This window comes from Pecten maximus, chromosome 4 (assembly GCF_902652985.1).
Source record: "Pecten maximus chromosome 4, xPecMax1.1, whole genome shotgun sequence".
NCBI lineage: Eukaryota > Metazoa > Mollusca > Bivalvia > Pectinida > Pectinidae > Pecten > Pecten maximus.
Window position 1 is genome coordinate 42,072,869 of NC_047018.1, and position 144,179 is coordinate 42,217,047.

Sequence of the window (144,179 nt, forward strand, 5' to 3'; positions counted from 1 at the left end):
TTTTAGAAATGTCGCTTTTATCCTGATATGAAAAAAATAGCGGTAGTAAGGGCATGGTCCCTTTGATTAACACTACTTCTCCTGAACCCTGACCTTACAGACGGTGTAAATTCTGAAGAAATGATATAATCCCTCCAGATGTCGTTAAAGATAGGTTTTGGTGTAACAAGTCACCATATCCATACTAGATATGCTGCACCGATATGGTTATGTATTCTGTTAAAAGGGAAATCAATAACTTCAGTTAGCAGAATTAATAACTTCAATTAGAGCAATTAATAACTTCAATTAGCATAATTAATAACATCAATTAGCATAATTGATAACTTCAGTTAACAGAATTAATAACTTCAATTAGCACAATTAATAACATCAATTAGCATAATTGATAACTTCATTTAGCGCAATTAATAACTTCAGTTAGCAGAATTAATAACTTCAATTAGCACAATTGATAACTTCAATTAGCATAATAAATAACATCAATTAGCATAATTGATAACTTCAGTTAGCATAATTGATAACTTCAATCGGCGCAATTAATAACTTCAATCAGCGCAGTAACATGGTAAGAAAGTTGCATACAGATTCAAAGATGGATTGGTACGCAAACAGTTTATAAAGACGTCATCTCTTTCTGAATCCTGATTGGCTAATATTTGAATGTTGATATATATGTACAACGTTTGGCTAATATTTGAATGTGGATATATATGTACAACGGCAGAACATTTGACAATGTTTGTGGTAAGTAAATATATATAACTAATATAGTTAAGCCATTGTTTGTCATGTACAAAAATTATATGTTTTTATACACGAACTCTTTCATGTCAATTTCAACGACATACAGGGATAAATATGTGTCATAAAACGGCTCTCATTGGCTCTAGAAATAAGTACCTATTGTATACTTACACCCCCATTGTTTGTTCATATCTCTGCTTTTCATGTTTATCAGCCTTAAATAACTTTATGGTATCACATCCGTGTAAAGTATATAACTAAAACAAACAAAACTTTTACCAGTTTATGTACACTGTCGTTAGGGAATAGGATGATCTCATATTGATTTTCGGAGTTCAATAAGGACATACATCATGGCGAGGGAGATTAATATTATACTTTTTAACTAATTAGATTTATTTAAACCCAAATCAATATTCATGTGATTAATCATCTTGATTTAAAATCATTACTGTCATTGATATTCTGCTAAAAGGTAAAATACTAGGAGTTATTTGTGTATTAATATCTATTATTTATATCATGTTAATGAGATAACTGAATATGGCGACCGGGGTTCGATTCCCCGACCGGACGTGAACAGGTATGGGGTCACCTGCCCGACCACGTGTGTTTTCCCCGGGTACTCCGGTTTTCTCCCACAGTAAGACCCCTCGCTCTTCTTCCTAAACATCCCCCCTCCCCTTGACAAAGTTTCACCTTTGGCCCTTGATTGAGCGTGCGCCATTCTGACGAAGACTTTGAGATACATTTGTATGTACCCTGGACGAGGCATATTGGAGTATTGTACATATGGTTACTACTCCTGCATTTTAGAAGTTACGTAGGACGAAAGGTTAATACATTGTCAGTATGATATGACCGGTTAGGGTCCTCTGCTGTTGTCTTGGACAGTACGCTTCAGTGAGATAGCACTATAAAGTCGACATCAGTTCCGCAACATACCGCAGCCTCCCAAAATACACACTTTCACTACAAACATGCATCTCACACACAGGAAAGACCATAAAAGACCATTGTTGTTGATAAAAGGTTAAAACACACAAAACCAAATTAAAAATTCTTTATTTGATTACATACTCTAAAATATGTTTATTTATATATATGTCCATCAGTAACACCAGTGTTGTAATATTTTAATATTAGAAAAAAAATATATATTTATTTGACCACACAGTTTAAAGAGTCGCCCAAAGTAGAATGTGATTCTAGTGATAGACGGTTCCGTCGATCCTTCTGGGACTCAGCAATGGTGATAGGGCTAAAACCGTGGGGAAATCTGGAGGGAAAATCAAAATTGACTTAAACAGCTGAAAATATAGCAGATGTGTATCAGAAACGTTAGAGAGCTATTCACTGAGGCGATTGATGCCAGAATGCATAGATAATAACATTTATATTAAAATTTTGTTTGTTGAAAATGATGAATAATCAGTGTTTAAAAAGGATAGAAAAATAAATTACAAAGCTCCCAACAAAGATAATGAATAACAAAAGAATGCACATCAAATATTTAATATTTACAGCCAGGTGAGTAATATTGGTAGTACAGATATTTAGGCGATATTTTATATACGGGTATAATTTACAGCAGTCGAGATAAAGATCAGCTTATGACACACTTTAAAGTATGTAATTATTGAAATGATAGATAGATATCGTATTGATTATCATATTTTATAAAAATAATATCCTTATGAAAAGAAGAGATGACTTAGAGAGGAATGATGTAGAGTCGCTATGGACAGAAGTACAAGTTAATAATCACAAATTTCTTCTTGGTTGTATATATAGAGGTTACACAACGAGTGGTTGTTGGATATGGAATTTATTTCACACGAGTAAGTTATTTTTTAAAAGTTACAAAAGACACGAGCTTTAGCGAGTGAAATAAATTCCATATCCAACAATTTCGAGTCGTGTGACCTGTTTCTACCACAATAATATCGGCTTGAATCAAAGGGAAACGTGGCCAAGTATAATTTCGCGTATGTAAATAAAGTGTACCGGTGACGTCCGGGACCCGGTGATGTGACGTCATTAGATTATTGATGACGTCAATAACAATTGCAGCTTGGGTCAAAGTTCACCGTGTTAGCCAATCGAAATGCGTACAGAGTTTATACCACGTGTGGTATAAACAGATTGTTAATCAACAGCTGTGATGATTAACTGATGGTCTGAGAGTTGAATAACACGGCGTATTGTGGTAGAAATATATATAGACCACCAGATAGCAATGTTAACTATTGGAGCAAACTAGATGAAACACTTTAAGAGCTACTGATACATCATTGGATGTTGTACTTACAGGCGACATTAATACAGACATGATAAATAGACCTCTAAATGAGCACTTATCAAGAATTCTTATTAAGCATAATTTATCAAGTCTTATCAATGAGCCTACACGGATAACACCCAATAGCGGAACTTCAATTGATTTTATGTTTACAAATAACACAACCATTGTTAAGAATACCTTTGTATCACCACCATTTTGTAGTGACCACTCGTCAGTTCATGCCAACATATCTTTCAATATATTCAAACAAGTAAGCTATAAAAAAAAACATGTTGAAATATGATGAAGCTGATTTTGAAAGTATGAATAACGCTATTTTAAATGTTGACTGGTTAAACTTATCACAACATCAGGACGCTGAATTATATAATACTTCTATAATTAACTGTTTATCGGAACAAATAAACAACTTTATTCCCAAAAATGTCATAACCATTAGGCCAAATGATAAACCATGGACGAACAACAATATTAGATTAAAGGTGAGACAGCGTAACAGAATTCATAAAAAAGCGAAGATAAATAATACACCTCATTACTGGCACAGATTCCGCATTCTCAGAAATGAAACTATTGACCTGATTCGTGAAGCAAAATCAAATTATATAAAAAAAAAACTAGAAAACTCTCTTAATGGTAATAATATCCCACCAGATATATGGTGGAAGATAGCTAAATCCATCACTAACTTTACAAACAAATCCTCTTCCATTCCCCCTCTTGAATCTAATAATCAGATATTCCACCATCCAATTGAAAAAGCTGAAATTTTAAATAGTCATTTCACTAGAATATCTACATCATCCCCTGACCTAGAATTACCTCAAACAGCACAACCCTTCACATCATTTTCACTAACAAATATCCATATCACCGAACAGGATGTATCTGACCAACTAAACATTCTTAACACTAACAAACCACCAGGTCCTGATGGTGTTATTCCCAAAGTTGTTAGCAAACTTAGTTCCTCTCTAAAAATTCCCCTAACATTACTATTTAACAAATCTCTGGAATCAGGCACAGTACCAAACAGCTGGAAACAAGCAAACATTAATGCTATATACAAAGGAAATGGATCAACTAATGATGTCTTAAATTATAGAAACATCTCAATTACATCTTGCTTCAGCAAAATAATGGGAAAAAAATGTTTTCAAGTACCTTTATAACTACCTTGTTGAGAATTCCATTTTAACAGAACATCAGTCTGGTTTTATACCTGGTGATTCTACAGTAAATCAATTATTATTTATTTATAATGAAATTGTTAGTAACATGGATCAGGGTAAGGAGTTAAGATTTGTATTTTGTGATGTTAGTAAGGCCTTTGATCGTGTATGACATCAAGGCCTACTCTATAAACTTAACAAATATGGTATCAAAGATAATCTACTTAATTGGTTTCAAAATTATCTAACCGATAGGTTTCAAAGAGTAAATACTGAGGGTTACTTTTCACAATTCAAGGTTGTTAATGCAGGTGTACCCCAGGGATCTGTTCTTGGGCCTCTTCTTTTTCTTCTTTACATTAATGACATAACTGAAAATATTTCTACTAATATCAAGCTGTTTGCAGATGACACCTCACTTCATGTAATCATAGATGAAGACCAAGCACTAGCAGCACAAGCACTAACAACTGATCTTACCAACATGAGTGAATGGGAAAACACTTGGTATATTAAATTCAACCCAAATAAAACTAAATCAGTTATATTCTCAAGGAAACAAAACACAAACCACCATACTATAACATTTGAAAACAGCCAAATGACTGACACTACATCACACACACATTTAGGACTTACCCTAACAGAAGATGCATCATGGAAACAACATATTCAAAATATTTACAAAAAGGCCTACAATAGACTCAACATCCTTCGCTACATTAAAACCAAAGTCAATCGCAAAGCACTAATATCAATCTATACTGCATTTATCAGACCTATACTAGAATATGCTGACATTGTTTGGACAACTGCACACAACAATCCAAAGATCTATTAGAATCTGTCCAACTTGAAGCAGCAAGAATCATTACAGGGCTTCGTTCAGGAACTACACACAAAGACTTTACATCGAACTTGGTTGGGAAACTCTGGCTTCCAGACGAGAAAAGCACAAATATATAATGTTGTACAAATGACACATGAGCTAGCACCGCAATACTTACAAGACATATTACCTCCCCTTATTAACAATCCTGATGACAACCCTTATCCTCTTCGACAAACTAGACTTTTTAATTCACCTATATGCAGAACAAATAACTACTTCGATAGCTTCATCCCATCTATGTGCCGCACTGCTAATACTAATGATAAAACTCTCTAAGAATCGAATACGCTTCAAAATTTCATGCTACAGTTAGACAAAAACAAAATCCATGAAATGGAATCGGTTAAATTTTTTAAAAATGAAGGCGATAGACGAGCAAATATAGTTCTAACACAATTAAGAAATATATGTAGCGACCTAAATTTTGATTTGCATAATGACCACCTAAAAGACAGCCCAGAAAATACATGTACAAACCATTTAGAAACAGTATCCCATTTTTTTTCAAGAATGCCCACTATACAATGACCTGCGTAATAATCTGTTTAACTTTCTTGATAACTGTGCTGCTAACCATAATCATACTTATATGGAAACCCTAGTAAATGGATGCTCGAACTGTGATGGAAATACAAATAAACTGATGCTATACCAGATTCATTATTATATAGGTAAATCAAATCGTTTCAACTTATACAAAATATAAATTACATGATGTCATTATATCAAATATATTAAGAAATTGATTATGTTATACATATTAAATGGACAGTCTAGTAATTAAACTATTATAACCCCTGTTAGAGTCTGAATTCAGTTGAACACTGCCGTGAATGTACATGTATTTTCACTTGAATAAAATTTAACTTGCCATCACTTCATATTATTTTAATTTTCCTCTATGTACATTTCAATGTATCATTCATGCAGTATTTCCCTATTTCTTTTATGATAACAGGTACATGTATGATGTAGTGAAATTTTTACTCTAAAAAAACACAGCTTGGTAGATATGACTTATGCAAAATTTTGCATACGGACATTTGGTCTATCTGCCAAACTGTTTACTGGATAACTGTGCTACTATTACATACATATAATTATGTTGATATGTGCTAATTTAATTTGTCATACCTTATAAATACAAATGCATGTTTTGTTTGTATGTGTGTCTGTATGTATGTATATTTGTATGTGTATGTCCAAAATTAATTAGACATATGTAGAAGAGTTATCTCCCTCTCAATATGTGTAAATTTACTGTTTGTTAATTGTAAGTATATATAATTCCATTTCAATTATCCGAATTAGATTTTCCACTTTTTCACTATTTGTCCACCTATAATATGGAGAGAATTTATTTAGGCCCTGCCTGTTATTCAATCCAATTGACCTTGTAAATAACACCTGTACATATATCCTATTGATTATAGTATTAATGAGTGATTTAATGACCATATATGTGCCACATTTAGTCAGTGTTATGGTGTAACCATAGCAACAGAAGTAAACATGATTTACTTATCTTAACATCAAAATTCATTATACGTCAAACTGAGCGACCATTGCACAGTGATTATTCATTATCTTATTTCGGAGATAATATTCCTATTTCAGGCAGGATGGGACAAGTTTGTGACGTAACTTGCATTCATTTAACGTCATAAACTGTATTTTAACACAACCTGTAGAGTCTACAACCTTCAATGTGTTAACATAAAGCATTTATTTAGTTTCAAGTTTTTTTAACATATGCAGATAAAATGGAAATCATTTAAATGGCTCGTTTAGGAAATAGCTTAAATCGTGGGTTACTTAACATAAACACACAAAAACAATATATTGTTGCCTTAATCAATATTAGCATACATGTATTTATATTTTTGAGGAAAAGGATGTCGGTCAGGAGTCAATCGTAACATTTCGCCAAATGAAGCCTTGACGGAATTCACCGAAATATTACGACTGGTTCAGAACCATAAAAACGGAGTTTCCCGAACTATGAAACTATTGCAGTTTGGAGCCCATTCTCGCCTAGAATACAATACCATAGACTAGTATTACTGCATATCTGTTCGGAACCCTATCCAGTTTACATTATATTGGTGTATAATAACCGATGAGTCCCGATAATAAGTTTTAATCGTTTAATTAAAGTGTAATCTACATCCTTTATAGCATGACAATGGACGCTTACGACATCATTATTTCATGCACGTGAAATGATTGTAAATGGAGACAAGAACTCGCTCGACATGGGTAGGATGACATCACACAATAGAGACATACAGTATTTATCACTACACCAGTTTATGGTATAGTACTGAGTGGCGTTAGAGCAATGTTTACTAGATCGATACCTGATGTCACCAGGGACAATATAATCTGGAGACTTCCCGTCGCTACCGATATCTTCATCAAAACAAACACAACATTTGACTTCTTGTATTTCTATAAATATTTATAACTATTTATTATAACAATTCATTCTAAGGAGGTAATTATGAGTTTTTTTCTCTTCTGCTTTAACCCCTGACATATTTTTACAACAACAGAAAAATGTGTATTTTTTTCCGTCCTTGGTTGACGCCACTGTTAAAGACAAATCGATTCAATTCGATATCAACCTTGACGATTTCAGTTATAACATACCCGATCCTTTGTCTTCATGTTTCTCAGACAGGTCGGGGTTCAGACCAATCTAATAAAAATTAGACTTGCAATTTCCACTCCTCTACGATATTCTACGATACTCTACGATACTCTACGATGCACTTCAATACATTGTATTGAAGTGTATCGTAGAGTATTGCAGAGGAGCGGAATTGCAAGTCTAATTTTAATTAGATTGGGGTTCAGACCAGATTCTGCATGTAATGTTGAACGAGGCGCCTAACGTGGGAAAGTAATGCATAATTATTAACTATGAATAATCATGTTCCTTTCCTAGTGACACGAAAATGACCATATCTGGCATATTCGTTACAGTATCGAAATATTTCTGTTTTGTTTAGCACTAGCTAAATTTTCTGATAGTATCCATGGTATTATATCTTTGACTGTATTTTTGAGTGTTCTTAATAAGCCTCCGGGTAATGGCATTTCAGTGAGACAGCACTATAATGTACATTTGAGTCCCCTCCCTCACCTAGTATTACAAGGATGTTAAAACCCTACTATCACAGTTATTTGCTTTCCCAACTATTGAAGTTTTGCCATGTATGATATGTTTGTCATATTAAAGCACCATATAGCAATTTGTCAAATGCTTGGCTATGTTAACACACAAAAAATATGTAAAAAAAAAAAAAAAAAAAAACAACTAAATTTCAGTCAATTTTCAAAGCATACAGAAATTCTGAATTAGTATAAATGAATAATTATTCCACATGACTATATTTACATAGTAAAAGTTTTGTTTAAAAAAAGGGGGAATGAAAATGTTACTCATTGACAAGAGGTTGTCGCAATATATTCAATGAGCTTGGCCATTTTTCTCACAGGTTGAACGTAGCAAAATTGTGTTAATATAGCACTCTATTGTACTATACTGTTTATGAGAATAAACAATTGTCATTGTCATTGTCATTCAACAGTCAACACTCTTTTTCCTGATTCACAAGTCCCTGTGTTTCCAGACCCGTCCATTGTTGTCCATGCCTTGTACACCTTTCATCAATCACGTGCTTTGTGTTCAGTATAAGAACCGTACAAAAGCCACATCAAAATGGGCAATTACGTGGTATTGAGTAAGTGATTAGCATAATACAGATCGATATTAGATTAATGATCGATATTTCTGTTATTTCGGGAACAGACGTACAGTACAACGACAATGTCGGAAATACATTGATGACTGGATTTGTTTCCTTGTCGCTATCGGTCAAGATACAGAACATTCTTTATCTGTTGGTTTTGGGATTTACATTTTCTCAACGTAGTCGAGAAGGACAAGAGGTTATACTCGGCAAATGCATTTCGATCATAAGATAACGTTTATACTTCAGCTGCCGCTTATAAAAGAAGCAAGTTTAAAAAAAAACAAAAAAAAAACAACAACAACAATCAACAAACAACAAACAAACAAAAACCAAGATAATGATTTGTGTTTTGAAACAAAGCTGTAGAAATCCTTCAGAGATAAAATCTATGTGTCATTTAGGGAGTACAGTATATGTGTAGCTGTAACGGCATGCGTATCATTCTTATAAGTAACAATTGTATTGTACTATTTAGTATTTGTGTGTAAAACCCTTGTACCGTATATAAAGCTTCCTTCTCGTGGCTGCTTTTTTTTTTTTTTTTCTCTTTTTTTTTTGTTGTTGTTGTATTACTATCTGGTATTATCTGGAAAGATCCCTTCCTGGTATAACCGACGAAAATTCTGCCTTTGTCTGGTGTGTATTGTTTGTTTGTTTACTGTTTGTTTTAGTTTCAAAACAAGGAGTGATGATGCAATATAACTTAGGTCATAGTGTATTATACTAAACTCTGACGGAAGACTTAAAAATCAAAACAAATGAAACACCTAATTTGATAGTAAATTTAAGATGTCACTGGCACATATTTTTTATTAAGTTCTCTTAAATTACACTCATGATGTCACACACTGTAATTGACGTCATAGTTTACAATTGATATAATGTTGAAATGATCCCAGGTGATATCGGTCTGTACCGTGCTCTGCATATCATTGCAGTGTTTCCCCATTTAATCGGGATAGCTCCGTGTCTAGTCTCTGCATCAATATACCGAACCGTAAAATAATTATAGTTGTGCATAAACAATTGATTCTCTCGTGATCACTACGCGTGGGGTATAGCCTTGATTTCACAGATAAATCACAGTGGCGTGTATGAATCATTTACAATGCATATGTTATGCTTACCACAGGGACATGAGAATGTGTCTCTATTCTGACGTGTAAGGAATAATCTATAAGTCGGGGGGGGGGGGGGGGGGGGGGGGGGGGGGTATTGACTCTGTGAGATACATGGTTAAATGGCTCATTAAACAAATACATGTAGATCGGTTTGGTTCCAAACAAGCTTGCAGAACACGCATCGTGTAGCTTATTCTCAGTCCCCTGTGATTCGTTATACTGACAGGTCAAAATATGCCCCCTGTAATAGATTCTCGAGTCCCTGTGATCCTTACAGGTCCAAATATATATCCTGTAATTAATTGGCGGGCCCCTGTGAGACTAACAGGTCCGAATATATATCCTTTGCTATATTTTCGGGTTCTTGTGGTCGTGATAGGTTCAAATATACATTTCGTAACTGATTCTCAGGTCCCTATGATCCTGACAGGTCCAAATATATCCCTTATAATTGCTTATCATGTCCCTGTGATCATGACGGGTACAAATTTGCATCCTGTAACTGATTCTCATGACCCTGTGGTTGTGATAAATACATTCCATAATTGATTCTCGGGCCCCTGTGTTACAAATCGGATATTCCGCCAGGGCAGGCTAAGTGGAGAACTTTACGACTTGGAAATGGAGGTTTTTTGCTCGATACCAATATTTCTTTGGTTTGACATTGATGGGGCTTAGCCAGACCGGTTGGATACTGTGGGTCTTTATAATTAACCACATTCCTAGCTCAGCTCTCGTATCTAGGTAAACCTCACTGTTGTATTCACGATCAATTGTGTTGCCATATCTGCATTGTGATAAACCCGAAAACGTCTTATTATTAATTCATCCATTTCATTATCAACGTGACTGGGGGAGGGAGTTTTAAGTATTCAAGCAAAACTCACACACGACAAATAATTCATCAAGGCAAAGCCACACGGTGACTGTTTGTATTATTTTTAAAGAATGGACGAATGTCATTGTTCAGATAGATACTCGTCTCATCAAAACGTGTTTCATAAATCCAGGTAAACACACGTTCTATTATTTGAATAACACATGGATATACACGTAAGCTGTGTATTGTTCCTATCCCGCGAGACAATCTCCGCCTGGATTTTCATAAAGTAACCTGGCGGATAGGTAAATGTATAGAACTTGATTAGAGCCATCGATGGGTCGACCTAGGTATGGAGCGCTTTAAACGATCGAACAGGCACGTACATATGTCTTAGCCGTGGACAGAATATAGCGAGAATGTCACAGTTTTTCAGCGATACAATTTAATTTAGCTGTATTATAAAATGCCTGGATGCAAATACATTGTTCATAGCCCGAAGTGGCGATAGCCCAATTGAAAGGCAGAAACTAGGGTCGCCATAACGACGCGAAAACAATGAGAAACAAACATCTATGTTTATCTAGAAGCAGCTCTCATGCCGTGAGCCATGCACATATATATTAGCAGTACACGCGACAGTAACAAGTCGTTTAAGTTGTAGGGAATATCACATACCATCTTAACAATTGTGAATCGTGAAATTGTATATATATATAGGTGTATAGCTACAATTGTAGGTCTTATAGGTTACTGAAGTGTGGATCTGGTTTCTTATTTTTGAGAAACCACTTGAAGAATTTGAAGAGATTCTGTGAAAAAAATTCAGAAGGATTTTGTCACAAACTTCTTTTGAACATTATGGGGTGTAGCAACAGTACCGCGGGAGGTGATCCGAACAGCGCACCCTCATCAAGTGAACAAGGACAGGCTCGTGAAAACGGTGTGAACAAATCCGAGGAACCCCAAAAACCACAGGCTCCGCAACAAGAAGAAAGTGCGGGAAAACCAGCAGACGACACCCAGCAACAGGCGACAGAAACTGGACAAGCCAAAGGTAACGTGTTTGATGGTACTTGTTTATACCGTGAAAAATGAATAATAATGAAAATTGAAATTTGGCCCAATGAAGCAGCTTCGATTTGAAGCTCAAAGTGAAATGTAAAATTAGTGGTACATTATATGTATTTTTGTTCCAATATGGTAGTGGTGCAAAGTTGAAATGAAAAAACATTGCAACAAGATTGGCCAAATATTGATACTAAGATTTTTTTTTTAATTTTTTTTTTTTTTTTTTTCAATTTTTCCAATAGTGAAATAGTATTGTATATTTTTAATGTTTCTATATATATTAAGAACATTCATGGTAAAGTTCATGTAATGATAAAACTTTGCTATATATAACACGTGTCCGAGTATACCTTGATACTAAATTTAGAAACAATATTACCACACGGAGCTGTTACACAAATGAGTGAATACATATGTATTTTAACTTAAACAGATTTGGCCAGCTAGTCTATTGAAGATCTCAGATTTAAAGCTAATAAATACTGAGATATCACAGACATTCTTGATCGCGATTAATGATAATAGGTAGTTGTGTGGTTGTCGTTCATGGTCGAGTACGTTTGCCTTTTAATCAATTGTCTATGGATCCTGTATATAGACTGACTGGCCTTTAACCCGTGTGGTTTTTGAAAAAGCAGAATGAAACATGTTAGTATTTTTTTAACACACAATTAGCTTATTGAAATAAGACATTTACATATGATCTATACAACCTATATACACTTGTGTTACATATGTATACACTATCCTTGTAAGTTCCGAATGTTCATTCGACCGCATCAATCGATACCCATGAATGACCCCGGTACATCACCTTATAAACCAATTTACAGACTGAGTAGCCCGAATAGTATATATCGAATCTATTGAACAAATGCAATCAGCTTCAAGCAAATGTCATGTATACCGAATTATTGGACGAATTTGATATTCTATTTATCACCAAAGTCAAATCTGTAAGGAAATAAGCGAAACGCCACAAATTAATTCTCATAAATACAGATTCTTTTTTTTTCTTTCATGAAAACCGAGACAATTGTCTGACGGCATATACTTATGACGTCACAATAGTGCTACTACACGTGTATCATGGGATATATACTGCAACATGTGCGTGCTACATATATGACAGAAGATGAATAGTCACGTGATACGTAAATGCCCAAAAATAAGGGAAACTGACAGGAGAGGGCATTTTACATGTTTAAGGAACCGCGATAACTCAGTCGGTTAGAGCGCTGGCGATGAAACCTCAGATAAATGTCTGAGGTGCGTGGTTCGACTCTCCATACCTGTGGCGGTTTGCGTTTCTTGTGAACCTGAGAAAAGGACCGGTCTGTTCTTTAGTGGTTGTATCCTAGGACAAAACACTATACTCGTAATTGCTCTGCATGGTATGCGACTTGCCTCCTGAATTGTGTTCAGTGAGGTAGTCACCAACTACTACAAGAAAAAAAATACACGTTTTAGGGTATATTTAAACTTTTGGCAAAATTATTTTCATATAAAAAGTCTCAAAAGTCATGAACATGTTTTAATGGTTCGAAATACTCATTGACTAATACAAATCCTAAGGCACCTCTGGTAAATAAAATATTTCATTGATTCCCATGTCATATTGAATAAATTAGCATATTTAATTAATCTGAAATTACACTCGTATGATAAGGGAATTCATATCAGAAGTTTGAAATCGTAAAATTAGTTTTGCTGTTGTTATGCTCAAAGTCTTTTTTTTTTTTTCGTTTATCAATTTTTTTTCCGTTTATCATTTTCTGATGAAGAAATGGGATCAAAAGATCAAAAAGTATCCATTTTTCTAGTCTCTGTGTTTAGCAATTATACCAATCATTAAAGACGAGTAAGCGGGCTCTGCCCTTAACAAACGTATCAAAAGTACTCAAAGGGGCTAGACACATTCCTATGTTCGAGAATGAAATTTTAAACTCTAAGGTTCGGCCCCAGATCACGTGGTCACGGACAACTGGATACTGTATAACGAGTAGATCACGTTTGTTTGCCCGGACCACAAAGTGACATTGTTCGCCAGTTATGGCACTTGACAGTTTTCCATGTATATTTAATCGCCTGACCTTAGAAACAATGTAAACATAATTAAAAGTATATTACCTGCTAAGGTCACAAATAAAAAGCACAGTTAGCTTATATTTGAGTCTATCAGGCACAGGGAGTTGGCAAAAATAACTAACCAACGGTCAATATATATATGATACGTATACCGTATATGGACATTCGGTTGGGAATGTAATTGATGTGTATCGAATACAAGTTTGTTATTTTGTATTATTACTGCAAGACTGATGCAAACCTCAAACACTAGAGAAAAAATCTAAATTCTTAAATTTAACGAAAATTATGCACAATTCTTCATGAATAAACAAGAAAAACTCATTAGGTAATTAAATATTAATGATTAGACAACAAAACTAAATTAAGTATTTGGTCTCTGAATGAAGTTTGACCCGTAATGGCACGTATGACAGGCATCACTCACTGACCAAACTGACCATGCCAAGCATGTACTGACCACACCTGGACGTCAACGGTTTGTCATCTCGACTCGACACAATACTATACATTTAGTTCTAGATTGTTATCAACAGTGTTTCCCCGACGGACGTGAGAAAAATAAACTCCTGTTAAATTTGTGACAAAGTGATTACTAACTGGATATGACAAAGTTATTACGAACTGGATATGACAAAGTAATTACTGACGGGATGATTTCACGTTCATTTCATTGTAATCAATCTCGAATTTCTACAAGTTGTATTTTTTCGTACACAGTAAACACACAGGTACCTGTGGACATGTTTATGATGTTTTTAATTAAAATGTTACATTATAGAGGAGTAAATTAATGTATTACAATCGCATGCTTAATTTGTAAAAAATATATCGTACTTTGGCCTTATAAATTTAGTATTTATATAAGGCTAAGGTACGATATATTTTTTACAAATTAGTATTTATAAGGCCAAGGTACGATATAGTTTTTACAAATTAGTATTTATAAGGCCAAGGTACGATATAGTTTTTACAAATTAGTATTTATAAGGCCAAGGTACGATATATTTTTTTACAAATTAGTATTTATAAGGCTAAGGTACGATATAGTTTTTACAAATTAAGCATGCGATTGTAATACAATAATTTACTCGTCCAAAATGTAACACTTTAAATAAAACCATCATAATCATGTCCACAAGTACCTGTGAAGAAGCACACCGAAAAATAACGTATTGAATAATATTCTTCTTAATGAAAATAATAAAAGCACAGAGCTTAATAGCCTATCCCTCTTAGCATGTATTTTATAGGTGTTGATATATTTGATTATTGAACAAACCTTTAAAATCAAATTAAAATATTCTCGAGAACGACCACGTGACTTGTAAACTATGTTTACGATCTACATATTTACATAATAGACATAAAATTGAGACATAAACAGCCACATTTAATTGTTTTATTAGGTGTAGTTAAGGTAACCCTTGGCTAACAATCATTATTTATCCATTGTTTATAAGTACAATGCATGTACGTACCTGAAGGGAGGCAGCTCCCGACATCAAACAAAATTGCGGGTCATTACTAGGAAGGCAGAATGTTTAGAGCACGCATGTCAGAATGCCCTAACTGTACCTTGGTGCCATAGCTACTAATTTAACATACCAAACATATAGTACTAGCATACTGAAATGTACACGGAAACCTCAAACTCGCCCAATGATATGTCTGCGAATTCATGGATGTAGTGAACGCTTGCTTGTTTGGGAGGCTGTGGTAACGCGGAACTGATGTCGATTTTAAGGTGCTATCTCACTGAATTGTATAGAACGAATATTCATACCCTGCCTACACTGCTCTCCGACAGGGTATGAAGTCCCTTCCATTGCCGCTACTGTAGCAAGCCCCGATGTGATTCACATCGGGCAGTATATTAGATGATTATCATTCTCTCGGATAAAAAAACACACATGTAAATTGATGATTCTGGTATCTATTATCAATATTCAATCCACAAACCTGCACATTACGTCATTTCTTTCGCCTAAATGTTAAAATCAAAAACGAACAAGACACACGGAATATCAGTTCAAACATACCGCCATCTTTGATACAAGTGTAAAGGTCAATTTCCTTATAAGGAAATCAAAATAAATCTATATACCTCGGTGAACAAGGTCAAACATTCTGAATTTGAATAATTACACCGAGTAAGATGCACTTTCTTCTCAACCCTTACAAAAAACTGGTTAAATATCTCTGATAATGTTTTTTTTAATCGTAGTAGCTTCATCCATATATGGTCACGAATACCATATTCGGATTAGCATCCTCGCGAGAGTTCTCCGAGAAGTATCAAGGCGGATTACGGAGACAACTCCGACTAGTATAATATTGGAATGTGCAAATTAAAGATTTCCAGATATGACGGTAGGCTAATACATTGCTAAAATTGCATTAGAAATGTTTAATTATACTAAATATAACTCCAAAGCTACACGACATCCGCTATTTGTAGCATTTTCGAGGTTCATTGTTTTGCAACACTATACGGTCAATGGAAGGGGATTGTAGCTCTGACGACGACCATCTGTCAGAAATTGTCCGTCCGTCGTCCAGAGCTACGTTATCGCAGCTATTAATTCATCTTCGCTAGCCCAGGCTTCTGACTACGTTTCACTCCACGAACGTCGTGGAGTGAAACGTAATCAGAAGCCTTGGCTAGCGAAGATGCTATAAATTGTACTGAAGACAGCTAGCAGGAAACCACACTCGGTTACATTATACTGGCAATGGGCGAACCGAACCTGTTGTCCCCCAACTCCAAGAACTACCAATTTTATGAACAGTTTTTATGGTTACCCTTTCCTGTTTTTTCTATATATTTAAAAATGAAATAGAATACGCTTTACAAAAAAAAACCCACGCATTTTATATAGGTCCACTAGAATAGGATGAATTCATAACAATCTTAACGGAGAAAAACGATGTTTACCGAAATATGACGATATTTACCGAAAACTGACGATATTTAACGACTACCACACTGTCAATAATTTTTCCACAACATAATTAAATTATCTATTTATAAATTATAATATCAATAGCTTACATGACGACGATAAATATCATTGTGAATGGATACATTGTTTACAAAGTCATTACCTTTTAGGTATAAACACGACACATCCTTCGTCCAAATCGATGATATTCTGCACGATATTGTAATGTTAACAATTTACATTAATTATTTTGCGTGTGGAGAAGTTTTATTATTTTGCTATAGATTTCTCTTCTTTAAAAAAATATATTCATCAGAAGACCACAGTTTACCTAATCAATATGCAGTTCGCCTGTTTCATTTTGCGGAATCGTAATACAGCGGACTAAATGGAAATCAATGAGTTTATGGAGCCGTATCTGCCTAGAATAGAACAATCGGTTATTATCTCTTTTTTTTTTTTTTTCTTTTTTTTTTTTCTTCTTTTTCCCGCTTCAAATAAGCTCGATTGGACAGTGTGTTGAGATAGCGTTCATCCGGTACCATTGTTTGCCTCTTTGTAAAAGATCATTTGTCTATGGAGCTATTTGAATGTGTCACCGATCTAGGACATCTAGATATACGTCATGTATATATGTACTTCAACTTCCATTAGATTCAGCCTCATCGATACATAGAGAAACTTAAGGCTGTATGCTACATCTCTGTGACGGAAGAGTTTCAAAGCAATTAAAAAGTTTCAAGTTTAAATGCGTTTTATGGAATAGATTATTGAATTTTCAAATATAGTAAGGATTTTCATATAATTCATTTTTGTAGTGAAAAAATATACAAAAAAACGTATCTATTATGAAGATAAAGTAATATTAATGAATACATTCGATATGTTGTTTGATTGTTATGTCGGTTTTTCACATGTACTGTAATACGAGGAACCTTTTCCAATTATAAATTGATCATTGTGTGATGTCACGAAGCTAACAAGTATATTGGCCGGTTAGAAATATCGTGCAACCTCGCAATCATGTCTTGGCGACTTAAGGTCGAAATCTCGAAAACGCGATGGCGGAAACGGAATTTCTTTAGTGCTTTTGCCGCCGCGTTCGACAGAGCAAGATTTCGAGATTAAAAAATGGCCATAACCGACCATCATACTTTAGAGAAAAAAATTCTTAGTAAAGAACACACAAGGCACTTTTCTTTCTTTTTGACTAACCAAATAATATTATCACCAAAAATATCTTTTTCTTTCTTTTTGACTAACCAAATGATATTATCACCAAAAATATCTTTTTTCTTTCTTTTTGACTAACCAAATAATATTATCACCAAAAATATATCATGTACAATAACTAAAAGATTTGTATACGTACTGGTGCACTTTAACGACAAAGACTTGTTCTTTTCATTTTCATCGTAATATCAATATATTATTTTTTAAATCATGTTACAGTAACTTTTTAGTACATGTTAATTACCATAGGTGTCAAATAGCTGTCGCGATTGTTGTTTTCCAACAAGGCTCCAAAATGGCCGCAAGGTTTCGACTAATTTGAACTCTCGCGGTAAGAACAGGTGAAATAGCTGTTCTGACGGACAGCTCGTCAATTTCAACACCAAATCCTGCGTAATCCAGAATAGTTAATCATATCATGGACATCATGTTAGGACTGCATAATTATACGTGACTCATTTCTAGGGGAATATTTAAATTATTGATTCGAAACTAATACAGACGAAGTGCTACACGACCCTTTACCGACAAAATCTGCATCAAAACTCATTTGAGTGGTCATAGACTCCAGATTGAATTCGCATTACCCCGGAAACGTGATGCTAGTGTTTGTTAATACCAATGTCCGCCATTAATTCAACACCACATCAGAAAGAGCATAATCATTAACAAGTTTTTATTCCGGATTATTTGAAACCCGAGATGTTCTGAAGCAATATGCAAATAGTGGTTTATCAAATTAACTTATTGTTTTCCAACTAAATAAATACCAAAGTTTAGTTTAGCAGCGCTATTAAATACTGAGTCAGCATTTATGTGCATCAAAGTACACCGTGCTAAATAGCCATACGTTATATACACATATACATGTAAATGCAAATCAAAACACAATTATAGAATATTAAAAAAAAAAAAACGCTTCCAAATTGATGATGAAACCTTGAGAGAAAAAAAACCATTGATGTCACTCATCACGTAAACCTATGTCAAACCCAAGCATGTTCTCAAAATGAGAACAGAGGCATTGGCATCGTATCCAGCAGACTTATTAAAGAAATTTGAAAACGTGAATCTACATATCATATAAGGAAATAGAAAGACCATGTCGAAATCGAGACAGGCTGTAAGTTTATATAATCATTGATGCTGAAAACGGTACTTATCCAGGTTTCTCGGATTGAAAATTGTGGAAATGATTGGCATCTGAGCATTTGAATGGCTTCATTAATGTAAGACGGGGTTTCCGGATAAATGAGTATTATCTGTCTAATATGAAACACGTCATCAATACCGGTCATACTATGGGACAAAATCCGGATTTAGAGTCGACAAAAAAGTAAAGCAGGGATGCAACCATGGCCTTATGGTTATAGAGCTATTTGAAAACAAATTATCTATACGTACGTGTTATGTGTATAACTCAATCCTCAGAAATGGACAGTTGGGATGAGTTTAAAATCAGTGATTGAATTAAAACTATTACTGATGGAACATGAATATTTATATTTAATCTATTGCAAATGAATGAGGTTTAGAAACCAGGGCTCGATATACGGTCAATATATTTGATCAGATGGCGGTGAGCGTGTCTGTAACGTACGAGATCTGGACACGTATGGTGTGAATGGCCATGTCTCGTCCTAGATCTGACAGCATTCCAGTCAAATGATTGAGCCTTCCTTCCTATTCAGATCTAGTTCAGCATATTCACATGCGTTTGCAAACATTATTCAGGTCAGAAGTTTAAGCTGCCATTTAAATACCTCATTAACATACATCTAATTGTTATTCCAGTCAAAGTCGGTGATGTTTCCGAGAAATTCATTTATCTAATCCTTCTGGACTAGTTCCTCCACAATAACAACCAATCTTTGTCGCAGTGTAGTATTTCTATGCGAAGCAGTCTGCCCTGGTTTAGGCCTACAATCACGTGACGTCTCTGGTTCGGGACAGGTTCCCTGCAAGATCCAATATGAATAATTTGATCTCTACCCGGAAGATTTATCTTTCTCACAAAGCTGATATCATCATTCGCCCTGTCACACCGTGCCCTTCGACAAGACACCTTTCCCCATAACGCTATGTTGTTCATTGATGTAGCCACCAGCTACTACTGTGTCTATAAATGACCGCGACTAATGTAAAATTTGTTGTTTATTTATTGAACTCTTAGGTATTGAAAACTCATTTATCTATATCTATATATGACTAGATCTGTTTCAAAATATGATATCGCACCCAAGTGTCATTTAAAACAATTCTACCATTCGCCTAAATTCACACTCAGCTAGGCAAAGGAAGCAAAGCTTCGCTAACACGTAAGGTTGGTTTTACCGTCTCGGTGTTACTATGTAGAAATTGTTACAAAGTAGTCATCAACATGTTCACGTTGATGGCATCGGTATGGAAGTAGGTCACCCGTAACGAAGTGTCTTTGTACTGCTTTGACCTTCATTGAGAGTTTTAATGTGTCCCATATATAACCGTAGTGATATTTAATGCATTGAAAAACATACATAACCATAGTTATCTATAACAATTATGAAAACAACTGATATCTACATTTTATTTTCTGTCAATATATAACATTACAGCTTATACACTGTTCTTGTGTATTCATGAACTAGCCGTTAGGGCTAGGGAGACGTGTTGTGGTTCTGTGTTAAATTTGTGTATTGATTCGTCATCTCTTAATGTTCAATTTGATTTTGACTTTCAAGTTACTCGTAAAAAACTACAAATCAGCAATTAGTATGGAGTAGAATTAAATTAGATAGATGTATAACATTTCTTGTAAACATGGTATCATGATAGCTTACCAAAGGTATTTCGTCATCTCAATTAGCATAGTTAGGTTATTTAAGCAATGAACAGTGGTTTTAATGTTGTTATAGTCGACATGGCAGCAAGATGTATGAATGGACAAATGGCATGGGAACCCGTTAGGGTTTTCATGCTACATTTGCCCAACATACATCTTGCTGCCATATCGACTATAGCAACATTAAAACCACTGTTCAATACTTATATTTACATTGTCTTACCATTTTCGTCAACTTTGAAAAACTTAACCAACACAAAAATCCCGCCTCTTTAATGTCACATGACCCTGTGTTGTAGCCTGAGGCACTGGGTGTTATTGGCGTATGGTGGTAACTGCCTCTTAGCATTGTGTCAATGGGGAAATGCGGAGCAAATGTAAATATAGATGTGTAATCAACTAAATGATGAGTTATGGCTACGTTTCTATATTATCAAAAGTAGGCACAATTTTGATTCTCCCTTCTGGTTTACACTTTTTTTATTTATTCATTCATTCATCTATTTATTTGTCTATTTATTTAATTTTTGCCCGAAGTACCACTGAGACCTAGAAGGTCGAAACAGCTGTATGACGAGTTTTATCTTCGTCATATCTAAATATGCTAAAATTTGTGTCATTTGTACAGTTCTTTGTCATATACAGAGTATAATATGACAACAGTGGTCACTCCTCATTATCAAAGTCTGAGATAGACCTAACTTAATCGATTGACAATAATCCTTTCCTCAGTCGCAACATATCAGTCACTTCTGCTTATTACATTTGCATATTACAGTAGGTTTCAGTATTCACAGTTCGTTAACTCTTTTAAACATCAACACTTATTTTAAGTTATATGTGGGTTGATATCATATGTCAGACAATAGAAATATTATATTGCTGTTTTATATCTTGATTTAATTCAATTTTATTGCAAACAATACACAAAAGGATTGGACGTAAGTCATCACAACTTATCAATGTCCTCTCCGTAATACAATTATATATATGCGAAACTTGGCAATTGCCTAATTATAATCCGCATATAATAATTCTATTATAGTATCTTAAATTGAGCTAGCAAAGGAAAGGGAAAGGAAAGGATAGGGGAAGAGAGAGAGAGAGACAGAGAGAGAGAGACAGAGAGAGAGAGACAGAGAGAGAGAGAGACAGAGAGAGAGAGATACGTGTAGGTTAAATAAGAATACATTGTAAAATATAACGGGCAGGCAGATGATATTATGAATATCAAATATGTATATTGAATTGTACACGTACTTATATATAAATCTTTCGTTATCAACAATAAAGTTTTGAACATGTTTACAAATAGCTCGTTTGATTTTATATCTAAGAAATTATCATCATACACAAGGTTTTCGTAGAAAGGAAAAATCAAACATTAAGAACTTGGCTATTTAAGAACTGAAGAATAAGGTAAAAACCTTACCAAGTCTTACAAAGCCTTTGCGAGTATCAACACGATTGTTGTTGTTTTTTTTATATGTTCAGCTCCACGTGTGTGTGGCCGTTCCATTAACCCCCCCGAAACAAAGCAGTAAATTATTAATAAACTATTGATTAGCATTGTAATTGCCGAACCCATGTCAATGAATCCGTGTGAATCTATAGATATGCACGTCACGTTTTCGTTTAGGGAATGTAATCGATAGCTATTGCTTCATGGGGAAATATACAACACCTGAAATGTATTCCCCGAGATACAAAGGATATTAACACTTTTCAATAGCAATTAAAAAAATAGATACAGTAGAGCGAACAAAGAAATTAAACTGCATCGAAAAACTGTTTCGTCCTTCTAGGACTCGTCAGTGATGCTAAGGACCTAATGTTTTGATAAAACTGAGATAGGTCGAAAGAAATGTGAAAATTTTAATTGGGGGTGGGGCGGGGTTTTATACTCCCATAATTAAGAAACAATAGTATTGTTCTGGTTGGACATAAACAGTATGTATGCTCAGACGCTATTCTAGTGTCCATGAACATGTTGACAGTATTTACTACAAGTCAGTACGCCAAAAAAACTCTTTGACTGGTTCACCCGTTGTCAGTATAATGTGACCGGGTGTGGTGTCCGGCTTGACATCTTGGGCAGTATGCTTCAGTGAGCTAGCTTTATAAACCCGGCTTCAGTTCCATGCTACCACAAGGAGATATAATGCCTTCCTCTCAGCAACGAACGTCCAATTCAAAGGCCAGAACTGAGGCAGTGCCAAGAGAGACATCAGGTACTTCAGTCCGCGACGTCGTGGTCAATAGTAGTTGTTTCGGGAGATTTAAATACACATATTATGTGTGCGATCGACTACAGACATCCAATAGATTTTTTAATTAGACTATACCAATTGTTGTCTGGAAAACAATAAACGGAGTCACATTTGATGGAGTATTCATAAAATCGTCTCTCCAGAATGGCTGGCTTGTACCGCAATACACATTATTAGCTTTAACCAATACACTACCATCCTACAAATAGTGCTGAACATAGATACTAGAATATACACTTATATTCTAAATGATTACCCTACGATGATTGACATTGTTATTTCATAGTTGTGTTATATTAAGAAGAAAAATCTACATTTGAAGCTTACAATACTCTGTGCCTTAGGATCATTATAGCTCTGCCAGTTGTCATTACTTCGAGATAATCATCGATTTTTTTAAGGTGAATAGTTCACATTCGATGTTTTCAATATACATAGATACTTATATGCAATGTGTATATTTGTACTTACCACAATATTTTAGCAATCATATTTTATAAAATATTAAAATTCATCTTTCAAAAAATGTCTCGTTCAGCGTTTCTGGAAGAGAGCAATCGGAACACCTCGATCGCCTACGTCTTCCAGTGTAGACTTGGAAGTAAGCTATGCAAATGATGGTCCTGGGTGATTCCTGAACGATGATCGAATTGCCGCGAACTATATAGCTGTCGATAGGGTAAACAACATGGCCGCGCCCAGTCTATTCCACGTGGATTTGGAGTATTGCACTGTTCATAATTTTAGTTTTGTTTATTACCGAACTGCAAACTATTTTACTATGTTACCATCCACTGTTGATGTATACATTGGAAGAAGGCGTTTTTAAGTTGTGATAATTTGTGTAATATTCCTGTTGTTATATTTTACAATAGAAATATGTTTAAATCAAAATGTTGATGTAATGAATCATGTTGACGGAGTAAATGGGGAGGTCCTGTTGTCCTTGTCATCTTCTCATCGGTAAAACACATATTTCCTTGTGTAGTTCAATGATGTTATTGATATAACTGATTATTTCTTTGTTGCTACCCAGCTTCACATTTTGGGAACATGACATTAGTACAACATCTGCATTGCGGATATAATTACTGCAGCAGATACATTTTATCTTACCGGAATCTTATCTTATTATCCTCATACTTTTATAAGAATGTTAATCTTTTATAATTATTTCCTTTCTTTATTTACATTTTTTTTATTTTGTCAACTTAATTGATTTTGAGTTAAAATAACATACTCTAAGTGATGAAACTAGGGCAGATATGAATAAATGAAGGATTTACACTTCAAAACTAACAAAAAGACTATATAGGAATATGGATTTTACTTTCAAACGGAAGAACTCACCAAATGAGTATTTTAGTAGAGGAATGCTGTTGAAGAAATAAAGCAACTTTGATATTTTGATATTTCAGAGGAACAAAAAGCCGATGAAGTGACTGAACAAACACAGAATACTGCCCCCGAGACTCAGACAGACGAAACAGCTGGACAGACACAAGAGACGACCCAGAATGAACAGAGCCAACAGGAGCAAGCATAGAGTCCGAGGGAGTCCGAGAGTCTGTAGCGCAGAGTGAAAGGTATGGGATAGTAAAATAAAGACTTATAAAATCATCAAATTTGTTTGATAAATTCAATATCACGCTGACACGAGATGAACAATTTGCGAAGGATTTTTTCAAACATATATCATATTCGTAAGAAAACAAGTGAAAACCCTCCGATCATTTTTCCCATACTACAACAGTTTCAGGTCAGTTGGTACGTTTTTCCTCAAAGAAATATTGATGTGACGTCATTTTTCATGACGTCAACAAAATAACGTCAGAATATCTTAATTTATAGATATGTAATTTTCGAGCAGCTGGCGATGTGAAATAGAGAACTCTAAACAAAAACATGTTGATTATCAAATAATGAAGAATTAATACAAATGTCCGCACAAACATAATTCTTATGCTGATATGATTCTGTTTCCCCCACACCGCGTTGTATCCTGAAGTCATGAAGTCTTTGTTACGGAATCTGCTACTATCGGGCTATGTATGTTTTCTGTATTAGGGGTTTTAACGTATCAAGGATAATGTACAGGAAAAAATGCGAAATAGTGGAACAACATCAGGATGTCAAGCAATAACATATGCATTTTACAATGGAAACACACATGCATGCAATATTAACATTTGTGAAGTTTGGCAGCAAGCGGGTACTTTTTCGTTAACAGACCTGGTGCTCAGAGGTTTTATCTTCCTGGACGATACTTAATTGTCACACGAAACGCATTAAAACAATGACTAACAAGTAATGTATGACTTAAAACATAAAGATCCCCTAACACACATACAATTATACCTCTACACCCGTGTTTAATCCCAAGTAGTTAGCCCTTTTTCATGGCTTGAGGGAGTTAGAAAACGCACATATATATAACGTTTTTATTTAATACTTTGTTGTATCTACGACCACAATACAACTAAAGCACTCTTGCTATTTTCGGACTGTTATTAAAAGAACATCATTGTATCTAAATCGCAAAATTTTAAATCGCAAAACATAATGGTTTATTATCTAGTTATTCTGCATGTGGGCGAATATCCTACGTGATTATAACCCATAAAGCGAGATTGACCGAATAATAATAGGTGTTATGGCCGGCAAGACAAATCTCCTACTGATTAAAGGTCACTATATTTCAGGTAAATGCTAAAAGTTAAAAACATCATCAAATAAGTAGTTCGTCTGTTCTATATATGTTACATTCATGCGGACATTGACATATGACATTGCTCTAAGGAAGATAGAAAAGGTTTGCCTTAGAAAAGCTGATGATTAATCCCAGAGGTGGGTAATAAGCAGCTTCTGTGCGTCTAACTGGTTAGATTACATTGAACCAATCGGGATGGAGATGGTATATTTAATTATATCGGTCAATATGGTGCTCGCTAAATTAGTTTCATCAGATGGATTTGTTGTCTTAATTAAATCCACGATTACTGACTGTATGACGTAAAACTTTGCTATTCCTTGTTGTTATGATTCGCTAAACTGTGTCAGATTAGTTTTCAGCTTAAGTTCTTATGTAACCCAGCATGCAATTAACGTTTCATAGAGACCCGTATAAATTCAAATAGTTATTTTTTTAGTAATGACAGAAATAGAATATATTGTTTAATTTGTAACTTAAAGCTATCATTTCATGGCTTGACGTTAACAAACGGATATAGTCTTTGTTTTTGGATAATGTGTTTCAGTAAGGTAGATATGATTTGAGAAATATTTATGAATGAATGTGTCTATTTTGATAATCCATCCTTTCAATGAATTCTGTTTTAACAAGGTCAACAATGTCAATGACCCTTCTCCATAGCATTGTAAAACACATCAGAATACCAACGTGTGTGAACGAAATCATTATTCTAACGCAAAATAAAAACTCGAGGAAAATATCAAAAAATATATACATTGTATCTACATAGAGATTCTTAAAAATCACAAGGAAAATAAAATCATGTGTTCCAGGAGAGAAAACGTCTTCTGTTTCATCAACGACACCCTCAATACAGATTTAGGCAATAATTTTTTAGGTTATATAACCAGATCAAAATGGCAACAAGTCTTTAACAGATCGTTATACATAACATTATACATCCAAGTTAAGAAGATATCACATGTAGGCATTACTTCATCTTTGAACAGATAATGATACTGTTAATGAATACAAGAAAATCATATCTATCAAAATATCGATCTTTATTTGTGCATTATGCTATTTAACTGGCTCTGTCGATTTACAGAAAAGGTATAGATGTATATTTGAAAATTATTAAGAGGTGAATATATTTAAACTATATCTTTAGATGTATCTATTGAATTATATATAAGGGGCCGCGGTGGCCGGGTGGTTAAGGTGTCCCGACACTTTAACACTAGCCCTCCACCTCTGGGTTGCGAGTTCGAAACCTACGTGGGGCAGTTGCCAGGTACTGACTGTAGGCCGGTGGTTTTTCTCCGGGTACTCCGGCTTTCCTCCACCTTTAAAACCTGGCACGTCCTTAAATGACACTGGCTGTTAATAGGACGTTAAACAAAAACAAACCAAAAATGAATTATATATAGATTAAGGGTACAAATGTGTACTCTACTACACAGTGTAGGAACTCCGTAAACTACATAAAGTAAACATGTCACTGAGAGCATAATTAGGACAATTTGAAAGGTGATTTTTCGATGTGAATCAAATCCTTCAAAACGTACGTCACCATACCATAAGTTTCATGCATATAAGAAGTGTGCGTCATAGATATCTAAATATAACACGTACACGAAAGTTCAGTACTGATTTGAAATCATCTATCAAATATGTTAAGGCAATGAACTTTGATGGCTTGAAATTTTTTTGGATTACGTATGTTGTAATTGCAAGTTATTTTAATTTAATATAACTTCATAAAAAAAATATATGCATATGATGTTGTATTTAAATAAAATGATATAAATGGTAGCATGCCCTTAAACTGTCTATCTTACATTGTTTTTACAGATGTCACAATTGTCACATTTATTAGAGGAAAATGTGATGAGAAGGAGGAGGAGGAGGAGAGGAGGAGGATAGAGAATTACATGATCAGTTCCGTCCAGTTACTACGCAAAATGGATCATTGATATATACATGCATTATTTATTTTTATAAAAATCCTACTTATTTATGCTCGCGCTCGTAATGGTTATGGAATGATAACAGTGTTACGTTGCATTTGCCCAAGTTCACATTCCCGAAAAAAAAAACGCTCTTTCTAGCAAAGGCAAACTCCTCATTATACGTTCATGTTGAATATCTTAAGATAAGGACTAAAATCATTCAAGAACATTTGTGAAACTGGGCCAGGTCGTTATGGGAAAGGAATTGTTAGTAAAAGTGAGAATATGTTTATCACCACTTCTGACTGGATGGTTTAAAAACAAATTTATATTTGAAAAAAAATCTCTACATACTGTGTGTACTATATTGTTAAAATTATAGTGACTATAAAAAAATCATGAAACTTTTTTCTTTAATTTGTGATAGTCATCATTTGTTCTATCAAAATTCAATAATGGATTTGCGAAATTAAAAACTGTTATATCCAGGTAGCCATGAAATTGCATGCATGTTGAAATTGCCTGTAATATAGTGTTAGCCATACTGAGTTTTGGGAATATGAAAATATCCTTTACCTTCGATAAAAGCAACTGACGTAAAATTCATTTCATGAAACACATAGGTTCCACCTTGTATACATGTCCATCAAAGTTATCTCCCTTGTGCAAGACTTTAAACCGTCTCATCAAGAACACATGGCTTATTTGAATATTTTCGATTGATTTTTATGAAAAATAACACTCAACTAAAAAGCAAGACATTTCAGCATTTAGATTATTTATCTCTCTTTTTTGTGATAGACAATAACAAAAATCTGCATCGACAAGCAGTAGTTGCTTTCGTGCCTATCTATTTGCTCAGGATTTGTTTACATAAACTGCGTATCATAATTGTACTAATATAAAAAAAAAACTTATATTGAATGCGACAGATCCAAGTCCTTTATGTAATTATCTGTAATTCATTAAGACATAAAAGAATCAAGGGCCATATCCTAACGTTAAAAGGTTTATTTTTATTAAGATAATGAGCATTTTTCTTAATTTGTAGGTAATGCTCCGTGATTTGTATCTTTCTTGATATGTATGTATGTTAAGCAATGCTTTAAATCATGAATATGATAATAACATCTATATAAAATGCCTTTTTGTTACTTTAATTTGTTCCTTCTTAAGTCAATTAGTTTAGATCACAGAAAATGTTATTGGATTTATAATTATCGTACATATTTATAATTAGTTACTTTAAAACATTAGTTGGGGACGGGGGAAATGTTGTTAATTGTTAATTAGATAAGGATTTACTGTATCCCTAGATGTTATGTTTTACACATGTAGCTGTGATATGACTAATATGAACCAGCAGTATTTGGAATGAAAATTATTTGTAAAGCGATATAAATAAATTATTGACTCTAAAATTTAGCTTTTGTTCTTTTTCAAATGAAGTTGTATATGGTATACCGTACACATGTAGTATGATGTCATGACTCATACATAGTATATTTGTGCTAGATAATGACACTTATATCAATATACATGTACATATAATTTATCTATAGACATATACTATATTTCTGAAACATGAAATAACAATATCATTAAAATTTGCTTATATGTACACGTACATCACGATCAACACCCAGAAATATTATTGGAACATCAATATCAGGTTTGGAGATATAAACAAATCGACGACACCCAATTACACAATCAAAACAAAACGGCGGAACAATAGGTAGACGGAGCATTGAGGAAAGAAAGGAATGCTTTAATATCCTAAATGTTGCAATGGGGACGTAAGATCTATTTTGGTCTCGTTTATGTTCCCTTAACAGAAGACAAAAGAAAATCCCCGATTCTTCAGAGGGGCCACTTTTATCACCCTCTACGATCAATAGGTAGTGGAATACAGTGGGCCTTATTCTAGGGCTAGCCAATGTCCCCTTAAATAGAAGACATATGAGAAAACAGCCCCGACCCAACAGGGTGCCGCACAATTAGTCGTCTATTACGACATGCGGTAAGATATACAACAGTCATTCTATAGGATTATAGACTATTAAGGCTTACGAAGTCTCATATTCATACTTACTAACCTTCACAACATGTTTTATAAAAAGACATGCATAGTTTAACTAGTATAAATAGTGATGTTATGTCCTTGAACACTTGCAATATTCCTGGGTAGTTATAGAAAAGGGAAATACTGATACTTGCTGGAAATCAAGATGCGCAAATGGAATGTGTTTTCTTTCTTGCTCCATTGTCGTCCCCATTATAACCAAAGACATTTTCTTCTTTATTCTACTCTTTGCGCTGAGTGATAGTATTAAATTATGAAATCAAATTCGAAACTCCGAAAAAGTATGTGTGCATCAAGTATGTGGTATGCGCCTTCAAATTTATCCATTATATAAATTTAGATAGATTCATTACCAATACTAAACGTTATCACAACACAATACCAATGTCTTGGTCTGTTTGCCGACTGTCCGCTATGGATCAACATATGATAAAGTAGGACTGTGATTACCTCAGGTTAAAGGATGGATGACGACCCTTGACAATTATTACTATAGTAATCTATTAATCCCATATGTACAACACAACAATTATTGAATAAGACCATCTTAAGATGAAATTTTATCGCAATCTTAAAATAAAATTTTGATACAAATTTTTTTTTTAAATCATGAGAAGACCAGCATAAGATGAATGTTTTAAGAACACCATGAAAAACAACCATCTATAATCTACTATAAACCGCACCGTGAAAAACAATCCATCAAGAGTATGTTTAGTAAATAAGATATGCGAGTAAATATTATTCCTCGCTGTGTGGTGTAATTCTGTAGGACATATGCATAAATATGACGTTTGTCCTTATGAAGGGAAGAACAAAACAAAATCCTAGACTCATCCGCAATGCCGTTCTGTCACCATAGGCTTATTCAAGCGTTATAAAAAAATATTTGATTAACACAGCCAGTTTCGAAAGAATTTTTTTTCTTTACGGTATAAAAATCATTTCAAAAATATTTACACGCCTGCTTGCTTGTAAATAACAAACAAAAAAAAAGCAATTTAGGATTCATTTAACATATATACCGTATTTGTCCGCCTAGAAATCATTGAAGGCAGAAAGGCCGTGCAGAAAAACTTTAAAATTTTGTTGCCTTTAATATCTTTCTTTGCAAGGAATTAATTATTTTATATTTTAATATACCATGCTTTATACATTCCGTCAAAGAAGGCCATATATTAATAGAAACACAATGACAATGATCATAGGGAGATAATTCGTGTCAGCTTAGATAAAAAAATATTGAAGCACGCAAATATTTAAGATGTCATTAAATAATCACAAATGAATACATATTTAGCTATGATATGTCAACTGTAGGGATATGCTTACCTAAAACATCCTTCGGTTAAGATCCTAAGGAGAATAAAGCACACTGTGTTTCACCATGTTTGCTTAATGTTTTCTAGTAAATGTAAAATTCAAAATCAAGTAATACGAGGGGAGACAACCACCAATGACACAGTGCTGTTATTGAGGACCTGTGTCCAACCACCATCAAACACTCCGAAATCTATTTTCTGACAATTTAAATTATTACATCTTTATCAGAACTAAAGGGTGATAGGAAGCGGACTTCGAAAGACATATTTGGGTTTTTTTTTCTTTACGGTATGAAAATCTTTTCAATAATACTTTTACCCGCCTGCTTGCTTGTAAATAACAAACAAAAGATATTTAGGATTCATTTAATATATACAGCTGTATACCATATTTGTCCGCCTAGAAACCATTGAAGACAGAAAAAAAATCTTGAAGTTTTGTTGCCTTTTAAATCTTCCTTTGCAAGGAATTCATATTTTTACATTATACATGTACAAATACACCATGCTTTATATATTTTGTCAAAGGAGAAGGCAATGTATTAATACAAACACAATGGCAATGATCGAAGGGAGATAATCCGTGTCAGCTTAGATAAAAACATGTTGAAGCACACAAATAGTTAAGATGTCATTAAATAATCACAAATGAATACATATTTAGCTATGATATGTCAACTGTAGGGATATGCTTACCTAAAAAATCGTTCTGTTAAGATCCTAAGGAGAATAACGCACAGTGTGGTTCACCATGTTTGTTTAATGTTTTAGAGTAAATGTAAAATTCAAAATCAAGTAATACGAGGGGAGACAACCACCAATGACACAGTGCTGTTATTGAGGACCTGTGTCCAGCTACCATCAAACATTCCGAAATCTATTTTCTGACATTTTAAATCATTACATCTTTATCTGAACTAAAAAGTGATAGGAAGCAGTTACGTCTTTGTACATCTCACCTGATGCTACCTCGTTTTTTTGTTTTTTTGTTTTTTTTTACTCCATTTATCTACCACGCAAAAACTTAAACAGTTTCAAAATCAATTAAAGTATTCAATAAATAACAGGTAATACACTTTGTTTGGATTAAATGTCACAACCTGAAATATACAGACAAAACAAAAAAGACAAAACCTTAAAACAAAAACAAACAGAACAAAAAGCACTCAAAGAGCGACATCATCAAAATCAGTTCTGCTATGCATTTTAAATAATGTTTACATGTATTGAATAATGATTGAAAGACAAATAACACAGATGCTTAATAATTGTATCGCTATCAATGATAAAAAATGGTCAGTAAAATAAGGAAATCAATCAGTTCTTTCCTACTTTTAATGGATTAAAACTGTTATGATTTTTTTACATATGTAATGCTGTAGAAAAAATAGAAATATATATCATTACCAGTAGCGTCACGATAATCTCTCTTCTTTTTATTGGTAAAATATATATTAGCATGCCATAAGTATACATAGCTATTTATTATAATGAATGGAGAAGCAACACCAAAACATACCCACAAACCATCTTCTTCGTTAGAGGTACAACAGGGACATTGTGTAACAAATGGTACTTTGGTTTGGTTGATTTTGTTTAACATCTTGTTAACAGCCAGGGTCATTTAAGGACGTGCCTTGTTTTGGAAGTGGAGGAAAGTCGGAGCACCCGGAGAAAACCCACTGACCTTCAGTCAGTACTAGGCAACTACCCCACGTGGATTTCGAACTCGCGACCCAGAGATGGAGGGCAAGTGTCCCACGTGGGTTTCGAACTAGCGACCCAGAGATGGAGGACAAGTGATAAAGTGTCGGGACACCTTATCCATTCAGCCACCGCGGCCCCACCAATGATACCAGTGTTAACTATTACAAGTGTTAGTTATAAAATATGCTTTATAAGGAAATGAAACAACATGAAAGTCAGACGTATACAAGGAAATTACCGGTACTCCAACCAGACAGGGAAACATATCAGAAACATGCGGTTTCCCATTATATACATATGTACAGTCTCGCGTCTTTACCTCGAAGACAGTGTGGTAACGAAAAAACTATGTTTAAAGTCACTATAAACATAGAGTTTCGAAGACAACTCGTAGACATGTTCCACCAGTGTGTACACATGGTGCCCTGGTCATTTGTGTGATGAAGGTGACAGCGTACACACCGTACTAGTCATCGAAACGTCACGTATAAACAGTCATTGGTTGTGTTACGAAAATTCTTACATACAATATTTCACAATGTCTACAGATGCCGAACTCATGTGCTCTTTGATGAAACCATAAGCTGAGTGCTGTTTCAATTCACTGTAAGTGAATTATGTCACAGTAGAATGAATGAGAGTACGTTTTATTGGACACGTTGTACTTTTAATATTAGAAGGGAGTCAGGTGGTCAAAGTGTTTAGATAAAGCACGCACGTCTTGAGTTTGAACAATGTTAACAGTGGTTTGGAATGAGTTTATCACATGGTGGTTTTATAATAAATAAACTTATTGGAACTTTATGAAGATAAGCTCAACAAAACACAAAAAGTCAGCTATGTTGAGAATATGCAATTATAACTGACAATAAACGTATCAGTCATCAAATGTCTATATAGACGGAAAATGTTAATCTGATAATTTATAAACCTTTAACAGCGTTAACAAATATCAATTAACACATATCAATTAACAAATATCAATTAACAAATATCAATTAATTCCATTTAAGATGCTATGTTTTCGCGGTGCACAAAATGACAGTCTCGGTATAGAAATAACAACAAAAACAAACACAATCATACTCCAAAAGATATTTTTCTTGTGTTTTCCCTTTTTTTAAACATTTTTGTAATAACCAACAAGTATGTCTGTCTGCTCGATAACGGGAACATGATTTGGAATTCATGTCACAATCCCAGCGTAACGATAGCAGTAAATATAAACTAAACGCCTCGAGAGACCTTTAGAACCATGCAGATTATTCTGTTTAAACTTGTGCAATACATATATGTTTCTAAATTGCATTTCTGTAGTGTAAATTTACATAAGAGATTCAATTTTCTAATTAAATAACATAAGAAATGATTATATACTCAGCCAACATTTATGGCTCCAAGTCTGTATACTGTTTATAGCTATTAAATTGTCATTCAAAAACTTGTTTAAAAGGCTTAGCTCAGACACCTGGTCTTATTAAGTATCCTATAATTATTCCCGCCCTCACGTCTAAAGGCAGAAGGGGTTACCAATATAAATATTAACCTGATATCGTCCAGGAATGATTTAAACATTTAACTCTATTTTCGTTTGGAATTAGGGCCATGATATGTTGAGAAGATTACCAGATATACATTCGGTGATGTCAGGTTCGACATTTAAATCAATGTGGCACTGTACCTTGATGGTAGCCGCTCAGTCAATGAAGTTTAAAGGTTTTATATACAACGATTAACATTTTGATTTTGAGCAAATACCGCTAATGGTTAATGCATTCAATATATGAGGGGGGCTTTTTAATGTTGTCATCGGGATCTCTAAACATCGCCATCAGGAGCTCTTGATATCAGCATTAGCATCTCTTAATATCAGCATCAGCATCTCTAAATATCGTCATCAGCATCTCTAAAATCGCCATCAGGATCTCTAAATATTCTCATCTTGATCTCTAAATATCTTCATCGGGATCTGTATATATCGTCATCGGGATCTCTAAATAGCGTCATCCCAATCTCAAAATATTGTCATCATGATATCTAAATACGTCTTGCTCTCCAAATGATATTACAGTATATGTCGATGGGGTGCGCGGAATGGAAGCATACATACACATTACACATACATGTACTTTTCCCTTTTTAAAAAAAAAAAGATATCTATGACCATGGTATTTTACAGCCTGGTGGTGTTTGCATTGTCAATCTTGATTATTTTAATAAATCTTCAAAATACAAAAAACGGTCTCCATTTTGAGAGGATCATTAGCGTAATGACGCTTATTTTTACAGATCTTCAAACATCACGTATATGTAATGTTTAAAGTAGCACACAAACTCGATATTTGCTTTAGAATTTACGCATAATTTATATAGGTATCTAGATATACAAATGAACCGTTCGGGTTCAATAGGGTCTAGATGGACTGTTTTGATGACTTTCATGCTTCAACTTCTGCATATCATTACATGAAATAAATATTGCAAACCAAGAAATATTCGCGAGCTTTTTGTTTTCTCGATGTCAGAACAATTGCATTTTTTTTTCGTCGCGAACATATGTCGTTTGCAGTTTGCATCATTCAACTAAAATCTGAGAACACTCCTTTATTTCGCGAACACATGTCGCCGCGAAATGATCTCTGAGAGTAAAATCACAGAATTATATTCCAGTGATAATAAACCGGTTTGTTGTACAAAGGTAAATTAAAAAACATTACAAAAAGCTTTACAGAATATGCAGATGAAACAGGAAAACGCAAATTAATCGTTTTCCGTTGAATATATAATTTGCCTTCAACTCTAAATAATCAAAATTGTCAGTTGACAGCATTCTGGCTGTCTTCTACAAATGAAATGTGTTATTACAGACGTCCGTACATTATAACTAGAATAAACTATTCTTTTATTTCAGAGTAACATTTTTTATTATTATTATATTTTTTTTTTTGGCAATATATCAAATTGATAAGTCTGTTCGGAGGTTAACTGCTGGGTCTCCATACCATTGATATCAAGTATGGTGACAAACTCCAGTTTCGTTCATTATTCAGTATGTATATATTAATGTATTTATATTTAAATGCCCGTTTCACACGTGCCTATTGCACAATACTAATCAAATATATTTAAATAACGTGGTCGCTTATATGTAAACTCCATTTAACTTTCCTTTATTTTTTTAGTCGATGTAATTTATTTTATTCTGCCAATTCTCTTTATTACGATAGATGAAGGCTCTCTCCTAGACGCAGGATTCTACATGTCAAGCTTAACTATTGTATTGAAAAGTAGCACAGGAGCATGTGGACGAGTTGTTCTCAGGTAATATAAATTGAGTTGTGCGTTTTTTTCTGAGTATTTATAAGAAATGACTTGGGTATTTCGGTATTGGAACTTCGGGTACGACGGGAAAATATAATATTAAAAAAAACTTGATGTACAGGTAGGTCTGGTTTTAACAGAGTTTAATGTTTCAGAGATGACTCTCGTTAAGATTGAACATCTTAGTTAGGGATGGCTAATCTGGAGTACAGAAATATATATATGGGCAGCAGTATATTCAGGAACAGCAATTAATACTTACATGTAAGAAACGAGATATTACATATGGTAGGCGTCATATACAGGAATACGTCGGGAATATGTGAAAGAAACGTCTGATATATGGTGGCTGTTAAATGCCATTATATCAATTAATATTTCAGCTTTTAATTCTCGTTGTGATGTCTTTAGATACAAACAACATTGGTACAAATCGTTCTCTGTGTACAGGTACATCGTACATAGGCCACAGTCAAAAGAGAGTATCGCAACATCTCGACTATTGTCGTCGTTTTGAATTCGATTCCGAGTCCCGACGGAATCGACCGAGATATTGCGTCTGCCTTTGTTGTTTGTCACATCATTTTCTACATACTCCATACATAAGTATTTCAACTAAAGACCACTTACCCTGATATTTCGATTAAAACCCTACACGTATTAGCTGTGTATCAAAGTCGTTACATCACTTTACAACTGTTTATTACACACGTTCCTCTCCTTAATATGCTTTACTGGTAAACAATGTCAACAACTTGTGCATTACGGGTCATGTACGATTAAAATACACGGTGAAGTGGGATGGTCACAGACGTATAGAACGAATGATTTTGCATAAGACTTTAAGCCACGGGAAGTTAGTGTAGAGTAAATATCATTGTTTATAAGGTATTTATTCTTCAGAGTGGCCGACAACTGCATACATCTACTCGTTCATTATGCACGGATTATTCAAGTATTGATATTTATGTCACCTCAAAGAACGTGAATTCTTAACGGAAATCTTAAATCAATGACATTGCAGGCCTATGAGGTAAGAATTTTATTTTTCCCTTGAGTCTGAGACAAGTTCATATCGCAAATATTAGTCTTTAGTTTAAGCAAATGAAAAGTTAATTTATTATGTTGTAGTTGATAACAGGATTACATAAGATATAGCTTGAATGGATTTAGGATACGACTTGTAGTGATCAGGTATAAATCACATCTGACTACCTTGTAGGTTTTGTTGTTCAGTGAGGTAGTCACCAACTACTACAAAGCTATCCCGCCTCAAAATGACCCTAGCTGTTCACTAGATGATAAACCAACCAAACAAACAAACAAATCCATTTAAATAATATTTTATTCATATCCCCTCTCGTTTTATCGATTTCGAGTAAGAACTACGATTCGTTCACATGTCGATATTGTTTTGTTTTCCTGTGTTTGTTTGTTTATCAAATTTCGGAAGAAGATAACATATTTGTTTTTGACCTAAGTTAGGACATAAAGTCAATGGCATAAATACATTAAGCAAATTTAATCTACTATATATAAATGCCCCATAAACGATTGATTACAAATCAAACTCATCCCACTTTGCCTAAATGTCTCATAAAATGTGGATTGTACACATACCATCTCAGTCGCTGTCATTTAAATGACTAATGTTGAGTACCTGTCGGAGTTTATTAGGTTTACTTTGACCGTTAATGGAAGGTGTCGACACTGGAATATATAAATGCATTTGGACACCAGGTCTACATACTGTATATAAAGTCCATACCTTAATTTTAGTGTTGATATATTTTTTACTTTATCAATGAGAAGGGAGTATTTTTCCTTAGACAGATGTGTTTATAGTTTAAATCACACAGGTAAAATTTGATAAATGATTTCAAAATATTAATTTTCTTAGATATGATCTTAGAATAATTGAACTCTACAACATGAAATAATGTCCGTTTCTTTCACTAGTTAATATAGAAATACATATATAGAATAAATGGATAACTGTAAATATCTAGTAAAAAAACATAGTTAAATATCTTAACTAAGTGTGTTAAAAGTATTTTTATCTCGCGTGTTTTCAACTCTACTCCTTTAAAAAGGCTTTTCGGTAATTTTTTTTATAATGCAGATGAACTTACATAAAGTACAAATGTCACAGCTAAACACCTATTGAGTATCGTAATTCAATATCTAACATAAACATGTTATGGGGATAATAAGCATAAAAAACAACAGGATTCCGGTGGATCAGCCTAATACACTGTTCTATACTGTGCATTGGTTGATCGTGTAGTTGAGGGTGGAATTTCAATCAATGTTTCACTCTGGCGTAAAAGCCAGTATTGACAGAAATTTAATGGCAGACGATAGCGATAAGCCGCCTTCGGTTTTACATATGTTACTTATAGACGTGTCAATTTCGTGGTTCACCGATCACTGATATTGGATTCAACAAGGTCACTATTGAAATCAAATTTCACTGTCAATCAATTTCCAACAAGCTCGATATGGTTATAACATAGTGTTATAAACGTTATATGTAAACCGGGACAGACACAACAGTTAGGCATTCTGATGTGGCAGATACGTGGGACTGAATGTATGGCCTATATTGTGTATTGAATATGGGATTCTTCTGAAAGTTATCGGATTAATTACGATACAAGGCTCCGTGGTAGGACATTAGAACTAGACAGTAGTTGTGTACTGTATGTCTCGGTGGGGTAAAAGTCCCTATCTGTCAATGCACGCGACCTACCATATCTCATCAGGATAGATTTGCTTAAAACGACAGTTTTATTAAAAATTCATTGTGTAGCAACACCTGACAACTATCTACACCGGTAGATATAGTAGTGTCGACAAAGCGGTGTGTATCCGATGGTATTGTGACAGCTATCCACAGTTTGTTAGTGATAACAGGAGCTATTCTACTACTCTCATATTGGTAAGTATCGTTACAAAAAGTGTCGGTTAGAAATAGCAACGGATAAGAATCTTGTTTTCTCTTAGTTGTGTTCAAGGTTAGGTGTTACGTTTGCGCTCTAACATTGCAGGTATAGAACAGATATATCAAAAAATACTTTATGTTTGGCTAAATGTTTTTGCTTCAGGGATTATATTTGTCATGACGATATGAACGGAAAATGAGGTTAAATACTCTTCATTAAGTATTTATGTTTTAAGATGAATTGTGTTGCTGTTTCTTTTTTGTTTGTTTGTTTGTGTCTTCTTCTTCTTCTTCTTCTTCTTCTTCTTCTTCTTCTTCTTCTTCTTCTTCTTCTTCTGGGGTTTTGTTTTTTCGTTGTTTTCTTTTTTTTTTGCTTTAAATAACCATTGACATGCGTACGGTATTGTATCTATGTAAAATAAGAGCACAGCAACATTGGCGTGTTTTTGGCCTAAAAGCAATTCAGTAGTGCAGCTCTGAACAGCTTACTTCCGCTTATCTTTAGTACAAAGATCAATGAGCAGTTTATCGTAAAGTGTACGCTATTTAGATATAATTACGGTAAGTTTAGGATGACATTAGAGACTGTTATAAGTTAGAGGAGTAGAGACCTATTATATTTCCTCGATTCGTGTCTGAAAGTACAATAATGCGGAAAATATTAACCAACATCAAAATATCGAAAAGAAAAGAATTCTCGTGAAAATATTGAAGAAACAAGACTTGTAATAGGGTTAGAAAAGAATTCCCTACACATTTGTTGTTACTTATTTTGATTTCTGTTTTTATCATATTTGATATTCGACATGGTATCTCCCATCATCAGATATGTTACAGCAGTTGGCTGGTGATTAATGGAAGATATCATTACATATCATAGGATTCATCTTTGTAAATACAAAATACAAATATGTATGTGTATAAAAATGTAGTCATGGTTAGGAAATAGGTTACAATATCGACCGTGGAGTATTTCATACCTAGTGAAGTGCTTGCTTTATGTATCCACAAACAATGACATCCTTAAGTGGTTATGGAGAAGAGAATCCGATTGTCATGTTAATAGCATAGAGATTAAGCAGGGCAGGGTGGTTTGTGATAACTTAGGGAAATAATGGATTATGAATATGTTTTCCAGTCTTTGGTTTGGACATGGGGTGGTTCATTAGTTTCTCAATTGTTATGTTATATGTTGATATAAATATTTGCAGCCAACAAATATATGAAATCCTTGTATATCTGCTAATTGGACTGAGGGAGAAAATCATTATTACATTGTATACCTTAATATGTAATTAATGTAGCTAATGACTTCAGCACGCCCGTAATAATCCGTATATAGATTCAACTTCAATACAGAAAACAAAATATTGATTGCTCAAACAAGTTTCACAGCTAGCTAATATTGGAATACCCTTAATCTCCAAGAAAGTTATTCAGCAAACAAATTATCATCCACTGAACAATGGGTCATGCTGACAATATCATATCATTCCCTGTTAGCAGTTTGACGATATCTGTGATTGTCCGTCTTAGTCCGTGGTGCACTTAACATTTGAAAATTGCTCAAGGTAAAGCAAGCAATATGTAAAATGTGTTCAAGTGATGTGAAATTATTCAATGTTGTATATTTGATATTCTTAGGAAACCATTATTTAGTACATGTATATAGTGTTTGTCTGGATTTGTTCAGTTGAAGATATTGTTAAACAAGCCTAATGTCTTCGTTCACTTCCTAAAGGTGACGTCATTGGATGTTGATATCACAATAGGCCGAACAAATACACTGTAAAGTTGGAATATCCGATGGTGTCTCTGTAGAAACCATTAGATATCTACCATGTTCGAATTATATATATTCTCTCTTTTTTACGACCATTACAAAAAAATCCAAAACTGTCCTTGGTCACCTTTGGCAGCTAGCTTGCAGACTTCATAAAAGTATTGACGGTATAGCACAAATTAGACTTATGAGCTTGTCCAAACGAATGGCCACAAAGCTCAGTCGCCTTGGTGCTACATGAAAGTCCAATTTATCAACAGTTGAATGAATGTCAGTAATATCCTGCACCAATTATGATAAAACTCTTTGATAGTTGAACTTGTATGACCTACCAACATCTCCTGTCGTATGTTCCATTTCTATTGCTGTATACAGACCTGATGGACACGTAGTATCTGGCAATTCGTTCATTGGCCAAATGTTAATCTACTTCAGCTTTTCGAGAAGGATTACATGTATCTACAAAGTTTCCTTCAATTAAGTGTAATATACATTTCAACATATATAGAGATTCTGCGTGAGACTTTCTCAGACAAAATCAGAAAATGTATTTGCCTTCAGAGAGGACTAGATCCATTAAATAGTTACTTTTGAAAATTAAAACAAAACATTAGTCTGTATTTTATCATCTCGATGTCAAGACTACATTTGATGATATTCAGGAAATGTACGACGTTTGCCTAGAGATGCGGCGTTTATCAACTTTATCTTTGTATGCAAACATTATTATGTTTTCTAAACAGCAATGTTTGATTAATAACTAGTGAAACTTTTAGTGTACATTAGTTATGTTCCAAATACATATCAGTTTATCATGTTTCAGTTTTTTATCATGAACATCACTGATGTCGAGAAAAAGCGTTTCTTCTGTGAGAACATTTAATTACTCCAACGTGTAGCTACATGTACCAAACCCAATTCTAAACCTTGTTTTGTTATGAGAACAGAACTTACTTTATCCACATGACGATAAATAGCGTTGACAATGCATGCATGTGAACCATTTGCATGATCGTTATCATCATCCCAGTGGGGATGTTGTGTACACTTCTGCAATATTAGCTTAGCACTGTTATGTGCTTGTTTACACTTGATAGTTCCGTTATTACTTCCCCGGTTGTCATTTTGAGAACGTTACATTACCTTCATTTGAACTACGTTAACATGAAATACATCGTCTCTTCGATAAAGTAGAATTGATTTTATTCCGGAACACATTGTCTTCTAAGCCTTTTGAAAAAAATATGTGTAAATCTTTCTATATAAATATTTAGTTTTAGTTTTAACGATTTCAAGTTAGAAATACGGCCTTGCTTGCATTTCAATATTCTCTTTACGTACACTGCATATTCAATATGCTATCACACATTATTTGCGTTTTATTGATGGATAGTTGCTTAGAAACAAATTGATAGTTAAATACCATTAACTTACTGAATTAGAACAAATTTTCCCTGATAAATATATAATTATCCTCGTATTGTTCAGGATGTTTTCAACGATGAATATAAAAGTGGCATAATGTGTTTCTGATAATTGTTTCAAATGTTATTGTGTCCTAACAAACGTAACATTCGTTGTTGAATTTTATGTAGGCAGCCCAAATCGATAAATCTATAACCGAATGCCGATCTAGCTGTCGTCTAACAGTAGCTAGTAAGCCAGTAAAACCTGGCATGACAATCCTTAGGGACACGTTGTCGGCACCTGACTGATTACAACATCAATCAAACCGAGGCGTATGGCAGAAACAGCAGTGTGCTATAACATTTGGTAGTGGGTATCAGTGTTCATAGTATATATTACATGTAATAAATAATAAACTATAATGTCCGAAGTTATTACTTTATATCAATATGTGGAAATGCCCGGATGTCGCAGACGCTGACGATTTTTTTTTTTAAGATTTGAAAAACAAAATATTTCATAAATTATTTCCATCAATTCATTTGTTTCTTTCCGTTCTTTCACTCTTTCAATCCTATGAGTGATTTCTGAACATAAGTATATAAACATGTACGCCATATAAGCAACATATGGGAAAATAAACCACTTTAGTTCCTGATACACTCCGCCTGCCTAAGTCGATAATGGCTCTTCGTCAGTCACATCTCATTGATTATCACTGTAGGGTTTTAACTTGGTAATTTCCGGTGTCTGCTTCATCTCTGTAGTATCTGTAAATGTATCATCATTTAACTATATCTCAATTATAATGATCCCAGGGGGCTTAGAGTGTTAACAGCTTCGAGGTATTACACATATCCGGTTCTGAATCCCAGAGAGGGCATATATACCGTATGTGTTATAGATATCAAAATTAACATAAAGATCATGAGCACGTGCAGTCAATAAATACATTGTCATGGCAATGGATTCCATACTTGATAAAACTAAAAATATATATTTTTTATTTTTACATTTATTTATTCATTATTTATCTTATTAGTTAATCATTTATTTTTTTTATTCACTTCATTGATTATTCACATAAGTGATCACTGGTTTGAACTAACCATAGGTATCGTTCAAGCGAATCAATCGCACTGTGACTTGCAATACATGTACACATTGACTGTGGACTTTGGATTCCTGGAGTTAATTATGAGTTATTTGTCAACCATGCTGCCCGACCCAAATTTAACACCATGAATACGTGGGCGTTTCCCTAGCAACGGCCTGTCAATATTGTCTATCCAAACATGTTTAAAATATAATGTGCACATAGATTGTCTTTCCCTTCATGTTTGTTGATAAGAGACATCAATACAATGCTATTCTTTTCATCTATATTTTATCACATATTGAAGCTCACTAGAACATGAAAGCAATGATTGACATAACCGTAACCTTAATTTAGTAACGATTTAGTGATGTAGTAGTAAAAGTGTGAGCAGCCACTCTTTGATGGAAACATTTGACCAATTCTTGTAAATTGAAAACAATTTACTTAATTCCAAAGATTATATTCTCTCATTAAGAGAATTATATATCATATTCTAAAACTACTTCTAGTTAACTTCTAATGAAATGAAGTCACTTGCCATTCAAACAAAGACTGAAGGTTTAATGACAACCTCAAAAGCAAACATCTGTTCCTTTATGAAATTTTTTGTCAATAAATCAAGAAAGTTTTTCTCAACTGGAACTGAATTATAACAAAAAAAAGATAATAAAAAGAGACAAAGTAAAACAACAAAAACAAAACAACAACAACATCAAAAGAAACAACAAAAACACCGATCGTCTCAATCAAGTACCGGAAATTTGTATCCGAAACGATAACTAGTCAGTGCAATATGGGTTCATTAGGTATAATAAATATATATTGCGTTTAAGTATTATACAATATGCGTCCCTTGTCACAGTAGAGAGTCTGTCCTCCCGATCCGCCCTGGTTTAATATGCTATTGTCCGTCTACCCGGATAATCGCCGTACAATTTCACTCTCTGTCACATTTCCCTTGTCTGCACTACAAACACTTTGACAGCTTTACAATTCACACAGTAATTGAACGCATATAGCCAGTGTTTACTTAAACGATTATTCGGTTAACTTTATTTACACAAAATGAAATAATGGATTCAGCTAGCTATGCCTCTCTGATCAACTCGATGAAATAAAATTGGAGAAATTCAAACCCATGTCAGGAAAGACAAAGAATTGACGTAAGTAATTTAAGAATACGCGAGGTTAAACAGGTTGTGTCAAGTATTTACATTACATTAATTTCGAATCGTTTGTTTCGTATCTTTTGTATAAAAAAATATAACCTAGATAAAGGACACAATCTAAATAAAGTTTCATAATAAAGGGAAATCCAGGGGTTTGTATGGATGAGAAAGATTTGATCCATACATAATGTCAGCTACTTGACGCACGCCTCTCTCAGCGAGACTTTCGACCTTGGATATTTATATAACGATTAGACTTGAACGTCACAAACTTGTGTCACAGTTGTCATTTGAAGGAAAAATATATATGACAGCTCGATCCAATTTAAATAGCTTATATCTTTACAGCAGTTGCGTCATTCCCGGTAACACAGCAATGTGAAGCATTTAGGTAATCGATTTTACGGTGGCCAAGCCCAAAGTCAAATTAATCAAATGTATTGAATGACTTTATATGATAAAGCTAATAAGAGTTTATAGTATGTGTCCAGGTGTATGATACACGCAAAATTGAAGTATGTCAATGTGTATATTCAGTCCAATTTGAATACATGAACTGGTCTACGGTACAGGTTTAAAAATTCTGATAAAGTTCAATGAATTGAGAAAGAAACAACATGGCAATGCCAAAATAAGTATGTATATGTCCTAATTCCTCTAACATGATTTTATCGAATTATTAATGTTACAAAACCGACTACAGAATATACAATTCAATATTTAACCTTGTTTCTCTTTATTTACAGAACAAACTCGCTGTTGGTGACCCCATGCAACATTGACGTAAGACCTAGCATTAAATCTGGATTGTATTGTCATTAGGAATCAAAACACCACTTGTAAACACTGTAACAACTGATCGTGTTCTACCCACATGGACAACTGGTATATTCAGGAAGGTGTCTCAACCGGAAGTTTAGGACATTAGCGAAAATTATGAAGAGCAAGCTTGAGTGTATCAATTAACGTCATATAAACGTAAATATTGTGCTATATATAGCCGCTGGCTATCTGCACTTTATACCAATATCAAAGTCGAAACGTCCTATTCGAAGGCATCGAATACACTCTTGTCTTATGAAATGTGACCTGAAGTCTTACCACAGAGTCGTTTCGTTCTCTTTGTGTTTAGGTGTCTGGCCCGAAGCATTTTCCTTTAAACGTAAGCCTTTTACAAGGCCATTGTTTATATAAACTGACGGTCCACATATCTCGTGTGCTCAAAACATGGCGCACATCTACACACCGCGATCACTCTCTGATATAAGGGAACTACGCATGCGCATAGAAACAGAAGATCCGTTGTTTCATGGCTTAAAAAAGTTGAAGATGAGAGGACGAGATTTATCAAACATTCCTCCAGCATTGTTCCATCTCAACGAGTTGGAAGTTCTTGATCTCAGCCCAGACAGGCAGTCTTGTCTCACATTCAGACTCATGTTCGTTCCACGTGCAATCTGCAAACTCACCAATTTGAAAGTATTAGTGCTGGACACCAATGAATTAGATGAAATACCAATTGAAATTACGAAACTAGTCCACATAGAGAGGCTAGCTCTAAGCAATAATCAATTGAGTTGGTTACCAGAGGGTTTCAACAAACTCACCAACTTAAGGAGCTTACATCTAGCAAACAACGAATTTGAGGATTTTCCAATGCAACTTTGTGAAATAGACGGACTCGAGTTCCTTGACCTTTGTGATAATAAACTACACGTGCTTCCTGTAGAAATAAGTCGTCTGACTGAGCTGCACACCTTGCTGCTCTTCTTCAACCGATTAGAGGCACTACCAGACACAATTTGTGATATGACTTATCTCCATTGTCTTTGGATTGGTAACAACCTCATCAAACAGCTTCCACGAGCCTTCGGAAACCTTAAGTATTTAGACTGGGGCATTACGTACACTTCCTCTACCCTAGACGGTAACCCGCTGGTCAGTCCCCCAATCGAAATATGTCGTATGGGACCAGCCGCTATAGAAAAGTATCTAAACAGCTCTAGGGGAGATCTCTCCAGTCAGAACAGTCGTAAGGGTATTTCTAATGGTGGAAAAAATCGAATTGATGAGGAAAGCGATAGAGGTCAAAGTCGCAACAGTAGATCTAAAAGTGAAAATAGTGTCGATGGGAGGAATAAGAAGACGACCAATGGACGGGATACAAGGAAGAATACGAGGGCACGGCGGGAAAGGAACATGCAGCTTCATGAATATTCAGATGATGATAACTAGTATTTTAGACTACTTGGATTGTGAAGTACGTTATGCGTAGATATCATTGATATACAAGTTAATATATTAATAGCCAGTTGTATGTTTGGCTATTGTACACAAAGCCCGGTTTCTTTAGCGTTCCTTGACTTCAGGAAATTCCTTAACTTAGAATTTTCTATAGGAAAACATTATTTATTGGATTGAGCTTTCCTTTAATTCTGTAATGCCCGTTTCCTATGGACAAATTTAAGATAGGAGTTTTCGTAAGTAAAGGTATGTTGATGAAACTAGGACCATGGGGCTCTACAGGATATGGTGCCGAACATAACTGTGATGTCACGTTGATGTCCATCACATAATGAAAGAGACATAATGAGGAAGTGGCCGCGGTTGTCGAGTGGGTAAGGTGTACCGACATTTTGTCACTAGCCGTACACCTCTCGGTGGACAACATGGTAAGTCGCTCTCCTCGTACCAAATAAATGCGTCGTTGCATTGCAACGTAAGTTGTGTGGATGACAGCAAGGTCTAAGGTCACACGGTTCAACAGGAAAAGTGAATGATCATAACAACGACGACAATGGTGTGAAACCGAGGGAAATTGTTAATTTAACTAGTTTTATTGATACATTTTATATTTATTTATATTTGTAATACATATTGCACTGCTTACGTAGAGCGATAATCACCTTTCCTAGCTTGTTACACATTTTTCTTGTCCAAGGTACCTCCCAAATATGCAACACAGCGTCATTCAAAAAATCATTATACGATAAAAGTACCTGCAAAGTAAACAATATGTTGTTGTTGTTTTGTTGTTGTTTTTATTGGGGGAGGGGGGGGGGGGGGGGGGGGGGGAAGAGAGAGAGAAGGGAATGAAATTGAATATGTAAATATGATTGCACATACGTTCATGTGTACAAAAGTTTATTTTCATCAAGAGTCAAAAATCAATACTGTCAGTTTAAATCACATATACCATCAGTATGAATGTTTGATGTGCCATTAATTGATATGAGATTTTATTTAATAAAAGATATTATACTGATCTGTACAATGATATAAATTACTACATATACCTCATTCCTCTTTAAAAAGTGTACATTTACTTACTAATTATTTTTTTTCTTAAAAAAATGAATTTAATGTTTGGTTAAGTTCCCCGATTCTGTCCGGGCTATAATTTATAATTATATTCAGCTTATTTATTTGAAATTAACAAAGAAAAACATTATACCAAATATCAGACCTTTATGGCGGCAAACATTAAAAGTTCAATTGATGTTGTAACCCAGTAACAGTCAGTTTAGTACAGAAGGAAATGCGATATACTTACAGCAGCTTCATCTTATAGGATGATATTTTCTTATAGGGACTTTGGTGTACATGTATTAAATATAGATTTCGAATTTGGCTATGTTTAGCTAAATAGACTAATAGATGGCACTGACGACAATAATTCGGAAGCAGATAGAATTGTCTTTTATAGACAGATGGTCTTTATGAAGAGGTTACATTAGAATGAATTACGTTACATTCGGAGCAAAAAAAGTGACCTTTCTACAAAAGTTATATTACATATGCATGTCATCTATATGCAGTTTACGTTTAGGAGAAGTTTTTATTGTATACTATATAACATGAAACGTTATTTTCGTGGTTGCAATTGAACCACGATTATAAATTCCACGAATATTGTTGCATGCATTATTGTTATATTACTGTTGCATTGGATAAGCACGATAGTTTATACCCAGCAAACTAAACAACAAATAGTACAAATGAATATCTCACGTGATACTGTTTGTTACAGCGGGAACAAAAAAGCCGGTCTTTTTTTACAGGTTATATATTACATTTATTTTCAACTGACTTTTATGACAAGTTTCGGTTGTATAATCTGTATTAATGAATTTATTTATGAATATTTCGTACTAGCTGACCTATAGCTAGCTACGTATATATTAGTATAATTTTCTGCTTTCAGATCTAATGCTTTAATATATACGGCTTGTCACCCGTTACAAAATTGCACTTAATGTAATTTATATTCCTACATAAATAACGAGATGTACAATATTGCAACGTTTAACAAGCCATAAATCTTGTTGTTGAACTGATGTATTTATTAAATGTCAATTATAGGCAGATAACTATTTACATAGGGTGAGCCATAAACAACATGTTCTTAAACGAATTTAGGATATCATACTTATGTCAGAGGTCTGTTGGCAAGTTATGTGTAGTAAGTTCAGGAAACATCCGTCCATTTCGAACATTTATTGTTTATAAATTACTTTTTACAATAGCTAAGCTGTTTACAACTGTTTGCGAAGAAAGATTTAAATAAAAATCAGTTTATCCTCATACAAAAGAGTTATGCTTTCTTTATTTACGTGCTTAATACATTATTTAATTACCTCTTCAGTAAAGAAGATTTATTATTTTACAAAATAACTATGCTTTCTTTAGTCACGTGCTTAATAACATATTGTATTACCTTTTCAGTAATGAAATATATATACATTTAATTGAAAACAACTGAATCACTAGCGAAAATAACAATTTCGCAAACAATCATAAAAAATCGGAACACATATCAATGGAGAATGCGAGAATGGAGAGAAATTTAATATAGGCTTAGCCTGATGTTCAATCCATTTGATTTCCAATAAAATATGTCGAAATGAAATAAAAATGCCCATTCAAAAATGTTAATTTAAATCAGTTCAGTATCGGTAGTTTTTTTCTGAACGAATTGAATATTTCAATGAATTAGTTTCCAAACCAATCAGATGCCAAACGGACTTTTTAACAGCAAACAATGGAACAATTGTATAACGTCATTTCCGAGGCGATGATTGTTCCTTTGTTCATATAAATTGAATGTCCTGATGCAATTGGATTATTATATCAAATTTTGGGTTACAATGTCATAGTGCGTAATTAATTTGAAAACTGTACTTTAATGGAATAATGTAACTTCCCGGCTATTAAAGAAGTAAGGTAAGTTATTCAACCTTGAGAAGGGTTGGGTCTTTTGGAATTGGTAGGATCGATAGGAAAATTGACAACAAACATTTAATGCAATAACTATTTGATAAGAAGAATCACATGCACAGACACGATTGTGACACATACAATATGCAACGGAGATGGGAGAAGCTGCATGTGCCACTGACAGGGAAACGTCCGGGTGCATAATTTGGTTTCAGGTAGATTAACGTCCTATCAACAGCTATTGTCATTTCAGGGCGGCCTCCCCTACATTCGAGATGAGTACATGTGTTGAGAGTGTGTATTTGCTGACTGCGGTAATGTTGGTGTTTGTGTCCTTGTGGTAGTGATGTCGACTTATAGTGTTACGTCACAAGTATACTAAAGCCATCAGCAGCACACCACACCGGTCGCAGTATACTGACAACGGGCGAACCAGTCAACACTTTGGTTTGGTTTGGTTTATTTTGTTTAACGTCCTATTAACAGCCAATGTCATTCAAGGACGGCCTCCCGTGCGGGCGACATGCATGCGTGTGGCGAGTGCGTATGTGGGTTTTGGAAGGCTGTGGTATGTTCGTGTTAGTCTCCTTGTGATAGGCCGGAACTTTTGCCGATTTATAGTGCTACCTCACTGAAGCATATTGCAGAAGACACCCAGTAGCACACCCCACCCGGTCACATTATACTGACAACGGGCGAACCAGTCGTCAACACGCTCCCAAATTTCCGAGCGTTACGCTTAAGGTGTTCACATATTCCTATGATTCTGATTGAAAATTAACCTCAGAGTTCGACACGTTCCTATGACCCAAAATGAAATATCTAACCCTAAGGTCTAACCCCCATATCACTTATAATTTTTTTTCCCGTAGCAATGTGGCAATAAAGCAGGAGTAGATTAGGCACTTTTATAGGCTCTGCCTGGTATGTAACGGCCGGGGACAGAACCTAAAGCCTTCCATCACAGAAACGAACGCTCCCCTTAAGCCAGTGCCAAGGAAGACATTAGGAAGAAGAAAGTTGTTTAGAAAGAGGAGAAAATATAAGATCCCAAATTTAGTCGCCTCTTACGATCATGCAATGGGTGCAGCAGGTACAATTCTTACGCCCTACCTGCAGGGCTGAAACTGGCATACGGACTTCTTTTTGCGTAGTTCTTGTTGCAGATAATCTGGTTTCGATTTTGAATTACAGTTTTAGACAAGTTTTTAAAACGGTTCTTAAAACAAAACTATAGCTTCCTCTTGAGAAACACGTGGAGTTCTTCCAGTTTGTAGGAAAGAAGATTATCGGAAAAGATTCCGGATGAATAAGAGCACGTTTGCTTCTCTGACTAGCATAGTATTACAACAAACAGGGGATAAAAAGTTATAACAAATAGATAAATAAATATAAACATACAGTGTGCTTTATATTATAGCATCATTAGTGACAGTGTCCAGAGATCCAAATACGCATTACGCAGTCGTGTTTAATGAGAACATCCTTGAAAAACAAATTCGCCCTTAGTTTGTGGTCATAATTAGTCTGAATACTGTCTTAGAAAGAGGTCGGTGGTCATGGTACATCGGCGGGCGTTGTAACTCATTATTTCTTCAACACATCTTCGATGGAAAGATTCGTCATTTATAACTCGGGTAAAAACTACGATGCAACACACCTTTAATTAGATTGTGACAAGAAGAAAGAAACTTTCAGTATCACCAATTTTAATGGCATTTCCAGTCCCTAACACCTGCACTCGTTCGGTGGAAATAAAGCTTTACATTGTTCTGGAAAATGTCTAGATTAGCGGTTTCCTGAAATAATTTCTTTGACGTTTACATGTTTGAATACGGGTCGTTTTTTGACATCGCATTGTACCAAGAACGGCAGCGAGGCTAGAGAAGGAGCGGCAATCCCGAAACAAATCTATATCAATAATTGAAATCAGCATTGCCTTGTTACATGCATCATAGGTTTGGAGTTTCAATCAATTATTACCAATAACAATGTCCTACAGAGAGGATATGGAATGGCTTTTTAGAACTCGTCAGTGATGTCAGACGCCAAACGTGTTGAAATCAAGAAGGGAGCCTGTATAGTAGTTTCAAAATGGACCTTACAAATGTTAAAATTTGTTCACTAACACCCGACTTAAATTCACTCGGTTTATTAGATAATTTTCATAGAACATTGATACGCGTGTACAGAACCTATGTTACTATACTCGTAAGATGTGGAATACAAGGTAACGTCTAACCCAGAGGTCAGATTTCTCCCAGAAGGTACGGATAAAACGGTGATGTAAGGAATAGCGAGGTATAAATCTACATATCCGCATGAAGTTGAACATGCACTTGACCTACTGAATAAGTTGAGCAGGATGTGAGCTGTTCAGTGAGTCTTATATGAAGACAAGTTACACGTTCACAGAGGCACAAGACAAAGATGATGTCATGAATATGCAACTGGAAGATCCTGGTCTGAAAGGGGTCTGCTACAATTTGATAACCCGTGGCAAAGATGCATTTCTCGTCTCGGAACGGCATTTTCAGATGCGCAGATTTAAACTAAAGATCAACTGTGTTTGATGAAAGGAGATATGCGTTTTGGACATTGTTTCAACCTCTCAAGGAATTATTTAAGTATAATTCAACGTTTTCAATCAAATCACAAAAAGGATTGAATGTAACCATATGCCTTACAAGAATGCTGAATGTATTTTTTATATACATGTACATGGTAAAAAGGTTTTTAGTTGTCTACTATAAATTGAGAATGTTTTGACTAATCTAATGTACATCAAGCCGTCCGGCTCCAAGCTGAGAAGCTGAAAGGCATAACTGTACATGACGGTTACCGCCGCTGGCATAGAAAACAAGAGCATTTAAGAAGCTTTTGAGCAAAGTGTCACATCTCATTTTCGTATCTTTTTTTTATTATTATTTTCATCATATCAACAGCCATAGTCACATAAGGATTGCCTCCCCTGTATGTGAGATGCATGCGTGTGGTGAGTGTGTGCGTTTTGGGAGGCTGTGGTATGTTCGTGATTGTCTCCTTGTGATAACGCGTAACTGATACCGGCTTTATAGTGCTATCTCACTGAAGCTTACTTTAGAATATACCCAGCAACACATCCCAACCGGTTACAATATTCAGACAACAGGCGAACCAGTCGTCCTATTCCTAGTTACTGGGCGTTAAGCAGGTGTAGAAACAGAAACCATGTAAAGTCTTCCTCACAGAGGCGAACGCGCAACAAAAGGGCAAAAGGAAGGCAGTGTCAAGGGAGAAATTAGGAAGGAGAGCGAGTTATGATTACATGTATGTGTTGGGGCAGCCTACCTTCAGGCCAGTTTCAGGAGTCAAAATTTGAAAATAGCTTATAGTTCAAGTTGTAAGTCTCGCGATCTACTTCTTTATTTATAGCGCAATTGAATCATCTTGTTCTCTTTGCTGCTAATGAATCCAGTTTCCATAGAGAACATTGAAGCACACCTCTAAGACCAAGAACTATTCGGACTTCGAAATGTTGTTTTTATCGTCACAATATATGTATGTTATAATCAGAATGAAACTAAGAGCAGAACCGGATTAAATATATTACATCGAGTAAATAAAGGAATTGATTGCTTAAGGTTCATTGAATATAATTATTCAAGTAGCTATCAGGATTCTTTATGTATAGACAGTTGTTCTGAATATATGAAGACACATGGAGCCATATACAAGTGTACCTCACTCGAACATGAACTTGGATACCACAGCAAATGGCACAGATTTATTTATTTATTCAACGAGCATTACGTCCGCTATTATGGCCTTGTGGTCTTTCAGCTGACGACAGCACGGATCTCATTACTTTTCTCTTATTTGCGTCACGGGTAAGCAACTGTTACTCCGGGGAGGTAACTCTTGGTTCTATATCTTTAAATACATGTACATGTATATAATTCTTTTCTCCCTTGCATCATAACGCCATAATGCTTCAAAATCAAAGTAATAAAACAAAAATATTCATTTCTTTGTCTCATATCTATTGAAATATAAAAATACTGCATTGGAGATTGCAATGTAAATAAATAAAATACAAAAATTACAAATGAAAACAAATTGAATGGACTCAAAATACACTAATTAATGAATGTTTGCTGTTAGTGCATTTAAAACAATCACAATAATTTACAAACAGTGGGAGCACTACTTTTACAAGTGGTGAATAAGCTGTCATAGGGCAAATATATACCCTTAAATATCATATGAACATTTAACAACACTTTTGACAATGTGAAATAGTGAAGGAAATATACACAATTTGTAAATCTATACATATTAATTTTTTACCGGTATCCGTTAATTATTGCCTCAGAAATTTACATTACTATCTTTTTTTATAAAATATAACTTCTATGAAATAATCAAATATTCCTTTGTAATTGATTCCAATTAATATTCAAAGCCTAATATATGTTTCAAAACCTTCAAAATTTTAGAGTATGTCATGTATTTTCAATAAAACTAAATCTAAGAGTTTGTATACAAATTCAAAATGACTGTGAAGACAAACCAATTTAAAGGGTCAAGTTTTTAAAAAAAACTTATCTGTCCATCAAGACTGTAAAATGTAGTATTTCACACATCTTCATCTCTCATCATCCAACTTTTACTTACGTTTTTGAAAGAGCTGGCTTTTTGTTTAAAACACACTCTGACAAAGTTTAATTAATATTTATGCCAAAAATGTTTTGTATTCACAGTAAGCTCTTTAGTTATTACATATTGTTTCTTGTAGCATTATATTATATATATCAAATATTAGTAATATGATTTTTCAATAAGTTTCAAGGCATTCTGAGTATAAGGTAAAATTTTATAAAGGAAAAAGATTGCCAGCACTTCCAATCTTAGTAGGAGTAATGGAAATTAAACATACACTGGTCCCCGTGTGCCATTGTCATAAAGAGGAAATAAAACCTGAGGTTTACAAAGAGTTTTTAAAGTTACACATACCAGTAATCTAGGTAAAGTGGGACAAACACAAACTTATACAAAACGATATCTTCATTTACCAATCACAAATATTCTACCTTATAATACATTAAGCTGTGTGTGTAAAGCAACTTCTGCAGTCTTGGCTGTGTAAAATGGCCTGAATGACAGAGATTTTATAGCTGAATACAATGTATTGTGAATTCATCCAATTCTACCAGGTCTGTGCATGTAATACAAGGACATTTTCCTTCTCTTAAATATTTAACAAATATTCTTTGAAAATTAATCTGTATCTGATCGTGAAAATTTATTGAGTACCTGGTAATTACATGTTCAAGGCAAATTGGAAACAGTCAAATTTTAATACTGTGTCTTATTTTAGGTCATATTATAACATCAAGCATTTAGTATCAGAATTTTTTGTTTATTTTTTTTTTTTTTTCATTTAACCTGGTAGAATTAATCATAGGGACTTGGAACAAATTACCAAACATTAAGTCTATCTATATGATACATATACATGTATAGATGCCAAGTGGATTGGAAATTTTACCAAGTCCCTGTGGGATGGAATAAAATATATATTTGCCAACACAAATTGTGCAGTACCTCAGTATGATAGATAGCATGTGTATTATGAACAAATACAAACAAGGAGTGAATTTTTCTACACTAAAATTATATAAATATTTTAAAGGACTAAATTTTTTTACACTGTAATCCGGCTCAATAACGTATATATATCTTACAATTTAAAATATATACGGGACTAGGAATCATAATTAACTGTAAGAAACATGTATACTATTACCAACAGCCAATATAAAACATATTGCACATTCATGACAAATTATCTTACTAACAAAAAGGTGTCGCAAAAGTTGACACATGGCTATGACCAATCTGACAGTCTTGCCTGCTGAAAAATTATTTACATTATATCCCATATATGTAAATGTTCCTGGAGAATACTTAATGTTTAATAATAAACTTGCCTGATGATTTAAAGCCATTTTTTCCTAACATTTACCACATTTTCTGTACATTGAACATACAGTTTTTTTCAAGTGAAGATACATCCCCTTTTCTTTTCTGGTAAAATGTCTATTATAATTTATAGAAGAAATATGCTGTTTAAGTTAAACATTAAATCAAAGCAATATATATGAACTTTTCTTGCACATTTTAAGTCGTTGCTGATATTAAAATTCACAAAACTTGAAAAAGTATGGCAACTTGAATAAAATTTACAATCAATTATTTGAACGAAAAAATTAAGGACATATAAAAAACATTATATTATTTTTATAATATTTTTATGCAATAGAAAAAATGTGAACTAATTGTTCAACTGCCAAAAACAATTAATATTTAAAGTTATATATTTGACACATTTATTCATAAACGGAAAATTTAATTAAGAAAGGCCTACATTATCAAAGTAAATATCTACAAAATAATATTTTTGTCCTCAACCAAATATGCCTGGGTTTCAATGTTCCGACTCAATAATAATTGTCAACCATAAAACGATATTTACTCGACAGTTTCCACTTGTTTACTTGTTCAAATATATATAAATACCAATCAGCCTCTTTATCAGGTAATTGACCTCCCTATGGCCTTGAAGCATGCTGTGTATATATATGTACCTATAAAAAGAATTTCCTCAGGTAATTCACAACAGGACATTGACATCATTTGGTCAAAACACAAACACCTTTTCTTTCAATACACAACAAGCTCACAAGCTGTTTTTCTCTCTTACACTCTGTAAATTTTACATTTTAGATCTAAAAATATCTGCCCTTGCTCAAAACATAAAGCACTCACAGCAGACTTTTGATATCCATCACCTTTCTTTCATGTACAAAACCTTCTTTCTTGCTTCATCTCTGAAAATATCTACATGCTCTCTCTTGCACTCTCTATCTTGGCCATTTATGTAAACACAACTTGTATCTGTCAACAACCTTTCGAACTTCCAATAGGTATACAAGGGGAACCAGCTAAGGATTGGTATCCATGAGCTGAGGGGAGCCACAGCCTTGTTGGTTTGAATCCTCAGAGTCCATCGAATGGTGACTGTCTTGGGACTCCTCGGAACTCTGTGAAATGTCTGATGAAAAATTTGGAGATTTGCACTTTTTGCCGGACAGATGACGACGAGCGTGTTTCCGCAGATGATCACTTCGCATAAAGCGTCTGTTACAGATTTCGCATGTAAAGTTCTTTTCGCCAGTGTGTGTTCGAATGTGTCTGGAACGTTCATCAGATCTCGCAAACTTTCGACCACACTCTTCCCATTCACAGACGAACGGCTTCTCACCTGCAAAAATAATTAAAATCATTTGTTATGAAAAATTATCATTTAAATTGATTCAGTGCAATTGATTAAATATGTACTTTTTAAGGAGGATATTCTTTTTATATAGAAGATAATGATAATCAATGATAATATGGCAAATGTGCATGAAATTTCGTACCTGTATGAGTGCGGAGGTGGGCCTTGAGGTGAGAGTTTTTGAAGTAAGTTTTGTTACAGCTAGCGAAGGTACATGCATGAGTCCTACGGCGACTCCGATCCAACTGGTCTTGCTCAATGTGGTTCCCGTTACGGTCACTAGGTGGCGGTGCTGGGGCAATGGGACAAAGTCTATCAACCCATGCCCGGTAGGCAGGCGGTGCTGCCATCTGCTGGGAGTTGTTCACAACTATCACCTGAATGATGGGCTGTTGTGAGCCAAGTCCGTTTAAATTGACAGGAATCTGCTGCGATTGGTTGAGATTGAAGGGAGCTACAAGTCGAGATAAACCATTGTTGGATGTACCATCCAAAGGCTTTAGGCCAATCACATCAGATTGAGACATACTGTTCACAATTATATTTTTCTCGAGTGAATTACAAACATCATTAGGTCTAGAGACAATCTGTTCTGGTTGAGTGAAGGTGTGACTGTTGGTCAACCGAGCGTGACTCATGTGGTTAGGTACGATGACCGAGACAGGACGACCTTTCGTAACAACAGTGTCTTCAACAGGCTTTGGTTCCCGTAATAACTGTAAATTAATAAATATGAAGCATAATCAGGAAAAGAAATCAAGACCAAATCTGAGCAAGGAGCACGAAAAGTAAAGTTATATTTACAAGATAACATATGAGTATACTGTCAGTAAATTCTGTAAAACCATGCATGGTGATGCTATGTAAATCAAAATGATTCGAAATTATGATGCCATTTATTTACATTCAGAGAGATTTCTTGTAGGTAACATTGGGTTTGACAAGTGCTTCTGACCAAGAATATTATAACTGATCTAGGGGGTTAAACACTGGGGTTACATATTTCATTCTGGGAACGTGACAAGCCCCTGTGGCTGTGGTAAGTCAAGAAGAGCTTACCTGTGCCAACTTGGAATCCCGACGCATGTCATGGTAGATGTAGCTACTGTTGCTGTCTTCCCCTGAGAAGGATCCAATGCTGAAGGGAGAAGGGGGTGGCGAGGAGCACACAGATCCCTCGGGACTGGAGGAGGGGGTGTAGGCAGGGCTGCAAGAAACACTGTCAGTCTTTCCTTCCTGGACCATCTGTATACTGCCCATGGATAAGAGCGTTTCCACAGCATCACGCTCAACTGGATCACTGCAACTTGTGATGTGATCCTGTCCTTTTTTTATCACCATATTTGCCTGGAAATTTCAATGAAGATACAATGAATTATTTCATCATGTTTATTTGTTTAATTATCCGATAAACAAAAAATATGTTTGAGCCTCAAAAGCAATTCAGTTGAATTTGAAAATTAAAAAAAAAAGTCAAACATTTCACTGATTTCACAACAATTATCTGATATTAAAAACCTATTTCCATTTTGAAAAAAAAAAAAGAAACCCAAGAAACAAAACATGTTGTAGCAACTACACACAGCCTATATAATTTAATTATTTACTTACAATTTATAATTACTAGCTAGGAAAAGTTGCAATATGCAGGCCAAATGTCACAATAAGCCAAATTAGTCTTCATAAACAAAGTAATGTCATAATTAGCCAAAAAAAAATATCTGAATTAATAGTCACTTATTTTCATTTAAATATAAGTACCGATACAATGCAAGCACATTCATGATGATCTTGCCAGTAATTAGTCAAACGGACATTTGCACAATGTTTAGTTAATAAATAATAAAAGAAATATTGCTGAACACTTGGTTACGAAACTAGCATCCATGTGCTGTATTCTAAAAATAGACGTAGGGCCTATATATTTATAAACACTCCGAGGTCATTTCCTGTTCACGTGTTCAGCAAGTGTTGTTAGATTTTTTTCATTGTGGCTTTGTCTTTCTCGCAACAATAATTAAATAGCATATCATTAATAGCTCTACAAATGACGTCATGTATATATGCACTAACCCCATATGTGGTTATAAGCACACGCTAAATGCAGACACGCAGCGGCGGTGTGAACTGCAACACGGTCGCGACCTAGGACTTTGAACACTCGGCGATGAATCTCATTAGTGGAGAGTATCTCGGTCAACGACACACCCCTCTCATGTAACATAAGTCAAGCCGGTGCGTATGTAGATATGCATTTCGTGCAATTCATAATCCAAAAACAAAATAAAAACTATATTACATTGATCACGGGAGTATTGCACTTGTAATTAGTGAAATAAAGCTTGAAATTTGGACTGTAACCTCATTTAGCCTATTTATATCACTACATCAGCGCGTGCTACTATTCCAAGGGGGAGACAATCAGTCTTTGTTTACATCATATGGTTTCGTGAAAAACAAGTTTCTCTGTATTTAAAGGCATTTTCTGGGGAATATATTTATCCTGTTTATTAATTACTGTAAATTAAGATTATTTATCATCAGAAAACAATGGAAACCAATGCGAATAAGCCATATAACGGATGAGAGTGTGTACGGATCTGTCAAATATTCGAGATGCAAATTATTGAATATGGGGGAATTCTATCGGCTAACGGCAATGTTAATTATCAAAGACCTTATACTTACTTTTGTGAATTTCCTCAAATATTCCTGGATAAATTCTACAAACAGTTCCTTTGAAATCTCTCACAAACCATCATCGAACTGGGTGCGTAACAAATAATCATCACAACACACCGATCAGTGCTTAACTCATCCATACGAGGGCGGGGATGTCTCGACCAATGAAAAATGGGGGCACGGTAAAAATCGACCAATCAGATTGGAGTTATCATGTGATCAGTGGCTGATACACAAACCATGTCCACGTGCTTTCGATGTGTACTAGGCCTATGAGTTAGATAATTCATTGGTAGTGCTCACTGTTCAACCTGATGCAATATTAAAAGGAATTTTATGTAACCGGCTAAAGGTCATATCTATATATTGTAGACTTGATTTAGAAGTATTTCAAAATATCAATTTTAAAACTTGCAGATATCTAAAGGAAATGAAAAATCAGAGTTGTTTATTTCTGTTATCATATTGTATATATGTAGATTCTAGCTTTAGCGTCTAAAACGTAACCCAAGACTAGCAATTTATTTATATGTATATACGTCATCTTCCAGTCGAATTAATCCCTTCATTTTGAACCTTGTGAAATTTAATGCATATGTATTTATATCGTTATATCTAGCCAGAGACTTAAATTCTATGATCTAGCTATTCAAAATTCCTTTTTCAGCTGTTATCTTGGGTTAAATGACCTAGCTACATATACTGTGGCCCCAAAAGAAATCCGTCGGTATAACTTATACTATCTGAATTCAAGTCTAAATACTATATATATATATACCTGAATACACACAAAATAATAATGGATTAAATTTCATCCTCCTATATAATTTCACTTACCATACTATATTTAAAATCTCAATGTCCACATCTATATAGATTGCAAACTGATCTAACTGCTTCTTCTGCACATTGCCATACAGTTATGCCCAGAGAAGCACAAGATCGCAAAGTGTGTGACCCCAAGATGTTCGTAACATGTAAGGAGCATGTGTGGATCATGATCAGAGCTCGCCTTAGGCAGCATGATCGGCAGGTGAAACTCCTAGCATCGCAAACCAAGGTGTATGATGTTATAAAATGTGAGCGACTGGCACATACACCGTTCAATTTCTTAAATGTCGTTGATAAATTTGGATATTTATTAATTAAACACCGACACTCTCTCTAGACAACTGAGATATGTACACACAGCTATCGATGTTTGGATTCTAGATAATAAAAGTGCGTGAATCATACATGTATATTTTATCTATCTATACATCCAGGGACATATATATTATACGTCCCTGATATATCATAGGCTGTCTGATAAAATCAGTTTCTGTATATAAATATATATATATGAGGTCTAGTAAGTAATATAATGACGGTATGGTCCAATATAGGTACTGCATGGATCATAACAAACAGATGTTCGCTGGATGCGTATTAATTTTAAAAATAGAAATAGATATTTTTGTCACGTAGTAATAACGACAGTACAGACAACTACATTGTGGGATTTTCGAGGCAATCTGTCATATTATCAAGACACAACTAAATTACAAACGATCACATATAGACATAGAACATGCATGGAATAGTTCCACAAATACAATGTATAGTAGATAAACAACGACAAAATATCGTTATGTTTATTCGCCGAGTCACTGTTGTAATTAATTAGAAATCATCTTTGGCGGTGTACAGATGGTGAAAGTAAATAAATAAATAAATAAATAAATACTGCCCCTTTGATTGTTAAGTTTAGTGAGCACTAACTATATTTTTGAAAATTTCAAAATCCGTGACATCCAAAACATGTACAATTCGACCTTTCCATGCAAACACAAGCTTACACAACGGGCATGTATCTGTAACATTCCATGACTTTAGTCCCCGAAGGATATATAGTCCTAAAGGGCTATATATGTTGTGGACTGATGGGAAAACATTTTAACATAGGATGTGTGTATATAAACTATATATAAGAAGTCCGCCTGGAGGGAATTCCTCAATAAGAGTATATCATTGTTTTACACGGATTGTCAGATGGTTGGTATGTACATGTTTAATCAATGAAGTGATTGATCTTCATAAAATGACAGGATACAATGTTAAGTTAAATTTTCACCTTCAAATGATATCGTCATAATACCACGGTATCATCGTCATCATACCACGGTATCATCGCCTCATACCACAGTATCATCGTCATCATACCACGGTATCATCGCCATCATACCACAGTATCATCGCCATCATACCACAGTATCATCGCCAACATACCACAGTATCATCATCATCATACCACAGTATTATCGTCATCATACCACAGTATCATCGTCATCATACTACAGTATCATCGCCATCATACCACGATATCATCGTCATCATACCACAGTATCATCACCATCATACCACAGTAGCATCGTCATCATACTACAGTATCATCGTCATCATACTACAGTATCATCGTCATCATACCACGGTATTATCGTCATGATACCTTTGCATCATCGTCACAATACTACGATATCATCGTCATCATACCACGTATCATCGCCATCATACCACGTTATCATCGTCATCATACAACCATATCATTGCCATCATACCACGGTATCATCGTCATCATACCACAGTATCATCGTTATCATACAACAGTATCATCGTCATCATACCACAGTATCATCGTCATCATACCACATTATCATTGTCATCTTACCACAGTATCATCGCCATCATACTACAGTATCATCGCCATAATACCACGATATCATCGTCTTCATACCACGGTATCATCGCCATCATACCAAGATATCATCGTCATCATACCACAGTATCATCCTCATCATACCACGATATCATCGTCATCATACCACAGTATCATCGCCATCATACTACAGTATCATCGCCATAATACCACGATATCATCGTCTTCATACCACGGTATCATCGCCATCATACCACGATATCATCGTCATCATATCACAGTATCATCGTCATCATACCACAGTATCATCGCCATCATACCACGCTATCATCATCATACCACGATATCATCGTCATCATACCACGTTATCATCGTCTTCATACCACGGTATCATCGTCATACAACAGTATCATCGTCATCATACAACAGTATCATCGTCATCATACCACAGTATCATCGTCATCATACCACAGTATCATCGCCATAATACCACGATATCATCGTCTTCATACCACGGTATCATCGCCATCATACCAAGATATCATCGTCATCATACCACAGTATCATCGTCATCATACAACGATATCATCGTCATCATACCACAGTATCATCGCCATCATACTACAGTATCATCGCCATAATACCACGATACCATCGTCTTCATACCACGGTATCATCGCCATCATACCACGATATCATCGTCATCATAGCACAGTATCATCGTCATCATACCACGGTATCATCGTCATCATATCACAGTATCATCGTCATCATACCACAGTATCATCGTCATCATACCACGGTATCATCGTCATCATACCACGGTATCATCGTCATCATACCACGGAATCATCACCATCATACCACAGTATCATCGCCATCATACCACGCTATCATCATCATACTACGATATCATCGTCATCATACCACGTTATCATCGTCTTCATACCACGGTATCATCGTCATACAACAGTATCATCGTCATCATACAACATTATCATCGTCATCATACCACAGTATCATCGTCATCATACCACGATATCATCGTCATCATACCACGTATCATCGTCATTATACCACGGTATCATCATCATCATATTACAGTATCATCGCCATCATACCACAGTATCATCGTCATCATACCACGTATCATCGCCATTATATCACAGTATCATCGCCATAACACCACGATATCATCGTCTTCATACCACGGTTTCATCGTCTTCAAACCACAACATCCTCGACATATATAACATAATTACCATATCCATAACTGAAGTATGACGAATCTGAGAAGCTGTCTGAGGTTAATACATCAAGTGTTTTTGACGACAGCCATGCTAACTGAAGAGGTATACGCGACCATTATCACGTACGATTGACGAGTCGGTAACACACGCGGAAATATAAAGCCTTGAGTTCTATCTCTGTATACCCTATTTTTATTTTAAAGGCGCAAAATCCTCGCGCGGGTTTTAGCCTCTCTATCCTATTTATTGTCGCCTTTTTGCATTTTTTTCACTAAACATACATTAAAATAATACTTTTTAAAACATGAAAGATGGGGTAAAGAGAGTGTAAACCCAAAGAATGTCTGATAAAAATAGTCAACCGCCATATACGTGTAATTATACATACCAGATATTACCGTAATTATATCAATATCGGACATTAACCTTGCGATTGATCATATATCTCCGTCATTGTATCACCACCAGATATCAACATCATCATATATATACAACAGATATCACCATCATTATATATATACACCAGATATCACCATAATTATATATACACCAGATATCACCATCATTATATATACACCAGATATCACTATCATTATATATACACAAGATATCATCATTATATATACACCAGATATCACCATCATTATATATACACCAGATATCACCATCATTATATATACACCAGATATCACCATCATTATATATACACCAGATTTCATCATTATATATATACACCAGATATCATCGTCATCATACCACGATACCATCGTCACCATACCACAGTATCATCCTCATCATACCACGTTATCATCGTCATCATACCACGATATCATCGTCATCATACCGCAGTATCATCGTCATCATACCACAGTATCATCGTCATCATACCACGATATCATCGTCATCATACCACAGTATCATCGCCATTATACCACGGTATCATCGTCATCATACCACAGTATCATCGTCATCATACCACGATATCATCGCCATCATACCACAGTATCATCGTCATTATACCACGATATCATCGTCATCATACCACAGTATCATCGTCATCATACCACGATATCATCGTCATCATACCACAGTATCATCATCATCATCATCATATCACAGTATCATCGTCACATACCAGCGTATCATCGTCATCATACCACGTATCATCGTCATAATATCACAGTATCATCGCCATCATACCAAAGTATCATCGTCATCATACCACGATATCATCGTCATCATACCACAGTATCATCGTCATCATACCACAGTATCATCGTCATCATACCACGGTTTCATCGCCATCATACCACGCTATCATCATCATCATACCACGATATCATCGTCATCATACCACAGTATCATCGTCATCATACCACAGTATCATCGTCATCATACCACGGTATCATCGCCATCATACCACGATATCATCGTCATCATACCACAGTATCATCGTCATCATACAACAGTATCATCGCCATCATACCACGATATCATCGTCATCATACCACAGTATCATCGTAATCATACCACAGTATCATCGTCATCATACCACGATATCATCGCCATCATACCACAGTATCATCGTCATCATACCACAGTATCATCGTCATCATACCACTGCATCATCGTCATCATACCACAGTATCATCGCCATCATACCAAGATATCATCGCCATCATACCACAGTATCAACGTCATCATACCACAATATCATCGTCATCATACAACAGTATCATCGTCATCATACCACGGTATCATCGTCATCATACCACGATATCATCGTAATCATACCACAGTATTATCGTCATCTTACCACGGTATCATCGCCATCATACCACGCTATCATCATCATCACACCACGCTATCATCATCATCATACCACAGTATCATCGTTATCATACCACGATATCATCGTCATCATACCACAGTATCATCGTCATCATACAACAGTATCATCGCCATCATACCACGCTATCATCATCATCATACCACGCTATCATCATCATCATACCACGCTATCATCATCATCATACCACAGTATCATCGTCATCATACCACGATATCATCGTCATCATACCACAGTATCATTCCATCATACCACAGTATTATCGTCATCATACTACATTATCATCGTCATCATACCACGATATCATCGTCATCATACCACAGTATCATCGTCATCATACAACAGTATCATCGTCATCATACCATGGTATTATCGTCATCATACCACGATATCATCGTCATCATACCACAGTGTCATCGTCACCATACAACAGTATCATCGTTATCATACCTCGATATATCATCGTCATCATACCACTGCATCATCGTCACATACCACAGTATCATCGCCATCATATCACAATATCATCATCATCATACCACGGTATCATCGTTATCATACCACGATATCATCGCCATCATACCACAGTATCATCGCCATTATACCACGGTATCATCGTCATCATACCACAGTATCATCGTCATCATACCACGATATCATCGCCATCATACCACAGTATCATCGTCATTATACCACGATATCATCGTCATCATACCACAGTATCATCGTCATCATACCACGATATCATCGTCATCATACCACAGTATCATCATCATCATCATCATATCACAGTATCATCGTCACATACCAGCGTATCATCGTCATCATACCACGTATCATCGTCATAATATCACAGTATCATCGCCATCATACCAAAGTATCATCGTCATCATACCACGATATCATCGTCATCATACCACAGTATCATCGTCATCATACCACAGTATCATCGTCATCATACCACGGTTTCATCGCCATCATACCACGCTATCATCATCATCATACCACGATATCATCGTCATCATACCACAGTATCATCGTCATCATACCACAGTATCATCGTCATCATACCACGGTATCATCGCCATCATACCACGATATCATCGTCATCATACCACAGTATCATCGTCATCATACAACAGTATCATCGCCATCATACCACGATATCATCGTCATCATACCACAGTATCATCGTAATCATACCACAGTATCATCGTCATCATACCACGATATCATCGCCATCATACCACAGTATCATCGTCATCATACCACAGTATCATCGTCATCATACCACTGCATCATCGTCATCATACCACAGTATCATCGCCATCATACCAAGATATCATCGCCATCATACCACAGTATCAACGTCATCATACCACAATATCATCGTCATCATACAACAGTATCATCGTCATCATACCACGGTATCATCGTCATCATACCACGATATCATCGTAATCATACCACAGTATTATCGTCATCTTACCACGGTATCATCGCCATCATACCACGCTATCATCATCATCACACCACGCTATCATCATCATCATACCACAGTATCATCGTTATCATACCACGATATCATCGTCATCATACCACAGTATCATCGTCATCATACAACAGTATCATCGCCATCATACCACGCTATCATCATCATCATACCACGCTATCATCATCATCATACCACGCTATCATCATCATCATACCACAGTATCATCGTCATCATACCACGATATCATCGTCATCATACCACAGTATCATTCCATCATACCACAGTATTATCGTCATCATACTACATTATCATCGTCATCATACCACGATATCATCGTCATCATACCACAGTATCATCGTCATCATACAACAGTATCATCGTCATCATACCATGGTATTATCGTCATCATACCACGATATCATCGTCATCATACCACAGTGTCATCGTCACCATACAACAGTATCATCGTTATCATACCTCGATATATCATCGTCATCATACCACTGCATCATCGTCACATACCACAGTATCATCGCCATCATATCACAATATCATCATCATCATACCACGGTATCATCGTTATCATACCACGATATCATCGCCATCATACCACGTTATCATCGTCTTCATACCACGGTATCATCGTCATCATACCACAGTATCATCGTCATCATACCACGTATCATCGTCATTATACCACGGTATTATCGTCATCATACCACAGTATCATCGTCATCATACCACGATATCATCGTCATCATACCACGTATAATCGTCATTATACCACGGTATCATCATCATACCACAGTATCATCGCCATTATATCACAGTATCATCGCCATAATACCACGATATCATCGTCTTCATACCACGGTATCATCGCCATCATACCACGGTTTCATCGTCTTCAAACCACAACATCCTCGACATATATAACATAATTACCATATCCATAACTGAAATATGACGAATCTGAGAAGCTGTCTGAGGTTAATACATCAAGTGTTTTTGACGACAGCCATGCTAACTGAAGAGGTATACGCGACCATTATCACGTACGATTGACGAGCCGTAACACACGCGGAAATATAAAGCCTTGAGTTCTATCTCTGTATACCCTATTTTTATTTTAAAGGCGCAAAATCCTCGCGCGGGTTTTAGCCTCTCTGTCCTATTTATTGTCGCCTTTTTGCATTTTTTTCACTAAACATACATTAAAATAATACTTTTTAAAACATGAAAGATGGGGTAAAGAGAGTGTAAACCCAAAGAATGTCTGATAAAAATAGTCAACCGCCATATACGTGTAATTATACATACCAGATATTACCGTAATTATATCAATATCGGACATTAACCTTGCAATTTATCATATATCTCCGTTATTGTATCACCACCAGATATCACCATCATTATATATACACCAGATATCACCATCATTATATATATACACCAGATATCACCATCATTATATATACACCAGATATCACCATCATTATATATACACCAGATATCACCATCATTATATATACACCAGATATTACCATCATTATATATATACACCAGATATCACCATCATTATATATACACCAGATATCATCATTATATATACACCAGATATCATCATTATATATATACACCAGATATCACCATCATTATATATACACCAGATATCATCATAATATATACACCAGATATCACCATCATTATATATACACCAGATATCATCATTATATATACACCAGATATCATCATTATATATACACCAGATATCATCATTATATATATACACCAGATATCACCATCATTATATATACACCAGATATCATCATAATATATACACCAGATATCACCATCATTATATATACACCAGATATCATCATTATATATACACCAGATATCATCATTATATATACACCAGATATCATCGTCATTAGATATACACCAGATATCATCATTATATATACACCAGATATCATCATTATATATACACCAGATATCATCGTCATTAGATATACACCAGATATCAACATCATTATATATACACCAGATATCATCATCATCATTATATATATACACCAGATATCACCATCATTATATATACACCAGATATCATCATCATTATATATACACCAGATATCACCATCATTATATATACACCATATATCACCATCATTATATATACACCATATATTACATCATTATATATACACCAGATATCACCATCATTATATATACACCATATATTACATCATTATATACAGACCAGCTATCACCATCATCATTACATATATACACCAGATATCACCATTATTATGTACACCAGATATCACCATCATTATATATACACCAGATATCACCATCATTATATATACACCAGATATTACCATCAGTATATATACACCAGATATCACCATCATTATATATACACCAGATATCACCATCATTATATACACCAGATATCATCATCATTATATATACACCAGATATCACCATCATTATATATACACCAAATATTACCATCATTATATATACACCAGATATCACCATCATTATATATACACCAGATATCATCATCATTATATATACACCAGATATCATCATCATTATATATATACACCAGATATCATCATCATTATATATACACCAGCTATCACCATCATTATATATACACCAGATATCATCATCATTATATATACACCAGATATCATCATCATTATATATACACCAGCTATCATCATTATATATACACCAGATATCATCATCATTATATATATACACCAGATATCACCATCATTATATATACACCAGATATCACCATCATTATATATATACACCAGATATCACCATCATTATATATACACCAGATATCACCATCATTATATATACACCAGATATCACCATCATTATATATACACCAGATATCACCATCATTATATATACACCAGATATCACCATCATTATATATACACCAGATATCACCATCATTATATATATACACCAGATATAACCATCATTATATATACACAAGATATCATCATTATATACACCAGATATCACCATCATTATATATACACCAGATATCACCATCATTATATATATACACCAGATATCACCAACATTATATATACACAAGATATCATCATTATATACAGATATAACCATCATTATATATACACAAGATATCATCATTATATACACCAGATATCACCATCATTATATATACACCAGATATCACCATCATTATATATACACCAGATATCACCATCATTATATATACACCAGATATCACCATCATTATATATACACCAGATATCACCATCATTATATATACACCAGATATCACCATCATTATATATATACACCAGATATAACCATCATTATATATACACAAGATATCATCATTATATACACCAGATATCACCATCATTATATATACACCAGATATCACCATCATTATATATATACACCAGATATCACCAACATTATATATACACAAGATATCATCATTATATACAGATATAACCATCATTATATATACACAAGATATCATCATTATATACACAAGATATCACCATCATTATATATACACCAGATATCACCATCATAATATATATACACCAGATATCACCAACATTATATATACACAAGATATCATCATTATATACACCAGATATCACCATCATTATATATACACCAGATATCACCATCATCATATACATAGTATACTGATATACATCAGGTATCACCATATCATCATTTATATATAATGTACGAATCAGAGATCTTCCCAAACTTAATTTGACTTTACATTAGATTGATATCGGACAGATTATTTTAAAGATTATTTCCCTGTCAACATCTATTTTTTTCTTTAAGAGTTATCTCCCTTGCACTGTAATTTGAGGATAAGCAACCGTTCGAAGAAATATTTCGTTCTCCAAATATGTTCTACGAAATCACACAAAAGTAAAACCTTTTGAAATGGCAGAATCAACAAAAAGATTTCACAAAGAAAAAAAACACACTTTTATTTGATTTTCAAATAAAAATATTTACTTCCGATATTGGTCTTGTAGAGTGGGGGTACGTAATTTCGCACACTTTCGGTATGTATTTAAATACATTTCCATCAAATCAATTTCAAATCAAGAAAGAATACCTCACATTGTTAGATGTACAAATGCTTCGTAACATACAAGTGTGCAACCTGATATGCGCACACGTATCACTGCGCAAGGGAGCTGTTGTTAACTTGTGTTTATTGCTGGGTTTGAAGACGATCGGGAACGTAATTTCGCACACCCATCTAACTTCTTTAATTTTGTTGGTAAAAATAGTTTTCAGCCATTTTGTAGACAAACAACATCCTAAACTAAGATTAAGCCCAATGCCATGATTAAAAATATCTTTAAAAACAAAATAATGTAAAATTGGAAAGTGTCAATTTACCGCCATTTTTGCTTTAAATAATGACCGCTCCCTACGGAGGTAATGTAAACAAGGCGGTGAAAATGACGGGGTGTCTGCAGGTCAGCGCTGTTATTAGTTATACTTGGTGGATTTGTAATAAGTTTTGTTTATAATCTGATCAAATGATATTTTCCTTAAATATTTGCAAATTCACATGCCAATCAACAATTGGGATTATTTTAAATAAAATATTTAATCATCCGGTATCCATTTTATCGGACGAGAGTCGTATCAGTTAAAATTTGTTTTCAAAACGAACTAAATCTGAAAATATGTACTTAAAACGGCAAATGTTCCACTAAAGGTTGGCATTAGTCAACATGTAAACAAAAAAACACAGTCCTCGACCACTTGGAGGAAAAACGCAAAAAAAATGTCAGGTGTGCGAATTTACGTACTGTGCGAAATTACGTACCCTTGCTCTACAAAGACAAAATTAATAGACCATCTTTTTTTTTAAAGCGAATCTTGATTTATTCAAACACTTTAGCGTTCCTTTACACATACATTGGATTATATCTAGTACGGAGTGTGCGTCGGTTTTGGCTCGATGTATCTTATATTATATGTAACAAAATATTGATGTTTAGTATTCGACCTACGTACATTGTATCTAGAGCGGATCCACGGCAACTGGGTTTTCTCCAAGAGATATTTAAGACCCCTCGTGCACTCAAATCCCAGATAAAATTTATTTTGCGATTGTTGTACAGCTTTAAAGCGTCTGATTATAATACTCTATACACATCAGGATAGGCTAAATATACACCTAGTCAGGACCTTTGTGCCACAAATTAGATCATTATATTTTGACAATGTGTAGAATTTTGCTATGTATGACGTCATCAAATTTGTGGTACAACATTTAATAGCATCATAACAGCATACAATGATGACGCCCGGTGGAAAGTATTTTATTTATTTACCTGATCTTCGGTCTGTATAAGCTATGAGCTTCTAGACCACCTTTATTCTTCTATACATACTCGAAGATGTTGTGGGTTGCGCATGTATATCCACAATATTCATAGTTCATTTGGGTTACTCTTTTTAAATACTTCCATGGTTAAAACACAACATTGACGTCGGTAAATATATACATTAATCTAACTCGCGAACACTTCCACTCTATATCTGCTTAACCTTGCAATGTTGATTCGTGCTCTCAATTGTAACAATCAGGGTTGAATTTGATTTCAAGTCTTTTCCGAAAAGTATTCAACCTGTATTTAAAAGTGTTTATGGTTGGTGCCTCGACTATCATATTTGGTAGGCTATTCCAGTCCCTAACCACTCTTAATCCAAATGAGTATCTCCTACAACCCAGCCTTGAGTGTTGTTGTCGTATTTTGAACTTATTCCCTTTTGTTCTGTTATCGTCAATAACTTCAAACATTCCTTTTCCTCATTCAACTATTTCGTTGAGGATTCTAAACACTTTGATGACATCATATCGTATTCTTCTGTACTATAAAGATGGTATTCCAAGTTCTATGAATCTTTCCGGATATGATAAGTCCTTAATTGATATAACGAGTTTGGTGGCCATTTGTTTAGGACTTCAGCCTTTTCTTTGTCATCAGACACTTTTGTTCCGTCTTCTGTCTCGATTGGTGAGGTACCTGTTTTTGTTTTTGTCTTGGTTTTGAACGTTTTCCAAAAGCTCTTTAATTGGGTCCGTTTTGAATTCCATCGCAAGTTTTTTCTCATACTCATACAGCCTGTCTTTGCACACTTGTCGCTTGGTTTCTAGCTCTTTTATGACTTGATATATTTGTCTGGTTACTATTGCCTCTGTATTTGTACCATTCTGTTCTCTTGTTCTTTAGTGCCTTGATTGTAGCTTCGGTCATCCATGGTTTCCTTGGCCTCATAGGACTACCTTTGTTTACTGGTACATATTTATCCATACACTTCATAATTTTGTCAACAAAGTAGGCCTATGATTCCTCTAGGTCCATCTCATTCATCTCTTCACAATTTTGTCCGTCTAGATCTTGGCACATCATTTCATAGTTGCCTCTATAGAAACAATATCTCTTTTGTGATGGTGTGTTTGAATCAGGCTGTTTTACATTCATTATTAAGTTGAATTTTAGGATGATATGGTCACTTCTTCCACCATTCCTTCCTCATTAGTGAATACCAGGTCTAAAATTGATGGTGTGTCGCCATGTCTAAATCTTGTGCTTTCGTATATGTGCCGATGGAGGTAACGATCTTGGATACATTCTAAAAACTTTATAAAATATTTATTGCTATGGTATGGAAATCACGTTAGGCTTTTGAGTATATGTATACTAAGAATCTTCAGATACAGCAGCCGAGTACAAGCTATTATGGCGTGTCAAACGTTGCAATATTCATTAATTTTAAATATATGTGCAATAATATATATATATGCAAAAAATATATATTTATATTTGTATTAAATAATTACAAATATATATGCAATAAAAAAAAATATATGCAATAAAAATATATATATGTTCGAAAAAAATATATATTTGTACAATAAAATTTATGTATATATGTGCGATAATTTGCATTGTGGGATAGCATCTGTGACCTCATCTGAGGTTGATGTATTTTTTCGAACAATATATATTTTATTGCACATAAATACTTTTCATTAAATATATTTTTTGTATTGCATATATATTTGTAATTATTTAACACAAATATAATTATTGCACATAAATATATTTTATTGCATATAAATATTTTTATTGCATATTTATATATATATATTATTGTATATATTTACAGTTATTTAATATTGCAACGTTTGATACGCCATAAGCTATCATCTATTCGAGTAAGGCACAAACTAAGGCAAATGTTTAACTAAAGTAAAACCTGTAGAATTTCCCAACTGTTGTCTTTGAATGAGTCACCTTACAACGACTTACCAACTTCAGGTAACACGTAAGTCGACCGATTTTAATTAATCTACAAACTCAAAGTAATCAATTAGATGAAAAAAATGCCTCCTGTAAAAAATAGGTATGCCAACGCTACCAAGAATTTTAGATGATTTAGTGTTGTGTTGTCTCCCTTGAATCGATTTTTGGAATAATTATCCAAATACAAAATAATTGTTGATGAACGAATTTATGATGTTTGGAAGTCTTTAGAAAAGGAGGTAATCTTAAAATAGGACAGTGGTATTACAGTAAAACCTCATTATCTCGAACTTTGATATCTCGCAGACCTTGCTTAACTCGACTTAAAAATTCAATCCCGACAATGAAAATATATTTCATAAAATAAACTCGATTATCTCGAATACTTTAGAAATGTCCATTTTTTTTTATCATAAACACAGTTTCTCTGAAAGAAAATTTGAATTCGCGTAAATATGTAACATTATCCCTATCTTATATTATTATAGATATTTTATGGGTACCTCTCGCGCTGCATTTTGCATGTATAATGCGTGAATCACACACGTTTCATCGGCAATGACTCAAGTCAAAACTTAGTCTTCTCCGTCAATCCGCGAAAGTATTAATCTATGAGAGTAAAATTTTAAAAAAAATATCGCGAAAATTAGTTCATTTATAGTGTTCTAACAGACTAGACTCTATATAAACTACATGTTATTTACGAAAATCGTTTTATGATAAATAAAACGTGTAACTTTATATGGAATTTTTTGACATGTGTGTTTTACATAACAAAATAAATGATTCACAATCCGGATTGTAATTAGTAATGTGTGTTTGTATCATATCCTTTCTGTAAACAAACCAAGCGCCAGATGGTTCCGGCAAGCTTCGGAAACCACGGGAAAACGCCTGTGACCCGAGTCGACCTCAGGATGTCACCCGTATGGAGAATCACCACTAATCTGTGCGGTGTACATTCAAGGTTTATGGAATTTTCCCCGTAAAATAGAGAAGATTTTGGACTGTTTTCTAAATGACTATACACTCCCATAAATAAACTATTTCGGTATACGTGTTTTAATATTAATGGAAAATTTAAGGAAGTCATCATTGATAACACATTTTAAAATTTAGCCCTCGAAATCTTACAATAGCCCGAGTATTATAATGTTGATAAAACTTACCAGTTTCCTTATGGAAATTTTGAAACGCGACAGAAATCCTCATACATCACGGAGGCGTTCAAATATCCAAGTTTTAGTCTTATAACATTGATATCCCAGTTTTAGTGATGCCAGACGCTTAATTTGAACTGAACTAAATATGTTATAATAATTAAACTGAAATTCTTGTTAGTGTTGAAATATGGTAATTTGATGTTCAGTGATAAATGGGGATATGACACGGTCGGTAAATAATGACCCGATTGTCATGAAAATCGACATGTGATCTTTGAGCCGCCATTTGCTACGTTGGAAAAAAATACACGATGTACTTTTTCATTTCCATGCTAAATTTTCTGAAAATCTAGACTTTCTGGAGAGATTATTTCAAAATAAAGATGAAAAAATGCCACAATTCTACTACATGTAATTCTCTGTAAAAGATCCTATTTCAGTTGAGAAAGTTTACTTACAATTAAGCCAAAACATTTAAATTTGAACATATTATTTTCGCCTAAATAAAGATATCATGCAGTGATGATATATCACATAAAGAGGAACTATCTCTCCCTGGGACATTAAAATATTTTAATGAGAATTGATTAAAAAGATTTAATGACTGATCATAAAACTTCTGAGATGATGGAGGAGGAGGAGGAGGAGAGGAGGAGGAGGAGGAGGAGGAGGATCGTGTTCAATGTATAAGACCATCTTCTGTCAAAATCCGGTATATCGTATATAGATATAAGTGTTTGTTACAGGGGAATCCCCGACAGGTAAAAGAAGTGCTTACTCAGCTTTTAAAACTGAAGCTCCGTTTAAAGCTCTGACGAAACAGCGGATTTCCATCAGTAGGAAGATAGGTGGGTGACGGAACAGACGTATGAGGATTAACCTATCACGGGTAAGTCCCTCTCTCGATTTATCCTTCAATAATATTTGTGTAAATACAATAGTATATGTAGTCGAAATTGTATGTCACAGGCCTGTATGTTAGGTTTTAACTGCATGTATACTTAAAGGGGCATATTCCGTCGTTGAACTGAGTTTATGCTATAAAAACAAAATTAAACGGGAATCTTGTTTGATTTAAACATATTTTATTTGCTTCAAAAGCATAAAGGATTATGCACAAGTTATTACAACATTACTAAGGCCTTTTCCACAATACATAGTATACAAATTGAGAAATAGCGTAAGGGAGCTGGTATTTTTTCTCGACTAGTAAAAGTAATAAACTTTACCGTAAAACAACACTCCAAGCCCGAAGATAGCCCAAAGTTCTTAGAAATAAAAGTTTTTGAAAATGTCGCAATCCAATATTGAAAATCATGATATTTATTGAATTCTCGGGCTGCACACCGCCCCATATTAGAGATTTTGACACATTCTTTAGACCGATTTTAGTTCCCTCAGTCGCCCCATAGGTATCGACATTCTAGGACCTTAGCATCACGAGTCCTAGGAGGAAACATCAGTTTGATGCTGTTTTAGTTAGTTTGGTGCTAATATCTTGTGCGTATTTGTAAAATCCTTATATGTAGGTATAAAGGAAAAATGCATTCAGTCCCTCGATGAAACCTTTTAAAGCACGTTTAATAAACTGGCGGTTTTTTGGGGGTTTTTTTGGTTATTTTTTTGTTATTTTGTTTTTGTTTTTTTGTTGTTTTTTTTGTTGTTTTTTTTTGTGTGTGTTTTTGTTGATTTCTGATATGAAAGATAATTTCGATGCAGGCCGAGCTTTTAAACAAAAAAAAATAACTAGTCGATATATTTCACTCTATTTTAAAACAAGTATCAAGTTTTGTGAATCGAGTTCCCCAATATACAATTTATATATTGTTTGGTGTTTTGAAATAATGTCAAATCATCTTAGGTATATTGATATATACTCTAGATATAAATAATCCTTGGTTTATCATTATCCGTACTAATGTATAGATTAATCAATCTTGTTTAATGGAAGCGACATATGACACTCTGTAGAAGTTAATTCTACAAAACCAACATGTACGACTGGAAGAGTCCTCCTCTACAGCGGCTGTAAATTACATAAAAAATACGAATAAACACATGGATTACTGAATAAAATATTCTCTAAATTTATAAGAAAAGATAATGGAATATTAAAAGTTGTGTCAAATTTATTTTGTCTTTCCTTTCAAATATTTTTTTTTAATTATGACTATGTATTTCAACTATAGTTAATGTGTTCGCGATAAAAACAAAACAAAAAACAAAACAAAAACAAAAAAAATACATGTATACAAATATCTGCAACAAAGCCGCAAGTCAGTATGAATAATTATGTCCAGAGTATATATATAGATATAATTACTAGTATATCCATTATTTCATGAAAATATTTGAAAAATAACAAGTCGATGGTGGATATCTTACGAATTCTTTGTAAAAGATACCCTATTGGATAGAACAGAACTATTACCAAAATTGTAAAATATTTTTGATAAAGATAATTGTTTCGTGAATGACAAAGTGGTCTGCCTTAAAACAGAGCCAGGAAACCACGGATTGCATGGGTGTAATCACCAGGTTTTCTCCCATACTGAATTTAGTATAATACTGTACACCAAATTAAAATAGTAGCGGTATATTAAATTTTGGTTTCTAATAAAATCTTATCAATATCGATATATTATCATACATTTAAAAGGAGAAAAAAAATAATGATGATGATAAAAGTGTTATAATAGTAATCCCTTTTTTAAACGAATTAGAGTATCAAGCAGTCAGTTTGTGCGATGATACAGATGATTGACACAGGCCTATTGAGCCTCTTGTTTTATTATTCATACCCGCTTTGTGACAATATCTCTGTTCAATACATACATACATACATACATACATACATACATATAGCTAATATACATATATAATTCAAAACACTTGTAGCTCATCAAAACATAACAGGTAGGTGTTCTCAAATGAAATGTGCGCATCGCCATTCCGGGGGGAAGTCGGTTTTGTAACAGCCCAAATGTGTTTCATCCTAACAGGTAGGGCGTTCTTACTTTATATTGAATTCAACTTAATTATAAAATGTTTCACAAGAAAACTCCATTTCAAATAATTTACTCTCAATGAATTTCAGAACTGAGTTTTACAAAACCTCATTCTTAAATTTCTCAATACAGTTATAGAATGCATTACCAGTTGACATTCGAGAAAATCCGTCTGTCAGTATAATTAAAGGCTTTTTACAAAAGGAAAAACTAATAATCCCCAATTATTTTAACATTGAAATAGAAATCTTCAAATCTTACATACAAGATTAAGGCTCAAATGTAGTAATCTTAAACAACATTTATACATAAGAAATTTAGAGGAAAGTCCATTATGTTCTTGTGGATTAGTAGAAAGTACTTACCATTTTTTACTATCGTGTGACAAGTACAACATTATCAGACAAAATACCTTATTTCAGTTAGATATAATACTAACTGAAAAAACTTTGCTATGGGGAAATGATACTTATTCAATACAGAAAAATGATCAAATATTCTTGACAGTAAAAAAAAATATATTAAGAAAACGTTTTGGCTAATATTGTCATCTATCGAATGCATAATACATTTATACGTAGCTCTATAAGGTACATGTAATTTTATTTACAGGCGTCAATGTCGTTTATTTCTACTATTAATTCCATCCACCACATGTATATATGTCTATTGATTTTAATTGTAACCAATAAATATCATTATTTCATTTCATATTGATGTAAGGTGTTCCAGTTCCGCAGATTTATATTTGCCTTTGTATGTACATGGGAAAGGAATTAATATAGACTCTAAGCTTGTTTTCCCATCCCATAAAAATTATTTGTATATGTATTTTGATTAATGAATAAATATTGTTTAAACTAACTTAATTAACATTGTTATAAGTACAAGTGTAAATTCATGCCAAGTTCCTGAATACAGCTGCTGCTGCTGATGTTGATGTGCTGTCGTCATGAGCCAGGTCCATCCATTGACAATGGTCTCACCCCCAATCCTGGGAACTCTCTCCGGATGGTGGGTCAGCAGGGGAGATCGGCCCCTACTCTCCGACAATTGGCTAATAAATCTAATTTCTCATCGTCGCATCCACATCCATCGTGATGTCCGTCCTGCTTCCTTCCAGAACTCACTGCCCTCTTCCTTCTTCAACCTCTGCAGCCTACTTTCAGAGAAAGGTTCCACGCCTGTCAGCTTCTTCTTTCACACTCTTCTGTCAGCTATGTGTATATGCATACTTGTTCTTCTTCCGTTCATGAAACAACTCATCCCAAAGGGCACAGTCAATTCCACCATCACCAGTTTGACTGTTCGCACTGTTGTTTCCACCAGCCCAGAAAAAATATTGCCCAGATTGTCATATATATAGCTTGTTGTTCCCGATAGTACCATCTCAACGTTGGTCCGCTGTGTCCCATTTGTTTTCTTCCTTTCAATTTCCCTGCCAAAGAGTGTGAACAAGTTGCCGCAACACTTGCGCATGTCTCCATCGGTTCTTAGAACGAATATTCATACCAGGCCTATAGGCTACACGCACTGCTCTGACGACGACCATCTGTCAAAAATTGTCCGTCCGTCGTCCAGAGCTACGTTATCGGTTCTCTGCCAGCGCTACCTCACAGGAAGAGTGAATATGTTCTTGACTAACGAGCTTTCTACTTCGGCGACAAGTACAATGTATGATCTTTCTCCAATCCTTATGTTATGTGTGAAGATTAGTCGGTGTTGGATGAACTGAAGCTGTCATGGTCAATCGGAAGTCCTCGGGTGTTTTGTCCGAGCTTGTGGGAAAGGCCCGAGGTAGTCCGATTGCTGTCATGGTGTGTATCCTCTCTTCCGATGTCCATCTATTTTATGCCCTCTGACTGCCCGTCTCCATTTTCATCTTCCTTGCTTCCTCTTCCTCTTGCCTGATATATCACTACACTTCTGTCCTCTTCTCTTAATATCGGCCAATCTTCTTTAACAGGTTCGCATACAATTTCTCGTTTAAAGAAAATTTACGCTTGTCGACAATTGGTTAAATGCTTGTCCCTGGTTTTATCTTATTTTATTTCGTTTTGTCGCATCACAGTTAGAAACGACCTCCATTTCTGTTATATTCATACTTCAGTTGGCAGTTGTGAGTTGGTAACGCCCAACCACAACTGTTTGGTAAGGTTATATAGTGGCAATGCCCATAGCAGTGGTCAATATTTGATTCTAAACCCTGCATGTTGAATTTCAGACGCATTATTAACAAATTATACCAAATGTAAACACCATTGTTATGCGAATTCTTCTTTAAAGCAAGTGCCTCTTCAACAAAATATACATATAGTATGATTTGTAAATTTTCAGTAGATAATTGCATGCTTGAATTGTCATATAACTATGCACAGTGTGAAAAGATCTTCATAATAACGCGATCATCATTGAACTGATTTCAACTGGCATTCGCGTTAATTTGTCTATGAATAACAACTGGCACTGCCCTGCAGAAATGGTGTTTTGAAGAAAAAAAACGTACCTGCTGTCTCCATTGCTATGAGCATAAGAAGCGACAGAATTTGGATCTTATGTTTTCTCTTCTTTCTAAACAACTTTTTCTTCCTACTATGTACGTCTCTCTTGAATCTGTCTCACTTTTGGCTTTTACGTTCGCCCCTGTGAGGAAGGTCGAAGCATGGAGTCTGAAATTGGGAGTTGCTGCTTCTGCTTAGCGCTCTCGGGAGTGGTATGACTGGTACAGTGGAGTGGTACGACTGGTACAGTGGAGTGGTACGACTGGTACAGTGGAGTGGTACGACTGGTACAGTGGAGTGGTACGACTGGTACAGTGGAGTGGTACGACTGGTACAGTGTCTTAATTCGAGTTATCGGAATTTGTGATAACGAGGTTTTACTCGATGCATATGTTTTAAGATGTATAACAGATAACAAAAAATTATTAAATATTAATTGGACGTTGTTCTATAGACTCACAAATTCTCGTGTCCACACATGAAACCGAGAAGGCAGCCTGTGTTACACAGATAACAGTTTTAAATGTTTCAACCGAGCAACATGTGTTATTGATTTGGTTTGCTCGATCAGCAAATAGACTTGACACATGTAAATATATGCTTTGATGTATTTTTCACGACTTAAAATTAATTAATGTCGGTTTTTCATGCATGCACGTATTGCCAATACATATTTTTTCCCTTTTTTACTCGTATATATATATATATGTAATACATTGTATTATATGTATGCATGCTCTTTTTGTTGTACGAACGATGTTCATTTTTTTTGTCGTGCCCCTGTGCTGATGTCCTCCACAACCCGCGGGAACAGTTACATCACTGTTTGTAACCTAGTACTCCCAAAAAAAGAATGTTCTTGGTCCATAACGCTATATAATAATACATAAACAACTTTAGCGAGCAAATTATGAATTTTGATACCGTTAACATCTTTAAACAGATACACACAGATTTTACTCTGACTATAGAAAATTGAAAAATTTCCTCTACTTTCAGCTCAATTAATTGTAAAAGTTACAACAATACATGAAGTTGGTTGAAATATCTCTAACATGAGTTCTGATAAGTTACGCGAGTTCATTACAGATAGTTGCACAGTTTCATAGAGAACATATGTTAAAAATAAATTGATCATAACAACATTGTGCTTTGAATGTGTGTAGTTCAAATACAAATGTTGGTACGTATACAGGAGTTTCCTGTATATTTAATTTTATTTATCTTTTCGGTACGAGTTGGATGTTCATTACAGTTCTATGTGTGACTTTGACGATTTCCCTGTGGTTATAAAGAAGGGGTCCCTTCAGTGATATATAGAGGATATCTAACAGTGTCTTCAGTAATACCAAATATATTTCACGAGTGGGGCTAATATTTTGATATTTTTCACGAGTGCGCAGCACGAGTGAAAAATATCAAAATATTAGCCACACGAGTGAAATATATTTGGTATTACTGAAGACACTGTTAGATATTCTGTTTATTACATTTTTTATCAACGAAAAACCTACTCCGTATGCTAACTAGGACTAATGTAAACAAAAAAGTAGTTTCCCCTGTCCAGGTGCTGACATATATGTCGGGCTTTCTGATTGGTCAATTATTTTGGTATTTTCTAATCATTAATTTGATTGGTCAAATCAGCAAAAGTGATATTTTTCACTAGTAAAAAATATCACTTTTATAGAATGAATAATTATTTATATTTCACTGGTAAAAATGTAATAAATGTGTATATATAATTAAGGATAACGTCTTTGATCTTTCTCGATTCATATGGCATTTGCGAAACGGATATATCAGAAGGAAATTAAAGAAAAACAACGGTGAAAGCAAAACATGGCATGAGATGTGATGAACATTGAACAGCTGAAAGTATGGAATAGTGTAATGTCAAAAAATGTCAGCTGAGTCGAATAAGATCACTCACTCTGTCTAAAAACAATACTTTAAAACTTTCTTGTCAAAAATGTTCTATTCACTCTTCAAAAATTGTAAAAAAAAATTGTAAATGAAGGAGACTTCTAAATTCTTTCCCTCCATTTCCCTCTAATTATCACCCTATCTCTACTCTTCTTAAACTCACATTTTCATAAATCACTTTATGTAAATTCTAATGTCATCTTGTGTAAATATTTGTGTTGTATACTGTTTTTGGGAAAGGGCTTTATATAAGTTGGAAAACTTGTGCCCGATCCCTTTGTATATTTATGATACAATGAAATATGTTTAAACTAAAGGGTTTGGTTCTTCCAATGACGGTCAAGGCTACGTTCAAATTGATACTCTGACTGTTTATGACATTATAAGTTAACCTCCGATGGCAGGATATGCCATATTTCCACGGTTCGGTAGATGAATGAATGGCGCGTTGTTTGTTTATATAATATTAACTTGATTTTCTATAAAGTAAAATCTGAAACCTTTGCAGACGTATTTTTTGTTCATTATATAATTTCCCTTTTTAATATGCATTACTTCACATTTCCGACAAAATGATACATTATTCATGTGTAAGCCATTTAATTAAATATACTTATTATTCATAACAAGATAATTCAGCGAATTACAGTACACCGCCAGCTGTGAAACCATAGGCCATAGATGACAAGCTTGTTCTAAATTCAAAAATATAGGTCAGTGTAAATATTTGATAAAGAGCACGGACAATCGTTTTATGTAGGTCAGAATGTAGGTGAGCGTGACCTAAGTGTGACACATTAGACATTGCCTCATTTAGATGGATCCATGTTCAAAGTATGACGTGTCAGTGTCAGGTAGTGTAGGAGATAGAGCCCGGACATGTTTTTCATTGATATAGGTCAAAGGTCAAAATGAAGGTCATAGTAACCTATTTTCGACACATGACACACCGCCTCATCTGGATGAACCCATGCCCTTAGTATGAAGTTGTAGTTCATATATATATAGTACATGTAGGAGATATAGCACGGACAAGATAATACACCCACAGTAAGATCCCTCGCGTGCTTCATTACGAATCAAAAATTGTGATTTTTATAAGTTCTTACTGAACTTGTTTCGCAATTATTGTAAGATAGATAAAGTTGATGCCAAAAAAAGCAGTTTAAAACTGACAATCATGTGTGTGTCTGTTTTACAATAAGTATATCTGAATATCATGTGCCATGTGATCGAACATTAACCTTGATTGCTAATCTAAACTCTTACACTGCAAAATGCAATATGATGGCCTGTTTTGTATTTACAACTTGCAGTTGTCATATGTAAACATATTACATATATGTGTATTTTAAACAAAAGTGAATGGTGCCTTATTAATTACATTTTTGTGTAAAATAAAATATGAGTTATGATACAAGGAGCTGCACTTATCAGAATGTTTGTACATTAAATAATCTATATTCCTATTTAATAGATAGTTACTACATTACTACATGTACATGTTATGAAATGTAACGATTGTAGCTTATTAGAATATATCTGTTGGCCCGAATGGATGTATTTCTACACAGAATAGGTTTAACTTAAGTTATATTATTTTATTTGTATTAAAAGAATTTCATTTTCCAAGTGAAATACCTTTATCTGATGGTGAATGTATATGCATAATTTCTCACTTATCAATAGATATTAAAACGGTATGTCATTTATTTATAGTTTAACATTAAGTTCATAACAACACATAATACATTACGGAAGAATAGGATCCGGAAACAGGTTGTAATAACTTATATAAATCCGTTTCATGACAGCATCTTATTTAATTTGGACATGACGGCTTAAATTATAATTACTGAAATCCACAGAGTCTGTTGGATTGGCTTTTTTGGACTGTGTGCTGTCATAGGGACACCAGAATTGTGATTCCAGGAAACTTTAGTAAATCTCATTTTATACCTTAATTCATTCTAATTCTAATCTAATCACCTGTGGGATAAAAAAAAAATATCAGGATTTCCAGCATGTGACTTCCGCCAGGAACGTATATACGTATATGTATGTATGTATATGTTTTTCATTTCATGTTTATTGTCAAATTTATCACATCATTCTTTATTCCTCAAAAATGAGAGTACATGTATATAATAATAATATTTACAAAGGAATTATGTTGTTTTGGTAGTCGTAACTACAATGTCTCTTATTTCATGGACATATATTTAGTTATCAATATTGAAGTATACGTTTGCAGCTTTTCGGAGGTAAAATGCACAGTCTAATATGAACTCTTGATGAATCGTTTCATTTTCAAAATATAGTTTTTCATGGTTGCCCTTAAAAAGGGTCTTGACGAAATCCTCTTCCGACAAATTTTCAAGAACAACATATGTTTGGACGCCAAAATAATCAATTAGTTTAGTCATAAATGTGTCTCTCAGAAGAAAAGTAGACGTACAATTATTGGTGAAGTGTCTTATTGTATCAACCATGGGCCGCTCACAATTCTACAGATTTGTTCCTGTTCATTTGGCACACACGTCAACATTTTACATATATATACAGTACTGTTGAATTATGAATATTCGGCGTATTTAGCATAACATATGGTTTGCTATACGAATTGTGTATGTCTTTAAAACGCATGAAGTCACGATCAGCATTAATTCTACTTGTAAGTTGTTCATCTTCTCTAATTTCTATTGAACCTCTTACAATATATTTCCAGTTTAACTTAGATGGGAATTCCGCACTATGAATGTAGATTTTGATAAATTCGATGAGGTTATATTTTTCCAGTACAGCTATCAGATCAGGAATAAATCCTATTTGCCTATCGTGAGTTCGATATATGTATTTGTATAGTCTTCGGATGAATATTTGTTTTGGTATACTAGTTGCTTTGCAGTTTATTAAACATCGTAGAAAGTTCAATAAACTGCAAAGCAACTAGTGAATGTATATGCATAATTTCTCACTTATCAATAGATATTAAAACGGTATGTCATTTATTTATAGTTTAACATTAAGTTCATAACAACACATAATACATTACGGAAGAATAGGATCCGGAAACAGGTTGTAATAACTTATATAAATCCGTTTCATGACAGCATCTTATTTAATTTGGACATGACGGCTTAAATTATAATTACTGAAATCCACAGAGCCTGCTGGGTTGGCTTTTTTGGACTGTGTGCTGTCATAGGGACACCAGAATTGTGATTCCAGGAAACTTTAGTAAATCCCATTTTATACCTTAATTCATTCTAATTCTAATCTAATCACCTGTGGGATAAAAAAAAATATCAGGATTTCCAGCATGTGACTTCCGCCAGGAACGTATATACGTATATGTATGTATGTATGTATGTATATGTTTTTCATTTCATGTTTATTGTCAAATTTATCACAATGGTTATAACAACTTATTTACGACTTCTCCCAAAATACATTTGCATATAGGAAACTAATAATACAATGAAAAGATGCATATTTCTACAATATTACGATAAGTGTTACTATCGAAATCTTTTGCGGGATTTAATAAAAGTTTGTAAATGTATATCGAAATACATTTGATTTTAGGTCCACGGGCACATGTGGATTCCGAACAAAACTGTTTCCAAATTTAGTTCAACAACAGAGTTAAAAATCTGGATAAGAGTATCCCTTCATTTATAAAATTCAAAAGGGACATTGTAATTGGAAAAGTAGCGAAGGACATTCTCACAAGGGTTACCACAAGTACGTACTGCATTATTTACAAAGTTTGTCATAAAAAGCTTAATTAATTAAGTAAGAATTACATTAGTGTCTAAAGAGACGTACATCTGTATATATATGGGGTCTATAAGCCTTGCGTGCAAAATATTCGTTGTAGGATATCTCCGGCTGTAAATCTTACTTTAACGAGGACACGAATAAATCTGATGAAGTTAGTGAACCCACTGCATCATTTATGGTTTTTGTTTTGTTTTGTTTAACGCCCTATCAACAGATTTAATGGTCATATAAGGATTTCAGATATGAAGAGTAGAAGGCATAAAAGAAGAGCTGGTAAGAAGGAAAAGTCTAAAGAATTATGTATGTAGCCATTATTGTTTTGCAAAGTATATGTATAGCGATTGTATACAGTTTTTTTTAAACATTGGTCAACTTAAAGAGGAATTCATTTAAGTACCTAATTAATTCAGAAGGTCGTTTTCAATTATTTGTAACTAATACGACATGATTTCTCATTATTTTGTCTATTTTTTATTTATTTATTTCTCTATTTTTGTCATGGAATTCAATTTTTTCACAAAATGAGTCATTTGAATATTTATGTTTTACCCCGAATTTTAAACGTTTAATAAATTGCGCTCCTGCAACGAAAAAAGGCAAAATGTGCAAAATCAAATTAACTTTCAATATAGCAGAAATACAAATAAACGTCAGACATGGTTGAAGTAAAAATACAAATTGCATCAGTCCAAAACTTTCAAAAATGTCTGGATATCAGCAAAGTGAGAAAGGAAATCTAGTGCTGACACCAACACGTTTGTGAACGATATCATCCACACAACGCATTACAGACCGTGCGTAGGATACAAATAGTTCCTGAATGTATCCTTCCGCGGTGTGTATTGATAATATACAGACGTCGTACACTCTTCCGTTCTATAATCCGTGTACATGGTCGACGACGTAGACGTATAAACTCGGGGTCCATGTCAACATATATGGGGACTTTAGTTATTTCTGAAAGGAATATAATATAACCAGACAAAATTCCTCCCGAAAAGGAAACGAGACCCCACGGTTCCGAAGGTTCTGCACAGGTAAGTTAGCCAAAATGTTCGTTACCAATTTTGGGCCTCTCATTCAATGAAACTGACTTGACATGCATGCCCCGAGCACATGTTAACGTAACCCAGTTGGGTTAATACCGGTACCGGTAATAGTCAAAAGTTAACGGCGAATTTACTGTAAAACACTTCTATAAATATTTAAGGTGTTTAAATTTGTGTCGAGAAAGAATTATTAGCGAATTAAATGTCAGATTATATTTAATTATACACAAAAAATAAACTAGAATTCTACTTCAGTACTGTAGACATATCCTCACTGTAATTCATTGATAAAATTCTTTAATCAATTACACCCATGTGTACTCGGGATATCTGATGATGACGCATGTGACGGTCAGGTGACGGTCCAGTTTTTAGGACTTAGCACTGTCATGCAACATCTGTTCACGAGACAATCTGAATCAATGTTTATTAATGTCAGTTGAATAGCTGACATGTTGTGAAATAGTAGCTAGGGCTTAGTAACAGTGTTCCATAGGTAGAGCTGTGTTAAATAATATCAAGTTTTTTAAAACAATGCTATTTGAATTTAGATAGATACCAAAACATTTCATCAATAATATATTGATGAAATGTTTTGGGATATCTATCTAAATTCAAATAGCATTGTTTTAAAAAAACTTGATAATGATTAGTCAGGTGATGATGATGATGTTTTATTAGATATTTGTACGCTCGACTGGTCAAATTTCTAATGCGAGACAAACCTCAAATGTACTTTACTGTGTTGTATATATACATTACAGTATAGTTTGCAGGAAAATCTACACGGGGAAAACTGACATGAGGGAAATATTTATACGGGAATAAAGAAATTCAGAGCATTTCTTTCCTGTATTACTTAATGTATCACACTATATATCTCTTATACATAAACACAGTCACTCTCAAATTTTAAACAAGACATTGCCAGAAGTCCCAGAACAGATCCAGAAGATGACGTCCTGACACACAGAGTTATTCAGTGTCACGAGAATTCTTCAACTATCTCAGTATTTAAACAAGATCTTTGCACCTGGGCAAAGTAATGTGTGTTATCTGTATGAAAGCCATTCCCCAGTCAGATGTGAAAAGGTAAAGGGTCACTTACATGACCGCGTGGGTTTTCGCACACTTCCATCCTCCAAACAGGTGTGTTTAATAAAAGTTTATACAAAAACCTTTTTTGCAATTGTTGTAAAACAACTTGAGTTTAAAGACAGTTCTTCACCAGTTGCTAGAAGAAGTACAGAAGGGTATTATAAATGATTTATCAATATTTTTTTTTTTACCGAAATTCCAGCAAATGTGATTGAATTCAAGATGACAACCATAGCTTCCATCATGGACAATGATCATGTATCTGTTATCTCAGACTCAAGAATGGAAAAGTGTACCAAAATTAACAGTCCTAACTTTACTTTGAGGAGTTAAGTATGGTACTCGCTCCTAACTCCACAGATGGTTCATAATCAGACTCCGGCCTTATTATAGAAGATCTTGTTATTTCTACCACCTTTTAGAAATGATTCTTTAAGAAAATCCATTCATGAACTATTTACTCTGTCATTACCATTAGAGCATTGATCATGAAACAAACTTTTCAAACACTTTATAAAAATACCTGTTGTCGTGTTGAAGCTAACGCTATCAACTGTCTGTTTAACCCTTTATTTTTGTGCCTATATCCTAAATTTTGTATTGGCCATTTTAAAGGAAGGACTATAAGTTGTATATATATTCAAGTAAAGTAAAAACAGTGGGTTCTGATGACGACATGCCTAAGTATCAAAACTAGTCAACTCCTTGAGAAAAGCTGATCCACCCAACACAGCATTGTTATGGTCATCTTTACCCTTTCACTACTCAACTTTACCGCAGGACTCTTGTATTCTTTGTCAAATCCGTCGCCTGGGTAACACAGAACCACACTGAACTTTTTACACAGACATTGGATATCCCAACTCTCGTATATTCTACTTTCTTACTGGAGGTCCTCAACATCCTCGACCTCTATAGGACACATCCTTAACGACTTGCCGACCTTCTCGACAAACCAATGAGAACGACCTGAACGAACCTCTTTTAATTACCTCGAAGAATTGGTACAAACAGTCAAACTAAAGACCCAGAACCAAAGATTCTGATGACTACATGTCTGAAATGTTGAAACTAGTCAACTATGTGATTAACCTAAAACTTGAAAACTATATCTATAATTACCGTAAATATTTAAAAAGATTTTTTGACAGGTGTAAATATTCTTTTTTTTCTGGCTTGTTATATTGGAAACTTGTGCTTTAGATATTCTTTATCACATGGTTGTACACACAAGCTTGATATTGTCCATCTTTATGACCCCCTGACATAACTGTCAGTGTCCAAAGCCAATTGGGACAAAATATTTCCATATATATATAGCATCAGGTGGTTTTTAAGAGTCTACAGACATTTTTTATTTAGGTTGTTTTCTGGTAGATGAAGCTATCAACCACAAGTTACATATTTGACCTTTCTGTACTCATTGACACAAAGGTTTGCACAAATTCCCAACCCAATATGTCATGCTTGGTCAGTGCGCCTGATAACTTTTTGACAGGCCGGTTTGGTTTAGTACTGCCTTTTTGAAACATGATGGGTAAGATTTTATTTCAGCTGACACCAGTGCACTAATAATTCTTTTGGTCAAAGGTAGCTAAATATTTTTAGGGGCGATTAACACATTTAAATGGGCATTTCATGCATATTTTGTAACATAATCGGAGCACTGCCAGGTTTAATATCTTCATGGAGTTTGGAATTCAGGCCAGATCCCAGAACATGTGCTCTTTGACAAAAGGAAATGGGTGTTTTGATAGCTTGCAAAAATTCATTTTTTTTTCAAATATAGTTTGTGTAATGAACAAACTGCATGGATACATTTCAAGAGTACTGAATGTTATTCCAAACAATCTGTGATGTTTGTTTTTGGCTTATTACCATAAATAGTTATTGTGGTATAATATTTAAATTATGTAATGAATTATTCATGAAGGTGTATCATAGTAGACTAGTGTACAATTTCATTATTTATACCTGTAATCCATCTGCATCACACAGGCGGATTTCCATATTACATGCCACATGGCCAGATTTGGATCAACTTGAATTTATTTTCATAACAAAACTTGTCTGACTTATTGTTTTCATAGTAAAAATTGAGAATAATCTGACATTAAACCAAATTACAGTGAAATTTTCAAGATAATATTCTGTAGTGCTATATATATATACAATTATATATATTGAATGGATTGTAGGATGTGTCCATTTATAAAAGATGGTATGTTTATATATATGTATTCGTTTTATATGATCTATAGATATCACTCATTTAATTTACAATGAGTCGTTGTAAAATCTCAATTGTTCTCTGAAATATAATGTTGAAGTGGTTCAATTTTGTAAGAGACTTAAGCTTGCATAAATACATTTAGTTGGCATGTTACAAAATTAAACTCTGGCAAAGTTTTGGTTTTAACAGGCTATTTAAAACCATTGCATCAGGGCTGCAATTCAGGATATCATACCTATCTATAGTCATTATCCTAGACACGAACAGTAGACTACGATAAAATAAAATGCACAATGAATTGAGTATTACATCACCATATAAATACCAAGGCAAGATTACCAATCCCATCCAAAGTAAAAATCTTGAAAATGTGTCTTTGTGGGAGTAAAAAAAACTCCAAATGAGTCATGTTTTAGGTTACTGTAAGGTGTCTGAACTGGAGTCGAGTTATATTCAATAATATCCAATCAGAAATACATGTATATGTAAAAAATGATGTAAAAAAATCATGGTATACATATGCGGTATATTTAATTAGCATTATTAAGTACATGTATTGGAATTATTTAGTTGCCCCTAGAATTTTTTTTTTTTTTATATTACCTATTCATTTCTCAAAATTAGGTGTATGAAGACAGATGGCTTATACCAGCACTATTTTTTGATAAATATCTTCCCTAATTTTTGATGTCAGGGACATGTACGCAGACATGTAAATAAAAAGTGAAATTCATCTCCAATCATGTTTTGGTTACATAAGAAAAAAGTATCTACCTGTATTCTTTCGGAAAAATATTTCTTCTCCTGCCAGTTTCTAATCTATTGAAAGAGTATGTGTATATAAGTTAATGGTGTCCTTTAAAATCGGGTGACAAGGGCCTTCTCAGGCTTTTAATGTTTTTCTGAAAATAATTTAGGTCCTATTCAAAACTTCCAAGGGCTGTTGACGTCACTAACTCTGCTTAAGGTATAGAATCTTAGTCACAAGAGGGGACAAAAGATTTTCGGTTCCTCTAAAGCTAAATGATGAAAAATGAAAAATAAAATATATTTTATCACATAATTAATTGTTCTTATGTAATGCAATGTAATATGCATATGTCTCTTATCCAGTACCTATATATTGAACTGTACTGTTTCTATTACTTACTATAACTAGGCCTTATAATAGATAGAAAGATGTTGCTGAAAATTTGTAAAAGTATGCAGAATTCATAAACCAGGGCAAGTTGTTCTCTCAGATCATTTTGCTTAAGTACTCAGCCGGGGGATCATTATAGCCATTTCTGGGGCTCGATCAATATTTGATATTGTGAGTCCTGACCATGGTTCGAGTCTGGACTTGTGCTTTTCCTGTGGTACTTGCATGCTGGAATTCCGAGTTACTGCTATATCTCTTTGTACACAGCAGTATTAATTAGGACTCGTCGAAGTTTGGAAAATGATGTTCTATCTAATTAGTAAGGCTGTCACAGGTAAAAAAGTTTGCTCCGGGTACTCGATCTTAACAACCTGACCCCTACCCGGTTACCCGTTGGCTGCAGAGTTGTAGCCCTGTACGGATGTTTAGAATAGAAGAGGAGAGGCCTTTGGTATTATAAACACAGATTTGTTTGTGTTAAATGAATACTTTGAATAGTGAACTATAGTAGTTTGTACTATGTTAGTACAAATTTCGGGGTTCAGGTACACAATTTCAAACCCGGGTCGGGATCAAAACCGACCCGTGACGGGTCACCCGGTAACTCGTTACAGCGCTACTAATTAGCTGGCATGAAAAAAGTTTTCAAAAATTATTGAGCAGTCACTCGAGAACTTGGCATTAAACAATCATTTTCATTCCCACACCTTCCATGACCTACCATGTTACTAACACTGTAATTTACAAAAACATACTCATGACAATTCAAGGTTACAACATCGTGTGTGACAGTTGCTGTGAAAGTGAATGGTCCATTGTCAAAAACCACACTCTGTTGTTCATCATGACCGTTAACATTTCTGTTTAAAAAAATTGAAAAAATAGAACATCTTTCATCGTAATATTATGGTATGACAATCAAAATATCAGTTATAGTGTTCTAACACTAGTAAATCATGTGTTTAGTATTTCATTGTGGTTAGCTGGCCATGGTGCTAGAATATGGTTCATATCCAATGCTGAAATTAAATTTCAATGTACTCATGAATACCATTAAGCTGTAATGAAATAGAAATGGGACAGAACACAAGAATGTTTTGATTATGAACAAGTTTTTATACAAATTAAAAAAAAAACCTATTTTTTGTTCCAGGGCGGTTTCTCAGAGGTGTTCTACATAGAAAGCTTTGAGGGCCTGTGTCGTTTAAAGAAGAAGTTTAACTTCAACGCAGAACCACCGTGGGATCCCAGCTAGTATCGGCTAAGTGCAGGTGTTTCCGTAGGCCAGGTAATTATAAAAATTCAAATTTCATATTTTCCCAGGTAAACCTGTTAAGACACACTGCTTGATAAATCCAATTGCTACCAAATTATGACTTGACTTGATTTGATTTGACTTTGATTTGAGTGTAATTGATCTCCTGTATTTTAGTCATATTAAAAGTATGTAAAAAATCAATACATGTAATTTCCAATTTCTGTTTCAGATTGTTTGTACAGCTTATCTACTATCTTATCCAACTCGTTAGTCTAATAGTTGTCCAACATGAAACAATACATCGGAAAAAACTGTATGGTAGAGATGTTGACCTGTGAGAGGTCAACACAGAGTCTTATAGAGGAGAAGATTCTACTCCAGCAGCACGAGGTCAGTGTCATCCTCCGTACGACGAGATATCAGGGTTTTCCCTGTCATTTTGTTAGGCAGGGTCCCAGGGACACTCAGATGTGAAAATTGGGAGTCCCATTTTGAAATCATGAGTCCCATGACATTTTAAAATTGACAAAATCATGGTGAAGCAGTTCCAATATCCAAGTTGGTCATCAGTTATAACAACGTTGCCTTAAGTAATAAAATACAAATACGATAAAATACTACTCTCAACTGAAATTAACTGTTATTTCTTCGTTGTATGGCAGATTTTGGAATTACAAGGATGCAATGACTTTAAGTTTGGGAGTCCTTTCTGATTTTTCCGCGATTAAGACATAGGAAACCTACGTCGGGGGGAAAACCCTGATGATAATCCAAATTAAAATATAATTTAAAATTAGTCAGTGTCGTCCATCATATCTAGACATTGTTATAGTCCAAATCAATTTGTTGTTTTCACGTCAATGTCCTTAAGGAAATCATACTACAGAAAATTGTCCACTTGTGATTTTATACTCAGTATAATCTGTATGGTTTTAGAACTATGAAAAAGGGAGACTTGTCAGTCTGAAATAATCATACTTATCTGTCTGTATGTTTAACAGACAACAAGTTTATATATGTATTAAATGAACCGGTTAATTAACCAATCTAAATAAAAATAAAAAACAACAGTTTTTCAAATTCCAAAATGGAACCCTTGGATTTAGAAGGTATAATTTCTGTACTTTAATTATTGTGAGCTATATGGTCACTCTTCTCGTGTTTGTTTCTTAACAAACATTCTGAGGAAAGATAAAGTACATAAAATTATTTCTAAAAAAAATGTATAAAAATTATAATCTTTTATCTCTACATGTTAAATAACCAAGAACTATTAGGTGATTATAATTAAATACACTTTACAAAAATAGATTAATACAAAGACGACTGTGACACTGGTTCGAGTGTCCCGATCTGTTAAGCAGTAATATTTATCCGATTTGGTACATCTGTGTCATGATGGGCACAGTAGGTGACCCTTGGTTGCCATCACTCACCAAAATGTCCCATGGAGTGCCTGCTATCTGCCCGACCTACATAATTTGATTCATATATTAATACAAATAAAACAATGCTGATAAAGTTCAGGTCTGACACAACACTGGTGAGTGTATATATAGCTAAATTTAAACATGGACAAAGCCATGTTGACTAAGGTTGGTTAGCTTCCACCTGATCAGAGTATTGTGATTAGAATTAAATATCTGTTCACTCAGGCTAGTTAGCTTTTGCTTTGCTTGAAAATTAAATTGTTAAAGGGGTAAAATTTTCCCAATGGTTCAGATGAAGTATGAAATGTCTTCAAAAAAATTACAAGATAAGAAATTAAATAGAACATGTGTTTATGATGCCAAAAATATCTTGTGTGTATATACAAGTATGAGAACTTGATATAGACCATAGTATTTTAGTGATACTAATCAGCTGATTAATGTTTGATAATTAGCGATAGTTCATTGTTTATTTCTGTTTGACGTCATAGAACCACCAAAATTTTCCAATCAAAAACGAAAATCTCGCTATACCTATGAAAATAGATTTAACATTTGTCTTTTGATTAGTAGTCCTCTACCGGTGAAACCAGGGGGACTATAGGTTTCCTCCTCGTCTGTCTGTCGGTGCGTCTGTCAGTCCTTCCACTCAGTTTTCCGCACTTTTCTCAGTCATGCTTCAAAGTATTTTTGTGAAAATTGGTATGTAGCTTCAATATGAGTAGCTAAAGATCAAGTTCGAGTTTCAGAGTTTTTGGGTCAAGGTCATGCAAGGTTACTGTTACTATTTTCAGCAGGGTCCAGTAGGGGACATATATTGCTTAAGCAATACTCTCAGAATGCTTGTTTAGAGTAAAATCAATGTATACTCTTATCATAATTACGTAGTGTATTTTATAGAGGGTATTGTCGGTCGTTGTAAATTATTTTTTCTTGTAAAAAGAAATCCTTTTATTTTGTGCTATATTCTGTAGAAGATATGATGTTCTGTATCTTATTCTACCATTACAGAAGAAGGATGATGCCTTTTTTGTCGCAGACTTGGGCGATATCTATGAAAAATACAAGAAGTGGAACAGGCAACTGCCCAGGGTTCGTCCCTTCTATGGTACGTACAACAGCATATATGTGTAGATGCTGTAAAGATATACATTTCTTCACATTTCACTGATCTCTCTGAAATGTGGTAGGATTGATAAGTAATATATATATATATATAATGATAACATATTCTTGAGCAGATTTTTAAAAGATTTTTGGGGTAAGTTTTGGAAAGCTTGTAAGTCCACACCCTTCTTATTTGGTTTATACATCCATTAGAGGTCTAGGAGCGATATTATGTGACGTACAATTTCAAAATGTCATACATATACGTACATAAAAAATGAGTGCATTGTGTGATTGCTGCCGCCGGTGAGCTTTCGCAATCATTGATTACACTTGTTATAATTGTGGTGAAAATTCCGAAGCATTGGTAAACTAATTGAGTGAAATTCTGTGAATGGCCATCATTTTGCACTTTGTGCTTTAAGTACAAAATTAAGACAGTGTTGATTTTGCTATGCCCTTGTGTAAAATCTTCTCATTAATATTGAATTTTTCGTCCATATGACCCAGACCAAAAACTAACTTTAAACAGATATAATAAGGGTTAAGGGGCGCTTATATGTAATAATGACAGTATATAATAATTACTGTTGACAGCGGTTAAGTGTAACGATGATCACGCTGTGCTAAAGCTTCTGGTGGACCTCGGCTTGTCTTTTGACTGTGCCAGTAAGGTAAGCTATCCGAGGTCAAATATGAAATAATATATAAGCAGGGACTTCTGAACTGAGAAAAATACAGACTGTTTAATTATACAAGTGTTGGTGACAAATTTCTGTGTTAATACACTTGAATTTAACCAGCAGTCACATCAATTGCCTTGAAAATATCACAGAACATGTACATCAGTATATACATTATCTATGAAATGATAGACAAAAAGAGTACATACATCACATGATCACAGAAATAATAAAGTTATCAATTGTATTTGGAAAAATGCATATTGCAGCAATGCTCGTAAACTATATGGTAGTCATGGTGAATTATCAACACTATATCCTTGATATCGCAGCAGAACATTTAATTTTATGGTAGTACTGCACTGTCATTGCCATCAAAGAGTTCACAGTCATATTTGTCTTGCTGGGGGGAAAAAGATTATAGTATTTACTTATGTTACAAATGATATATCTGTCTTGTAGGCTGAGATCCAAAAAGTCCTGGACCTTGGGGTACATCCCTCGCGCATCATTTATGCCAACCCATGCAAGCAGATGTCCTTCATCAGACATGCAGCCAAGAATCAGGTGTCTCTGATGACCTTTGACAATGAGGATGAATTGATCAAAATCAAGGCCCTCTATCCTGATGCACAGTAAGTAACAGAGGGGAAGCATCACCTCATGTCCTTATTCTAGACTACCTAGCTGTAAAAATCGGTACTGGCATACTGTAAGGTAATCATATGAAATTTTGAATGAAATTGTTGCCTTCTTCACTTTCCTTTATATTCCTTTTTATTCCTTTATATTGTAAAATTGAATTCTGGAACAAACTGGATTAGAAGACTAATAGAGTGGAATGTGTTTTCTATATTGGATTTGATTCTAATTGGACTGAATTACCTCCCTTTGCAGTTATGTGTTTAGAAGACAATCATGATGGCCTTTTTATTATGAAATCACTATCTTCCAAAATCTTGTAATTATAAAGTACAAGACGCATTTTACAAAAATAAATCCTGGTCTTTGGTGGTGCATTAGATTACCCTGTCATGTATATTTAAATGTAGTTACTGATGAAGTTGTTCTGATAGATAATTGATGTTTAAGTATACAAAAAAATCATTGTTTGAGATGTTTAAAATATGTAATTTTTACATGACAGACTGGTGCTGAGGATTTTGCCGCCAACCAACTTTAAGGTCCAGTGTGAGCTTGGAATGAAGTTCGGCTGTCACCCCAACAAAGCCCGTCATCTTCTGGAGGCTGCCAAGCGCTACAACCTGACCGTGGTGGGAGTTAGGTAAATAATTCTTTTTAGTGAGTCGATATCTGTATGATGACTAACTAAAACTTTCATAGCTGATCCAAGATCTCATATTATTTTATCTCTAAACAAATGACTCCAATTATGTTCATAATTCTGAATTCTGTACGTCAAATTAGTATGTAACTTTTCCGAAAACTAATTTGATCAATAATTGCTCACCACATACCAACCTACTCATTTATGTATGCTCCTACATCCAATCCAATAATTAACTGTCCTCATACCCATCCACCCTTCGTCAACATTCTTGACATTCAACACAGGGAAACTTTCGCTATCCACGAACTTTTACACAATGATAAAAATGTGAATTTCCCTGATATAGCGAAAGTGTAACTTTTCCCTTCTGTAAGCATCTCAAATGTGTTTTGATGTGACAAATGTTAAATACTATCTACCTATTTTCCTTATCCATCTACTTTCCTATCCACCTAGTTCCCTACATCTTCTTTCTTATCCACCTGATGTCCTACACCTACAAAATTACCGATCAACTCTCCTGTCTACCTATTTATCTATACATCTACTTTCCTATCCACCTAATGCCTTACACCTATTCCTATCCACCTACTGCCCTACCTACCTATTTATCTATCCATTTACTTTCCTATCCACCTAATGCCTTACACCTATTCCTATCTACCTACTGCCCTACCTACCTATTTATCAATCCACCTACTTTACTTTCCACCTAATCCTACAATCAACACTCCTGTCTACCTTTTCCCCTATCCGTCTTCTTTACTTTCCACCTAATCCTACACCTACAAACTTATCCACCTACTCTCCTGTCTACCTATTTTCCTATCTATCTACATCATCATCTATTGTTCTCACGACCTACTTTCCTTTTCCTTGCTACTTGTCTACTAGTGTTTCTCTCCATTCACCTTTCCTGTAGTTTTACTGACAATATAACTCGGTATATAACATATTACAGCTTCCATGTGGGCAGTGGTTGTGAGGAGGCTAATGCCTTTGCGGTAGCTGTAGAGCAGGCCCGTACTGTGTTTGACCATGGCCTTGACCTTGGCTTTGACATGAAGCTGCTGGATATTGGTGGAGGATTCCCTGGACAGGAGAGTGCCACCATCACCTTTGAGGAGGTAGTTTTTACTTCTGTTGAGGAGCATATCATTTATTGGATATTGACATTATGTGGCATAGATAAATGTTATTGTGATGTTAATTCATGTGAAAATGCTTGTGCCCTATAATAATCATGATATCTGCGTTGTCCGTTGGTAACTTCCTTTACAGAGATTATATCAGAATCCAGAAGGTCAAAACTTATGAATTTTCACATGGTATGATTTGCAGATCTGCAACAAGAGTTTCTTCAAGTCTAATTCACTGTTAATGAAAATAGAACTGGGGTCTGCGCTTTTGTTTCCAGAAGTTTTCTTGTTACTAGAAACGGAACTGGGAATATACCCTAAAAAAATACACCATATTGTTTCCCATATTCTTAAATCCAAAATGGTCACTTTTGATTTTGCTTCAAGCTTATAGAAGTGATAGACTGTCAGGCACAGAGCAGGGCCTAGCTGACCTGTCAGTACTTCAGTTTAGATACAAAATACTGTTGCTGATTCTGTGAATTATTGTTTTCAGATCACCGAGGTTCTGAATGTTGCTTTGGACAGATATTTCCCTGAAGAAGAGGGAGTTGACATCATTGCAGAGCCAGGCCGCTTCTTTGTAGCCTCGGCTTTCAGTCTTTCTGTCAACGTCATTGCCAAGAGGGTGGTCGCTCGTGACCAGCATGGAGAAAGTAAGTGAAACTGGAAGGAACTCAAATATTGATTTGAAACTGTTTAAAATGAGAAAAACTTTATAAAGATGAAGAAAAATTGTAAATATGAATTCAGATGGTTGAGAAAAAACAACATTACATGTGAAACAGTGACAAAAAATTATAGGGGGGGTTGACTATGAATTCAAATTTGTGAGAAAATGCACCTCTCCCCCTAATGCATTATATATGTCCACAAGGACCCTGCCTTGTAAATACATATATGTATACAGATACAGAAAACTGATTTCAGATATAAAATTCCTACATGGCCAATGAATGAGAAAGAAATGACTGTATTCAGTCAGTAAATATGCAATACAGTGATGTATTTAATAAACACGTTAGAAAAATCTCCATTTTATAGTAATATGTAATGCTTCAGATGAAGAACCAATGGACTACCCGACGGCTGATGAGGAACCCTCCCTCATGTACTATGTCAATGACGGGGTTTACGGCTCATTCAACTGTCTGTTGTACGACCATGCCACTGTCACTGCCTGTGTACCCAATGTATGTACCCTTCAAACCTGTCTCGTGTAGAAATAATGTTTTAAATGTCTAGAGTACATAGCAATCATTCACCAATTATTTTGAAATATGCTTGGTAAAATGTTCCTCTCCAGAAGTACATAGCAATCATTCACCAATTATTTTGAAATATGCTTGGTAAAATGTTCCTCTCCAGAAAACCTTAGTAATGATGTTTTTCTTGCCCTGCAGTAACGATGATGTGTTCATTAATACTTTGACACAGCTTGTTGCATATCAATAATATCATAATTTCTCATACAGACTGTTCTTGAAAATGGTACTTATTTTTTAAATGGAAAATTCAAATTTCGACAAATAAATTGGCACTGCCGCCATCATGTGCTATAGTAGACTTAAAGAAACTGATTCACACAATCATATATCAGCGTAATGCTTCCACCTTGAAAAGCATGAAAATAAGATTACCACTAAAACATATATATTTACAGTAATTAACTGATATTGATTTCCAGGAGGTCGATTGTGATATGACCTACACCAGCAGTGTATGGGGACCCACATGTGACGGTCTTGACTGCATTCTAGAGGAAGTGAAGCTGCCGGAGCTTCAGGTCGGGAATTGGCTTTACTTCGTGGACATGGGAGCTTACACCCTGGCGGCAGCTTCGGGATTCAACGGCATGCCTGCCCCTCAGCGCTTCTACGTCTGCTCAGCCGAAAAGTGGTCAGTAATGCATTTAAAACTATGACTGGATAATAAACTGTGAAATAAATAAATGACAGGATTTATGAAGAACCACAAACCAAACTGTCTTTAGCATCATGTACGTGGAAAGTTTTACATAAAGTTTAGGAATTTTTTTCTTTAATGAAGATTTTTTCGTTACTCTTGTAATGATTTCAATGGAAAACAAATATTTCAGAAATATCGAAAGTGAATGAAGGTTTCTGAGTGAATGAAGGTTTCTGAATCAGGAGTCATTGATATACCACTATAAGTAAATGTCATTGATGTTTTCTTGGTAAAGTTCCATAATATGAAGATAGCTGTTGAAGTGTTGTCATAAGTTGACTCAAATATTGTCCTGTGTGTGTTATTGTTGAAGAGCTGACTCTGGCTAACTCCCCTGACCTTTCCCCACCTTGAAGTATTTTGTGTGCCGTATCTTGACCTTTCCACATACAGATGAATTAGGAAATGTTTCTCTTATATTTTTCTTTGATGTCAATAATATATATAATTCCATTAGATGCTGCCATGCTATAATTCCATATTGTATCATTGCCTGACCTCCCATATCCACTGTTCACAGGAGAGCCATTTACCCAGAGGCAAGAGAGGCGAAGAGTCTGCCCATTAAGTCTATTCCACAGATGAAATCGGGCCACCAGATGCACGAGACTGCCAGTCTCCTTGGAACATCCCCTGCTGAAGGATTTGTCGTCGGTGATCTGGACATCTAGTTCTTTCATGGGCCAATACCAGTGCTCTATGATGACTGTTTTGTCCAGACGTTTTGGAATCGTGTTCGCTTTCCATATATAAGCTTCTGTGTTTGTGAGATCACAAGACAACATCTTCATACCATACTTTTTTTTTCTAGTATTGCTGCCATCATAGTTGGCTATTTCTTTTACATCAAGCTTTAGGCAAATTCATTACATCATAGATATACACAAAGAGGTTGGAAGAGTCAGTCAGGTTCCTTTATTCAATTGAATTGTTGAGTGAGAGGAAACCGTTCAAATGAAAAGGAAATCACTTTGGCTGCTAACTACTTGAAACTTTTAAGAGAAAATACTACATGATTTTAAGTGGTGTTTGAGTCAAGTTACGGATCTTGTCATTATATGGAGAGGTGTCTGGAGTAGTGTAGAATCGTTATTTAAACTAGTCATTGCATTCACGTGCTATATACATACAAGTTTTTAACATTTTGTAACCAAATTATACAACTTGTGTATTTTCTACTGCTATTTTGATTTTGTGACCAAACGTCATCGGCTCATGTCTATCACTTCTTCTCTTGACTAACAGGGACCATACTACATCTCTGTTCATTTGACTAATCAATTCAGTTCAAGGAATGACATTTCATTCATAGTTTTATGGTTGTCTGTCATCATAGTTCAAACTAAACTAAAGGGTGCTTTATATTTGTGAATTAATTTGATGATGTCGCTAATGTTGATTAATCCATAACCCATCGTTACTTCATTGGTCAGCCTCATTATATTGAAATGTGGATAAAGAGTGCCATACTGAAGTTCGCGGAAGATTCGTCACTGTAGAACTTGGGAAGTGCTATAATGAGAATCCAGCCCGTTTTATATACTTTGTGATATGTTGATCTAAGTCACGTTTGTACATGTTTCATCTATAGACCTGAAGTCAAACACATAATACTCGAACCAACTGTAGGTGTAGTGGGAAAAGGTTGCATCATTAGAAAACACCATCTCATAACTAAATCTTGACTCAAAGCTTAACTAAATCATGTTGTATTTTCTCAAATGTTCATGGATGTTGAAATTTGAACTATCTTACATGGTCGCTGTGACACATCTGGGACCTGTCAAATTCAATATGATACAGGGTCAACGACACCATGTGACCCGTCGCTGACTCCTACAAACCAGGTCAAGGTCATGGACATTAAAAGTGACCAATCCAGATCGCTGACCTCTACCTGACAAGTCAAGGTCGCTATGACATCATGTGACTTGCCTCAGTAACATCTTGAGGTAACCATTCTCTGTGTATTTATCTATGATAGTAGCTGAGCTGTACAAACGAGGGAAACACCTGCCAAAACCATCAACTGGCCCCCCTTTTCATTTTTTTTTTTCTTTTTCTTTCTTATTTTAAAAATAAAATTTGCGTCTTTGAATTTTCTGTTTGTTGCAGAAATGCTAGAAGAGAATTAAAAAATGCAAATGATTTGTTTTTGCTTTGTCTTTATTATATCAGTGTGTTATGTCATTTCGATATATAGGGTTACTGATATACAGTTAGCATGCTAATTGTCCTTAAATAGACATTACATGTTTTTGGGTTTTTTCAACTTATATTTTTATTCAGTTTTCAAAAAACATACACATGACACAATTTGACAATTCATTCGTTCCTCTTTCCTACATCCATTTTTTCATATCACAAATTTAAACACTCTTGATACATATAAGCATCCATTGCATACTATTTCCTTTCATACTTATTCAAGTAATCATCTGAATAATTGTATAGTATGGAAGTATTATATATATACACACATCATTATGACTGGCATTTACATCACTATGTTTATATTCGTTTATTTTCTTAGAGAAAGAATTATATTTCATGTTTCTTTACAATCCAAACAAAAAATAGAAATGTGTAGGTTTTTTTTTTTTTATTAAAGGAGGGAGACACCTGATACAGACATTACATGTTACATTGTAATTTACTAGAAATAATGCATTAAATGGAAGATTTACTTTTATACATTGGCTGGGTAAAAGGTAAAGTTCTTGTACAGTTTGTCGGATATTGCATACATAATTATATTTTATTGAACAAAACAAAAATTAATAAATGGATCAAACATGCAGCTGAAATCCACTTCTGATCCTAAAATTTATCAATGCAGGCTAAAAAGTGTACTTCAGTGATGTGGAAATGTAAAAGATGAAAGGCCTTCTAAAGGAAAGAAAGAGAACTTGTTTGTAAGCCAAAATATTCTGTGAAGTTGAAAATTTGTTGAATGCTGAGCAACTGAGCTCATTGTTTGGGCGACTTGATCAACTAGTTATCCAGATGTGACTACTGTGTGGTCAGATAAGGTTTTGTATTGTTTAAGGTCTTATAAATGTAAGTCATTTAAGGGCGGCCTCCCCTGATAGTGCAGAAATGATATCGACTTTTATAGCACTACATCACTGAAGTATACTGCAGAAGACACCCAGCAGGACACACCACTCGGTCACATAAATACTAACAACAGGCGAACCAATCGTTCCACTTTCGTAATGCTAAGAAGCTATAGACAAAAGTGGGCGTTTATCGTCAAGAGTTCCTCATGAATCCGTACTAGTACCATCTTTGTTCGTCATACATAGTATATATATAAACGAACTTAAATATTTTTGCAGGAGACAATGAATTAAATAGATGTATACCGCATTGATATGTTCCCAAATTGCCCTGGACAACCTACATGCATTACCTTGGAGTGAAAATGTAAATTTATGCATATCGGTAGGCCGAAAAGACGCAAAAATAATGCTGTTTTAAAAAACAAAGAAATCCATGCAAGAAGTGAACAATGAAAAGGCAGGTATGTTTCTTGATCGAGGGTTGTTTAGAATTTAAAACAACGAACAAAATATTGTTTGAAAGTAGATTAGAAAAAGAAAGGAGATAAGGATTGCATAGGCAGTTCCAGTACTTTATACAATAATAGTTATTTTAAAGACTGATTTAATCGTCATCCGTACAGTTCATCAGTCGTATCTTAACTGAGTAGGCACAACATATATCACGTTTTACATTAAAGGGGCATTACTTCGTTCGGACATCAGAAACATGCACAATTTCTATTCTATTGATGAAATCTATGCCCGAACGATGGTAATACATGAGTGTTTGTGCCTACAAGTAATGAAATTAACGCCGAGATGTACAGGGAAAAGGCGTATCGTATACAAATACCGTATGTCTTTGCGGTATTTAGTGATACTTCGGGTCGAATTAAGAATTCACAGGGCTTAATACTCGAAGAACTTTGGTTTATCTTAAGAGTAAAATTGCCTTATTAATGTAAAGATCATAACTTTTACTATTTGGAAAAAATACATCTTTTCCAGTAAGTTCAATTTTGACGACCTAAACTTTATTTAAACGAAGGAATGCCCCTTTAAAATTTATGCCTAATGGTTTTATAGTCGGCAGGTGACCCCGCGTCCGAAAGGGGGAGTCGAACCCCGACCGCCTAGGATTCAGATTCCAGATTTTTTTTTATTGTTCAGTCAGACACGTGCTTGTTACAAGGAGGTCACACATGAAATTCAAATTTTACAAATGTTGAAAGACAAAGTGTGTAGTATCACTGTACCAGCTGAAGTACAATCATTACGTAACGTTCATTGTATCAAAACTGGAGAACCGGCCATCATGGTTTGGGTTGGTTTATTTTGTTTAACATCCTATTAACAGTCAGGTATTATGTAAAACCTCTTAATTTTTGACACGGATATGTGAAGTTATATCCGAATAATAATATACAAAAAAAAAGTATCTATAGGTCTTTATAGAAAATATTGTCAGAATGGTTTATCATTAACTGTTAAATAAATTTGATATTATATGAATCATGCTTACTCGGTAACCTGTAGCTATCGTATAGCCTTGTGTGCACTAGGGGAACAATGTCAATGATTGCGACGGCAGGTTAATCTACAAATCTTAGTAACATATTAGGATATATAAATCCTCAATGCCAGATTAATGCATCTGATAAACAAACATGAGATATTTTGTGAACTTGATTCAAATTCTGAAAGTTATCTCAAACTACTTAAATCCAAAATTTGTGAATTAAGAATGAGAAAAAAATGTGTCCATACTCGATCGCCATTTTTTCATGTCTAGATCTCTAATGCTTATTACACCAAATATGAGAATAGTGAATGGGATGTTTACTTTCCACTGGAATCACTGGTTGACATCGATTTAAGTTGTATTTAATGACTTCTTTGATGTTTCTTGGGTTTGGCGATGATCTTGTTGCGGCACGCACAGGGGCTTGGCACGATTTTCCAAATGATGGTCCATATATATATATATATGTGACACTATAATACATATATATATGGACCATCATTTGGAAAATCGTGCCAAGCCCCTGTGGCGGCACGTACACGATCGACTTCCTTTTGAGGCCTTTGGAAAACTTGAGTTTTATGCAATTTGAAAAAAAAAATATAAAAAAAATGCTGCAACATCCCTCCTAGACCAGGCCCCCCCCCCCCCCCCCCGGAATGGTGTACGTGAAATATTATGGATTTCGTATGGGTGCCGTTTTACTTTTTATTCACATTTATAGAATATCACTTATAGTCTTTTAGATGATATCACTTAAACGACTTATTAGTGATATCTATCACTTAATGATTGCTGTTACACATGATATCATTAATCTGAGTGATATCACTATTATTTAAAACGGAAATAAGAAACTTTAAAAAATTAGAATCTAGATTTTATCTACTCCAAAAAACTTTACAGTGAATTTTGATGGGAGAAAAAGGTTCAGAATATTGTAGAATAAAAAAAAAGTTAAAATAAATAATAATGAAATGTGTACTGTATACCGAATATACTCAAATGGACTATAGAAGCCTTGCAAAAACTCATACCCCAAGTGGAACACCGCCGGGTACAGGCGCATGGCATGTCTAGTAAAATACCAAATAAATATCCCTAGGTGTTCTTTTTGTTAATATGGGAGAAGACATGCCCCTGTAGCCGGGAATGGGCGATAGCATTTGCATACGGTTACTCGATCGTAATTAATATGCGAGTTTATAAAAACGAAAATATTAGATTTAATTTACCAAACTATGGAGCGGGAAGGATGTCATAATTAAATATTGTTGCCTAGGCAAAAATATTTCTGCCTTGGCAAAAATCAAATATTGCTTAGGCAAAAATATTTCTGCCTAGGCAATATTCGATTTTTGCCTAGGCAAAAATCATTTTGTTTCGATAATATTGCCTAGGCAAAAATCGAATTTTGCCTAAGCAGAAATCGAATTTTGCCTAGGCAATATTTTATTTTTGCCTAGGCAAAAATCATTTTGTTTCGATTATTGCCTAGGCAAAAATCGAATTTTGCCTAGGCAAAAATATTTAATTATGACATCCTTCCCGCGCCATACCAAACTACAAAAAAAATACTGATACGTGCAAACGTGGATCGTCAACCTTAACCATATGTTCCTGGCGCATAAGATAGGAAAATATGTAATACGTATGCTTATTTATATATATATATATACTGAGTATATTACACAGTATTTTCCAATCGTATGCGTCAGGAACCTATGCCTAACGATATCCAATCTGACAAGAGTTATCTGCCCTTCGCACATGGTCTGCCGTAATATTCACTGTAATCCGTGTAATTTACATAATTTATTCTTACGCATTTTCAATAATTGGGCTCAAATATGTTATTTTAAAAGAACAAACATTTCAAATGTTATCAGTTGCATTGACTATGCTATGCAATATTTTATAAATGCTTTAAAATGCGTATAATTAGAGTGCAGACGTTGCACTATTTTCAGTCGCGGTAGTATTTCGAAAGGTACTTGACTTGAACGCCACCACCTTCATCATGGAATTCAAACGGGAACCACGCATGAATCAAATGGCCATGCAGCAAGCACAACAACCAGCGAGTTTGGGACCGGCTAGTGTTAAATATTTAGAAGAACTTAAAACAGAAGTGTCACAGGTCGACGCTAGTACATTATCACATGCATCAAGACTCTTAAACGATGGTAAGTTTGACAACTAGCACAGAAGCATTATCTTTTGTCCGCGCGGACGCCATGACACAGAAAGCGTGCGAGCCGGCGAAATTTTGATATCATATTAGTTAAAAGCCCATATAGCAACAGGCCAATATTATATTGCATAAGAATTCGCCACAAGTAATATGTAACATATAGAAACAAAACTCAATTCGTTTGCAAAAGCATGTCTGTGTTTATTGTCAGAAATGCAGGATCGCACCGCCCCCCTCCCCCTTCCCTCGCCTACTGGTAGCCTACATAAAAACGGTAGTAACTGTATTACCTGAATCGTCAGCTGAAAGGCCGTAATAGCGGATGTAAAACCCGTTAAGTAAATATTACCAATGTTAAACGGACCATTTCCTGTAAGATACTAAGGAACTTGCTCCCACTAAGGCTTCATTGCAATTGTGATTATAATGGATTTTGCAATTAAGTTATCGTAATTTACGGTAGGCCTAATATCATTTGTGATTTCTTTAGTTAGGCGAATTTACATTACGGTAATATCAGTTGTGATCTCTTTTGAGTTTGACTGCTGGATGAAAGAATTTAAAAATAAAATACCTTCTTCGAAACTTCCTAGGATTCTTTACACACGATTAATATATTTTGTTTTTGAATTGAAAGAGGTCAAAAGAGTTGAACAAGGAAATGCCAAGAAGCAAGTCCCAACTGTGGAGGCACATCACTCAAGACCTCAAGGCGTGGCGCTGAAAGTGAAAATTCCTGTCAGAGATTTTCCAAAGGTAACCTGAATTCATATGTGTTTTGTGAAGACAGCAATAACAAAGGTTAACAGAACAGGGATAAACTCTTAGACCAGATAAATTATCAAAAATGATCTTTTACAGATTCATTGGAAGATATTTAATCTGATGATCTGTTTAAAAAATACTGTATATATATATATATATATATAAAGCAAGACAATTCCTAATAATCTTTTTAAAATATATATATATATATAACCAGGAAAATCCTAATGTTCTATTGTCTGACTGATTCAAGAATATGAATACTAGAATATATCACTGAATTAAAAAATTAAACATTAAAATCTTTTTTTTTTCAGTTCAATTTTGTTGGAAAGCTTCTTGGACCCAAAGGAATGTCATTGAAGAGATTACAGGAAGAGACAGGAACAAAGATGTCAATTTTAGGGAAGGGCTCCATGAGAGACAAGAACAAGGTACTTGTCATTGCAACCCCATTGCATTTCTTAAGATTTTCATATCGTCTACATAGTATTGTAGTTGCAAGTATTAATTTACTGAAAAAAGTTATGAAAAATAAGTTGCTTATTCATCCTGAGGAAATAAATTATCAGTAAAATGTTGTGATTATCAAAGACACCATGTGATAATTAGAGCTGAAACAAATAGCATATTTTGACATTCGAATATTCGTTTGGTTTATTCGAATATTAGGGAAATTGGTATTCATTCGCGAACGTTCGTTTCAGCTCTAGTAATAATGGTAGTCATATCAAGAAAGCTTTAAAACTATGTATATGAATAGACCGTAAGGCCATATCACTACAAGTTATTTTTATTTGTAGGAGGAGGAGATGAAGAAGGAAGGTGGAAAGTACGCACATTTGAATGAAGATCTCCATCTTCTCATAGAAGTGTACAGTGAGGTGTCTGACTGTTATGCCAGACTATCACATGCAGTTTCAGAGGTGCAAAAATTCTTGACACCAGTAAGTATGAATCTGCGAGCTGTTGAACATTGTCCTGACAATGTTGTATTTAGTACTGTGCCGAGAAAATGTTACATTGCCTGGTGATTTATACATTGAACTAGCAGTGAAAACACTATTGAAAAAGACGATTAAATTTTACAGCGACTCAATGGTGTTAACGGCAAAAAAATTGTAGAAAACACTATATCCTGAAGCCATAAATAATAGCTAAATCTTGTTAATGACCTATAATTTCCAATATGATGTGAAAATATCAGATTTGTGTGTCTTGAAACACAAGAACAAGAATAATCATTTGTCATGAAAATTTTCAATATTAAAACCAGGCATGATGTAAACTAAAATTTGTGAATAATTTTGTGTTTTAGGATTACAATGATGAAATCTCACAGCAGCAGATGGAGGAGATGATGTTCCTGAATGGCGAGAAGCCAACTCCAGGTGGTGTCGGGGGTGGTCGTGGGAGGGGGCGTGGAGGTCCCCGAGGGGCAGGAAGAGGTGGTATCCTTGGTGGAGGGCCCACTGGAGGAGGCGGTGGCCGTGCTGCACCTCCGGGCAGGTCAGTGTCACACAGGTAAATACAACTTTTGTACACATGTTCATTTAATCATGTTTATGTTTTAGAAAGTTGGTTTTTTTCCAAACGCGACTGATAGAATAATTATTGCTCAGCAACATGAATTATGAATCTTTCAGGGGTGCTCCAAGAGGTGGTTCTACAATTGGTGCTGCTAGAGGAGCCCCACGTGGTGCCCCATCAGGAAGGGGACGACCAGCTCCCCCACCAGCACAAAACACCAGCTACAATGATTACTCAAACCAGGTCAGTATATAAACAATCTGTGATATGAAAGTATCATCGATATGCTGTACAATTCAAGCACAAAACTTTGATAAATTGTATGCATTTGTCACAATAAAAATAGTTTTTGAACTTATCCGAAACATTTAATTAAATCATATTCTCAGAAATTAATTGAAATTGAATGGCGACTTATATAAATGTGTGGATTTTTTAGGGCTATGAAGAATACTCGGATCCATATGCAAGAGAAACGTTTGATGCCAGTTATGGAGGAGGGTATGTATTGCAAATGTTAATATTTTCTGAACGAGAGGTTACCAGAGCTTAAAATCAAACTATCCTTTGTATTGCCTTAATCATAACTGTACCAACAGACTTAATATTTCAGATTATTTCCAATCCTGAATTATTTTTGAAAGAACTATTTTGAATAAAAATTCTTTTGTTATAGTGATACTCAGTATTTTGACTATGGACATGGTTCAAGTGCAGCAGGTGGATATGAAGAAGCTGGATATGGTATGTATTAATGCACAAAGTCCTTATAATGTGGCACAAGCATTTATCAATTTTGTCTTATTCTGTCACAACTTAGCTTGGTCTTTTCTTAAGCCAAACACAATCAAACTTGTAGTATTCGTAGTAAGGGTCTTAGAGTCCATTTGATTGTCAAGGTAATGCATTCTAGGTCCAAGACCACAACTGCACAATCTTCAATATCATATTTCAATTCACACAGTAATTTACTGCTGCATCACTATTCAAGTAGGTCAAGCATGCATTATATCAACATTATCAGGAAGATTGGTCAGAATCATAGAAGTCAGTTGTTTGCAATGAATTTCCCATTAACAATTCATTATGAGCAGAGACCAGTCAAAAGGTCGTCTAACGCTACAGAATCTTGGCACAAAGATTTAAAATCTTTCGACAAAATTTCATAAAACTTTATATATATTATACTCTGAGCACTTCTTTCAACAAACACATGTATGCAAGCTTAACTGAAACTGCACAGGATTTATTAAATTTATATGCACCATACTTCCTCTTTCAAGCTCTTCTCAATTATATTATCTTCTCTGAACCCTTGGAAAACAAAACCTTACCTAGGTTTACTGACTACATTCAGTCCTGTATTCAGTTTCTTTGTGGCATATTCCAATGATGTGCAGAAAAGCCCCTTAAACTGTTTTAAAGCTCTTTGAAATCTAAATCTTTGTATTTTAATCGGGTAATAAAGACCAAAAAAGAAATCTTTATGGCACACTGACAGTTTGAAAATGTAATATGAATGGAGAACAGATGAACAATTTAAAAAAAATAAGAATGACCAATAACTTTACTTGTATTTTATGCAAAAAAATGAGAAGTGCATGTCCGATAAACATGTTGCCTGCTTTGTGTTTTAAACATGAACAGTATTGGTGGTATATTGGTATGGAGTACAAAATAATGGACTTGGGAATGAAAATTCGAGCACACAAATGCAATGGGGAACAAGCCATGTTTTGTCCTTATATTGATAACAGAAGGTGGAAATGCAAACATTAATTTGGGGCACCTACAAATAGCACTGCTGTAAGTGGCAAATACAAAACCACTTTCAATTTAGTGCAAATCTGTATTTTTTTGATTATTTTGAATATTTCCTTCTCCTCGTTTGCAGAGGGAGAATATGACCAAGCTGGATATGGTATGTAGCGATATTTGTAGTTTGACGGTGTGGTTGGGACTCTTGCAATGCACAATTTCACTGAATTTACTCGAGACCAATTAAATCTCGTTACCTTGCACAACTGTATCAAAATTATGCAACAAGTTAAACATACTGATTTAATATTTCCTTTCACCTTGTGTCTTTCTGAAGAATATAATGATAAAGAATGTGCTGGACACCGCTTACGTTAAAACGCAAAAGTTGCAATGCCAATGCAAACCAGCTTTTTTAGTGGCTTCATCCTGCACATTGTTGCACAAAGTAATGACCTTAGGATACAGTGGATGTAACCTCCATTTCAGTGTAATATAACATGACTTTGACAAGTAAATTAAGATTAATTTATGATTCAAAGATCTTTGGCACTGGAGAAGATATATACTAGTGATGGAAAAATCATATTGAATAATGGAAAATAACAATTATCTCTGGACACAACCCCTCACTTACACTATAACACACTTCAAGGCATCCTTTTCCATGGCAATAGATACTACACTAATTATTTACAAGCCTGTAATGTTGTTTCCTTAAGATTCCCCTTGCTAAATATTGAATAGGCTTTGTTCAAACTGCAAAAATTGCCTGTCTGAAGGATGTGTGGACGATGATGTCTGTCTGACTCTGCTTTGATCTAGTGTTATACTAGTGACCAGCTTTGTTCACATCCAACGGTGTAGGCTAGACCAAGTCAAGACCATAGTGCTGACCATGACATACTGTGTCTTTGTCAGTCTCCAGTCTTTGAAACAGTTATTCAAGTTCATTTTTGATTAGATGTAAACCATGCAAGCACCTTGTTGCATAGGAAGGAAATTTTAAAAAGAAAAAAAATATGTTGAAAATTATTTGATGGTGCACTTGAAACCTGAAACATAATTTGGAAAATTGAGATTCCTAAATCTATACATTATATTCAGTAAAAATTAACATGGCTAAAAGAACTTCAATTAGACCAACCCTCAAAATTCTTTTGAACCCCTCACTTACACTATAACACGCTTCAAGGCATCCTTTTCCATGGCAATAGATACTACACTAATTATTTACAAGCCTGTAATGTTGTTTCCCCCTTAAGATTCCCCTTGCTAAATATTGAATAGGCTTTGTTCAAACTGCAAAAATTGCCTGTCTGAAGGATGTGTGGATGATGATGTCTGTCTGACTCTGCTTTGATCTAGTGTTATACTAGTGACCAGCTTTGTTCACATCCAACGGTATAGGCTAGACCAAGTCAAGACCATAGTGCTGACCATGACATACTGTGTCTTTGTCAGTCTCCAGTCTTTGAAACAGTTATTCAAGTTCATTTTTGATTAGATGAAAACCATGCAAGCACCTTGTTGCATAGGAAGGAAATTTTAAAAAGAAAAAAAATATGTTGAAAATTATTTGATGGTGCACTTGAAACCTGAAACATAATTTGGAAAATTGAGATTCCTAAATCTATACATTATATTCAGTAAAAATTAACATGGCTGAAAGAACGTAACTGTTAACTAATGTATCTAGAACTTCAATTAGACCAACCCTCAAAATTCTTTTGAAAATATCTTCAAAAAATGTTTTATTTTCCACAGGTGAGACTGGTGGCGGTTGGGGATCAACCAATACCCAGATGAAGGCTCCATCAACACGAGGCAGTCGGGGACAATTCAGACAACACCCATATGGAGGTGGCCGTGGAGGAGGAGCTTACTAAGACAAAGGGCATCACCTTCATCATATCATCTATTCTTAGCGGACATTTGTACATAGGACATCCGTCATCTCATCTTGAGGTACATGTACTGCCAGTACCATCATCCCCCCATACTTCGGACATAAACCTCCAGTCGTGGACACTTGTTACAAAGTAACATAAAATTTCATAGGACAAACAAATAAATGGGCCTTCCAACAGGTTCTATCAATGTGTTTTAAATACTAGATTCCTTGAACATGTTAAAAGTGTAGGTTCCTTCAATGTGTTTAAAAGTCCAAAGTCCGATTATGTGTTTAAAGAAGACTAAATACATAAACTGTTCAATTTAAAAGTGAATGTTGTGAGCCATGGATATGCTGTGTAGGTAGTCCTTTTAATGGTAGCCGTTTAATCACTGTTAAATCATTTAAACACATTGTAATCATGTTGTCATGTCTCTGTCAGAAAAAAAATCATTGTTGTCATTTGCATCCAAATAAATTCAAAAATACAATAAAAAATGAAAAATAATGAAAATTGAATGCAATTTGTTTAGTTTATATATTTAATATTTACATTTGAATTAACAATTACTATTTATAAAAAATCCAATGTCTCGGACGCGAATGTAGAATGTAATAGCATAAACTAAATATAAATCTAGTCCCAGCCCCAGCACTGAACTAACAGCCCTGAACATTGGATATCTGGTAACCAAAAGTTAGGCTTCGAGACCAGCATAAACTACTAATAAATATCCACTTAGCACAGAAAGATATTCCCGAGGCATTGGATTTCAAAATTTGTTTGTCTAGTTTTGATCAAGATTTGGTCAACTGAAATGTCATGTTATAAATATTTTTGCATGTTCACAAATGATATATATATATATCTGATTGCTGTCACTTCCAGCTGTGAATAAACTATTTGTATGATGAAAACATGAAGATCTCTAACAGGAAAGGTGGTATGAACTTAAACAACATAAAGCTTGAGCTATATTGGTGTCTCTTTAGAAGAAAATTTGTGTAAATCTCAAGTGGTACATCTGACTGAAGGGAAAGATGATCATAACACAAGTTGTTTGTGCCAAATTGTAAAGATGCTCAGAAACTGTTGATTTCACAGATAATGCTCTATCAAAGTTGTGAAATATAAAAGCTCGCAGCGACATAAATAAGACTGCATATAAAAGTATTCAGGATGAAAATTTATTGTTATTCTTTGATGCTCCTATCAATATAGATGTACATAACATTAAATGTCTGAAATATGACGTTAAAAATGTCAACAACAATATCCAGCAAAACAGTGGTTGAAACCTAACATTTCATGTAAAACTTCTGGTGTAGGAAACAATATTCACTATGTTGATCAGGAATAGCAAGTAAATTTCATCCAAAATATGTCATTGTTGTGAAATATGATACCGCACTATATAAACCAAAGGAAGCTTGAACCCTACAAGACATGTAAAAAACCATCAAGAAATAACCTTCAATGAAGTGCAGCAGACAAAATAGCTGGTCCCCTAAACAAGCTATAGCAACAAGGAAGCTTTCATAAAACGGAATAAACAAGCTACAGGAAGCTTTCTTAAAAGGGAGATCATCCACAGGTAACGTAGTAGGTAATGCTTGTCCAGTGATTTTAGAGGCTTGGAAAGGATTCTCATAACTCGACCCAGATCACTTGTCCTCAATAAGTTTTTGAAAACAGTTAAATCACTTAATGATATATGTTAAATCGGTAATTGATATACAAACTATGTATATAAATAATAAAATATAAGTTTAATAATAAAAATGAAAATATGATTTCATCTCATTAATGATTAAACTTTTAAATTAGAATGTTTGAATATTTTTTTGACGGATAGATGTAGCCCAATAATATATCGGAAAATCATGCCTATAAATTGTCAGATTTCTTTATTATGTTTTGTTATTTACAGATTACAAATGATCCCTGGCTCAGGAGCCACCAGCACCCAACCATGAGGAACCATCCTACAGTGTTGGTCACCTGACCACTTCAGAGGTCCTCCGGCCTTTGTCTTGGGCGGATAGGTCTAGCAATGACAAGACTGTTTGGTTCTGGTACCAGTCTGGCTACTTGAGTGAGCTTAGTTCTGCTACAGAACCCATTGCTCTTCAGGTCTGTGATGCTCGTCAGCATTGCAATGGAGCAAAGACATTGACATTTCTTTAGAAATGGGACAGTTCCTGGATAGGACCAATTAAATTGTTGAAGTTGAGCACACGCGTTTGTCTCCTTTTTGGCAATTGGTTACTTGTGGTTGAAAGAAAGGTTATAACCAACCTCCATGCTGTAGTTTACCAGGCAGGTAGACATCTGTTAGAAAGGTTGTAGAGATGGACTCCAAGCACTGTATTTCAGCTTTATAATCGGTCTGCAACAGTATGTCAACCTGCAACATAACTGTCAAATATCAGTTTCCATGTTGCGGATAACAGAACAACATTTTGTAGGTTAAGATCAAAACTTTTTTATTTGTCATCTTAAATATATGTTTGTATTAGAAGAGACACAAATATTTATACTGATATACATAGGTTTGATTTTGGAACTTAAAAAGGAAATTGATATTTGGCAAATTTTCGAGTTGGGCTGATGCATTAAAACATTTATTCCACCCCAGGACTTATATTGAAGTTAGAATTAATTGATTTCCCCGTTATTTATAGAAAATAAGGGTCCTGGTGTCAGAATATTTGGTTTACGCCACTAGCTGGAATGTTGAAGTTCTGGAGAGAAGATTTGACCTGTTGATAATTGCTTCTGGCTACCACAAAGATATTTAGTGTATTTAACATACTTCTCTCTGGAATGCAGTGGACTGGCTGTAGTATGGACGTGATTTAAGTTCAGAAGCCTTGTCGCGGTCAGCCTTGGTCATTGGTAGCAGATTTGCTCTATCTATACCCAGCCTAGCAAAAGAGTATTATAATACACTGGTTTATTGGACAAAATTGACCACCTTAAAGTATTTAATTTGATTGATGTCATGATCATTTATATAATCCGGTTTATTAGATGAGGTCGGTTTATTAGATGAGGTCGAGTTTTTCCTTAATTCATGTTAGGTAAATCATGGTTATGTCATGGTCATGGAGGTCACTATATTGAAATACTAGCCGGATGGTTCTAATTTTAGAAAACATGATTGCGTTCATTGTTTAATCTTAATGCCCCAGTATAAATTTCTTGTCAATATAGCTGTAATGCAATTCCACACTTTTGCCGACAAGTTTAAATCTACATGTACAAATGTGATAATTTATATATAGATGCACATGTCTAGAGAACAATCAGGCGGTTGTACCTTGTGACGTCACTTGGCAACACTCCTATCCATCCGAGGGAGGGAACGGTCAGGTAAATTGACTCGTGAGACAAGGCCTAGACGAGAGGGACAAAAATACTACACAAGTAAACAGCATAGGACAGGAACAGTTTTGCGTATATGCAGTATGGGTTTTGTTACTGCAAAGTAAATAACATTTTACTAAAGATGTTCACTGAAAGCATTCGCTATTTAGAAACATTGTTGTATTTTGATGATGATTCATAAAAAATAAACGTGACTTTGACACAAATATAAAAAAAAAATCATTTTGAAGTGATTTTGACCCTACCCAAGTGCAAGTTTTTGATTTTCCCAAAACTGATTAGACCTGAACATTTTGATATAGCCGTCAGCGACATTGAAGGTACTTGCTATCTTATTGATTTACTTTTTGTTGGCACTCATTTTCTGCGTGTTTGCCATACATTGGGAATGTCGATGAAGAAGTAAACATAATCCAATTCTGAATTTATATTGTCAAATTTTTAACTCCTTATATGGTTGTTCAGACCATTTTACACGTTAATGATAATTTGCCCATACTTACTCTGGATCCGTACTTATAGATGGACATAATCTCAATACCTAAAATAGAGAGGTGGAGTTAACGGCATTGGTGTTGAAGTAAAGCTACTGAATTGGTATTTAATGCTGTAGTTTAAAAACTGCCGCATTGATCGTAGATTTGGAATAAATGCGTGAAATTTTTTGTCGGGCAGATGATACGGAAAACTATAGTTCATAGATTCGGTTCATCGTCAAAAGAATGGATTGGACGGGGACACCGGAAGTATGGCATAGAACGAGCATTCCAAGACGCCTTACTTGTCTCCTGATAAAACCAGATGACTGGTTTGACCTGTGTGTGTCCGTCCTAAACATTTTGTTAATGTGTTGGTCAAAGTTTTTTTAATTGACAGTAACTGAACAGTAAATTAATTGTTAAACTTGTGATAGAAATGTTATTTTCCTGGATGTTCTTCCGTCAAACACGTTGCAGAATAAACTAGAAAATATATTTTTTGTCATGTTTGGGACAACTGTTTGCCCAAATCGCTATATTAGTACATTCACTTAATTTTAAGCCATTTTTGGAAAGCACTGTTACTTGGAATATCCGTCTTCCTTCATATATAAATGATATGTATGCAGTGCTCTTGGAATTCCATGTTTTACTTGGAACGTACCATGAGGATCGGCATCCACCAACACCATGACTGGTATGTGGAAGGAATCCCATAATATCCTCAACAACATCCGGGTATTAACATCAGGAAACCCTCTACCCTGAAACCAATGCAGTTTATTAAAATGGCGTCACACCGGAGGACACTCCAACCAAATATAAGAAATTATAAATGGATGTCTAGGTTCTATACCGTAATAAGTATGGATGGACCAAGCTTTGCGAGGAATCCGTTGTCTAGGAGACTCTGGAAGGTGGCATCCTTCTCCACAACGAGGATAAACGACGCATCCGTATGGAAATGTAATAATGTCAAGGTTGAATGTGTTGAGAAAGGTCAAAGATAGGTGACAAAATAGTGTCGTTAAAGACGTGCGATTATGCGTATCCGGTTGCGTACTTTGTGGGGGTGTTACACAATAACAGGGTTCTGGTATTCCAGGCACCGGACGTGGAAAATTGAACAGGAAAATAAAACCCTTGAAGCGAACAATTCCGTGTTTTAATTTCAAAATACATGTATTATCTGTCGATGCATTTTGTAATCCCGCGCTCAATTTCCACAAGTTATCTCCCTTGGACCAGGCATGTACAAATTTATCATAAAGGATATAGTTCAAAGCTCTAACGTCATTAGGAACCATCACACCCTAAAACAGAAAATTCAAAAGTAAGTTCATTGTTAGTTATATCTGCACATTGTGCGTGAACCCGACGTGTTGGAGAGTGAATTAAGCACTTTATATGAAATAGCTCACTCTTTCTGAACTCCATATATATAAATTACGTTATTTTTAACAAGGTGTGAAAACACCTAAATGAAATTGCATATGAAGAATTTTTTACTTTCATCTGCTGACATTAATTATACCGTGCGAGTGGATTTACAGTCAACCAAGTTCCCGTCGCCATCTTGAAATGACAAATCCCCAGCAATGCACCCTTTGGAGGAAGCTAACTGAAAAAAAGATGACATGAAATACAGATTTAAGTTCCGCATGATTCCCACTTACACATGTTTTCTGTTCACGCATATATCATATTTTAATTAATCAGCAACATCGGGGCGGGGGGGGGGGGGGGGGGATGCAAAAGCATGTGATGCATCACTCAATATTTACAATATACCGTACATTATCTCAAGAATAACACCGACACTACATAATGTTGATATGACGGTAGAGGGGTAAGGAGACATTCGGACTCACCACGTGGAGGCCCCAACGCGGTGTGTCCAGGAGACAAGAAATATTGTCCACAGTCTCGTCCAGCTGCGCCTGACTCCCGAACCCTGACACATCCTGGTAATATATGTCCCTGGAATAAATATTAAAAAGAGCGCTCTCACTAATCTACAACGGGCAAACTATCAATTTAAATTGAATTGAAGTTAAATATGTTGATGGACTGACGTTTCGCTACACTTCTCGAAGCCATGACAATTTTTTTTATCGAAAATTTAATTTTTTGAATTATCAAAAACAACTGTCATTGTAAACTCCAACTAAGAATGAACTGGTCCCTCTTGTATAAAGAAATCTCAACACTTAAGAGGTTTTATACAAGCGGGGTCAGATATACAAAGTAACTACCTAAAGTTCGATAACAAAAATTAGACGTTTGCGACAGACGAAATGGAGACACGGTCCTTAATTATTAGAGTAGTTCTTTGTTTTACATATTAAATCAAGTTCAGGTTTCGTGTAGCATGGCACCTCTCAATATGCCTGTACAGTAGATGTTACTCTAATGGCGATTTTTAATCAAAGTTGCACCAACCTTTTGGTGCAGTGTTTTCCAGTCTGTACTAGTCTGTAGATGACACCTAGGACTTTAAGCATCAGACCTTGGAAAAAATCATCGGTATCATTACGCTTCGCTGTTTCCCTAGGCAACTGTAATGGGTTACTATTCTGGATAAGGAATGGGGTAATTAAGTGATGACCGATATATGACCACCAAAATTCCTATTATCTTTCTTAAGTATTGTCTTTCTGCGATTAAATTGTTCTAATTTTTGATCTTCTCACTTTTCTCACTTTATAGCAAATCCTCTTGAAAGCCGTTTAAATCGAGACCCCAGAATAATAATAGAAAATATACAGTGTCGCATGAAGTGTAGTATGGAAATTATCTGAGAAAAATTCTCATTGTCAAGATGTATTTTCGATCACATTTACAAGAAAATGGATATGAGGACAAGGCCTCAAGGTACAGATAGTCCTCAACTGACCGTAATGTGGTTTTAGCGGGCTCGAGTGGCCCCGATGACGAGTAGCATAGGTAGGCCATTCAATCAAGGGAGACTACTCTGACGGACACATAAAGTTATCCTAACTCTGTCCATAGCCCCGAGTTTCCTCTGGCCCCGACACCATGTCATGGTGTCGGGGCCAGAGGAAACTCAGGCTATACTGTCCATTGAATGTATTTTTGTTCCAAAAAAGTCTGTATCATTGAATCTTAAGAATCATTTGAATTTGATATATAAATGCAAACATATGCCGATAATGTGTCTGTTTATCTTACAGAATGTGAGTTTTTTTTTACATTAAGGGACATCACTCTCACAAAGATATTTATACTTTATGTGAAAGGTAACAAAATATTATATACAGATTTAATGAAAATGAAATATAAAGCTATGTATATTAATAATAATTATTATTGTGAGCCAATTTTTACCGAGCTTCTTCACAGACGATTGAGAATTAAATCTGACTGATGTCATTTTCAGTTGTCGTTCCATCACCAGTCCATGATTTTCTTCAAAACTGAAAAAAAATCACCAGATTATCCATCAATATGAACACGTATTTCATTAATCTGCCCTTCTGCAACGACCACGCATCGTTTCACATCTATAGGTCTGCAGCATTCCTGGAAAATCCCGAAGATGTCCGATGATTCATCCAATTTAATTCAAATATCGAAAGTCAAAAGGATTTCTCTATAAATAATTTAACATAATAGTATTTATCCGTATAAGACGAAACAAATAAGCACTGGTTCTGATAAATTTCTTTCCCAATGTTATTCGATCAGTTAAATAATCTACCTGATGTTGTCCCAGGACGTCCGACTGTTATATACCAAGGTCGGAGGCTCCCCATTGCTCATCTGCTGTATGAAACCCACGACCAAACTTTCTATTTTGCGAAGGACTGTTTCTTCAGGCATACGTCTAAAAACAATCAGGAAATCATATACAGCAGTCCACTCTAAAATGAAACGTATAATTATTCAATCGAACGTTTTCTCAAAAGTTAACTCAATCTCTCCACATAATGCTTTTTGGTATCGATCATACAAAGTATTTTTTTTATAGATTAATGGTATCGATGGCTTGTTTCATGAACCACTTCGCGGTCTATTCCAAGTATCAATACCATTCTGAGATTAAATATCCCTTGATAAAATCACCAGAAAGAGAAATTTTAATCATTAACAAATTATTGTTCTTGCTGTCGCTCCGTAAAATAAAACGTGAACGATACTAACTACACCGCCGACGACGTACAAATTGCTTGTCACAAAAATACATAAAATGGCACATGCCCCCAATCCACTAGGTAGAAATAGGGTTATTCAGAACAATTTCAGTAGCCCAAGGGACATTGGTTGGAATTGTACCAAGTCCCTGTGCTATGACCCCGACCTCTACTGGACTTGTTATACAATCATGACAAATATTACCGTGACGAACATATTAACGTGGCGTAAACTGGTGCGGGACTTTGAAAAGTCAGCATTATTTTATATGTGACCAGAAGCTTTTGTTTTTATGTGAATTAATACTTACTTATATATGACGCAGACCATCAATCGCTGAAAATGCTCGCAATATTCTGTGTCATTTTACGTCATGGTCATATGTTCGTCACGATAAAAAACATCGACCCTGTATTCTTTGGAGTGACAGCCAGACAGGCCTTGATACAGACCTATATCTATGTTACTTTGGGTTGAAAATTTATGACAAGTCCCTGTGGTCATCCCCCATCCTTCCTTAGACTTCCACTAACCGGAAGGTTTCAAATGTTTAATTGGCTTTTTAGAATTGCTATGGGTCCACAGTTGAAAAAGGCCGATATTTCAGAAACCTTCGAATTAAGCACTTCCCTTCATTGAATTCAATGAATCAAAATCACTTACTCTCTATTTTGAGGTAACATCATATTCCTATCAGAATAGATTGCCTTCTGAAACTCGGCGATAGCTCGCCACGATCCCCCGGGCCTGTCAAGTCTTTCCATCACGGAATTTTGGATGTGTCGTCTGCTTCATACAGCGCCACCATGTGTCTGAAATATATAGTAGTTACCTCCCTTGACAAGCAAAAATTAAAACTTTAAATAGTTTAACAAAAATCTTATTAAGAATGAAAACAAATTTAATATTACATGTATGTAATATTATCGCGTTAATCAGGAAACTTCAATTTTGACAGGTTTTAAAGTCAAAATGTGGAGGAAAAATTCAGGCAGCCATTTTGTTGCGTCATGTACATTTCGTGACGTAACGTCATTTTCATTATTATGACGTCCCAATCGATTCCTGACTGGCACAGCAAATAAAAAACGTCACAAAACAGACGAATTCATTGGATAACAGGCCGATTTTATGTATGCGGAAGAAGTGCACGGAGAAACAATTTATGGCATTTAGAACATTACCTCGACTATAACTAAATGACTTTACATCCAGAAAACATGCTGGATTCTATCCTACGTCACTACTGAATCGCAAAGAATGCATAAAAGGTTTACATTCAAACTTCTGGACGAAGTTCATGAAGACTTAAGTTCTTAAATATACAGCCAAGCTATTTATGATAAAACCAGAAAGAATCATTTCACTTTGATATTTTCCAGTCAGGACTTTCGGTTATCCTGTCAAAATGTACGATTAATCGGAACATAAAGTGACGTCATTAATACAAATTATGACAACGTTCCTATTCACCTTTATGTTTGGTGGAACCTGTAACCATGGAAACACGACACAGTTTCTGAAAAAAGGGGCTACTGCATTAAATTATTATAGTGAGCCGGAAGTGACAACGCAGAAAACCGTGAAAACTATATATATAATATGATAGTCTGCAACAACAAAGTCGAACCCTCTTCCTTGCATGTATTAACCTAAATGCAGCTGGGATATATCGATTGTTAATTTTCTATTGTCTTTGTAAATACTTTCTTATATCACTCCCACTGTCCTTGGATAACATTTTCCAATGAACGATACATCTCAAAACATATGCATCCGATATGCTTTTAATTTCTACAGCAGGTATGACATTTACAACGGATATGAAGGACACAGCTTCACAGGCAACCGTTGTTTTGGACCAGCCGCTGGTATGTTTGTGTCGTTAACTAAATGTCGATATAGGAAGTCATGTCAAGACAGCTCAATAACCGTGTTTACATTTTTGAGTTTTCTTTCTTGCTTTACGTAAATTCTTGATCGATTTTAAAGACTAACAACCACTTGTGATTTATATATATATATGGGGACATTTAACAAATTCACCACTGGAATTACCACCAAGGCACTGGCTGATCTTGTCTGTGATTAGCTGTTATATATATATATTCTAATTTCTAATAAGACGGATCAATTCAAATGCTCCGTACTTGTTTTCAAATAAGTATGAATGCGTACCGGTTGTATCACTGCTATTCGTTATATGTACGTTAATAATGAAATGGTGCTTTAAGCTAAAACAATTCTGATCAAATACCCGTGTGAATATTTTCTAAGACTAAAACTAAAAACGCCGTCCGATATATTATCATTTTGTCTTTCTATCCTAATGCTAATTTAAAACAAGAGGCCCAGAGGGCCTATATCGCTCACATAGTTTATTTGAGAAAACATCAAAATATTGTTCCATTTGCTAATAGCTTTATTTGTTCATATATCATTATGTTGTGGGGATCTCAACTGCTTCATATATAACCCAGAAACGAAGTCAAGACTCAACATAATTGTATTTAAAGAAACTACAAGTCCCTTGGGGTGGGGAAAGACCCATGGGCCTATTTTTATATCAGGATTGTGTTCATCTCTTGATATGCCCAGCAAGGCTATATATGGTTATGGGGTGGGTATCCTGAGGATGGTACCACTGACATATCAATGTCATACAATGCATAGTTCCAGAGAAGAAGTCATTAATATCAATATTGCCATATGGACCCCTTTCGGCCTCACCCCTAAGGTCCCCAGAAGGTCAGCTCCCAACATTTGTACAATTTTGAATCTCTACCCAATAAGGATGCTACCAAATAAAAGCGATGTACATAACTCAGTTTCAGAGAAGTCCTATATATATCTTTAGCCAAATTGACCCCTTTTAGACCCAATCCTCAGCCCCCTGGGGGTCAGCTGGACCATTTCTAGTTGTTTGTATCCCTACTCGCTAGGGATGCTACCAGTCAAATATGATTGATATTCATCACTTACTTCCAGACAAATAATTATTTATAGTAATTCAGTCAAATTGACCCTTTTTGGCCCCGTCCCTCAGCCCCAGGGGAGTCAGCCTCACCATTTGTACAATTTTTGATCCCCACCCCATAATGATGCTACCAGTCAAATTTTGTTTAATTCTGATCAGCGTTTATAAGAAGAAGTCAATTGTTGATGGACGGACGGACGGACGACGGACGTAGGACGCCACGGTATGGTATAAGCTCACCTTGGTCCTTCGGACCAGGTGAGCTAAAATGGAACAAACTGCTAAAGAGAACAAAAACAATCCACTTTGACCTGACTTTGAGAGCCAATCCCCATATGACATTTTCAGTTCACTCTCGCTGTAGGTGTCCAAAATAGACACTCCACCCCATAACACCATGAAACAGGTCCCCATACGACACCGGCTATTAGTATCTCCATGATTCAGGCCCCTATGGCCCTGGATGTTGGTGTCCCTCTTGCCACTCGTCCTCATATGACTATGCATGATGGTGGACTTGTCTCCTTGAAACCCGTCCCTATAAGACCATGGCTGTTAGTGTCACCATGACACAGGCCCTATATAACCCTCGTTGTTAGTGGTCCCGTTAGACACCCGACTTCCGTCTCCTCATGGCTCTGTCTATTGGTATCATGACTGCTGCATACAATACACTTAAGAGCTCATTTTAAAGTACTTTCTATAAATTTACCCCCTTTAAGGCTAAACAATCAGTGACTAAGTTACATAACGTCATGCACATTTAAATTACGGCAGGGAGTATTTATTTATTTCGACCAGGAAGTCCTTGAAGATATTTTGTATATTGCAAGATATACATGATAGAGGAGGTAGTTAAAGGATATTTCATATCTTATTTTATGCGCAATGTTTACAAGTGATTCAACTTATATTGATCAACATTTTGGTATTTCATTTTAAAACAACTGACATTTTGTTAACTCAGACTTCGTTAGTGTTTCAAAATACAAGGATACTAAATTATCATTTCTCTAATTACATGTGTTATATACCAAATATATATACTTTTTAATACTATAATAAAGAAGGAATGATTCCGCACAACGACAGTTCGCTCGGTATTCAGAGGTGTTCGGTCTTCAGAATGTTCGGTTTTCGGAAGTTGCACTGAATATATATATATATATATATTCATGTATATTAAAAAAAAAAAAAAAAAAAAATACGTGAGTGAAATTCACCACGTCCCAAATATCAACCTGATCATTAATATTTTCATACTTCAGATATAAAATTTGGTTAACCATTTAGGGCATTAATGCATTTAAATCTGCATGCCACGTCTAAGTAACATGGTTTCAAATATACGCATGCTTGACGTTCATTGAAAATCCCGCATTGTTATTGTATTAAGGGACTTGCATCTCAACACCCAGATTTTGACCTTTTTTCGACCTACTGTAATCTATCTCATTCTTGCGTGCATTTAATTTTCGCGTATTTTGCGGGCGATCAAAATTCACAACAACAAAAAAAATCAATGGCAGAGTAGGCCAATGAAAGCGTCGTTAGGCATGAACACGAAACAAAGTCGCAGTGAAAGTAAGTTGGTTTATAGTATTTTAAGTACTTGGTTACCTCCATCACATTTAAGGTATCAACACTGCGGCCCTTAGCACCACTGACGAGTCCTAATAGGACGAAACAGCCGTATGATGTAGTTTATATCATTAGTTGTGTCCAATTCTCAATTGAAATGTGTGTCTTTATGTAAATATCTGAAAACATTTTTCATTATTTGATACATTTTTGATACACTATACATTTTGTATTTCTAAAAATACTACTTTCATGGTCGTTACCACGATACTATTTGGAATATAAATTGGGAATGCGTCTTTGAGCGATCATCCCAATACAAGTGGCAGATGTTTCAGTACAGGATGGTATCAGTCAGAATCAATGTTTTGATTAAGTCCAAATCTTAATAAACAAGAAATCTGAAAGATATATCAATATCTCGATGCATGACACTTTTGATAAGGCCAAAACATGACAACAGTTCCTTAAAATTGCCAACGAACTGGTGACGTTTAAAGTATTATTCAATATGGCGGCGATGACGGCCATCTTGGAGATAAAAAAATTGAAACAGGAGGAAATTATATAGATATTATAAAGATAAGAACACTTTGTCGCATCCCATCCTTAACGTCCATACCAAATTTCAGCTTAAGGACACCAGTTTAACTTGAGCAGAAAATTTAAGTGTGTTTTTCAAAATGACGACTATGGCGGCCAGTTTATAAATATTAAGACTTGCTTAAAAAAGAACATTTGGTAAGCAAAATATCACGATCATAAGTGTATGTTTCAGATCGATCCCACTGGTGAAACATGAAAAGAAGAATGAAATCTGAAAAGTTTACGTACGGCGGACGGCGGACGGACCATGGTGGCTATATAGGTCATCATGACCCTAAAAAGATTCATTATGTAACACATCTCAAATTATTATGTGAACACAAATGGGGGAACTGTATAACTTGTTTTTTTATATCGACCAGGAAGTTTTTGAAGAGGTTTGCTAAGAATTTAACGAGCCCTTGACAATTGCCATGACATGAATGAAAGTACAAATGTCAGTGCACCAGTAAAGATTTACAATATGCCGATATACTTAAGCATGATTGTGCCGGTGATGTCAAATTGCCACCTTTATTCGAAATAAAGACAATAGCCTGTTTGTAACTCAAAAGCTGGTATAACCCTACTACACAATGTATCTCAAATAAGAAGATTTCTGGAAATAATTACTATTCTATTTTTCATTTTTGTTGTTGCTCAAATTACGAAATGATTGCTCAAGGATTTTTTAAACATTTTATCACAATAGGTGGATGCTATTCAACTCCCAAGAAATCAATTAATCTTTCCAACTAGTGGATAAATATACATGTGGAATAAAAAGTAAATGCGTTTTGATTGGCTGACATGGTGAACTTTGACCGTAACTACTTTTTAACTTGTGGTTGTAAATAACGAACTCGAATAAAAGAAATAGTATATGACACTAGTATAAACTTTATTTCAATATCACATAAACATGGCAAAAGTGATAAGCTATTATTTGCCATGTAACATAGAAGCATAATACCAATTGTAACAATCTCATGCAGGAGCTGAACTTCTATCGTCGTCTTTTAGAACACACTTAAAGAAATGCATAGTTTTGTAGTTTGCTAAAAATAACCCACTTTACCAAATTAAGTCGAAAAGGAAATTTATTTTTAAATGGCAACTAGATTGTCACAGAAAGTAAATATTGCTTGCTTTTTCACTTGCTAAATAAAGGGTTGGTAAAGCATCATGATGACGCCACAAAGTAAATTCCTTGCCGGATGTCGAAAGGGGCGATTGAAGGTGTTTTCCCCTTTGTCTTCTCTTCAGGAATGAATAGAGGATATCTAACAGTGCCTTATATTTCACGAGGGGGCTAATATTTTGATGTTTTTCACGAGTACGTAGCACGAGTGAAAAATATCAAAATGTTTCTGTTTATTACATTCTATAGCAAAATCTACCGGGTGCAGCTTTAAAGTTCTCCCGTTGTCGGTTGTAAGTAGTGTTTTGATTGGTCAAATCAGAAAAGCTAGTGAAAAATATTACTGTTTTAGAATGAATAATTTTTCGATGTTTCATAGGTAAAATGTAATAAAGTCTATGATATCCCACTGCATGGAGAGTATGAGGCCACCAATAGTGTCACCTCCGCAGTATTTTGGATTTTTTTCTGTTTTCTTCTTAAGAGGACATTGAAGGGGTTCACAACTGATATTTTGTCCCAGTTGTAACAACTACAAAATTAAGTTATTCTTACGTTTCCTACCTGATCTTTCTTAACTTTATGATAAAATGTTGATGTCGTCATGACGCCTCTCCTTATAAATATGTCTCTGTCTGTTGTGGGGACGTTAAGATCCGCACAAACAATTGCAATATGAACTTTCATGCTAGAATAGACATAAGAATGTCTATGGCGATTGGATATCTATTTTTTTCTCGGACTAGGTTTTCGAGATAACATTTAAAAAATCTACTTTAACCAGAGCACCCTGGTGATAAATCTACACTGAATGTTCTTAATTTTTCAAATAATTGAATAATAAGGGGAATATATATATCAATTTTCGCAGTAATGTGTACATTGGTATCCTATCCCGGATGCTATCCTTATATTTTGTTAATTATATATATTACTGTGCCTGCCTAATAATATACATTGTGACATAAACCTGAGGGATTAACAACAAAAGACAGTAATATTACCAATCCGGGACGCCTTGTCATATTATCATTATAATGTTATCCCTATATATTTGTATTTTGTTCTTATTTTTCTATCTTTGTGTCAATTAAGTTAGAAGTTGTTTAATGTCGGCATTATCCACTGAAAGTTGATCAAATAACAATTACTAGCACTTATATATATACATAAAGCACATTCGCTATTTTCTTGCATACTTAATAAACATACTCGAATTTTTAACAGACGGATAACTAAAATTGATATTTTACCTGATATGAAAGCTTGTATATTTTTTCATTAATTTTCTGTCCAAACCAGACGTGCATCATAGACTTATTTTAAGGGAAATATATTTGTTGACAATTGGATGCAATTTTCTGTATAGCAAAATGACAAGTGGACATTCACGCCATTAGTTAATCTTGTTAAACTCGTGGAATAGTTACGTATATGTCCTAAAAAAATCAATTGATCCCACTTAGAATATTTTTATTGCCACCAAAACTGTAAATCAGAACGTGTACTTTCAAGTGTTTTATAAATACTCAAACTTTAATCTCTAATTCTTCCTGGATAAATAGTATAAAAAGAGGTATTCTGTTGTATTTGAAACAAGTCAGGAGAAGAAGAAAGGTAAGTTGTTTGTATTTCCGCGATGCCGTTTAATGTTAAATTCGAGTGAAGGTCATTTGAGGAATACCAGTATAGGACTTTTCCTGGAGACAGATTATAGAAACGGCAATCTTATTTGATAAAACTTATTCATTCATAGATCGCTACCTGTTCATGGATAAATTCTATATAAGATAATACTAAATCACCGTACTACTATGAATATTTTGCATATTAATCATACTAATAGATAATTCCATTGGCTTGATCTAGGTTGACCACCATGCTCCAGTTGATGGTTTTGGCCGTGGGTTTCTTGGCCGGATTGGCCCAAGCAACGCCAGTAGATGACGGCAATACTACTGTGGTGAGTTTCTCTACTAAATCTTTTTAACAACAAAACTACGAAGTTGGTGACGGAAAATTCACAATTTTTGAACGTTTCGTTTTGTACTTTATATTTCTATCTTCGGCGGGAATCTCTAACCAAGAGTTACACTACGCTAAGCTCCATTTGAAATCGAGCTTAGCCTACGTAGTGTAACCCTTAGTTAGCGAAGATGATATATTTCATACATATCGATACTTTTATCATTGAATTATCTTATTCTGATATTGGTACTGACCAGTATACCGTGGTCTCAGTTATATGATTTCTATAGCATATCAAGGTAAGAAAAGAGAAACATACCTAATCCTGAACGCCAACGGAGAAATGAAAATTCAGAGAATCGTTTTTTGTTTTTGTTTTTTCCAAAAACCAAAATATTTTGCGTAAATTTCATCAAATGACATTCAATAAAAACAAAAGTGTATAAACGATATTCATTTTTTTCGTAAACAATATTTTTACAATGCTATATAATTCCCCGCATTAAAATGATAAACATTCTCTCAAAAGAAATCCACAAAAAGATTATTATGTCTAAGTGATTTATTTGTTTGTGTAGATCCTATCTTTGGACATCAGTACAGCGGAGGGAGATACTTATTCAGTTAACGTTGAGTCGGAGGGAGACGAAGGGAAGGACGTCGTTCATTCAACCATGAACGGGAATGATTCCCAGACAGTGGTCACGGATCATAACTTGGTGAGTACAATATACGGGAAAGTCAGCTCGACAGAGAGATGTAGGTCTCAATCACGCATTGATCAATAATCTCGACATACCATTGGTCTTCATATGTCACGTGATGTTAGTAAAACATCAGTGTTATCTTACATACAAAAGACACACTCGATATTACTACCTATCGATATACATTTAGAGCTTAATATAAACAGTAGACACGATACAGAAGTAGCTGCATCTTACTCTGAAATATTTCTCATCAGTAATATCATACTGACAACGGTGACCCAGTTGTTATAACTTATATAATATCTGATGATTTTGCTGAATTAAAATCACATTTATTGATTTGATTATGAGTTAACGTCTTCTATTACGATATTTTCAACAGTTACACTGAGAAGCAAGAGTTGAAAGAAGTCCATTGGGATGCTATATGCTCGACATCATGATCTTATTTGAAATATTCTATTTCCTTATGCGATATGAAGTCAGACGTGTTTAATATTTGCTGATATGCCTAGTGGTTCGGTTGTCACCACCCTTACCTTTAAAACTGTGACTTATCCCGGCTTTACCTTGGTTTGTATTATGGGAGTGTCCGATGAGGCAGAAGACGTTTACCTTCCCGGATCACCTGGTCTTAATTCTTTTGTACTTTTTCAGGAGTTTACACGATTTTGTGTTTAAATTATATTTTCACTATTATGTCGGTACTTTTTGTTTTTCTAAGAATTCTTTCATATCTATCTTAAAACATTTGCATTGTTATTCTTTTCTAAATCAATGTTCCGAAAATATTTCAGCTTAGCCTTTATTAGACAATAAAATCTCCCAACCCAACATCGTGTGCTTGTTGAAAGAGAAAAGATTATATTACTATTCTAGTATACATTTTTTTTCCCAAGAATATACGTGTGGTGATTCCCGATTCGGAAAGCGAAGATTGTCACTTCTTGGAACTTGCCGAAGAAGAAAAAACAGAACAGACACTAGAGGAGGAGGATGCAGAAAGTGTAGAAACGGTAAGGACATTTTTGTTATGTTGATATATGCATTCTTCTTTATGTATTAAAGGTAATTTATGAAAAAACAGGTCAATTCATCCTCAAAATAGCTTTTTTATTGTGGTAGAAACAAGTCACAAAAACTCGTGGTTGTTGTATATGGTATTCCTTTCACTTTCGGTAGTTACTTTTCCAAAGTTACAAAAACAATCGTTAAACCTCGTGAATTTGTAACTGTTGAAAAATAGCTCACTCCAGTGAAAGATACACCATATAAAATAATAACTCATTGTGTAACCTCTGTTTATACTAGGGAGACATTCAGCTTGAAGGGTTTTTTTGTTGTTTTTTTTTCTCTCCACGCAGGGTGTATTTTGTAGACAATGGTCATCTTAGTGATCTTTTGAATATATATTCCTTATGATGGAAACCTACCGATGGAATATAATGTATGTCTGAATGTATGAACACAGTTACAATATACATGTATCTTAAATAACGGAATAGGGTTACTATAATCGTACATATCTTTCAGCGGTAATATCATTTGAGCGCTTTTCGCACTGACAGTATTCCGCTTAATTCCGATGGCGCTCATTGTAGTTTCAGTGAACTATTTTCTAAGGCAACTATAGTCCATGCGCAAATTCATTATTGCGCTAATGAGTTTAAATTGTGTTATCCACTTAAATGTTGGTGCGCCAAAATCAGCATGAAACCTATCTTATGTCGTTAGGCGAATTTCCAGTAAGGCATCAAAATTTATTTCGGTAATAATCTTGCCAAACGCATATCTAAAATATTTCACTTTGAAATACCTTGAATTAATATTTATCTGCATTATTGATATGGAGATAGCACATCAGGTGATTGAATTACAAACATTCAATAAGTAACAGTTTGCTGAATTATAAAACTGTGTTGATAGAGGTTAACATTTCATTTTGTATCATTGAATACATAATATATAATTTAAGCTCATCATTAATGAAAATACGCATAACAAAACAAACACTGATCATACATTTAAAATAAAGTACTCGGATAGCAAGACTAGGTGTTTCGGAAGAATATGCGTCTCTGTTTCTTTCATTACATTCAGCATAAAAAAGCTTGTCAAATTCAGGCAATGTCATTTTTCTAGAGATAATTTGGAGACGGAATAGTCACACCTAGATTATGGTCAACTATATCATGAAACCAACTTGTTACACAGTATAATTTATCATTGTCTGATGAATGGAATATATTCCTATATTTAGTCCGAGGGATCTGCGGTGATGGAAAATGCCAACTCCACAGACGAGAAGGCGTGTTTATATGACGATGACGAACCTGTTATGACAGATGAAGTGAAGACTACTGTGGAGTCCTGGTGTGGCGCCCGTAAGATACGTCATTTGACCCGGAAGGCCGAGTGTCAGGATGTCCCCCAGGACGGAAGTCAACAAGGTAAAGAAAGTCCAACGATATTGGAATTAGTACCAATGGGATATATAGGCATGGAGTGCGTGCAATGTTCTTTGGTTTCATTTCCTCTTAATAAAAACATCAATTAATATCTTTCGGGAAAAAACGAGTTTACATTGCGAATCCTTTTCCATGTAACGTTGATATGTTCACAGTTCGGAAATCTTATCCCTTTATATAGAATCGGGATTAATTAAGTCTGGGAAAGAAATCGCTTATATCCATGTCTATATTTTGAATTGATATTTTCTGTTTCATTTTTCGAAAAAATAGCTGAGGACTTAGAAGAGACCGAATCAGGAACGCTCGTCCGCAGAAAGAGGTCTTGGTTTTGGGGAAGATGCCCCTATCGCTGTTTACTATGTCTGTAGAGTAGTGAGGAGATGCTGGTATAGACGATCATGTTTCTTGTTCTTCTGTCGGCGGAAGAGATATTGCGTCACCACTTGGCATTGCTACCCCAAATGTGGAAGATATTGCTGAGTCAAAATTTTAATCCTTGTAAGAATGAGATAAATAAGGATACAAATGAGTGATTCAGTTATTTGAACATGTCATCTACTACAAAAATATTATCTAAACATAATGAACATCTGATCAATATCAATGTAAGCCTATATTTGTTAATTAAGCTTCAATGTCAAGGAATACGCCTTCGAAGTTTATCTTTTCTAGCTGTACTAGAGAAATGAACAGCTAATTATTACTTTATTTTATGCTGAGAGTTGTATGTCATTGAAATAAATGCTTTGACCTCTATGACTTACCAATTGATAACAGATTTGTGTATATCTTATCAATATTTCTATAATTGATGAACTTCCAAAGGTTCTTTCTCTAAACGTGCATTGTGATTAGATTTAGGTTTTATAAACATATAGAATAAACTTCGAAGAATAAAATTTACATTTGAATGTTTGAGCTCATGTCACCATGGTCAAGATTCCAAATAACGGTTCAATGCACTAAATAATGGTAACACATATATAGCTATCATTCTTAATGTTATTAAAAGTGTTCAACATAAATTGACATTAACATTTAATTGCTTTAGTCCATCAGTTTACCTAAATACATACAAAATCAACAAGAATAGCCGGATCAATTTGATAATTAACTGTGATTAAAGCTTTGTACTCTGCTTTCTTTCTTCTTCCTTTTATATGTTGTATACGGAAAACATGATGAAGGTTGTGATTGATTTATCCAATAAATTAAGAAAATAGAAATAAAAACTGTTTTGAGTTTGTTATTTATTGATGACTAGAAAAAAAATCCAGTTCGAAGAATTTCAAGATTTTCCATTCTGTTTTTTTTTCAGATGGTTATTTGATTTCGTAAAATTAAAGAATTTTCGTGAAAATGGGACACAATCGTTATTCTATATATTTTTCAGGGGGAAAAAAATTAAAGAATTTTCGTAGAATCAAAAATAAAGGTAAAAGAAAATATTATTTTATGTCAACTTAAAATTAATGCAAGAAACTTAAATTTTGACCATTTTAATGATCATCTTATAGATTCACCATTGTGCAGATTTAATCAAGGGGACGAAACTTCCTACCAATTCTTTTGAATGCTGTTTATATGAACAGCAAAGGCAAAAGTTGAAACAAAATATCAATAACCAGCATCATCTAATCACTATACATGTAGTTTTAACTCATGGAAATTACTTGTTGTCTAATGATATTAGTATCAACATTCTGAACGCCTTTCAAAAATATTTTAAAGATAGTAAGCGATTTGATCAAACTCAAAACTACATATGTAACCATGTTTATTCACATGTTATTCGCTATTTCATCTGTATTTACATATATTCTATATTGTTCATATTCTTGATATAAGAATGTGGTGAACATGCGGCCTGCTTCAAAAGTCAGCTGATCGATGAATATATCTGATTGAATTATTTAACTTAAAACTAGTATATTCAATTGCTATCTTTTTATTCTAAAGTATCAATACACAGAGTTTGTTATATCTGACAAATGGAAGCTTTGTTTTGATGCAGGGATATTCAGTCTGAATCTAGCGCACTTAGATGGATGGCTACAGAAGGAGGAGTAACGAATATTTATGCCTGAAACTCTTGTGTTGCTGGGTTACTGGGTGCCAATCCTGTATCTAAGCAATAGCTATAAACAGAGAACAAAAACGTTTGTAACACTGAAACAACATTATCATAAATTGACAAAAGATATACTAGAACCTTATTGCCCCCCTTTTTCACTAACTGTTAGTTCCTATTACCTCCCTTTGACCAAAAAAATCATTATATTCATAAAATATGTTTTATCGCGATAAATATTTCATCTTCATTGACTTAATCTATGTACATATTTCTTATACTTCTTCACCTTCAATTGTTATAGTATAATTCTGCTATTGTTCTGTTTATATTGGGAAGACTTATATAGACCTAGCCTGTTGTGTTACCCATCTGTATAAATGTTATACAATAAGATATGTTGAGATGAAATACATAAACGGAAAAAAAAATCTTTGAATGTATGTAAAACAACAGAGAATGCCAATATTGAAAATAATCGTAATTCCTAAATCAAAATGGGAAAACGAGGACGAAACACAAAAACGAACCCGTCATCGTTACAAAGCTCGCTCACATTTTATATCACGGACCTCACACTAGCATAAGGGGATGAGTTCACGAACTGGAATCTATATTACAATATACTGATATGTTAACAAGAAATATTGCAATATTAGAGGTAAAATAGACATGGTTGAAATTAGGTTTTCCCTTCTAGTAAGCATTGTGGCAAACTGTCCATCACAAGCTTCGGCCTCCATATCTATTGGGGCGACAGAAATAAAAATGCTGGTATAAAAAACGTTTCAGTTAAACATTAAATACTTTAATACTTTAAAAACTTCGAACCAATGTAATATTAAGAGATATACTTTGTCTGGACCTTTTCAACCAATCATAATTTTCATTAACCCAGTGACCTTGATATATTGGACAGTTAATTCCTTGTTTAAATCATGGTATAGACTATGTCGTGTTATGTCATTCATGGTATAGCATATGTCATTCATTGGATGGAATGTCATTCACAGTACAGAATATTAGCATTCATTATGTCATAGTATGGAATGTCATTCATGGCATAGAACATTCATGGTAAAGAGATGTCATTCATGGTATGGAATGTCATTCATAGTATACAGTATGTCATTCATTATGTCGGAGTATGGAATGTCATTAAAGGTACAGAATGCGTCATTCAGGGTATAGGATTTGCTTACTAAGTTTTAATCAAAATGTTCAAAAGCAGATACAAAACTGATCCTTTACTAGTGACCTTGACATTTGAAAAGATGACTCCATGTTTAAAAAAAAAACTTTGAATCAATCCAATAAAATTTTTTAGTCAGGGATACCATTAAAATGTTTGTTTCTTACCAACTTTAATTCATTATGTCAAAACAAAACCTTCATTAGCAAAAGGTACAAACCATGACCTTGACATTTTGTCAGCTAACAACTTGTTTTATTACAACAAATTTCTGCTTTTTGTTCCATTCTACCCAACTTTGCTTCCTAATGCCTTAACGAAATTGATAATTTTAATTTTGTTTGATAATTCTTAACAACTTTCATAACATTTTAATGTATGAGCAAAATGTTCATCAGTGAAAAGATACGAAAATGTGAACTGGACTTTTGACCAAATAACCTTGACCTTTAATTAACCGAATCCTTGCTTAATTCTACTTAATTTTGCTGCATAATATCTTAAGAAAATGTTCACCAGTGAAAATATACAAACTTTGACCTCGACCTTTGACACTATGACCCTGACCTTTCATGAGTTGACCCATTGTTTAATTCTGACCAACTTTGTTTCATCATGTCATAACAAAATGCCAATCAGTTAAATACAAAATATGGCACTGAACTCTTACGCCGTGGTCTTGACCTTTATAATTCTACTTAACTTTGCTTCTTTATGACGTATGAAAATGTTCATCAGTGTTAAGACATAAAAGTTAACCTTGACCTCTGACAACATGACATTTAGTCATCTGATTCCTTGAGTAGTTTACAAGAAATAGCGATAACAAACATCAAAATGAAAAGAATTTTATCTTGGTACGAAACATTAAAAAACATATTTGACGGTTTATATAATGACTTGTTCAGTTGAATCCACTTGTTTCAATTTTAAGCGCATTCATGAAAACTATTTTTGAGTCCCTGATATGAAAACTATTTTCCATTCCGTTGATTCAAAAGCACTACCTAGCTATTTGAAAGACATCTTTCTATTCCATAGTCTTTGATGTCCTTTTACCTTACTCCCTTTGACGTTATATATATATCACAGAGCTCACATCATCTATTCGTTATCTCTTTTATTATTTAACCCCCTTTTTGTTTTAATGGTCTAAATATACAATGTTAATGCTAAAAAATATGAATTTGCGTCGCAATCGACACGTTTGTCAATGAATCACCATGACCCTTAATGACCACAGCCGTCGATGGGCCGTTAAACCGAAACAAACAAACAAACAAAATAGATTTGGAAACTGGAGCAGAGATCTTTAAACAGGCGTACTTCTATTACACGTTCATACGTACGCTGATGTTCTATCATCGATAACGATAACACATAATATGAATAGACGGGAATAGAATTAGAAATTAGAAAGAAGGTCATGTTTCCTGAAATTTCAAGAATATCACAACAAAAGCTTGTAGCCTCCTGGTTTCTAAACATGCGTGATCATTATTGGGGAACTAGATGGGAGGAGATAGATTTTACTTGGGTGCCAGTTAAAATGTAGAAAAATTGTTTATTTGGTTTGGTTTATTTTATTTAACGTCCTTTTATCTGCCAGGGTCATTTAAGGACGTGCCTGGTTTAGGAGGTGGAGGAAAGCCGGAATACCCGGAGAAAAACCACCGACCCAAGGACAGTACAACTGCCACACGTGGGTTTCGAACTCGCGACCCAGGGGTGGAGGGCAAGTGGTATATTGTTGGGACACCTTAACCACTCGGCCACGGCGGCCCCCGGTGAAAAAAAAACTCATCCAAAAACAAAATGGCCGTCAGGTTGCCATCATGCATTTTCACAGCTGTCTCTTTTTCTCATGAGAAAGTTATTATTTTGTATATATACGTAATTTGTAGACTGGTAACCATCTTTGAAATTTTCACTTGATGAAATACAACGTCACTGCATAACGTCACGACTGTCATTGGAATATCATTTATAGTTCAATGCAATCGGTAGGGTAGTCGATTTCGATCGCAATGACGCGGCGATCCTTCGTGGGTGGTACTTTTCATGGTGATTTTAGCAGGCAACTGTATATGAATCATCGAACACTGACTCAATAAGAGTACTTCGTCTTTTCTGAGACATAGGATTATATGTGTTAATCGGTTTTCTCGACGGAATGGCGACGATAGGTCCGTCGATAGTTTGACGATCATGGGAAGGCTAGAGTGACTTAGTTTTCATGGCTGTTCTACACAAATATAGACTTAACAGCTTAAAAACATCCAAAGATGTGTTACATGCAAACACTAGGATACATTTAAATACACCTAGAGTAAAACATGTCATATAGGCCCTTGTGCTGACGTAGACGGAACCATTTCGTCATTGCCGGTGATTGTGTGTTTGAATGTTTTTTAATGACAAAGGACAAACGGGCATAGAAGTCCAGTCTACGGTACTGTTACAATAGGCCTGTACAGTATTGTGGTGATACATTTGCTCAAATGAAATGTCTTATCGTTTTACCTTGTAGTCCTATCGGTTTGTTGCTGGTATGATACTTGTATCTTCTGAATACATTTTTTTTTTTTTTTTTTATAGTTAAGTCCAACGTTTTAAACCTGACACCAGCGATGACGGCTGATAGATGTAATGAAAAACACAAGCAGAAGACGTTTGTAAGAGTTGTCCCCTTGACCGCATATAACTCCGTGTGCGTGAAATGCTATGAGGGAAATCTTTTTTTCTCACGTAATTTTCTAACATGGGCAAACTTTTTATCCAACATGGCAAGATATGAGAGAAATAGTCTTCCTTTTCCTGTTCGTTCGACTTTATTGACGATGCTACTACACTTAAGTGACCCATGTGCACATATATGTACCCATAGAAACAGCTGGCGTTGGTTTTCGACATACGCCTTATATCAAGGTATTTCTGGAGTGCTGTATATCCTTCCATTGTTTTTTTTTCGTGGCTTTCATTATATTCCAGGAAACTGTGAAATTGGCTGCTTGTCTTCAAAAATAACATTTAATGTAATGTAAGAAATTTAACTTGTTTTACAATGATTGCAAAACAAGTTAAACCAAGTCCTATTAATCACTCTTGTTGGCCCGGATGGAAGCGAGCGAGGGGTCTTACTGTGGAAATAGACCGGGTTATTCGAAGAAAACAATTTATTTATTTTGTCTTTCTTGCAAACATCAATCCTGGCATGTGATTTGCCATGCCCATACTTAATACCTTACAATATAGCCAACAGAGACAGTTTACCACTACGCTACACGAAACGCGTGATACTTAACTAATCTTTGACCTGCGATGTGTAAATTTAGGTCAAAGGTTTCCATTTCTTAAGCTATACGCGTAGTCGGCTATTGTATTATAGCACCCTATCAGGTACTAAAAGAGTTTTCTTTTGAGGTGTTAATGTAAGATCCGGTTTAAAATCTTATTTCACCTAAGCGGTGCGTTATACTCGCACCGTAATGGGTCAGTAGATGCCGACTGCCAAAAAATATCAGAGGAAATGTTATTGCTGACAAGACTATCCTATACGGGATAATTCGATGACATGGAGTCAATAAAGATAATTTAATGGCGGACGTCATGATCTCTCAATTCATCTTTGATCTCCTGTTATATGAAAAAAAAGATTCTGCAAAGGTTATATGTGCATTGTGATTTAGTAAATACAATTATCTTATATAAATCTTTAAACCTATACAGCTTGAATGAAGAAAAAATGTTGCAATAAATTGCATGTGCATTTCTTATCTGTCAAAAGTGTTGTTGATGTCATCTATCATCTATAATTGAATCACCTTTATTGGGTTCTATGTACGGACTATTTTGTTCTACTTTCCCCTCTGTCTTCCTTTCCTCTTAATAATTTGAAAACAATGAAACCTAAGAAAAATTCATCCAGAACTTTCTGATTGATAACCACGAAACCTTAACTGAAAATGTCAAAGATAGCCACCAGTATTCAAATTACGTATGTATAAAAACATCGAAGATCAAAGATAAATGAATAATTTCCTTATCATCATCAACAGAAATAACATAATTCAGCTTTGAAAATGCAAGATGGCTACCTGACGGCCATTTTATTTTTTGGATCAGTCTCGTCATTGAACATGACTTCGAACAAATTTGAGCTGGGAGCTAAGTGGAATCTACATGTGTAAGGGGGTTTTATCATTGATCATTCTACAAGATATCCAAAAGAGATCTTGGTTCCGACCATTGAATGATCTTTAATGTCTTCTTTGTCAGACTGATCTTCTCTCAAATTTTTCCTTCTTTCTTTTTTACTCTTAATAATCATAAATAAGTGGAATCTACATTTGAAGTACTTTTTAAGAAATAACTTCAATTCTTCGCATGTCATTTTTGATTTTCTTATCAAAATTCTAAATTAAATTGGCACAACTACGGACCGAGGGGAACCTTAACATGAAGTTTGAGAAATATCCCTCCAGCACTTAAAAAATATAGCGATTACAAACTTCAAAGATCAAAATTGAAGATGACCGCCTTTTGGCCATTTTGGTTTTCTGACAAAAAATCTAAATTGAAATAACATATCTTTAGACTATGGGGAATATACATCAGATGATGAAATTAAGATATTGGTCGATTCGCCCAAATGTATAAAGCTAAAGTCATGATCTAAAAAATCTTTTTTCGATAATGCCTGGTACCATATGAAGTGTTTTTGGAATGAAGTTCTATTTTATTCAAAATATTATTGATGATTTGTAATTGTGTAAACAAACGCTGATCTAATGTCACTATTGAATACCAATTGCGACGGAACACGAGCTAATATGCACATTGTGCAAGGATGCATGTACGTCTTAAATGTGATATTTATTAGCCCATTAGTCTGAGCTTACTCAACATCCTTGTTGAGTGCATTTACCGATTCATTGAGTCAAAAAAGGAATTCTAAATCAATTTTCTTTTTTAATCATAATTCAGCACAAAATCTCACCGTGGGTTTTTTTAGTGACGGAATGAAGGAAACTATAAACATATTTTAACATACATATCGACTTGCAGGTACACCCAACAAGTCGACAAACAAAGCATTACACTTCTATTACAGTCAACCCGTTACACGGTCGTCCATTGTTCGTTCGTAAACAATTCTTGCTAACGCTATTTTTGGAGAAGTACAAGAATTTTTTCTGAAACTTCACTAATAGTTTTCCCACGGTCAGTAGATTTGCCCATTTGATTTAGAGTCTGGTCCAGAAAACACTAACCGGATAATTTTTTTGTTCGCAGTTAAACAAAAAGTCAGATTACCAAAAGTCAAGGTCATGTTATCAAAGGTCAGGGTCAAATTTTCTTCAGACATTATGAAAGAAGAGTAACATTTTGCGTCTTTTATTGATGAACATTTTGGGATGACAGCATGGCAGCAATTTAAAAGGAAGTCAGCTGACAAAATTCACATTTTGTATATTTTTGTTAATAAAATTTCGTTTTTACATGATGAATCAAAGTTGATAAGAATCACTCAGGGAGAAGACTGACGTAATAATAATGTGATCACTGACTAACATTTTATTATGAGAATGTCAATCAAAGTTGACTGGAATTTAAATAAAGAGTCCTATTGCCAAATGTTTAGGTCACTGTGTCAAAGGTAAAGGTAAAATATGTTTTCATTAATGAACTTTTTGCTAAGACCCTATTACGCAAAGTTTAAACAAGGAATCAACTTTTCAAAGATATAAATACATGACATTTGGTTGAAAAGGAGACCCCCATCAATGCCCATTATACAAATATAAGTCAAATACGGGACAAGTCACAATCTCAAAGGAGAGTAAGGGTGATGACAACGGAACCACTAAGTATATCAGCAAGCCTGAACACGTTTGATTTCATATCGCGTATATAAATAGGATGATTTCAAATAAGATTATGATGTTCACCATACAACACCCCCACGGTCTTCATCAACTTCTCACAATGAATATATTTTAAAAATAACATCCACAAGATAGACGTAGTAGCTACGATGTAATGCAGTGTCGTGATTAAATCTTTAAATGAGAAATAAGGACACGTCCCATCAAATTTACTGTGGTCATGTGAGGAAATGAAATTAATCAATATATATTGATTTATTTTTACGTTTTATTTCAGCTGTTATATTCGCAATAATAGATCCATTGCACAGAAATTTACCTATAATATCGATAACTAGAACTTTAGTTGTAATATATAATAGTAGACCTGTGCAAGCTATATCATATTTTATTTTGATGTTAACACCGATAACTATTTCCCCTCCATAAAAACGCCTATCCCAGTCAAAGGCAAAAACTTAAATCATGGTAATTGTTTTTTGTCACTGAGAAATGTCGTAATGTTAACACTGGAATAGTATCTGTACCTGTCTGTTGAAAATGTGGTAATAGAAGACGTTAACTGAAAATTAAATCAATAAATATTATTTACATTCACCAAAATCATCAGAAATTATATATAAATTGTATAAACTGGTTCGCTGTTTTCAGTATGGTATGACTAATGGGAGATATTTCAGAGTAAACTGCAGCTATTTCGTTTTGGTTCTACTGTTTCTATTAAACTCTAGATTTATATTGAAAGGTAGAAATATCGAGTGTTTCTAATGTATGTAAGACAACACACAGAGTTTTCGCATATCCAATCACGTGACATACGTGGACTAAGTAAAACATATCGAAATTATTGACCGACGCATGGTTGAGCCCTACATCTGCTTATGTCGAGGTGAGAAGGGAAAGGAGAATTCAGCAATTAAATCATTCCCATTCATTGCTGAATGAAGGGTATCCCCCTCAGGGGGAATCCGTAGGATTCGAACTCGCGTCTTGATAACAATTTATTGAAAGACTAACCCATTAGCCCACTCGGCTATAGTAACCTTTTAGAAAACGGGTGAATATTTGATATATAAAATTTTAACATCCGTGACTCACGACCGTGTATTATTGGCACGAGCGTGGGTTATTGGAAAATAATACATGGTTTTAAACCAATCAAAACTGGCGTTACATAGCAAACATGGTAGAATCATTAACAAACGTGTCGATTGCGACGACAAATTCAGATTATTATTATTTTTTTTTGTTTTGTTATCGCTGTTTCTTGTAAACTACTTAAGGGATATTTCTCAAGGAGTCAGATGACTAAGTGTCATGTTGTCACAGGTCAAGGTTAACTTTTAGGTCTTAACACTGATGAACATTTTCTTAAGGCATAATGAAGCAAAGTTAGGTCAACGCCACGGCGTAAGAGTTCAGTGCCATATTTTGTATATTTTACTGATTGGCATTTTTTTATG

At 34.7% G+C, this 144,179-nt stretch overlaps 7 protein-coding genes across 14 annotated transcripts; 5 read left to right on the forward strand and 2 right to left on the reverse strand.

Moving 5' to 3' along the window:
* Positions 1-11,155: 11,155 nt before the first annotated feature.
* Positions 11,156-29,311, forward strand: LOC117326125 (phosphatidylglycerol--prolipoprotein diacylglyceryl transferase-like). The gene is made up of 3 exons (XM_033882752.1): positions 11,156-11,875; positions 24,665-24,832; positions 27,793-29,311. Exons 1-2 carry the CDS (start codon positions 11,680-11,682, stop codon positions 24,790-24,792), a joined length of 324 nt encoding a protein of 107 aa, XP_033738643.1. The 5' UTR covers positions 11,156-11,679; the 3' UTR covers positions 24,793-24,832; positions 27,793-29,311.
* A 7,920-nt stretch (positions 29,312-37,231) lies between these two features.
* LOC117326126 (malignant fibrous histiocytoma-amplified sequence 1 homolog) lies at positions 37,232-47,772 on the forward strand. 2 transcript variants are annotated; one of them, XM_033882754.1, is made up of 2 exons: positions 37,232-37,359; positions 45,475-47,772. In XM_033882754.1, the coding sequence occupies exon 2, from the start codon at positions 45,956-45,958 to the stop codon at positions 46,961-46,963; it is 1,008 nt and encodes a 335-aa protein (XP_033738645.1). In that variant the 5' UTR covers positions 37,232-37,359; positions 45,475-45,955; the 3' UTR covers positions 46,964-47,772. The 2 variants fall into 2 exon arrangements, with proteins under 2 accessions (XP_033738645.1, XP_033738644.1); XM_033882753.1 differs by lacking the exon at positions 37,232-37,359 and adding an exon at positions 38,651-39,267.
* Positions 47,773-54,522: 6,750 nt separating this feature from the next.
* Positions 54,523-60,885, reverse strand: LOC117326127 (Krueppel-like factor 10). 3 transcript variants are annotated; one of them, XM_033882755.1, is made up of 4 exons: positions 60,786-60,885; positions 58,326-58,613; positions 57,409-57,982; positions 54,523-57,251 (listed from the first exon to the last, which is right to left on the reverse strand). In XM_033882755.1, exons 1-4 carry the CDS (start codon positions 60,786-60,788, stop codon positions 56,932-56,934), a joined length of 1,185 nt encoding a protein of 394 aa, XP_033738646.1. In that variant the 5' UTR covers positions 60,789-60,885; the 3' UTR covers positions 54,523-56,931. The 3 variants fall into 3 exon arrangements, with proteins under 3 accessions (XP_033738646.1, XP_033738647.1, XP_033738648.1); XM_033882756.1 differs by lacking the exon at positions 60,786-60,885 and adding an exon at positions 59,955-60,093; XM_033882757.1 differs by lacking the exon at positions 60,786-60,885 and adding an exon at positions 59,340-59,464.
* A 26,975-nt stretch (positions 60,886-87,860) lies between these two features.
* On the forward strand, positions 87,861-103,546 carry LOC117326129 (ornithine decarboxylase-like). Its single transcript, XM_033882758.1, has 12 exons — positions 87,861-88,037; positions 93,675-93,809; positions 94,009-94,169; positions 96,221-96,317; positions 96,914-96,990; positions 97,462-97,634; positions 98,147-98,284; positions 99,252-99,417; positions 99,926-100,085; positions 100,492-100,622; positions 101,117-101,328; positions 101,918-103,546. Exons 3-12 carry the CDS (start codon positions 94,068-94,070, stop codon positions 102,066-102,068), a joined length of 1,407 nt encoding a protein of 468 aa, XP_033738649.1. The 5' UTR covers positions 87,861-88,037; positions 93,675-93,809; positions 94,009-94,067; the 3' UTR covers positions 102,069-103,546.
* Positions 103,547-107,959: 4,413 nt separating this feature from the next.
* LOC117326131 (KH domain-containing, RNA-binding, signal transduction-associated protein 2-like) lies at positions 107,960-116,341 on the forward strand. 4 transcript variants are annotated; one of them, XM_033882760.1, is made up of 11 exons: positions 107,961-108,152; positions 108,798-108,916; positions 109,243-109,359; positions 109,729-109,872; positions 110,244-110,449; positions 110,572-110,698; positions 110,895-110,956; positions 111,132-111,199; positions 112,350-112,376; positions 113,981-115,702; positions 116,039-116,341. In XM_033882760.1, the coding sequence occupies exons 1-10, from the start codon at positions 107,987-107,989 to the stop codon at positions 114,100-114,102; spliced, it is 1,158 nt and encodes a 385-aa protein (XP_033738651.1). In that variant the 5' UTR covers positions 107,961-107,986; the 3' UTR covers positions 114,103-115,702; positions 116,039-116,341. The 4 variants fall into 4 exon arrangements, with proteins under 4 accessions (XP_033738655.1, XP_033738654.1, XP_033738651.1 ...); XM_033882762.1 differs by having other exon boundaries at positions 113,981-114,181; XM_033882764.1 differs by lacking the exon at positions 112,350-112,376 and having other exon boundaries at positions 107,960-108,152; positions 113,981-114,181.
* On the reverse strand, positions 115,999-122,945 carry LOC117326130 (meiotic recombination protein SPO11-like). Its single transcript, XM_033882759.1, has 13 exons — positions 122,796-122,945; positions 121,699-121,824; positions 121,326-121,414; positions 120,420-120,486; positions 119,849-119,957; positions 119,512-119,598; positions 119,254-119,290; positions 118,834-118,943; positions 118,642-118,741; positions 118,002-118,039; positions 117,431-117,507; positions 116,924-117,035; positions 115,999-116,515 (listed from the first exon to the last, which is right to left on the reverse strand). Exons 1-13 carry the CDS (start codon positions 122,894-122,896, stop codon positions 116,396-116,398), a joined length of 1,173 nt encoding a protein of 390 aa, XP_033738650.1. The 5' UTR covers positions 122,897-122,945; the 3' UTR covers positions 115,999-116,395.
* Positions 122,946-130,968: 8,023 nt separating this feature from the next.
* On the forward strand, positions 130,969-134,620 carry LOC117326135. Of its 2 annotated transcripts, none has more exons than XM_033882767.1 (4): positions 130,969-131,103; positions 131,994-132,110; positions 133,355-133,544; positions 133,836-134,620. In XM_033882767.1, exons 1-4 carry the CDS (start codon positions 131,059-131,061, stop codon positions 133,931-133,933), a joined length of 450 nt encoding a protein of 149 aa, XP_033738658.1. In that variant the 5' UTR covers positions 130,969-131,058; the 3' UTR covers positions 133,934-134,620. The 2 variants fall into 2 exon arrangements, with proteins under 2 accessions (XP_033738658.1, XP_033738659.1); XM_033882768.1 differs by having other exon boundaries at positions 131,006-131,103; positions 133,361-133,544.
* The last annotated feature ends 9,559 nt before the right edge of the window (positions 134,621-144,179 follow it).

Excerpts from the sequence above, each read along its gene's own strand:
- LOC117326125 (XM_033882752.1), top strand. The coding sequence starts at position 11,680 with ATGGGGTGTAGCAACAGTACCGCGGGAGGTGATCCGAACAGCGCACCC. Across the intron at positions 11,876-24,664 it reads AGAAACTGGACAAGCCAAAG|AGGAACAAAAAGCCGATGAA; the intron begins GTAACGTGTTTG and ends TTGATATTTCAG.
- LOC117326126 (XM_033882754.1), top strand. The coding sequence starts at position 45,956 with ATGGCGCACATCTACACACCGCGATCACTCTCTGATATAAGGGAACTA.
- LOC117326127 (XM_033882755.1), bottom strand. Across the intron at positions 57,983-58,325 it reads GGGATTCCAAGTTGGCACAG|TTATTACGGGAACCAAAGCC; the intron begins GTAAGCTCTTCT and ends ATTAATTTACAG. Across the intron at positions 57,252-57,408 it reads CCACCTCCGCACTCATACAG|GTGAGAAGCCGTTCGTCTGT; the intron begins GTACGAAATTTC and ends TTATTTTTGCAG.
- LOC117326129 (XM_033882758.1), top strand. The coding sequence starts at position 94,068 with ATGAAACAATACATCGGAAAAAACTGTATGGTAGAGATGTTGACCTGT. Across the intron at positions 94,170-96,220 it reads TTCTACTCCAGCAGCACGAG|AAGAAGGATGATGCCTTTTT; the intron begins GTCAGTGTCATC and ends CTACCATTACAG. Across the intron at positions 101,329-101,917 it reads GTCTGCTCAGCCGAAAAGTG|GAGAGCCATTTACCCAGAGG; the intron begins GTCAGTAATGCA and ends CACTGTTCACAG.
- LOC117326131 (XM_033882760.1), top strand. The coding sequence starts at position 107,987 with ATGGAATTCAAACGGGAACCACGCATGAATCAAATGGCCATGCAGCAA. Across the intron at positions 110,699-110,894 it reads ACAATGATTACTCAAACCAG|GGCTATGAAGAATACTCGGA; the intron begins GTCAGTATATAA and ends TGGATTTTTTAG. Across the intron at positions 112,377-113,980 it reads ATATGACCAAGCTGGATATG|GTGAGACTGGTGGCGGTTGG; the intron begins GTATGTAGCGAT and ends TATTTTCCACAG.
- LOC117326130 (XM_033882759.1), bottom strand. The coding sequence starts at position 122,896 with ATGGAAAGACTTGACAGGCCCGGGGGATCGTGGCGAGCTATCGCCGAG. Across the intron at positions 119,958-120,419 it reads GGAAAACACTGCACCAAAAG|GGACATATATTACCAGGATG; the intron begins GTTGGTGCAACT and ends TATTTATTCCAG. Across the intron at positions 119,291-119,511 it reads ACTGTAAATCCACTCGCACG|GGTGTGATGGTTCCTAATGA; the intron begins GTATAATTAATG and ends TTTCTGTTTTAG.
- LOC117326135 (XM_033882767.1), top strand. The coding sequence starts at position 131,059 with ATGAACGGGAATGATTCCCAGACAGTGGTCACGGATCATAACTTG. Across the intron at positions 131,104-131,993 it reads TGGTCACGGATCATAACTTG|AATATACGTGTGGTGATTCC; the intron begins GTGAGTACAATA and ends TTTTTTCCCAAG. Across the intron at positions 133,545-133,835 it reads CCAGGACGGAAGTCAACAAG|CTGAGGACTTAGAAGAGACC; the intron begins GTAAAGAAAGTC and ends TCGAAAAAATAG.